We start from the raw sequence: 126,467 nt of genomic DNA, 5'->3' as shown, positions 1-126,467 counted from the left end.
CCTAATATTCACAAAGCCTGTGGGGATTTTAATGACACGTGTCCTCAAAAATGACCTGGGTTAGGTAATCGAAAAAAAATTCGAAACACACAGAGTTTCAAGAAGCCAAATTTCAAAAGGGAAAGTTTACTCACACTGTAATAATACAAACGTATATGACATGCTGCTCAATATTAGTAATTATTACAGAAATGCAAATGAAAACTACATTGAGATAACTTTGCACTAGTCAGAATGTGTATCATCAAAATGAGTACAAAGTATAAATTTTGGAGAGGATATGGATAAAGTGGGTACCTCTTCGGCCGCTGGTTGTAATGCACACTGGGAACAGCCACTATGGAGAAAAGTATGTAGGATTTTTAAAAATCCAAAACATGCGCTACCTAGCGATCCAGAAATCTTAGTCCTGGGCATGTATCTGGAGAAAACCATAGTTCAAAAAGACACATGCACCCCAGCGTTCATAGGAACGCTATTTAAAATAGCCAGGACATGGAAGCAACCTAAGTGTCTAGTGAGAGACAAATTGCACAGAAGATGTGGCATGTGTGTGTATATATATACACATACACACAAAATAGAATACTCAACCATCAAAAAGAATAAAATAATGCCATTTTTGGCAAGATGGATAGACCTAGTGATATTCATACTAAGTGAAAGACGTCAGAGAAAAGAAATATTTATAATATCACCTACATGTGGAATTTAGAAGAATGATACTCATGAACTTATTTACAAAACAGAAATAGACAAGAAACTTACGGTTACCAAAGGAGACATGTGTGGGGGAAGGATAAATAGGAGGTTGGGTTTAAGGGATCCAGACTGCTATACACATAATGCATAATCAACAGTGTCCTAGTATACACACCGGGAATTAGATTCAATATCTTCTAATTACCTATAATGGAAACGAATCTGAAAAAGAATATATATTTAAATTTAGTTTATTTTTAATTTTTTAAATTTTTAAAAATTTGTCTATTTATTTTTGGCTGCGTTGGGTCTTCGTTGCTGCGTGCGGACTTTCTCTAGTTGCGGCGAGCGGGGGCTAGTCTTCGTTGTGGTGCACGGGCTTCTCATTGCAGTGGCTTCTCTTGCTGCGGAGCACAGGCTGTAGGCGCACGGGCTTCAGTAGTTGTGGCTCACGGGGTCTAGAGTGCAGGCTCAGCAGTTGTAGCTCCTGGGCTTAGTTGCTCCACGGCATGTGGGATCTTCTGGGACCAGGGCTCAAACCCGTGTCCCCTGCACTGGCAGGTGCATTCTTAACCACTGCGCCACCAAGGAAGCCCTATATTTAAATTTATATATACATATATATCTGAATCACTCCGGGGTATTTCAGAACCTAACAGTATTTTAAATGAACTATTCGTCAATTTAAAATAAAGAAGAAAATCAGAGGTTGGCAAGAGTCATCTTTCTTCTGGATCTTGTCACATCTCACCTGCTTTTGATTAATGCATTAATTCAAAAAGCACTAATATAGTATGCATCATTCTACCGCCTTGGCAAACTTCATGAACAAGACAGATGAGGACCTGTCTGCATACAGGAGTGCTATATTCTTGTGCAAGACAGTGAAACAGTGAGTGAGTCATAAGGAATTATTCTAAGAGGTAGACAGTGCAGCGGAGAGAACCAGAGAGTCATGGGACAGAGTGACTGGGGGCTTTAGTTCAGGGGTCGGGGTGACATTTGTGCTGATATCTAGAGGTGGAGTGTCCCAGGCAGAGGGCACAGCAAGTGCAAGGGCCCTGAGGTGGAATGAGGTTGGTGGGCTCAGGAAGAGAAAGGAGGCCAGGAAGGGGTGTGGGGCTCGAGGTTGCAGGGCCCAGGCGTGAGGCTTGAGTGGGGACTACGGATTTTGTTCTGTGTGCAGGGGAAGCCACTGAGGCAGGTGAGAGCTGGGTCTGCTGTATGGAGTCCCTTTAGCTTGGGTCGGGGCCCAGCGATGACGCTGAGTCTCCAAATGGGCTCCAGGGCAGGATGAGCCCAGAGCGCAGGGCTGGGTCTGGCTGGAAGAACCACAGCTCTGTGAGCAGAGGAAGAGCCTCTCGCCATCAGTTATGCAGGAGGGAGTGAGCACCTTGTCTTGGAGGGTGTGCAGGCAGGCTCCAGGTCACACCGGGTGCATTTATGTGGCTGGGCCAGAGTCGCTGGGGGCCAGAGCTGTGCACAGGGCACTGCTGCTCTCCCTAGCGCTGGGAGGGGGACAGGCTTGGGGCTCTTCTGCAACAGGACGGAGGTGTGGGCCAGGCCAGGCAAGACAGAGAGGCGGCACTGGTCCTACAGCCTGGCTGCAGGCCAAGCACTGTTCTGAGTGCTTTGCAAGAATTCCCTGTAACAAACAGAAAGATATACTGTGTTCTTGGATTGGAAGACTCAATACTGTTAAGATGACCATACTGTTCAATGCAATCTACAGATTCAATGCAATCCCTCTCAAGTTACCAATGGCATTTTTCACAGCACTAGAACAAAATTTTTAAAAATATGTATGGAAACACAAAAGACTCCAAATAGCCAAAACTATCTTGAGAGAGAACAGTGCTGGAGGAATCAGGCTCCCTGACTTCAGACTATACTACAAAGCTACATAGTGGGCTTCCCTGGTGGCAAATTGGTTAAGAATCCCCCTGCCGATGCAGGGGACATGGGTTCAATCACTGGTCCAGGAAGATCCCACATGCCACAGAGCAACTAAGCCTGTGCGCCACAACTACTGAGTCTGCGCTCTAGAGCCCGCGAGCCACAACTACTGAAGCCCACGCTCCACAACAGGAGAAGCCACCGCGATGAGAAGCCTGTGCACCGCAACGAAGAGGAGCCTCTGCTCGTTGCAACTAGAGAAAGCCTGCATGCAGCAACGAAGACCCAATGCAGCCAAAAATAAATTTATTAAAAACAATATGGTACTGGCACAGAAAACAGACATAATGATCAATGGAACAGGATAGAAAGCCCAGAAATAAACCCACACACTTATGATCAATTAATCTATGACAAAGGAGGCAAGGATATACAATGGAGAAAAGTTTAATAAGTGGTGCTGGGAAAACTGGACAGCTCCATGTAAAAGAATGAAATTAGAACACGCCTTAACACCATACACAAAAATAAACTCAAAATGGATTAGAGACCTAAATGTAAGACCAGATACTATAAAGCTCCTAGAGGAAAACATCGGCAGAACACTCTTTGACATGAATCGCAGCAATATTTTTTTGGGTCTGTCTCCTAGAGTAGTGGAAATAAAAAGAAAAATAAACAAATGGGACCTAATTAAACTTAAAAGCTTTTGCACAGCAAAGGAAACAATAAACAAACAAACAAAAGACAACCTACGGATGGGGAGAAAATATTTGCAAACGATGTGACTGACAAAGAATTAATTTCTAAAATATACAAACGGCTCATACAGCTTAATATTGAAAAACAATCCAATCACAAAATGGGCAGAAGACCTAAATAGTCATTTCTCCAAAGAAGATATACAGATGGCCAACAGGCACATGAAAAGATGCTCAACATTGCTAATTACTAGAGAAATGCAAATCAAAACTACAATGAGGTATCACCTCACACCAGTCAGAATGGCCATCATCAAAAAATCTACAAACAATAAATGCTGGAGAGGGTGTGGAGAAAAGGGAACCCTCCTACACTGTTGGTGGGAATGTAAATTGATGCAACCACTTTGGAGAACAGTATGGAGGTTCCTTAAAAAACTAAAAACAGAGTTACCATATGATCCAGCAATCCCACTCCTGGGCATATATCCAGAGAAAACCATAATTCAAAAAGACACATGCACCCCAATGTTCACAGCATTACCATTTACAATAGCCAAGACATGGAAGCAACCTAAGTGTCCACTGACAGATGAATGGATAAAGAAGATGTGGTACATATATTTACTGGACTATTACTCAGCTTTAGAAAGAATAAAATAAAGCAGTTGGCAGCAACATGGATGGACCTAGAGATTACCATACTAAGCGAAGTAAATCAGGGAACGACAAATACCATATGACACCACTTATTTGTGGAGTATAGAAAAATGATACAAATGAACTTATTTACAAAACAGAAATCAACCCACAGACATAGAAAACAAATTTATAATTACAAAAAGGGATGGAGGGGATAAATTAGCAGTTTGGGATTAACATACACACTACGTAAAATAGATAAACAACAAGGACCTACTGTATAGCAGAGGGAACTCTACTCAATATCTTATAATAACCTATAATGGAAAATAATCTGAAAAAGTATATATGTGTGTACAACTGAATCACATTGCTGTACACTTGAAACTAACACAACTTTGCAAATTAACTATACTTCAATAAAAAAAGCAATCCCCTTATAGATCCTCCGCAACAGCCTCGGAGGGAGCTGTATTATGATCTCAACATCAGAGAGGAGTGAAGGAGGCAAGAGGTTAAGTACTTTACACAGGTAGTCAGGGATGGAACCAGGATGTGAACACAGGCCAGGTGACCAAGACACTCAGGGAAGAAGGGAGGGAGGGAGACAGACAGAAAGAGTGGGGAGGGAGATTTCACTCTAGCATTGTCTATGTAGAATGAGTTACCGAGAAAGGTTTTTTGGTCTGGGGATTTGGGGAAAAGACCCTGCAAATCCCCCTGACCTCGCACACTCACAAAGGTGGCTGGGCCAGCGGGCCCAAAGGCTGCCTCAAACGTGGACCTGCTCTGTGAACCCAGGCAAGCCAGGCCCCTCTCCCAGCCTCCGTTTCCCCATTTGTAACAGCGGGCTGGGCTCATGACTCCCAAGGCCAACCACGTCTGTGCCAACCACTGACCTCTGGGGTCCTGACTGCCCTCGCTTCTGAGGTCCCAGTGTCCGCGGCACCATCCTCCAGGGCTGGTCACTTACCAGCCCCCCAGCAGCCTGCGCTCTCCTGGCCGGAAGGTCAGAGCCCTGGTTTGGGTGTAAGTGATACCACCTGGTGCTGGTGCGTGGTGAGCACCGCCTCCAATCAGCATGAAGGGGGCGGTGCTTCACTCCAGATGACAGCCGCGGGCTCAGGTGATGAGACCTCCCAGTCGCAGGACATCAGTAGAAGCAGCTGGAGCGGAGCCGGAATCTGGGGAGATTCCCCACTCTTTCAGGGACTCATGCGCCCTGAGGCAAACTGTCCCCTCCTGAACCTCTACCTCAATGTCTCCAACCTCAGAGAATAACACCCCGCTCTGAGGAATGTCCCGGGGCAGAAATGAAAGCCCTTTGTAAACAGTAAAATGCTTGCCAAATGTAAAGAGAAACAGCTGTATCAGAACAGAACGCACACGTTTTGGATTTTAAAAAGGAAATGTTTATTTTCATGTTATAAGGTGATTACAAACTCCTCTAAAAAAAAAAAAGCAAAGATGAATTTAAAATATAGGTATACATATTTATCTAAAAAGCCAAAGAAGAAAAGAAAACCCCTGCAAAATACAGGAATTCATATCAGAAAACATTTATACATAAAAGCTTGTATACTGCAAGACTGAGTTACACACCAAGGATTTTATTCAAATACAAATGCTCCTCCTCAGAAGAGTCTCTTGTTGGTTGATTTTTTTTTTTTTTTTTTACAAAAGTTTAAAATATCTTAAAAATATTTTGAAGTTTCAAAAAAAGTTCTGGTGAGCCAGACATATTTCTGGAAGGAAGCAAGACCCACATTCTCGGCATTCTCTTGTGCTAAATACAGTCACAGTTGCTAGGGATTCGAAAATTAATTGGGTTTAAAAAAAAAAAATTAAGCCAACATCTCGATTTGAAGCCAAGTATATAACAAGATGCTCCAATCCCTCAGGGAACACGGCGGAATAGCCTGTAGTGACACCCGTAAGAGAACAATGAAACCCAGCTTCCGAGCTGCAGTCTGAAAGCCTGGCACTGAGAGGGGGCACAGAGGAGGGGGGGAATGCTATTTCCTGGCCTCTGGGTACCTACACCCCTCTCCAAGTTTTGATGTCTGAGCTTTGTTGTTTTGTGGGTTTGTGCTTGCTGGAGTTTTGCACAGTGATATTCATAGCATCCACGTGGACAGCCTTGCCTGGCCCACCTGACCTTGGGTTTGAGGGCTGGATGGGACCTCTAGCCCCCTTGAGGGGGTTTCTCTTGGGTCCTTTCCCAGACTGTGTCTGAGGCTTGGTGTGGAAGGGAGGCACGCCTGCCAGAGCACTGGCTGCCCCAGCTGGAGGGGTAGTGCTGGGAGACGTTGGCTGGGGCCCTGACCGCCGTGTGCTGGCACCTGGGGACACAAGAACACTCTGGGCTAGGCTGAGGGGGGCTCCCTCTCCCCTCTGTCTCCCCACTGTCTTGGGGTGTGCTGGGGATCTGGGGTGAGAATGTGGCACTGGAGCTACAGAGAGGAAGCTGTGTATGGCCCAGAAATCATCCAAGGCCACTTCCGGCCACCTGGGAATTTCCCACGTGACCTCAGGCTAAATCCTGTCTGAGGGGCTCTGTCTGGACCCCTCAGTTTCCTGTGGTGCAACAGACGTCTCAGTGCCTCACTTCCAGAAGGCTGCTGAGGGGAGGGTGCCGGGTGGACCAGCTCCCATCCCACTAAGCCATAGCTTGGGATCCAGCTGGCCCATGAGCATGGTCACAGGGTGGGTTGCAGTTCACCGCGTCCCTGAACTCTGGGGACGGAGCATGTCCTTTTTCATAAAGGCTGGTCTTTGGTCTTCAGGGAGAACATGCCCCTTTGACAACGAGGGTGCTGACCGGGGGGCCCAGGAAGGCTCTCTATCAGTGACCGTACGGTTCCACCATAGGGACTAACCGGGCCCAGGCCCAGCTGGACAGAGCATCTCCCGAGGTGAGATTATCCTGGGGCCATTACCCATTTGTGCATGCTAAAAACATCCTTTAAACCTCTCTCTTGCATCCCTTCCAGATCTGGCTGCAAGCATCAGAATTTCCAACCCATCCCAGGCAGAGCATGGATGGCGGACTGCCCAGAGACAGGCGGACCAGAGTCGTGAGCTCCAATGACAAGTTTCCTTTATGTGGAGACATAGAAGTCACACACCATTACACATTGTACTCACAGAGCAGAGTTCTGCTGATACACAAGAGCTAGGGTATCAGACAGGAGGGTCACAAGTGGAGACAGGTGCTCGGGAGATGGGCGAGGGTCAGGCTTGGGAAAGTGGCTGACCTTCCTTCCAGGCAGGGCCTGGGGACTTGGTCTGCATGTGTCTTTGGTCTAGAATTTGGTCTGAGAATCTTATAAGAAGAGGCCTTTTTCGGGCTATTTCCAGAATGTTGCAATTTGCCTACGAACCCGAAACACTGTGGCCCTCCTCGCCCCCGCACGTAACCTGTCCCCAGTCATCGACAGTGGTTAGTTTACTAATGTTCCATAAGACAAAGGAGAACAGGTCACATTCCTACTTGATAAAATCAGGAAAAAACCCCAAAACAATACAATCAATCAGATACAGTAGCAACCATAAATGCATCGTAAAACAGGCACACAGACTTGCTGACGGTTTGGAATAGGATTGGGTGCTGTTTAGCAGGGTGTATGTTTTGGAGACAGCGGACTGTGAATGCTTGCTAAAGACGAGAGGTTCAGAATCGTCTCTGCCCCTTGGGAGGGGGACACCCGAGACTCCTCCCCTGCCCGGATTTGGGGAGGGGGTCCCAGGATTCAGAGAGCCCCTGCTCTGAACGCCAGAGCCGGATCCTGCTCTCCACACCCCCGAGGCAGTCACTGCCGTTTCCGCGTGACAACGTTTCCGTTTACTTTACACCCTGAACTTGGAAGTTTCTGTTTAAATGGCACAGTTTAGATCCAAATGCGGGCTGAGTGGAGGGGTGTCCGTACTTGGGATTTTAAAGGTGGAGTGCCTTCCATCCTGGTTCAGGGAGGAATGCCAGTTCTGGGGTGCCTGCCCCCGAACAACCCTGACTCACCTCCTGACCTCGATCCCCACATAGTGCGTACCCGACCCCAGCTTTTGCGGTGAAGGGGGAATAAAGAGTTTCCTTATCTCCCAGGTTACCAGCGTGGGTTGTACTTGTGCCTGAATTTGCAGGAAAGTTTGGGGATCACCTCATCCCAATGAAAGCTCGCTCCTGGCACTCCCTGCTAGGCGCCAGGGCGGCCCCGGGCTGGGGTCTTCAACAAGAGCCTCTGAGATGAATACAGAGCTGAGGGTGGAGAGCTGAGGGTGGAGAGCTGAGGAAAGAAGAGCACCGCCCCCTCCCCGGGGTCCCGGGCGCCTGGGGCCACGTCCTTTGGTCCACTTGCTCACCCCTCGCCCCTCACCAAACACGTACACCACGCTTCCCCTACAAGCAGCTGCGAGAGATGTCGGCTGGGGGAACAACCAGAAGCTGATCGGAATCCCCATCCAGGCCACAGCCCCATCTGCGTGAGGTCTGCAGCCCTGAGACCCCCGCTCCTGCTGGGTAGCCTCCACTCCCTCCCTGGGACGCGCCAGGAGGGACGCCGCTCCCTCGCACACGGACGGTTCTGACAGCCCTTCTGACTATCCCCGCCTCAGTCTCGAAATAAAAGGGACTCTGCTCTTGATGCAATGGTTCCCAGTGCTCTCAGCATCACACTTTTCCTGTTGGGCCTCATCTGTGGGCTTTGAGTCCCTTTATATTTGAGAGGTTGGTTCATTATTTTGGCATCTCTCTTGTTGGCTAAGACAAGTGTCGTGAGGCGTCTCCCGACAGCCTTCCTTTCTCCAGCCCCTCGGGGTCTGGCCCGATAGCTGTTTGCTTCACTTGAACCAGGCTGGTAAGGTACTACACCTTTAAAATGGGTCTGCTGTCCCAGGAAAATTCCACCCTGCGTTTTGGGGGCAGAACTTTCTGCCAGCTACACAGCACCGAAGAATTGCTTTTGAAAACAAGATCTATTGCTGGCAAGATCAATTCAAGTGGTAAAAGTGTAGGACAATCTCTACGTGTATACACAGTTATATGTTAAAAAAAATACAAAGAAAAATTGACCAAGTTCCCATAAAATACATCTAATTCCATACGAAAGCTCTGCCTCAGCCCGGGCAGCTGCCCGTGGGTATTCTTTTTGTACAAAATATCCCCAAATCAAAACAAAATACACATACACACGACACCACACACACACACACACACACACACACGCACACACAAACATTTTCTGTGACAATTAAAAAAAAATCCTAGTGCAAATATAAAGCTCTGTAAACCTGGTCCTATAAGAATCTAATGTTAGTAAACAGCAGGAAAGCAGCCCGTCGACTGGGAGAGAGCTCACATCATGGTCTCCACTATGATGTGGGTTGGTTTCCTGAGCGTGCTGTTAACGGACATGCGGGAGCTGTAGGGCATCGCCCCCTCTCGCTCCACGGCCCAACGGTTGGGTTCCCTCGGTGTCAGCAGGTACTTGAGTCTCTGGAGGAAGAAGCGGACAGGCACGGGGAGGCAGGTCAGCGGGCCCGGTTTCCCTCTTCACCTCGGGTCCTGCCAGTGTGCTCTGTGGCCTTTGCCAAACTAGTACCCTCTCTGGACCACCCATTTCATCCACTGGCAAATAGAGGACTTGAACTAAGGTCCCTCCAGGCCCTGAATGAGGGCAGAGTGCCCGCCGGTAGTTTCCTTGGCCAAGCCCTGCTTACACACCTCAGGGACAGGAGACTCACGCCTCCAAACTCTTTCCCCCTTCTCTGTCCCATGGAGCTGAAATACAGCTCCTTGTGATTCTCGTCCCCCTATTTCTCTGACTTGCAAAGCAGCTGAGTTCCTGCAATTTGTATGCCCGAGGTTGGGTAACTGTCTTGAGCCTCCCATGGCTCCCACTTTCCCCGAGGAGAACCTCCGTCTCCCACAAGCTGCATTCTCCATTTCCCCACTGAGGGTCTGGAGACCACTGCCTGGGTCTGTGCTGCCCCTCCCAACAGAGGGGACAGAGGCTGGACCACTGCCAGGCACACAGCAGTTTGTCCTCCCCAGGTTGCCAGATGATAGGATCAGTAAGGGAAGGAGCCCTCCCCAGGGCACCCAGAAAAGCAACAGCAGAGCTGGGACTTGAACTCAGAGCTCCCGCCTCCCAGCCCACCTCCCGCCAAGCGTCCACTCAGCAGCTTAAGTAGGAAGCAGGTGCTAACAAGAAACCCTCTATCTCGGCATTTACGTTCAATTTAGGTATAGAACAATTTTCAAAAGCTGCTTGTTAAAAGCTACGATATTTCATGTGAAAATCCAGACTTCCATCTACTCTTTAAAAACCACAGGTCTGGCCACCCCAGGCCCACATCTCCTTGAAAACGGGAGCCAGAGCTGAGAGCATCACTGCATCCTGCGATGGTCCTCGACTTCCCGAGCCCCAGCTCCCCAGTCCCCCTCCCCACCTGGGTTGGCTGCCTGGGCTCTGGAGGAAACAGACCAGAGGCCCCAGGTACAGGGCGAAGGTGGAACCCAGCAGGAGGGGAGGGCCCTGCCCCCCCTTCATCGCTTTGCCTCTCCTGACATCTGTACAATGGGTGTGCGCCCTGAACTGGGGACACGAGGCAAACACCCCTGGGCAGCTACCTGGGGCCCCGTTTATGCAGGAGGTGCAGACATAATTGGAATCCTCCCGGGATGGAGCTCAGAGAGAAGTTCATGGCTGGGAGGACCCCTTGGCAACCTGTGCAGGTAGGTGGTCGAGGGGCATGTGGTGAAGACAGGTGGATGGTGGCCAGGTGCCTTCAGAGGAGGGGGCTTTGGTTAACGGTCAGGTTTGGGGGTGAGGACCGGTTGTGAATTTGGGGTGGACTCGAATCCTTCCCCCGCACCAACCCCACTCTGCCCAAACCTCTAAACTTGGGATGGAACAATATTTTAAAATTAGGCTTCAAAGAGACACAAGTCAGTGACCTGTTGGGTGTAGCTGTGGGCACTGAGTAATCAGGACAGACATCCAACACCCCCTGTTGTGCCCTCCATTAACCCTTTGGTTTCTGGGTGGTAGGGACATTCTGGAAATTCCTGGGGGAGGGGCTGGGTCTGTCCCAGGCCCAGTATTTCAGTATTTTGACACACGATAGGGCCAATCAGCATTCTGGCTGAATACTGGGGTCCTTCCCTGTGTCCTCTGAGAAAACACAATGGGTCCAGTGCTGCAGGAACACCCCAAGCGTCCTCCTGGCTCAGACAGACCCCAGCCTCATGGTTTCCTCCTGGCATACATACCCCTGCCTACTTCCTCTGTCTCGGGAAGGCTGGTCTGGTCTTTTTCTGCCCGGCCCGGCATCTTTCCCCACCAACAACACCCCCAGGTCAATCCCCTGCCCACAAGGAAACCAGCCCAGCCCAAGAGGGAGCCAGGGCCCCAGGACATCCTGGCTCCAGATTTTTAAGAGAATAACAATAAAAACAGCCCAGAACAAAACAGTGCCGTCTTGGAGCCGGCCCAAGCCCAAAGGTTAAGGGAGAGTCTAAGAAAAGGATTTCTTGGAAAGAGCCCCGACTTTTGCCAGGGCCTGGAATCTCCAGGATTGTTGGAGGAATTTCTGAGAGGATGGTGGCGGGAGGGAGGCGCAGGGAGGAGACTGGTGGGCACAGGGGCCTGGGAGCTGGAGGGTCTGTTCGGTGCACAGGTGGCTTCTGAGGGTCGGGCAGCAGATGGGGCCACATGTCTGGCGAGGGGAACACCAGCACGGGCTGGGCTCGTCTGAAACTTGGCTCCAGGGCCAGGGAAGGCCTCTGGCTGAAGCTCAGCCTTGCTCGTGAGCTCCTGTCTCCCGTCTCACCACTTGGGAAACCTGGCCCCCACTGCTCCCGGGTGAAGCCCCGGCTCTTATCTTGGAATCCAAAGCTGCCACCACCTCTCCGGCCCCCGGCCCGGCCCTTGAATGTGTCACTGTTGCCCATTTTCCCACTATACACTCTCCTGCCCACAATCTCAACCACTCCACAGGGCAGGTGAGAGGTCTGGCGCTCAGAGAGGGCAAGTGACCTGCCCAAGGTCACACAGCAAACTGACAGCTGGCTGGCCTTCAGCATCCTGCCCCCACCCCAAATCCAGACTCGGGGCCCCGTGTGCTTACCACGAGGAACGGCCCTTCCGTCTGGCAGAGGCGGATGACCATGACCAAGGGGACGCACACAATGGAGGACAGGGCCAGGCTCCAGCCCAGCCCGATGGCCCAGTTGGGGTACACGTAGACTTTGTTGTAGGTCAGGGGTACATACTTGACGAGAGAGAAGATAAAACATCCCTGGGGAGAGACGGGGGCGGTCAGGGGGCTTCTGGGACCAGGGCAGGCTCCACCCAAGAGGCTCACACCCTTCTCCCTCTGGTGCAGGAGGGCCGCCGCCAGGGTAAACCTGATCAAGCCGCCTCCTTGCTCAAAACCCTTCTGCGGTTCCCCAGGACCTTCGGGATGCAAACTCCTTGTCTGGCCGGCAATTCCCTGTCACCTACCCACTGCCTCTTTCTCTGCCACTATACTCCAGCTACCTAGAATTCCTTTCAGCTTCTCAGCCGCTTGCCCTGGGGTCTCTGGGCAGGCTGTTCCCACTCACTGGGAACCTCTCTCTTGATCACCTTCTCCTCATCCTAAATTTGCACTAATGGTCCTGCCCAGGCCCCGCCCAGGCTCAGTCAGGTGCCCACACTTCCCTTCCCAGAAAGCGCGATTTTTCAATTCTTCATGATCACAATTACTCGTTCCCCACCCAGCCTGAGTCAATGAGAGCGGAAGGTGTGTCTGTCTCATTCCCCTGTTTCCCTGACATGTGGTGTAGCTCTGGGGGCACACAGCTTCCCTTCGGCCACTGCCACCCCTCCACCTCCCTCTCTGAGCCCCAGGCCCAGCCCCCAAGGCAGGGTGTGGACCTGGGCCTTGCTGCCCTGTTGGGGGGGTCCAGCTTAAGCCACGCCCAAGCCATTTATCAAAAACGTTTACTTTTTGATAAATATTGATTTATAATAATCCTAAGCATTTTTTAATCTTAAAAATAAGCATCCAAAAACTTCAAGTGAACTATATTTTAGGATCAGCTTGTCTTTATCTTGAAGGTTGGTTTTTAACCACCTTTGCACCCAGGGGTCCATTATCAGAACACAGCATAGGGCTCTGTCCCTTAAGCATGTCCACATCACTGACTGACAGACCTATTTCCAGCCAAACAGGCTCTTTCCCCTGCACTCTCAGTGTGGCCTTGCCTGCCCGGGCCTGCGATCCTCCCTAGGACTGTCTTTTCCTCTGGGAGGGTCAGACTCACCAATGATCAGTGATACTTCAAAATGGTGGTGTCAAAAGGAAAAACAGAAGTGGCTTTTAATTCTTAAGGAACATAGGGGTGGGGTGGAGTCAGCTCTGCGCCCCAAAGCCTGCACGCTAGGCTGGCTGGAGGGCTGCTTCCGGTCAGAACTACAGCCTCTCCGTGTAGAACCCAGTGAAAATGACTTAAACCTTCATTATCTAATAAGGGGGGTTCGAAGGGAAGACAAACCTATCTAAACCAGAATTGGTGAGGGGGTGGGGGGAATGCTCTTCATTAGGCACCTACTGTATGCCTGGCCCTGTTGTTGCTGTCCTATGTGTGGGGTGACGCTTAGAGGGGGAGGGTCCCAAGGGAGGGCAGCTCTGCCCTCCCAACCCAACCCGGGAAGCAGCGTGTCCGCCTGTGTCACTCTTCCCGCCACCTCAGAATGCAGCCTCTCACCTATCCAATCCCCGAGGGAGGGAGGGAGGGAGGAGGAATCCCATGGTCAGAGTGGTGAGGGGAGTTGCCCACAAATAAATCATTAAGTGAGGATGAGAACACGGGCTTTGCACCCACCTAAATTCACCACCAACAATGCACTCCCCGATCATGGTTACTGGCTGCTACAGCTTCCTTATATTGTGGGGAAAATCTGCATCTCAGATGAAAAGGCCGAGACCGTGTTCAGTAATAAAGTAACAACCTAAGACAACCTAAGACGGTCGCTGCCACTCAGCCCCGCATCAGTTGGTCTCCTTGTTTTACAAATGCAGGAACTTGGGCCCTGTGAGGAAAGGCCTGGAAACAGAGGTCACTGAGGGGAGGGCCCATTTATCTCCCGGCACCTGGTTCCTAAACACAAGGAACATTTCTGCCATCTGTGCTCCCCACGGTCTGAGCTGAGAGCAGCATAGCAGACGTCTTTCCTTGCAATTAGCTCCAAGCTCATGATAGGTTTCAAACACCGGCAAGGAAGCAGCTTTTGCTGCAGAGGACCTCCCTTTGGCCAGAGCCTCCTAGCGGAGCCTAACGGGTGCCTGGGCCCCAAGGCCGCATCCCCAGATGGCAGGTGCAGGAACCCTGGTGCGAAGGGGGACGTGCACATCACTGCCCTTGGGTCCTGGTGGCTACTAAGCTTCCTTGTTCCTGGGAGAGGCCAGGGTTCCTCTCTGCTGGGACCTCCCCTCTCCAGGCACGAGCCCCGCCCTCCATGGGAAACACTGCATTTCCAGGGTCTATGACGTCTCCATTCGACATTCCCCAAGGCCCCTCAACTTAATCAGTGACCCTGACTGTGCCCATGAACTCTGGAAGCGTTTGAGGAAAGGTCATGTACTCAGTGATGGAACCCTGCAATTTCTTGGCACGCCCGACTCGCGCCCCTCTGCCAGCACTGCCGTTCCGGCTCCCTCCTCCTGACAAGCTCCTACTCATGCTGCACAGGGAACCCTCCGGAGCAGCCTGGCCCCTCCCCAGCACAGCTGTCACTAGGCTTGTCAGAGGCCAGCACTAAGCAGATGCTGAGTGAACGATGCGTTAGCGGGTGAAACTGTCAAGCCCCGGGGAGGAACGGCTACTGCCCGCGGCCGTGCGGAAGGACACTCACAAGACAGAGAAGCGGAGTGACCACGGCCCAGCTGTACTTCATCCAGGGCCCAGGCCGATAGCCGATCATGTCCTCAATACCGTCATAAAAGTTATCACTGCCTGCAAGAGACAGAGGCAGACACATGTTGACCCGGTGTCCGATGCAGCATCCGCCCCGGGAACAGCACAGCAGGGGCTCAAGGGCCCTGGGGGGGGTGGCGGGGAGGGGGTGTCTCCAGGGCCTCATCCAGGTCCCTGCATCACAAATCCCAAGTGTTGGCAGACGTTTATCTGAAATGATCTAAAATTCACATGTCTCTGGGCACCCGGTATTTTTCTGGTAACTTTACGCAGACCCCCAAAACCCGGTGTGGCCATTCCAAGGTCTTGAGGAAGTCAGAATGGACCATTCCTGGACCCTAGAGTGGTTCATCAAAGACAGACCCCTGGCATGGCCGAATTCTGTGTTTGTCAAAGCATCCACTCACACCTTGCACCTTCAGCATGGGGAGAATCTTCGGTGTGGCTACGGTCATATTATTTGTGCTGGAAGGGGCGGCCTTGAGAGGAAAAGTCCAGGCAGGGAGCGACTCTGTGTCTGACTCAAAATGAAATTCCCACTAGAATTCTGTTTCTGAAGCTTCTAGATAGAGAAGCCCAAAGGAGAGACTTGAGTAAGATATGCAAACATCTCTACTCACCATATATCCAGGCAATAGCAAAACATTCAAAGAATGCAACCCACAAAAGGCATACACCGCTAGCTGCATAGTAGTCAAAGAGCTGAAACACATACATGCCACCCTGTGAAGAAAAAACCAGAGAAGGTGGGTTTGTTATTTGGCATCTCATTCCCTCAATATATAAAGAGATCTGGCCTGTCAATAAGAAATAGAAAATCCAAGGAAAAAAAAAGTGCAGAGGGTGTAAGGACCAGATACATGTCTAAACAGATGCTTAACTTCATGTTTGACAAATTTAATTAAAAAGATACACACACACAGAAAAGAAAGCAAAACATGTCTTTCTTAGCGAAAAATGATGGGTTCTCTTTAGCCTGTTTCCAAAGGAGGGGCTTAACACTCACTGTGGTCAACACAGAAGACTTCAGTGAGACCCTGTTGCTCAGTGTATGAACCTGTGGCCTGCCTTTCAGGGGGTGTTTCTTACAGACACTTCGAGAAAAGCATTTATTTTTACTTCTGGTAAGGAAAATCGGTGATGTGAAACCCCAAATTTGGGGGCAAATGCAACCCTCTGCTGGAGAGTATGGAGAGATGGGTGAGGGGCACAGGAGGGATCAGCCCGGGCCCGGGCTTAGGCTCACATGCTCACACGCCTCCCCTGCAGGCCTGAGAAGAGCCACTGCACACAGTGCGGTGGGGGTGGGGGGGGGCCGGGGGGGCGGGGACAGAGCTGTGGTTAAAATGGATTTCGGCTGAAGTACCCCTTTCTCAGTCTTCTGCGGATGAGATAGGACAGAGGGCAGAGGGTGGCCACTGTGCTGCCAGGGTAACAGGGAAGTGGGGCAGGGAGTCCTGGATGGGGCAGGACTCCTGAAGTAGGGTGGCCAGGAGCTCAGCTCTCACCCAGCTGCCTCCACGCTGGGAGCGGGGAGGTGGCGTGGCCTTGAACTGGCCTTTGAAACACATTTAGAGCAACAAGGGCCCCGCCAGGGGAGGCCCCTCATGCCAGGGGAGAGAGCCACCTACCTCCGTCACCATGGTCAGCCCCAGCAGGTAGCTGACACAACATATGGAGGCGATGAAGATTTCCCGGCGGAAACCCTTCCTTAGGAAGGATGGGTGAAGGTCGACCAAGGACGTGATCTGTCCTTCCACTTCCACAAACTGGGGAGGAAAGGAGAGGGGTGAGTGGCAGAGGTCCAGCAGCCCCTCAGCTCAGAGACAAGGCCCCAGCGAGGTCGGCTGTGGGGTAGAGTCCACACCATTGGGCTCCGTGTGGTGAGTAGTCCTGCCTGCTGAGCCAGGCCTGGCGGGCCACGCGCAGCTGTCCAAATACTCCACACCTCTGCGGCCCCGAGCGCTTCTCTGAGGTCCGTGCTGACCCTCCACCGGGCATGCCCGCTGGCACGCGTGCATCGACGCGGCAACCTCCCACTTTGGTCTGGGTCATCTTTGAAGCCAAGGGCGGTGCCCCATCATTTCTGGGCCTTGAGCACCCGGCCGGGCCTGGCGCAAAGGGCAGCGCGGCAGCACGTGACCAATGGGTGGTAACCCAGGCAAGTCTGGGCCTTAGCTCCCCATCCAATTCACATGGTGGTTTTTAACCCTGTGGGGATCGTGGGCCCGTGGGGGGATTTTGCACACGTGCGTGCACGCCCAAAGGCCCATGTGTGTGAGCCAAATGCGGCCTGTGACCCTGGGAACCCATCCCTGGGCTCCCAAAGGTAAAACAGCTGATCGAAAACGCCAGTCCATGAGTAGCTTTCTCGGGTGACCCTCAATCTTTCTAAATCATCTCATCTTTGCACCTAATGATTTATCCCGGAGGTCATCCCACATCAGTCCATGCAGCTGCCTCGGTTCTTAAATGGTGGCATAAAACTCCGTCCTGTGGACGCTTACCATCGTGGATCTAACCAGTGCCCTGCAGACGGTGTCCAGCCTCCACGGCTGCTGACCTGGGCAGGACTCTTCCCCCAAGTCTGTCTGTCTTTAGACATGTGTGCACAAGTATCTGTAGCACAGTCTAGACGTACGCTTCAGAGTTAAAGGCATGCAGATGCACTATAATTGGGGTGGCTACAGCCAAACTGCTCTGCCCACCAACACACCCTCTGAGGCCATCTGATTCCTTTAAACGTTAACAAGCTAAAACCTCGACCTGTCTGCTCTCTCATCTGGGAGAGGCTTTGGGGAAGGAGGTTTCCCCAGCCTTCCTACAAGACATGGCCAACCGCTGGCTCCTTTGGTAAGCATCATGGGACGATCGAGGAACATACACAAGGAGCAAGTCCCTTTCATGTGCCCAAAGGGGCTGGAAATTCAGGGAAAAGATGATCAAGAGGCTCTTGAAAGGGGTCCAAAGAGAACAGGGGGCTGATGATTTGACCTCTGATTGATGTGTCAGCCAAAGGGGTTCTGAGTCTAAATTGTCACTGGATTAGAGCAGACCTGCAGCTCAAACATTAAGCTTGAAAAGCAGTTAAAAACAAAGGTTCTGGGACTTCCCTGGTGGTGCAGTGGCTAAGAATCCGCCTACCAATGCAGGGGACACGGGTTCGATCCCTGGGCCGAGAAGATCCCACATGCCGCGGAGCAACTAAGCCCGTGCGCCACAACTACTAAGCTCTAGAGCCCTCGAGCCAGAACTACTGAGCCCGCACGCCACAACCACTGAAGCCCTCGCGCCTAGGGCCCGTGCTCTGCAACAACAGAAGCCACCGCAATAAGAAGCCCGCGCACCACAATGAAGAGTAGCCCCTGCTCGCCGCAACTAGAGGAAGCCTGCGCGCAGCAACGGAGACCCAACGCAGCCAAAAATAAAAAATAAATGAATTAATTAAAAACAGAACAAAACGAAAAAAACAAAGGTTCTTTCCTTTTTTGAGATTGGAAAATTAAAGACAGGAAGATCCAGTGTCACTGAGAGTCAGGGCCAACAGCAGCACAAGCTCCTTGTTTCCAAGTTCACTGCACCTCTGGGGGACACCAACCCCAGCCCTCACCCGCTCCACCAGCCTCTCGAGACCTCCCTCACTTAATAGTGGTGTGACCCTGACTTCTCTGAGCCTCAGCTTCCTACTCTGTAAAATGGGAGCATCTTGCGTACTCAACAGGGGTGATGGGAAAGATGGGAAATCATCAGAGTAGACTGGCAATGGGGTGATTCCTGCTAACGCACATCAGGGGCTGAATGGGTGAGCTCCTGGGCAAGAGGGAATCCAGCTCTCTTCTCCTTGTGCTGTTTGTTCACAGACTGTGTCCCCCTCGGGCGGGCCAGCTAGCGAGCATCTGCCTCCACATGGGTGACAGTCCGACTCCCTCTCCCTGGGAAACACATAGCGGTACGATGGCCCCTCAGCCAAACACAGTGCTCCCCCCAAATGCTAGGAACACCCCCTCCTCTAATGAGCGAGGCTCACGCTCCCCCTGCCTGAGACTGGCTGTGGATCCCTGCATGTCCGAAGAACGGAGTTCTTTGGGGGGAACTCAAAGGAAAGGCCAACTAGCAGGGACGAACTGGCAGGTCTGGGGACAGGCAGCCATGACTCCAGTCCTTAACCCACTGGGTGTGGCCTCAGCCCAGGGCCGGTTCCCTCTGAGCCTCAGTTTTCTCGGCTCCGGGGAACAGTTGTTCCCAGGCATCGGGACACTGTGGATTAAGGAGCGGATGCATAAAAGCTAGGTTAGGAGGGAGGGTTCGTGTTTAGTGGGGACAGAGTTTCAGTTTGGGAACATGAGAAAGTTCTGGAGATGGATGGTGGTGACGGCTGCACAACAACGTGAGCGTACTTAACGCCCTGAGCTGGGCGCTTAAAAATGGTTACGATGGTTGATTCTGTGTTATGTGTGTTTTGCCACACATGACACGTGAAGCCCGGTCCGAGTGGACAGCTCGCAGGGCAGGGCCCCTATCACTGCTGGTGCTGTACGAGGTGGTCGCTGGCATCTGTGAAACCTTCCCCCACGTCCCTGACTTCACAGAGCACACAGATGCAGGGGAGGGATGCCAGGGTTCGAATCCCACCATGCCCTTTCCTGGCACATCAATTAGGCAGGTCGTTCAGTGCCATGAGTTCCATGCTCTGAAGCAGAAGAACACCGGCTCCCTGCGAGGCTGGCTTTGAGAGCTTTGAGATTCCCTAAGCAAACAGCCGCAGTGGGCCTGGCTCAGAGGTGCACACCCTCAACCAGGGGAAATCTAATGAATAACCCCCTCCGCCTGTTCACGAAGCAGTTCCGTATCCCAAGAGGCCAATTTTGGGCCCATGGAGATGTCACGCTTTGTCATTTATTAACCTCTTTCTGTTTTTGTCTTTGGCTTTCACTGAGAGCTCTGGAAGAAGTGATAAAAGCCATTTGCTTGGGGCCTCTGAAGGCCAAACTCATTAACTAGGAATGACGGATGGAGCCCTCCTGCTGTTTACACAGCTCAAGCCCATCAACAACTGCACAAGTATTTTGTTTACAGTCTCCCAAATGTTTTCCTTCCGTCTTCTCTGATAATCCTGGTCCTCTTTCTGCCAAATCCTCCACTCTTCTCTTGACCTTGCTAGCGGACCACCTCCTCTCCGCTGCCTGACCTTCTAAGACTTTCTTCCTACCCGGTTCTGAATCCCCGGGGACCATCCGGGCACGGGCCTTGAGGCTGCTGCCCAGGGGGCAGTGGCAAAGCCCTCTCCTGAACAGGAGCAGGCCCCCACCTCTCACGGGGTGAGACCAGACCTCTGTGAGGCAGCCGGAGCCCAGCCTGCAGACGAGGCTGCCTTCCAGTGCCTGACCTCAGATGAAGGCCCATGTGGCCATGCGCACAGGGCCAGCCCGCCCTGCACACCTTAACTGTCCACCCCTGGAGCCACACCTGTGCTCTCGAGAAGGCCTCAGAGAAAACACACCTATCTCCAGGGAAGGTGTCCCAGGGGCTCACTCTACGGTCCTCCGAGCACCACTGACTGCTCCCTACCAGGCACTGTGCCTGGCATTTCCCACAAGGCAATGTAGGTATAATCATACCCATTTATCAGATGAGGAAACTGAGGCTCAGAGTGGGGGAGGAAACGTGTTCCATGACACAGAGCAGCATGGGGGCTGGGAACAGTGTTACTCCAAAGCCAGATGCAGACCCCAGCTGGCTCTCATTGACATCCCCAGGGGGTCGGGGGGAGGCCTGAGTCCTGGAGGGATGGGACGTGGGGGTTAAGAAGCACAGGAAATGACCATGGTGTACGTGGAGTCCTGCCTGTTGTGGAGAGGGGGCAGAAAGCTGGGAAGGCCGGAGGGCAGGATGGGTGTTGGCAAGGCTCCGGAGGATCAGTTTCCCCGTGGGGGCCAAGATCGCGGACCCATGTGCCCCAGGAAGCAGAGAATACAGCCGTGGTTCCAGCTGCTGTGGCCACACTTAGGACTGCCAGTGATGGCCTGGCCAGTGACCACCTCATGCCCTAGACAGAGGTGTTGGCCCCTTGCCCGAACGGCCTGTGTGCCATGTCCCTCCTTGGCCTGCCTGGGTGCCCCATGCTCCACGGCACACGTCACTACTTTAAGGCCTTGCCCTTCTAGTCGTACCCATGGCTCTCTGTGGACCACAGCCTGTGGCTGTCCGTTTCCCCGTGCCGAGGTCAAAGACTCGAGCTTTGGGGCAGACAACATCCTGCTGCTGCCCTGGGGCTGTTTCCACTCCTGGGGTCCCAGAGGAACCTTCGCTGGCCGAAGCTGCTGCAGGTCTGCAGAGGGGTGTGAAGGGGTGTCAGCAGCTCGCTCACAGCACAAAGAGGGCGGCTCTTCCAGAACCAGGTTCGGGGGGGGTGGAGGGGGGCGGAGGCGGTCCCACCCAGGGGCCATCCCCTCGCTCTGTACATACCTGGCTATCCAGTCCAAGCAAGAGAAGCATAATAAAAAAAAGGATGGACCAAAACGTGGGCAGCGGCATCATTGTCACAGCTTTCGGGTAGGCAATGAAGGCCAGGCCAGGACCTAACGGAAGAGAAGATGGGGAGGGGCAGAGGGGAGACATCAGCGCCCAAGCCGCCCCGAGCCCCGGAGCCACACAAGACACTCGGGTCTGAGGCGGGTCTCCCAAGCCCGAGATGCAGGGTCCCGCCTGGGGGAAGAGGCCAGGCCTGTCTCACTGTGGGGTGGGACGCGCCGGGGCTCAGGCGGGGCCCCGTTTTAGCATCTGTCTCCTATGCAGCAGCACAGGTGGCCTCCTCACACGCCAGGTTCCGAGCGGACACCGGTTATGGGGTAGGAAATAGGACCAAGCCTGGGACTCGGTCTGCCGGCTTGGGAAAGGAGGACCTCCCCCCAAACCAGAGAATCACACCAACGTTTGCTGGAAGGAAGCAAAAACAGGGAGCGTCCTGACTACTAGAGTTATCTGACTACTAACGCCCTGTTTGCAAAGAAAAGCTTTCTACTGAAACACTAAATGAGGGGCCAGAAAAAAGAACACAGAACCACGCCCCGCGGGGCCGATGTCTCTTGCGGGTGCATCTGTGCACCCACTGGAGCACCGTCACAGCCAAGGCCCAAAGCTGGAGGGAGGCGAGTGCAGGGCAAGACCCCAGGCGGAGAGCCCCCCAGGCTGCAGTCCAGTCCTCGGCCCACCACCTCCGCATCACGTCACCATACGCCCTCTCGGGGCCTCAGACTCCCCACAGAAGTGAGGGGCAGGTTCCCATACGTGAACCCCAACGAGGCTTCTCCTGCTCAGATTCTTGGGTGCTGGTGCCATTTCCCTGGTAAAGGGCTCTGGTCTCTAGGGAGGGCCGTGACTATTTGGAGGCAGGAGCCCCACCGGCTCTGGGGGTGCCTCCAACTGGAAACGTCCCCTCTCGCCTCCAGTCGGCCTGAGAGAAGACACCGGGGGAAAGACGGAGTTGTAACCGAGACCTGTGGGTCCACCAGACGGTCGGGAGCCGCCAAAGAAAGGAGACAGGGAGGGCCTGGGCTGAAAAAAAATAGAGCAAAATCCACAACTCAAAAACAACTTAAAAAAGGCAAGAAATGTGAAACGAGGAGGGCTGGAGGGCAGGATATTTGAAACAGGTATCAGGAACCAAATGAATGGTCTGAGAATGAAAAAAAAAAACTTTGATATAAATCGGAGCCAGAAACCACATCGTACGGCGTTGACCACACGCGTGGTGGCGAGGGCGAGACCCTATACAGCCAGAGTCCCCCAACGTGAGGAAAGCCCAACGGTGACTGTGACCATGTCCTCGGAGGCGATGGTGGAAAACCCCCGGAAGAGGTGGAAGGGTGCTCGTCCCAACCCCAAAGCCCCAGCTGGAGTAGTACCCGCATTTCCACCTGGCTGGGGCCCCCTGGGCCCCCCAGGTCAGTTCCGGCCCGACTGGTAGGCGGCACCGGGAGGAATCAATCCAGCCGCTGCGAGACAGATGTAAAATGGGGCCCTCGCCCCACCTCTCCCCCGCCCGCCCGCTGGGCCCTGAAGCTTCTCAACGGCTGTTTCTGTATTTCAGTTTTGCCTTTTTCAAGCCAGCCTCCGGGGGAGGGTCTGAGCATCCTTCTCTGAAAGCACGGGAACTAGAGAGAGAAGTCGGGGAGACACGGCAGCCGCTGGAGCCCCTGGGGCAGCAGAGATGCCCCGCTCTACGCTTCATTTGCAATTTGCACTCCGTTCGGCTAAATAATTATCTTGTTCCAATGCACTTCGCTCAATATGGTGCTTGTTAAAAGCTTATTAGCGAAATAATCACCCTTGATGTGTCGGCTGTTCAGACATCACCGTGGGGAATAAATGACAAGGTCTTTGAAGTGGACGGGAATAAGAAACAACTTATCTTGACGATGAATACGTATGTAAAAGTATCTAGCTGTCCACAGAGAAAGATCTATTTCATATACTGACAGATCTATTGAAAGATCTATTTCACATATTTCATAATCTCCCACTGCCAAATTCCCTCCATGCTCCTGGCGATTCCCCATCAATCAGAATTGGTTTGCAAGCCCTCAACCGGAAAAAAAAGCCATTTGCAAAGGAGATGTCAACTGTCTCCCCTTCGTCACTCTGGCAAAGTCCCACACGCGTGTGGTTATTTCACTTCTGGAAATACTTTGTGTCCTCAGTCTCTGGCCTGCCTCTGGGGGCTCTCAGGGAAGGAAAACTATGTCTGAAGGTCCGATCTGGGAGCGGGGGCAGTGGAGACAGCTGTGGGGCTGAGGCGTGGGCTTGTCAGGCCTGTCTTGCAGTACTGGGCGTGGGAGGAGGGGGCAGGGCAGTGAGCATCTTCACCGAGTAAGGGGGGAAGCGGGGCCTGCGGCTCTGAGAGGCCGGAGGAGCCCAGAGGTCGCAGGTGTGCACGGTGGGATGGGGAGGCTGCAGGGGGATATCCTTGTGTCAGAGGGACCTGTCCAGGAGACCCCAGCTCTGACGCTGACCAGCCCAAGCAAGGCCCTAGGTCTCAAGCCGTTGACCTCACCTGCCGTGGTGACATCTGAATGCATGATGCTGGGGCGCCCAACCCCCCAACACTAGGGTCCCTGGCTGGGGAACCAGGACACCAGCCCTTGTTTCCAACAAGGGCAAGGGTAGCGCCATGTGGGGGCTCCAGCTGTGCCTGACCCTGGTCTGTGATCCCTGGAATTAGGACCTCACGCTCTCCTCTGGGCCTGGGAGGGGCCTCAGCCTAGGGCCCTCACCTGCTTCCATGTGGCCCCTGAGAGGTTGTGGGAAGTCAGGTGGTCAGGCTGTGAAACAGCAACAACCACCCTCCAAGTGACCTGAGCAGGATGAGCGGAGGCCGCAGAGGCCAGAAAGGCGGACCTTGGGGACCCTGGGAATAAGGTTCTCACTCCCACATCGAAGCCCCCGCAGCCGCAGAGCTGGGGTCCAGGACTGGGAGCGCCCACGGGCACATCTTAGAACTGGGACACCTGTGCTTCTGACGCTCTAGGATTCTAGCAGCTGAAGCCCTCGCAATTCTCGGGTTCCAGAACCATCTCGCTGGAACCCCAGGATCCCAGCCTAAGACCCCAGGCTTTGAAGACTCTGATTCTAAGACTGTCTCTCCACTGGCAGGTGTCTTGCAGGAAGTGCCCCACCAATGGGGCCCACACCCCAGGGGGGTGATGGTGTCCCCAACAACCTTCCCCCAAACTGGACCTGTCACCGTCCCAGAGGGTGGCCTGCCACACCCCCTGTCCCTCCCCCACCTGGGCCTACGGTGGTGCCTGACACAGGGCAGAGACTCAGCAAATCAATAAACAGCGGTGGATGAATGAACGGGTTCGCTTAGAGGGGGCGTGCTGGGAGCGAAGTGCAAAATACAGAAACCAAAGCTGAGAAGGTGGTGATGGAATGCCGATTGGTGGCTGCCTTGGGCCTGCGTTAGGAAGTGGTTTCTGTTGCTGAAACCAGGAGTTTGCTGGAGAAGGACAGGGAGGGGGAAAGACCACATGAGAATAGCTGAATATTCCCCAACTTAACCAACCCCAATGTTTCTGCCGCCCCTTGGGCAAAATTGCAATTGGAAGTGTCTAAAATTTAGCTTTTATACTCTTTGATACTTGGGGGACGTCTTGGTGGGGGGGGTCCATTTCAGAAACCAGGCTCATCCCCCCCACAAAGCCCCCTGGGGGGTCTGGCTTCATGCCTGCAGTACTCGGCTTACACACTAGGTGGCAGTGCCCACCACCACTGCCACCGATACCACCATACCTGACTCAGCCACATCAGCAATGTCCACCCCTTGCTCTTGTGCCATGAAGCCCAGGATGGAAAAAATTGCGAAGCCAGACACAAAACTGGTACCACTGTTCAGGCATCCCAGCAGCATACAGTCCCTATGTTACACATATGTCAGGGAGCAAGTTAATTCACAACACAAGGAAGCCACGCTCCCTACTTCTTCTCTTTTTTCTTTAAACATCATCATCATTTCTAAGGCCCACCAGGCCCGCTGGTGCGACACTTGCCTGTACGAGTTGTACTTGTACTTGTTGTAGCTCCCCAGCGAGGTCATGGCCCCCAGGCAGATGGCGTAGGAAAAGAATATTTGGGTCCCAGCATCGATCCATACCTGGGAAGGGTGCGGGGGGAGGGTGGCAAGGAGAGAGAAAAGGAGCCTTTAGAGCCGGCTGCCTGGAGGAGGTGGCGCGGGTCCCTGGCCACCGGGCCCCGAGGACAGCGCCTCGAATTATGCAGGTTCTTGATGCAATTAGAGCGTTTGCGCTGGAATCCAAGCTGCAAGGAATCCCAGAAGTCTAAGAAGCCCCCCAGTCACTCAGCATCAGGGTTAAGAGGCTGGCTTTTGAAGCAGAGGGACCTGGATTCCAACTGTGGAATGATGTAAATATGACTCCTGGAGCCTCAGTTTTCACATCTGTAAAATGGGCTCCACTGCCCTGCCCCACAGCGCTATTTTGCAGGCTCAAAGAGTTAAGATCTAGCCCAGTGTCAGACACATGGTAAGCCTGTAAGTCAAGGCTGCTACCATTACTGTACTTGTTATTGTCTGGGGCCCCCGAGTTGGAAGGGGGAGGAATTCCTGAATGGATTATGCAGGCAAAGCTGTTCTCCAGAACCTTCATCAAGTGGCTCCTGACGGCCAGGAGAGCTGCCTCCCCAGCTGTCCTCTGACGATGGCCAAGCCCTTCCCACCTACCTCCTGCCCAGGGCGAGAGGACAGTGGGGAAGAGACCCGAAGCATCACAGGCCCTTGGAGGCAACCTAAAGGCTGAGGACCCTGGGGACAGAAGGTCCCCAGAACCCCAGATGGGCCAATAAACTCTTCAACTGCCTGCGGTCACGTGGCTGAGTGCCTGGAGGTGGACGTTTAGTATTTGCCCCCCCGGCCCGACCTTCTAAGTGGTCACCAACTCTGAATTCCATCCTCAGACAAGGAAGCCCAACTCTCCCACCCCCACGATGCGGCCCTCAAGGCCGCTGTGGCAGAGGAGAACAGCTCATAGCGACTTCTCTCCCTTACCTGGTGCAATACCTAAAGAAACTTTATAATGGGCCCGCCTCCGGAGTCCTCGATGTGAAAAGATACACGCAGCCGGAATGGCCCACGAGCACCGTGAACAGCCCGCCACAGCCCAGTGGAAAAGTACCAGGGCTGACGGCCCGGCTAGATCTGTGTGCCCAGAACCACAGACACTGCTTCAGCTTCCTTTCCCCACACCGGCCCCAAGTAGGAGGGGGGCCAGGCTGCCCTGCAGTACCTGTGGGTCCTCCAGGCGGCTGATGTCGGGGTACAGATAGAACTTGATGCCTGCACCTGCACCAGGCAGCGTCAGTCCCCGGACCAGCAGCACGAGGAGCATAGCGAACGGGAAAGTGGCGGTGAAGTAGACGACCTGCAAGGGACGAGAGCGATTAGGGGGCCTGCTGCTATTAAATTCGAACATCCTCTCCGAGGCAGGCATTCTGGAGCGGAGCTTGATACTTCCCTTGCTGGGTGACTCTGGGCATGCTGCTTACCTTCCCTGGGCCTCACGTGCCTCACCTGTAACCTGGGTATAATACAAGTACCTACCTCATAGATGTACTGAGATTCAATGAAAAAAAATCTATAAATATTTACTAGGCCCGGGAAATACAGGGAACCAATCCCTGCCCTCATGGAACCGACATTCTAGCAGGTGAAGAAGGAAACTGCACAATACGACAGTAAACTATTAAGTGTGTATGCCCAGTGGTTGGCCCACAGGACGTAGCACAGATCAGCTAACATTACAACCATTAGTATGACTCATGGTTCAGAACCAGTGTAGGTTCAAATCCCCGCTCTGTCCCCTCACATGCTGTGTGAACTTGGGCATGATGCTTAACCTCTCTGGGCCTGTGGCCTCACGTGTAAAACGGAGGTAAGAGTAATAGAAGGCCCTCACTAAGGGATTAGGCAAGGATTCAATGGAACGATGCTCACAACGTGGTCAAAACAGTGCATGGCACTTAGGTGGCCGCTTAGGTGCTTGAGCAAGAAATGGGGCCTGTCGTTGGCCATGTGATTGTGCAGGAAGCAAACAGGAACTTCTGGAGAGGGGAAACGAGGATGGGGAAGGCCTCCACTTCCTTGGGGGTGCAGGAGGCCACAGCCTTCCCTGGGTCATGCAGCACATCCCAGGCAGGCCTAGGTCAATCAAGGTGGGGACCAGAGATGACCCGGGCCAGGCCTTTCCATCTCCAAGGGCCCCGCCCTACTTTGTCTACTCCTCTTGTCCCGAAAGCACCAGCCTTCATACCTCCTGTAGCCTCAGTTCGTGGATGGATTTTCCCAACTTCTTCTTCAACACAAGAAGTTCCCAGGCAGGGTTTACACCTGAGAGGAGCTCGAAGATGCCTGGCTGAATGGACAGTGAAATCCTGCTATTTCAGCAGGGCACCGGCTGAGCCAGGCCTCCCCAGCACCAGCCCACTTCATGCTCACCACACCCCCAAATCGGTACGTTGGCTAACCTGCTGCTGGAGAAGGAACTGAGACTGGGCAGGGCTCCCAGACTTCTCCAAGCCACCACTGTGCTCAAGGCCTGCACCCAGCAGGCAGAGGGTCAGCCCTGAGCCAAGGCATGAGGCATCTTACTGCACGGTGCAGGACATGCAAAAGTCCGTGGTGACCAGTGGAAATGCTAAGACTAGCTCACAGAGCCCCTGACCCCCTCTGAGGGCCTTGAGGCCAGGGGCCCGGGGAGGGACCACTGCATGGCCAATGCACCCATTTTACAGGTGAGGAAACTGAGACCGAGAACAGGATGAAAGGCCCGTGGCGTTGGGGGAGGGGGCAGTGCCAGAACACTGCCAGGCACTTCTGGACTCAGGCAGGTAACAGACACCGACGGGGGGGTGATAGAGCCCTGAACCTCGCCTAGCTGCCATAATGGAGCCCAGTTCTCAGACAGCTGCCATCCCTTTGAGTAGAAAGAACTAGCAGGGGGCTTTGGAAAAAGGAAAGAAGGAAGCTTTCAGGGCCTGTCGGGCTCAGCTGCCTTCAGTCAATATCACCAGCCAGCATTTATTGAGTGCTTACTGTGTACCTAGTGCTAATCCAAGTGCAGTGACGTCTACACTCACCTGGTCCTGCCCTAACCCCATCTTGAAAGCAAGGAAACTGAGGCCCAGAGAGTCTGTCCCTTGCCCACAGGTCACACAGCATTTAAGCAGCAGAACGGGGGCAGCCTAGAACCTCCTCCAGTGACAACAGCACAGCAGTAAAAAGCCCTTCAACGTCTGGCAGTTCATTCAATCCTCCCAAAGACCAGAGGGAAGCTGGACTCCCCAAGGGCTCTACAGCTCAGGTCAGAATTCAGGCTCAGTGACAAGCTTGCTCTGTGAGACCTTGGGCAAGTTACTGCCCCTCTCTGGGCTCCATGTCCCCACCTGCCAAGTTGGGGGCTCAAACCAGCTGGGCTCTAAGGTTTCCTCCAGCTCTGCCAGCGGGAGGGGTGGAGTGGCTGAGAGGGTCAGCTGGGGTTGCACAGACTGGGGTCCGTATGCACCTCTGCACCCTCCCAGCGGGTGGCTTCCCCACTCACCCTAGCAGCAGGTCCTCCTGAGGATCCCGGGCTAAAAGGGCCACCCTCCTTCCGCCTCTGCCACACCCTCCCTGGACGCCCCTCTCCCCCGGGCCTCAGTTTCCCCAGCCACCTTACTGTCTTCTCCCGAGGCAGAGAGCCCTCCATTTCCCAGGGACCGGAAGGCAGACGTGGAGGGTGGAGGCAGGTCAGGAAGCCACGGAAGGGGTGAGAGAAGAAAGAAGACCAGCCCGCAGGCCGTTCCTCCCTTCCTGCCGACAGGCCCGCCGGCCCCTAGCTCAGGGCCCGGAGAACAATGGCTGCTGACAGCGGCGGGGCGGAGGGCAGCTGCTTCAAAGCCTGAGGGCCCCCTGGGCTGGGCGGGTGTGCGGGCTGTGGCCAGAGGGCTTTGTGTCAGGGACACAGGACACCTCCCGAAGTGGGGGTGGCTTCCCTTGTTTCCACGTATTTAATTCGTTTCACAAGCACTTATATAGCGCTTGCTGTGTGCCGGGCGCTATGCCAGAGCTTTATGCGTGTTAACTCACAACTGGAAGAAGTAGGACTATTATCACCTGCATTTTCTAGATGAGGACACGGAGGCCCAGTGAGATCACGTCAGCTGCTCGGGGGCCCAGGGCCAGTAGGTGGCAGAGGTGGGATGTGGTCCAGGCCAGCTGGCTTGTGTGTGTGTGTGTGTGTCCGCTGTCTTCCCCAAACCCAGAACACGACAGCCCACCTGGTTATGCCACCCAGCCGCCTCTTTGGAAAGACACCCTTATTTTGCAGAATTTGTTGCTGAGGACAAACCCCTGGGAGCCATTCTCTCAACTTCTCCGTGACTCTCCAGGGATGCTCGTGGGAGATGCTGGTGCCAGCCACCACCAATGGCTCTCTGGGGGGGGGGGCCCAGCAGGCCTTGCCACGGGATGTGTTATTTTTCCACTCTTGCTGGCAAACCTCCGTGGCTCCTCTGAGCCCTCGACCCAAAAGCCCTGTGGCCCAACTGCCCTGGAAACTTACAAGGACAACGCTTCCTCATTCCTTACGGACGGTCGGGAGAGGGTGGCTGGCCAGGCAGGGGGGAGATGGGCTTGTTTCCTGCTGCCCTGAGCTTCCTTTGAGAAGAAGGCCTGGGCAGCGTGGGTCACTCAGCCCAGAGACCTGAGGCCGAGGGTCTGGAACCAGCGCCTGGGCAGGTCCTGAGGGTCCTCACAGCACTCCTGTTGGGGGTGGGTACCGCTACTCATTTCACACAAGGGGGAACCGAGACTCAGAGGGGGAAAAGGACTGGCCCCCAGTCATGTAGGCTATAGGGGCAGAGCTGAAACCCCAAACCAGGTCTGGCTCTGCCGGCCGCCCCTGCCTGTTTCTAAGCACTGGACAGAAGAGCTGCCATGGAGGCTGGTGATGGAGAGGCCAGCGCCTGTGCTCATGTCTGGGACCAAACTGCCATTTGGGTCCACAGAGCTGCACTTCCTGTGTGAGGATCTGGGCCTCTGTGTCACCTCCCTGGACCTTACGTGCTGGGACTCGCATCGGACACGACCGTCAGGCCAGCACAGGGCTGAGGGCGGAGAGCAGGCGACGGGCACTGAGGCTAGGAGCTGGGCTGCCCCGAGTTCAAATTCCATCTGTGTGGCCACGACAACCTGTGTGGCCTTGGGCAAGTTCATTAACCTCTCTGCACCTCTGTTTCCGCATCTGTAAAATGGTCGTAAGAGCCACACATACCTCAGGCATCAGGAGATTAAATGAACTAGTAAGTAATAATCAGCACTGAGAACAGTGCCTGGCACACACGTGCCACAGAGCATTTGCCGCCATTATCTCCATTTCTTGAATGAATGAAGCAGCAGCAAATTCGGGGCCAAGTGTCAGACCCTCAGAAGGCTGAATATTACAAAAAAGGGAACTGACACCCAGAGAGGCGAAGTGATTGAACTCGGGTCCTGAGCCTCCCAGGACCCGGCGCTCCCTCCTTCCACCCCTGCCACACCAGGGTCAGCCCCTGGAGCGAGGCCCTGGCCAGGATGAGGCCGTCCTGCTGCCCGTGGGCCCAGCCCCCATGGCGGCTGCGAGCCTGGTCTGTGGCCAGGGCTGGAAGTCCCGGCTGGCGATGGGCGGATAGGCAGGCGGAGGGGCTTGAGGAAGTCCACTGAGCCTCACTGTGTTTGTCTTGGCTTCTCCCGGCTGGCCCAGGCCCTGCTATTGTTCTGGGAACCACACCCGCCCCTGGGGGCCTGGAGCCTCGTCTCTGGGGGCGGGCAGGGGGACCTCTAGCAAGTCACGTCCCTCAGCCTGCCCCCCATGCAGCCCTACACCCGCTTTGACTCTACTCTCCGGCCCCAGCAAGTGTCTCAAGCACTGCTCACCATTCCTAGGGGACATCAGCTCCTCCATCAGACTGGGGGCTCCCCGAGGGTCTGGTCATTCACACCTCCGGGCCTCTGCACGGCTCACCCTCACTTCCTTCAGATCCTTGCCTCGAAGTGCCCTTCTCGGAGAGCCTTGTCTGGCCAACCCCCTTGAAACTGCACCTGACACTCCTGTTTTCCTCCATAGCTCTTGTGGCCAACTGACTCCGGTATGGTTTACACCTTCCCCTTGTTACAACCAACAAGTCTGCCAGTTCCTGGACAGTAGGGATTTTTGTCTGTTCTGTGCACCCCAGGCCCCATGCCCACGGCAGCGCCCGGCAGATGGCAGAGGCTCTAAGCACGCGTGCGTAAGTGTGTCTGCAGCACTGCTCGGGACCAGGGTCCACAGAGCTTCCTGATGGGGGGAGCAGGGACTGGCGCCTACTGCACAGTCTGTGCCGAGCACTGTGCCGGGTGCTGACACAGCTTTGCTTTAACCCTCACCCATCTCTGGATGAGGAAACTGAAGCTCAGAGGGAGGGGCGACCTTGGACAAGTCATTAAGGAATCCCAGCCCAGTTCCCTCACTGTTTAAAGAGAGGTGGTAAGGAAGCCGCTCGCACACAAGACGGTGGAGGACATGGAACAAGACTGGAGGACGTGCGTCCCAAGGAGCGGCGGGAATACGCCACGTCCCCTCTTCCTGCCTCTCGGGGTGGGTGATGTCAGCGGGGGTGTGCCCGTGCAGATTTCTGAAGCCTGGCCCGCTTCCTTTCCAGATTGGGTTTTAGGGTCGCACGCAGGTGGCTCTATTCAGAGAAACAGGTGGAGGGCGTGGGCGCGCAGGCCTCCATGCTCATTCTGCCTCCACCACCGGGGACCCACCTCTTACCCGGCGTGTCCCAGAGTACTGTTGGGGTCTCTTCAGATCCATGACTTTGCCTAAGGGCCTCTTTGTCTGGGGTGAATGTGTACAGCAAAGGCCCCTTCTCCAAATGACTTCACCCACTGCCCATCGATGTCCCTCAAATGCCACCTTAACTTACTCTTTTGACCTTTGAGGGCTTTTTGATCTTAAAGAGATTTTCCCCCTATCGAGATGCAAATGACGGGGGTTGGGGCATGATAGACGGGGAGCACGTAGGGCAGATCAGCCAACACCTTTGCTGTGGCTTAGTTACTGCCCTGGGTTCACACCTGTGATCCCAACAGAACCCTCTGCACGGATTTCTGTCATCAGAAAAACTATGGTGTCATATCAGCCAGTGTCTTGGTTATCAGGTAATTGCTGTGCTCTGCTAACAGGTAACATTTTTGTTACAGGCTAACATTTTCATATTGACAATATACCGCTACACCTAAAACCTGAATTATAAGGTAACATTTTAATTATCAGCTACCACCTTTGCTAATAGCTAACATCTTGGTCATCATGTAATATATTAAACAGCAGCAGATACTTCAGTTACAACTAACACTTTGGTTATGAGCGAACGACTTAATCATCAGTGAAAGCTTTCCTTAATAACTAACATCTTAGCTACCAGCTGAAATGCAAATCGTAAGATAATTAAGTTAATCTGATTTAGCAGCAAAAATCCCAGTTGGTGCTTCTCAAACCTCAGTGTGCATTTGGATTATCTGGGGAAAGTGTTCAGACGCAGCTTCTGATTCTGTTGGCCTGGGGTCAGCCCACAGGTCTGCATTTCTAACGAGCCCCCAGGGGATGTGGAGGCTACAAGGGTGCATGGGGTGGTAGAGAAGCTGGTAATTAACAATGCAGTTACCAGCTACCTTATCAGTGGCATCTCCAAGGTTTGCTATCTGCTAACATTCACACTGCTGCCCACTCCCTGATGGGGAACCAGGGGTGTGTGGGAGCCTGTGCAGGCTCAGGAGAGCTGACAGCTCGATTGCAGGAATTTTTTTAGCTGGTCGTTGAACCATCAATAACTTCTAATTGGACCTGGTGGGGATATTTACATCATGAGGTGGGCAAATGCCGCACACCAGGGCTCTGTATTTGCTGGGAGGACTGGTTGATCAGGACCAGTTTCGAGCAGGAAGGCCTGGGGGCGCAGGAGATGGGGGCCGGTCTCCATGAGGCAGGGGAGGGACAGGAGCACAACTCACTTTGCCCGTGGACTTGACGCCCTTCCAGATGCAGAAGAAACAGACCAGCCAGACGAGGAGAAGGCAGAGAGCAAGGTCCCACTTCAGAGCGCCCAGTTCGTCAATTCCAGAAGACAAGCTCAGCACATTGCGCCTTCAAGCAAACAGAGCCACAAGTCAGACGGGGCCCGGTCAGGGGCCGAGAGAGCTGACGCCTGGATTCCAACAGGCTGGGGCTCAAATCCTGCCTCCGAGCTGTGGAATCCCATTGGTCTAGGGAAATAGTTAACACCCGTGTCACAGAGTCGTGGGAGAGGCCAACAAGGGTATAGCTTTGGACTCCTGAGTCAGGCGAACCTGGGTTCTACCCAGCCAGGCCTCGGGCAAGTTAAGTTAAACCCCTAAGCCTCAGTTTCCTCATCTGTGAATCGACTGCTGATTCATGTGATTGATTCCCGGCAGACCCTTCCTCAGTGCCCACTGTGGGCCAAACACTGGGTTCCAACTGGGCTCCACCACGCAACCACTGACTCGGGGCTAGTTATCCAACTGCCCGACCTCAGTCTCCTCATCTCTAAAATGGGAACAACTACCCTCCCCCAACATTCTCTGTCCTGTCCCTCTTTTATTGTACTCGCCCCTGTTTCTTACCTGGATCTCTCACTAAAAGGTAAGCCTCAAGGGGGCAGAGTGTTTGTTCTATCTGTGGCTGTAGGACACTCACACACCTTTTTACAGGGTTAGGAGAAAGCCCACTCGAAGTATCAGCTACTGGCCTGGATGCAGCCAGCAGTCGGTAAACCTCAGCGGTTGTTACTGTCGTGGCGCAGAGACCCCAGTGCAGCTCCAGACACCTACCTAAGCAGTGCCGTTTCCTCCCCTGCTCCCTGCCAGGGTTGTGAAGGGCTCAGGAGGAGGTGAGTGGACGGTCTGAAGGATAAGCAGCACGAGGCAGCCACCAACCCCGACCAGCGTCACATGGCAGAGCCTGGCTCTTCGGAGTCCAAGAAATTTGCTGACCGAGGCAGACGCACGCAACACCTACTCAGACACACCCCCGAGGGGCAGGAGCCTTCTGAAGCTGGGTTGGGATGACGCAGGACGCTGGCAGCCGAGAGACCACGAGACCTAATGCCCAGAAAGTGTCCCCACAGTCCCAGAGCTCCGACTGCTGTGGCAGTGACCAAGGGCAGCCACGCCGAGCACAGGGACATCGGTCCACAAGGGCCACTGCCACCGAAGTCACAGGAGTCACAGGAGATGGGGGCTCGTGCTCCCTGGGGAGAAGCTGGGTTCCCTCTAACGAGTCAGCTCCCGGTTCGAGGGCCACAGTCTCAGGGACGAGAGGCAGGAGGGGCGTGCGACCTTGCCCTCAGTTTCCTCTTTTGTAAAACACGAATACTAGTTCCTGCCCCCAGACCATCCCCAGCTCTCAGTTAGTCTGTGGGATGATCCCCACGGTCAGGGCTCGGAAGGCCCACCGGCCCAGGACACGTTCTCATTGCCTTTTCCTTTTTTCCCAAAGAAGCTTCAACACGAGGACCTTGAATAAATCCAAGATTCCCACCTCAACTGGCATTCAAGTGAGGCCTTTCTTCTGGTCACACCGACATCGAGGGGCTCCATCAACGAGCTTTTCTAATTTACCTCATCTGGTCCAAGGACTAGAAGTCACTTGCCCCATTTTACAGATGGGGAAAACTGAGGTTTGGAGAACCAATCATCCACGGACACACAGCCACCAGGTGGCAGAACTGCCACCCTACACCCGGGCTGTCTTGATTCCCAACGCCAGTGTTCTCTGGACTCCACTACCTTGCCCCTCTGGTTAATAGAGAAAACAGAGCCTAAGCTTTGAAAAGAATCTCTCCAGGCCTTGCTTCAACAGGGGTCACTGGAGCCTCAGGGCAGGGGGCATCCTCACAAGGCAGGCTGTGGGCCAACCGTGTCCCGGCTGGGTCCCTGCCAAGCACGTGGGTTTGGCGGCTACAGCAGCTTTAGAACAAAAAGCCCTTCCCTGTGCAGCCTCCAGAGCTCGGCGCCTTCAATGAAAGCCCAGGGCCTGCTGGGCAGCAGCCAAGGACTCCTTGTGAATGGGCTGCGTCGGGTAGGCACCGCTCCACCGCCAGGCACACCATCCCCGTGCTTCCAGGGAGGCTTCCCATGATGCTCCGGACGACCAGCGTCCTTCTGTCTCCCAGGCCGCCCTCTCACACTGGACGTCGCCCTCAGGTGAGAGTCTGTCTTGCCTACCAGACTCTAGACACACCACGGCAGGCACACAGCAGGGGCTCAGCCAATGCCGAGGGGGTGCCCAGTCACAAGACGGCCTTTCCTTTTCTCCTTTAGGGCAAGTTGGCCAAGAGCTTGAAACCCCAGAGCCCCAATTCTGACCACACCCAGCCCGCGCCAGGTCACTGGTGCCCTTCTGCGTTCTCCCACCACCGTGCTGGGCAAACCTGTGGTGCCCACTATGGACGGGAGGCTGCCACACGGCCTTGCTCTGGGCAGCTGACCAGCCACTGAGGCCACAAGAGGGAAACTGAGTCACGCACTTGCTTCTCCACTGCTGGTGGCAGTCCCCTTTGCGGTGCCCTCCTGCGACAGTTTAAGGCATGTTTTCTGTGACCCAGGGGTTCTATCCTAAGACTCTCCTACAGTTACATCTGCAGGTGTGGCCAACGACAGGGTCCACCCCCAGCGATTCATCTCCACTCTGTCGGAGGGAGCAAATGACTGGAAACCATCCAGATGGCCATGGGTCGGGGCCCAGCAGGCACTGAGCAGGCTCCTGGCGAAATGTTGTGCAGCCCTTAAGACCTCGGGACTCTCCCTGTGTGCTGATAAGGGGTGACGTCCCAGGGGCGAGATAAGTGAACAGAGAACAGTGCTGAGGCTGCCTCACTGTGCGGAAGGCGGGCACACGTGCTCAGATTCGCAGACTCTGGCGGACACACAAGACAATGGTGCAGTCGCTGCCCCGGGGGATGCAGGGGCGGGGGTGGTGCGGGGACTCACTTGGCAGTGAATATGTTTTTTAAACTATTTGAATGTTTTCAACGTGCTCATATCACCTTTATAAAAATTACTTTAAATTCTTAAAAATGCTTGCATGGGGCCATGCAGACATTCTAGGAATGGAGTGAACTTGTCTCATCAAACAGCAGTTGTCGTAACAGAGCCCACTGTAGGCTCGGGGCCAAAGTAACCGACATCCTTTCCAAAGTCATCTCAGGGATAGCCGAGGAGGCCGGAGACTGTGTGAGTCCATCTGAACCCTTTCTTGAAGGGACCCAGTTTGAAGGACCCTTCCCTGTCGGGCCCGCACAGGCTCAGCCACGAGGCACAGACCAGGATCTGTTGACCCTTCTCCCTCTGGTGCATGGGAGTGCTCAGTACTCTGTAGAGTACTGTGCCCCAGAGGGACTGCCATGGTGCACTGCCCCTCACCAATGCCTCCTAACCTCGCCTGGAGGCTGCACAAGTTACCCCAAATCTGGCCACATCGCCCCAACATTGCCACCACCCCTGTCCAGGCCCCATTGCTCCCCAGGGCTGTTTCAGCAGCCTCCTCACTGGTCTTCCTGCCCCTACTCTCACCCCCAGTCTGTTCTGATTAAGACAGAATCTGGCAATACCCAAGTCAGGTGACACCCCACTTCTGCTCCACAACCCCCATGGCTCCCACCTACCTGCCCCATTCCTTTTTGCCTCCCTGAATAAGGTGACCAAATACTCTATCATTCAGACCCAGACATCTTAAAGAGCGAGGGTGGTGCCTATTAATAAGAGGCTGGGACCATAGGCATAAATGGGACCTGTCCAGGACAAGCTCCGTGTGTAGCGGTCCCATTTCAATGCTCATCCTCGTGGCCCCTTCCCCTCCTCCTTTAGCCACACTGGCTTCTGGAATGTTTCCTGAACAGGTCCAGCACGCTCCTGCCTCAGGACCTTTGAACTGGCTGTTCCCTTGGCCACTCATTACATGACATGCCACCCCACCACCTTCAGGTCTCTGTTCAAATGCCACTTCACCAGGGCAGCCTTTCCTGGCCACCCACCAAGCATCCCTGGTGACTCTCCTTCCCCAGCCCTGGCTTTATTTTACATCACTTATCATCGCTTGTATATTACAATTTTACTTGTATCATCTGTTTAATGTCTGTCTGTCCTACTAGAATGTCACCTCCATGGAGGCAGGACCTGTGTCTCTCTTGACCACTGCTGGATTCAGAACAGTGCCTGGCACACAGTGAATGCTCAATAGACATTAGTTGAGTAAATTAATTATACCCATTTGGTTGATGGGGAAACTGAGGCTCAGAGAGGTGCAGTAATTCATCTGAAATTACCCAGATTTAAAAAAAAAAAAAAATCAACCCTAGGCCTGGTTCCTTTTTCTGATCCCACCCTGGGGAGCAGCCACCCATGCACTGGGTACCATGCTTCCCTTCGAGAGGGGCCCCAGCATCCCAGGCTTCCCTGCATCTCTCATACAGACAGGAGGAGACCTAGAGGTGAGCTGCATTCTTGTCCAAGAATAGTAATGATTCATTCCAGGGTGGGATCCAAAAAAGAATCGCCTGGACGTCTGTTTTGAGTCGGCCGCCCCGCTGCCGTCCAGCCGGCACTCAGAGATGTAAATACGTCCTCCGAGTGGGCCAAATCGTTTCCTTTTGACTGCCGGCCAGCCATTTATTGGCGATGGCTCTTCCCTGGAGACTGGCGGAGGCAACAATTATAAAAGAGCCCATCCGCCCCAAGCATGGGGCCGCACAGGGCTCTCTCCGCCGTCTCTCCCTTCCGATAGCTGCAGGGGAAGATTGGCTGAGCAGGGCTTGTTTGCAAATATGACTCATTTCTTTGATTCTAATAAAGTCTAATGATATGTGCTGAGCTCCCAGGGGGCTCTGGAGGAACCGGGGAGGAAGGCATGGCTCCAGGATGATGGAGGGCATTTAGCCAGATCTGGCCCCACCCGTCTTCCAGGGCTGGGGGCGAAGCAGGACCCTCGGGACTGAGGTGACCTCAGAGCAGGGGCGAGCAAGGATGAGGCTGACTGGGGGCAGAAGCTCTGCTTCCCCCTCACAGAGCGATTCAGAGTTAAATTATAAAGCCAGTGTGAAATGACTGTCTCAGGGGCCCGGGTGGCTTTCAAGGGAGAAGGGCATCTCACCAGCTCCCGCTGATAGTGCTTTAGTGCTGCAGACGGGGTAGGCGTGGGGACCCAGGCCAAGAGAAGACCCCATGCGTAACCTGACAGTGGGGTCACACACACACGGCACAATGTTACCTGTGACCGTGGACCTGCCCTGGACTTATGGCCGGTGGGGACACAGACCCTGGAGGTGGCGTCCAGTACTGGAGACCAGGGCTGAGCTCTCTGCTATGTGTAGCTGCCTGTGTAACCTTGGGTAAGTCACTTAACCATTCTGGTCCTCAGCGTTCCACCTAATAAGCCACGCCCAGAGGCTCCATCGTCAGCATACCGCTTGTTCTAGCTCTTTAACACTGAGCCAGGCTGTGAGGTGTTAGGACCACGCTACCTCTGAGCTCTGGAGAGGTGGTGACTGCACGGAGGCCAAGCAGCAGGGACCCCGGGCCAGAGTCACTGTCCCTGCTCTGGGAGACAGGAGCATGGCCCGTGGCTCTCCAGCAGCTCCTCTTGTAAAACCAGAGCGGGCAGAGGGGCTGGTAGGGATGGTCGACCAGGGCCTTTCCTGTCCAGAGCCAGGAGGAAGGCTTAGCTCTGTGGTGTCTTGTTATCTGGAACCCCAGGTAGCTCCCGAGCACTGTCAGGCCTCTTTTGCCGAAAGAAGGGCCAGCTCAGGGGCCCGCGTGTCTGGTGCAGATGAGAGAGGTGAAGCCAGTGATGGCCGGGGCTGGGCTTTGGCTCGAGGGGCCCGGAGACCAGCCTGGAGAGGATGCTTACTGCTCAGCAGCCCAGTGGGTACCGGCCAGCGACACCTCAGTCAATTCCCAGCAATTCTCCCTCAGTGGAGATCCCAGAGTTAGTCACTGCTGGGCTGGTGGCTATTTTCAGGGGAAATCATATAAGCTAAGTGTCACCTTAAAGGGAACCCACATACTGAGGGCTGAGCCCTCTGAGGCTCTGTATACAGTAGGCACTTAATATATGTCCCAGCCTCTCTCTCACCAGTGTGTTCCTTGAGTAAGTCTAGAAAACACAAATTCAATCCCATGACTCCCCTTCCCTCCTCCTTAGCTTCCGTGGCTCCCCCTCTTAGAGAACAAAGCCCAAATTTATCTGCCTAACATCCAAGGCCTCCATCCTTCTCCCTGGCCCCATGTGTCCTATCCTCCGGCCAAACCAATGACTCACTGCTACTCATGTGTTTTACGAACGCTGAGCCTCAGCATGGCTGTTCCTTCTGTCCAGGATGTCTTTCCCTCTCTCTTTTCCAGCCTAGTGACCTCCTACTCATCCCCCAAAGCCCAGCGCACATGGCCCCTCCATTTGCAGATTGGGAAATGAGGCCAGAAGGGTAGTGACTTGTTGCTCCAAGCTACACAGCCAGGTGGATGCAAACATGGAATGAATAAGAATCAGCACTCAGTGAGCACTTACTCAGTGCTGAAACACTCACTTAATCCTCCCTGGCTGGGCAAGATGATGATCATGGAAAAAGCCACGAGAGGGTTCTAAGCCGAGAAATGACGTGTTTGGATTCACAGCTGACTGCAGAGATGCAAAGGTAAGGTGGAGAGAGCAATAAGAGGCCATGCTGGGTCCGGGAGAGGGATGAGGGGGTCCTGTGGGGGAAGGGCGGCAGTGCAAGTGGGGAGGGGGGCTAGGCTCTGGATATGCTTTAAACGGAGAGCCAAGAGGACCGGCGAATTGGATGTGGGGTTTGAGGCAGAAAGGAGTTTGGGATGATTCTTAGATATGTTCCCTACTTAAAGGGCCTCTGCAAAGATGGGACGAAATGACAGGGGCAAGTCCCTGGGACGATGCTCACGGGAGTCAGTTATTCCACACGAGTTCTCGTTCCCTCCCCCTCTTTCATGCCCAAGAGAAGGGAAGGCCCTTGAAGGCAGGTGGCCTCAGCCTCTCCACTCTCACGGGTGGCAGGAAGGTCCTCTCCTCTCCTCTGTGGACCCCAGTCCTCCCTAGGCTTCTAAAGAGGGAAGGTTATGCGTGAATGTTCAGGTGGGCTCACAGAACCCTGCCGGGGCCCAGGGGAGGGTGCGAAGGCTAGAGCGGGAGGGGCGGCCAGGCGGGCGGCCGACATTCTCTGGACTGGGCGAGTCTATGTGGACCATGTGAGGATTGGGAAGGTGACTGCAGGACCAGGATGTTTCCAAAGATAAATCCTGTCAATGTCTTCTGGCTCAGGAAAGGGAGCTCGGGCACTCAGAACGGGGGTTCTGGAAGGCAGGAGGCCTAGAACCCCCCAGGAGGGCCCAGGCTGGGGGACAGGCAGGAGAGGAGGCACAGGTATGGACCTCCCGGCTCACGTGAGCTCCTTCCCAAGAGCCCTCGGGCCTGAGATACAGGGCACAGCCCCTTTGTAATAGCGGGACCATACGGGCACCTGAGAATGGGCCATTCTTAGTCCCTCTGAAGTTGAGTTTCAAATGTCCCCAGGGGGCAGTTTTATCCACAATGAGGACACTAAATTAGGAGTAATGGCCCACATTTATCAAGCAGGCTCTCAGGGCTGGCCATACATGAACTTGTTCCATTAGGGCGGCCCTACAACCCTAGGAGGGCAGGGTTATGATCTCCCCAAGTATAGCTGAGGACCCTGAGGCCCAGAGAGGAAAAGGCACCTGCCTGAGTTAGAAATGGCAGAACAAGGGTTTCAACCCAGGTAGCCAAACCATGCCTGAGGCAACGAGGCCCCGGTGGGCACCTGAGTAGCCGGGTGAGTGCCAGGGCCCTAGGTGGTCAGGCTGTGCCAGGCACGGCAAAGAACGGACAGGGCTGTGGTCTCGGGCCCCATTCAAGTGAGAAGAATGAAGTACCTGCATTTCTTTGTCTATAAACTCAGCTGTCCAGAGGGTGGGGAGCAAGGGGGGGGATGTGTCTGTAATGGTTTTTGTCTGCAAGAGGGAAATATGTCCATGGAAAAGAGCCCCAGTTCCAGGAGCCCGGGTACTCGTGAGCACATACTGAAGGCCCGCGTGTCAGGAGACGGACGTGGACCACCTGGGTGAGGCCGACTGGACCTTTCTGGCCTAAGATTCCCCAGCCCTGGTCCTAACGCTTGGCTGGGACCAGCCAGCAGTGAACTCCCTCTTCTGTGGGCCTGCTCCTGGGCCAGGTTCTAAGAGGGGGAGAGACACCTTGAAGCAGCAAATCCACACACAAAAGAGAGGGAGTCTCATCTTGCGATCATGAGGGGCCGCCCCCTTCCTTAACACCGTCCCCTGCCCCTGGCTCTCAACCCCACGCAAGGCCTCACCTGTTATTTCCAGGATCGAAGGGACTACTGAGCAGTCAATTTAATAGCTCATGGAGAGCAGGAAAAGCAATGCACTAATACATTTTTGATTCATCTCCAAGCACTGTGTTAGAAGGACTTCCCGGTATGTCAGCTAAGAGCTACCCAAACTTCAGGCCTCCATGTTCTGCCTTTCTGATGTTTGGTCTATGCGTATACTTCAGCAGTTACTGACTCTATTGTGGAAAACTGCAAAAATGCCCATAATTCTCCATTCCTCTCATAAAGAGACAGAGCCTATTTCCCCACCTCTTGAGTCTGAGTCTTGTGGTTGTTTTTGGCCAAGGAGACATTAACAAAAATGGTGCAAACAGAGGCTTGAAAAGTGCTCCTGCACTGGGACTTCCCCATCTGTTGTTTTTGGAATGCTGAGCCACCTAGGAACAAGCCCAGGCTAGCCTGCAGGGTAATGAGACCATAGGGACCAGTTGCCTGTGGCACCCCAGCCAATAGCCAGCCAACTTCCAGAAGAGCTACCCTGGTGCCCTACAGCTGACCTACTAGCGAGGAAACCCAGCAAAGACCAGAACTGCCCAGCCAAGCTCAGCCCAAACTGCCAAACAGCAGAGCCGTGAGCCAAGTAAAATAAATGGCTGCTTGAATGTGGGGATGGGTGTTACCCGGCAAATGCTAACTGAACATATTTTTCACGCTAGCTACTCACCTCTTGACTTGAGTAACTACTTCAGCTTCATATATGCATTTTTCTCTGTGCAAAAACAGGTTTGATGTGCTAACTATATTTTTTCTAAAATACATTAAGAAAACTATATCATTTTCAGACAACATAAGAACATATACCTGCCTTTAGGAAACAATCCTCACAGAGATCCCATGGGTGTAGGAACGATTCATTCCCCTCATTTGACAGTTAAAGAAACTGAGGCTCAGAAAGGGGCAGTGACTTGCTGGAGGTCAAACAGCCAGTAAAATGGCAGAACTGAGGTTCGAGTCCAGGCCTGTCTGAGACCAAAGGCATGGATTTATCTCCAGATCTGTACCCCTCCTTCCGCCCACCCCGCCCCAAGAGAGTGGCTCCCGTATCCCTGGGGAGAAGACGAGGGAGTGGGCTGTCCACTGCCTCCTCCCCTGCCCCCTCCGTCCTCCGCGAGGCCAGCCTTACTCCCAGAACTCGGTGACGGGGGAGGTGAAGTTGGTGGTGCTGAGGGAGATCCACAGGCTCTTGTTCCTGCGCAAGGTGTCTTCCAAGCACTGGGGCGTGTTCCAGCTGTGGTTGCAGTTTGCCCAGGGGAGCTCCGACTGGAAGGACTGGAACAGGTAGTACGTGGCCCAGGCCAGGATGATGATGTAGTATATGTTCAGGAGGGACACAATCACAATGGAGGCATAGCCGATGCCTGCAAGTGTGGATAAGCGAGACGAGCATCAGAGGGAGGCCAGACCCACCACAGCCACAACCCCAACCAGAAAACCCTGGAATCTGCAGGCCTGGGGCCAGAAGGGGCCCTTCAACAGTGACCAGCAAATATCTGTAGGATGAATGGATGACTGGATGGATGGATAGGTGAAGGAATGGGTGCTTAGATAAATCAGATAGTTGGATGAATCGAAGGATATATGAAAGAGGGATAGATTGATGGATAGATGGATGGATGGATGTTGGAATGATGGATATTCACTCTGTTGGATGGATGTATGGATGGTGGTTGAAGGGAAGGTTAGGTAGGTGAACGGACGGATGAATGAGTGGATGGGTAGATGGAGGATGGTTGGATGGATAGATGGATTGCCTAACTATTGACTAGTTTAATGAAAGAAAGGTTTAATGGACAGATGGATGGGTAGATTTACACGGATGACTGAGTGAACAGACTCACACATTCTCCCACCCCTGCCAATTATAATCATGACAGTATTATCTTATGAGGGCATACTAGGAACTAGGCACAGGACTAAATGTTATAATACTAATAAAGCTACCACTGGTTTGGGGCTTACTATGTGTACAAAGCACTTTTACATGGCTATGTCGTTTTGTCTTCATAGCAATCCTTGAAGTAAGCATGTTATTTCCATGTTACAGGTGTGGAAACTGAGGCACAAAGAGATTAAGTGACTTTCCCAAAGTCACGAGAATTAGCAAAACGAGGAATTGGGACTTGAAGCCAGACAGAACGGTTCCTGAAAGGCTTCTCTTCTACCCTCTGCTGCTTAGAAGCTACTGGCTCCCTTATCCTTTAACAACCCAGAGAGGCGGGAACAGCTGTGTGGAACGAGCAGCAGCATCACGTGTACAAGGTGCTGGCGTGACCTGCGTCAGGCACGGTGCCACGCGGCCTGCATGAGGCTCCATTGTACCTGGCAAACAGTAGGTGTTCAATAAAAATTTGCTGAACCGATGAACACCAGGCCCCAGGTGACCTTTGTCCCACACTCACCGGCAAACAAGGGGCAGATCTTTTCCCAGCAGGTGATGCCCCCTTCAGAGGTGTACTGGCCTATGATTACCTCCAGGAAAAACACAGGCAGGCCGCCCCCAAACAGGAAAATGAAATATGGTATGAGAAATGCACCTGCAGAGAGAGAAGAGTGGGGTGAGGCGCGGCGGCTGTCACGGGGCCGAGGCTGTAGGTCTCCTTCCCAAGCCCTCCCGGCCAATGGAATCAGAGGGCATGGGTGAGGGACATGAGGGTAAAGGCCAAACTCCTGGACCTGGCTGAAACCTCTCCGGGTCCTGCCCACCTGTCCAGCCGGCATCACCCTTCCTGGGTGCCCTCTTGCCTTCTGCAAATCTACCAGGTGCTTGAAGTCCCTGAGCCTTTGTTTAAGCTGCGGTGCCTGCCCACCTGCCTGCCTTCCCCACATCCGTCCACCCGAAGAAGGAATGCTCAGCCCTTAACACCCGTTTCAAACGGGCCTCGTTGACGCCTTCAGCTAGCCTTCCCCGGCCCCCAGGGCAGGAAGCTGAGAAGAACTTGTTAGGAAGGGTGATGGGAAGCGAGAGGTGGGCCTCTCCAGCCGGGGGTGGGAGCCAGGGGACGAGGGAGGGGCAAAGAATTGGGCAAGGGTTCCTACCTGGTGTCCACTAATGGCTTCAGCGGGTCCATAAACCCTTTGAAACTGTGGGCAACTTGGGTCTATGTGTATGTACTTTGTTCTGGGGAGCGTGTAGGGTACTCATCAGAGTCCCAGAGGCACCTGAGACCTACAAAAGGTTAAGTAATCAGGCTCGAAGGCAGAATTTCCCGGAAAGGTGGTTCTCCGGACGGGAGCAGCTCGCGCATGCCCGGCTCTGCCGGAGCGCCAGCCCTTGGCCATGGGCCGCCACGAGGAGCTGGGAGTGAGTTCTTACTACCAGTTCTTACTGTGTCAGCAAGAAAGTCTCCATCGTGTCTGACCAACTTGAACTTCTCCAACAGGAGAGGATTCTAGCTCAGAGCCTTCAACAGGTAAAAAAACAAAACCCAAAAAACTCAGACCAACCAACTAACCAGCTGACCAAACAGAGAATGTACACTTAAAAAACACCTTCACCTAAGTGAAGGGGTCTAAAGGGACAAACTTCCAGTTATAAGATAAATTGGTCCTGGGCGTGTCATGTATAGCATCGTGACTCCAGTAACAACATATTGGACTGTGCATTTGAAAGTTGCTAAGGGACTTCCTGGCGGTCCAGTGGTTGAGACTCCATACTCCCAACGCAGGGGGCACGGGTTTGATCCCTGGTCAGGGAACTAAGATTCCGCATGCCGCACGGCGTGGCCAGAAAAAAACAAAACAAAAAATGGAAGCTGCTAAGACAGCAAAATCTTAACAGTTCTCATCACAAGAAAAAAAAAATCTGTAACTATGTGAGGTGATGGATGTTAACTAGACTTACTGTGGTGATCATTTCTCAATGTAGACATAAATCATATTGTATCCCTTAAATTAAAACAGGGTTTTATGTCAATTCTATCTCAATAAAACTGGAAAAAAGTGAAAATTAAAAATTTTAAAAATCTTCACTGTATTTTTTTTTCCTGGATACCACCTTTCCATTACGGCAAATGATACTGGCTTTTTACATTTAAGGTGGGAAACCAAGCTTGCTTTTGAACTACATTTGGTTTAAGTTAGAAAAGCAAAGGTTAAAAAAGTTATAAAGGAAGGAAGAGTGGGGAGGTGCAGAGCTGTGAGGGAATTTACAAAGGGGGCGCGTGAATATCTGAGGCTTGGGAGACTCCGGCCTGGCCTCATGGCACTCTTCAGAGATGGTAAACTGGAGGATCAGAGAGGGTGAGGGATCTGCTCAAGGTAACACAGTAAGACCCTGACAGAACACCACCTGATTCCTAGTCATGCTCATCTCCTGCTTCTGAGGAGTGGGCTGGGGGCTAAGCAGGCTGACCCGGGGGAGGTGAAGGTGGGAGCCTGGAAAGCCAGGCATGGGGAGGCCACCCACGCTCTGGCTCAACCCTTCTCCTCCAATGCCACTCTCTGCCCAGCCCAGGCTCACCTCCACCATTTTTGTAGCAGAGGTACGGGAAGCGCCAGACGTTGCCCAAGCCGACGAAGCCGCCAGCCACGGACAGCACAAAGTCAATCTTGCTGGCCCACTTCTCCCTCTGCGGGGGCTTCCCCTCAGCCTCATCCTCAGGCCGTGTGCCTGGGCTCTTCCCTGGGGATGGCTTCAGGATATCCTTGTGGAAGTCTTTGAGACACTGCAGCTTCTCCTTGGTGGCCATGTTCTCCTCGCTTTCTGTGGGGGACAGAACAGAGTGCAACGTGCATCGGTAAGGGACACCCTGTGTGTCTTAACACAACCCGGCTGGCCGGCTCTGGCCTGCTGCCGCCTCGTTTGTCCACTCCTCTGACCTCCTAGGTGATTGGGGGACCTAGTGATCCAGGGACTGACAGGTGCCATTCCCAACAGAAGTAGCGGGGCCCACGCCCGGCATCCCCGAATGTCACACCGCACCCTCCACCTGCAGGGAGATAAGCATGAAGCCACCCAGCCCTGGCAGCATCTCTGCAGAATACAGCACCCTCCAGGCAGGTCTAGGGCAGCTTCCGAATAACAGCCTGCCTGCATTTTCTAGAAATGATCTCCAAATTTCAGATTTGCACAGAGAGTGACGCCTCCCATTTCACTCACAGCTCAGCACAAGACCTGGCCCACAGGAGGTGCTCGTTCCTCACTGTTTAAAGAATGGATAAACACAGACAAGTGAGGAATGGGGTTTCAGGCTGGAATGGAAACGATATTTGAAAACAGAGTTTCCATCACATACAGAAAATGGATGCTTATAAAATAGATTTGCAACTTATTAACCAGTCACATCTCTGCGGCATAAGAAATAAGGGATTTGCACTGGTCAGGATTATGGAAGAATGCGGGTTAATCCCCACGTGTCCAGCCCTCTCTCTCCATGCTCTGGCCTGCTCTGACCCCTGTATCATCCAGGGCCCTGGCCCTCTGACTACCCTGTGGGTTTCGCGAGGGGAGGCCCCAGGGGATATCAAATCTCTAAGCCCCCAGGAGCCGTTCACAGTCACCCTCAGCCCACCCCTGCTGGGACCCCATTTTGGAGGAGGTCGGCCACTGGCCAGCGCAGCGCCCCTGCTCTCTGTACTTCTTCAGGTCCCCGAGTCCTCGCCGGCCTGGCAGCTCGACCTTGAGGGCAAGAGCATCCCAAGTCCCAGCGCAGTGGGAGAGGGTGCTTTCTACCCCCACGTGGCAGAGGACCACGAGGACAGATGAGCCTTAGTTTCCCCACCTGCAGAATGAAAAGGATGATGGCAGAGGTGACCGACTCATAGCTAAGCAGCTCTGAACACAACCTGCTTGTTTTCGTGATCCAAATCAGTGGCCAACACTGAAATACCAGATTCCAGAGAAAAGGCGAGATTTCTAGGTTTTCTTACAAAATTGGAAGGTGGGCCACGTTGGGTTCACGATCCCTACAGTGACCTCCAGCTGGACCAGAGGCGGCCATCACCCCGGCTCACTGGACCTGTCCAGGGGCGTCTGAGTCCTCCCGTCACAGTGGCACTAGCTGAAAATCCCTTCCTTGCTTCCTTGTTAGCGGTCTCCTCCACAACTAGAACAGAGGCTCCGTGGTACGGGGACCTGCCTTGTCCACGGCTCGGTGCCCCGAGCTGGCGCACAGTAGGTCGTCAGGCAAGGACTGCTGGGTAGATGGTTCCCAGAGTGTGTCTGCAAGCAGCTGGGGCCACGTACCAGCCCCAGCTCTGCCGCTTCCCAGCCCCATGACACTGGCAGGTCCTCGGCGTGTGGCCCAGAGGCACTGGGGCAGGGCAGGGCGAGGGCTGCCGAGGGGACGCGCTGGCCTGGCCCCAGCAGTGGGCCCTCCAGGGCCGTGCTCTGAGGAGAAGAGGCACGCAGCACAACAGAACCCCCGTTCCCCCACGCCTCCTTCCTCTCCTGGCTGGGGGTGGGGGACCCCGATTGTTTCGCTATCTGGCGGTGAGCAGACCAAGAAAAGGCTTCCTGGAGCCGCCGGGCGGCTCACTGGGCCTTCCTCTGTCTCCCGGCGACGGCATCCGCAGGCCTTTCTTTGCCCGCTCCCTCGGGGCGACGCGGGGTTCTGCCGAGCGCACGGCTGCTGTAAAAATAGCCCGGGCGGCCAGCATTGTTCCAGCGCTGATCCGTGCAGCCCCCGATAGTTATCTGAGCAGCCCATTGTGGGCCGGCTGGATGGGAGCATAATTGGAGGATGTGGGACTCCACTCCCTCCTAGTGGGGATGTTTTCCAGGGAATGACCCCTGAGCCTCCTCCAAGAAGGGCCGGTGCCGCCCTTCAGGGCCCTCCTTGGATCGCGGGGCCGGAAGGCACTTCACCAGGTCAGCCAGACGGAGGGGGGAGGTGTCCGGCTTCTGCTCACATGGGCTGGGGGCACTGGCGAAAGCTACCCTGAGTCCTGGCTCTGCCCTCTGGGCCCCAGGCCCACTTGCCACTCTGGCCCTCAGAGAACCCTCTAGAAACATGAGGCAGGGAGCAGCAACAAGCTCCCTAAGACCCTTGGCTCCAGGTTCTGGTTCCATATAAGATGAGACCTCCGGCCCCCTTTTCCGCACTCAGGACCCCATCTTCCCGACGCCTGTACCTGAACCAGGATCGGGGGTGAGGCCTGTCATGTCCTGGTGTTGTAGTGGTCTCCTCACTCCTCACTGCCAAGGTGTACCTGCAGATGTGTTCCTGCATCACTGCCACCTGTCCCACCTGTGGCTGCTGCCATCACAGGCTCACCTGGCCATTGAGAACACATAGCCTAGGGATGTCCATGGACTCGCCCAAGACTCACGCCTGGATGTGGTCTGACCCAGGTGCAGACACCCCAACTCCCTGTCAGGGGGGCTCCTTCCAAGCTCCTCTGGGGTGTCCGAGGAAGCCCCAGCAGCAAGATCCGTGGATTCCGCCTCCTGTACATTCCTGGCATCCACCCACTTCTCCATCACCATGGCAACTACCGGCTCCAGGCTTGACAGCCCTCCATGGGCATCCCCTGCAGCCTCCTCCTGGGTCTCCCTGCTGCTACTCTGCCCACCCCACCCCTACAATCTGTTCTCAAAACAGCAGCTGAAGGCAACTTACGAAGCAGACTCAGATCATAATGCCCTCCCACCGCAACCCTCCGTCACTCCCGGAAGAAAACACACGCGCCTCACCACAGCTACTGGGTCTCAGCACAGGCCCCTTCTCCTTGGGACACTGGTCCCACATTACCGCTTTAGTTCAGCCCACCCCTCAGGCTCGGGCTTCCCGCATGGCTGCTCTAGGCCCCCTGGTGGCAGCCTGGCCCCTGCAGGAATCAAAGGGTGAGACCCGGCCTAGAAGCTGAGAGCCACTTCCTGGCTGAGGGACCTCAGGCAAGTTACTCCACCCTCTGGCCCTCAGTGTTCTCCTGTGTAAAGAGGGATAACTGTGGCCGCCTCATAGGGATGTTACGAGGACTGAACGAGGGGGTGCCCATGGCAAGTGCTCCTGAACTAGTATCTGCCAGTACTACTCTGTTATTGCTCTAATTATTCTGGGGTCCACACTGACCATGAGGTATGGAAGGCCTTAGTCCTACTCCGAGTGAGATCAGCAAGACCCAGAGAGGCCAAGTGACACTGCTGAGGTCACGAAGCTGGGAGTGACAGCGACCATGACGTTCTGGAACCCCCAGCTCCGCCTCACTGTCCCTTGGCCAGTCCAGCCCGTCCAACTCTGCAGACCCCCAAGAGACTCACTAACTCTCTCTCGCCTGTCACACAGCAACATCGCGCCCCCAGTGCAGCCAGCACTTGGGAACGAGCCCCCTCCGAGGTGTCCCAGACGCCCGCTGCCTTGCAGGCCGCCGCTGAGCGCTGTTTTCCTTGGCGCCAGGCCCAGGGCTATTTTCTAGCAACCGTGATACATTATTCCCCATTTTAAGAGCTTCCTATTTGCTTATTACAGCTACAAGTGATTAGAATCGGCTCCAATACAGAGGTTCCACGACGAAGGCTCCCTTCTTGTCCAGCTGAAACTCCTACTCTGTTCCTGGGGTGGACATCACAGCCAGGGCCTGGTTCCGGTGCCTGAAGACCAACGTGCAGATCACCGGGTTGGCTTGTGACACATACTCAGACAGAGTCAACCTAGTGCCAGAGATGCCGTGGGTTGACAAGATGTTCCTTTGCTTCCTCCCAATGTAAAACTACCAAATTTTTGAGTACTTTAATTCTGTGCTGAGCTGTCTATACACAATTTTCTATGCACTCTTCAAACACCCTCGACACTGCAGACGGGATTTTTAGGACCGTCTTACGGATGGGGGGAGTTGAGGCTCAAGCAGGGAAGAGAGTGGCCTGGCTGAGGATACACAGGTGGGAAGGAGACTAGAGGCAGAATTCCCAGCTGGTCTGCCCAACGCTGAAAGCACTGGAGAGAAGGTTAGAGAGCAGCCTCTGCAGGGTTTGCAGACGGGGACACTGAGTTCAGAGGGAAAGGACTGCAGAGGTACAGAGCCAGCAGCAGGGCAGTGCTGGGGACCCCGGGGGCCCACGCACCAGCCATCTGGGTCTTGAAATTGAGATGCTACTGAGGCCCCTCCCCCACACCTGCCACCTCAGCCCAAGGCTTTGGGGGAACCAAGCCCAGAAGCTGGGGAGCTCTCTGCCTTGCCCTCCCCTGCAGAACTTGAACTTTCTCAAGTAAACAGTTTCCCATGTGGCTCTCTCCTGTCAAGAACAATGACTCAAGTCCCCTGTTGTCATTCAGGAGTCCCTACAGGGTTTTTAAATAAGAGGGCAGGTACTTCTGTTTCCTTTTTGGAATACTTTCCCCACCCCAAAAGGGCGTAGCCCACAGCTGGGCTATAGGATCAATCTCTGGGCCTGACATCTGGGGTTTGGCAAGCGACTCCCAGAATCCCCAAACCGGGGCAGGAGGACAGCTGGACGACAGATCCATTCATTTCACAGGTAGGGAGGCTGCAGCCCGCTGGGCCTGCTATGGAAACAAGCAAGCGGCTGGACCCCTTGTCTGCCCTTTCCAGAGCAGGGTCCCTCCTCCTCTCTCCTTTCCTTGTCCCCCGTCTCCACTCCAGACCCAGTGTTCTGGGCTCACAGAGGCCACAACTAAGCTGAGTGACCTGTCCAAGCGACAACCCTCTCTGTGCCTCAGTTTCCTCACTGGTTAAAAAAATGGGGGTAAAAATAAAACTCGCCTTATAGGGATCAACTAGGATGATGCCTGTAAAATATTGAGCACAGTGCCTGGTACATACAAGTGATTAATAAATATTAGCTGTTATTGAAGAAAACATCTGATCACACTGGGATTTACTACATTATGTGGCAGGCATCGTATCCTGAGAAAGCAAGCTGCATTTGTTGGGCACTGGCTGCACGCACACTTATTCAGCACCGTGCTAAGCGCTTTGCAAGCATTTTCTCAATTAACCCTGTCCGTGGGTGGCCATTACCATCTGCCTTCTGCTGACAAGGCCCAGAGTGGTGAAGTTACTTGCCCAGGGTCACAAAGCAAGCAAAAGGCCGCTGAAGCTTCGAAGGGCTCCCAGGGCTATTTCGGCCTCTCAATTCCATGTTCTCAACCACGCGGCTGTTTTGGATCACTTGCTCTAGATATGTCACAAAGTGAAATCAGGTCTGGCGCCTTTACGCCAGCTTCAAGCTACTGGGCTATGCTGAAAAATTAGGGAAGTAGGTGAAGGCAAACAGGGAAGTGAGGGGCCACATGACGGAGACAGACAGGGCAGGGCCTGGGGACCCGTGCGGCAGTCAGCGCCCAGGGCCACAGGGGTGGGCTGAGCAGGCCGATGGAACGCACTGACTGGGGCAGGACGGATGGAGCCATGGACCCGAGGCTTCCTCTAGCAAACAGGAAGAGTCTCTCCCAAACTTCTCTGATAGCCCTGGAGGGGCTCCTTCGAGCACTGTCCCCACAGACTGCAGGTGGGGGACAGGCTCAGTAAGGAGGAGGGCCAGGATCAATTAGTAATGTCTGCCCCAGGCACGCTGCTTACATACAATCCTGGCCCTAGAGAGTATTTAACAGTTAAGCACCAAAGGGAAAAAAAAAAACGTGTATTAAGAGCACTATTTCACTTCCTAGGGTAGCTGACTTTGAAAAGAAAGCAGGAATTAATTTTAAAAAAGGGTTTTTTATTCTTTTTCATGAAAAGGTACACCTTTAAAAGATTTGATCATTTGATTGAATCATTTGATCATTTGATTGACCTTCAATCAGAAGGTCTGTATCCTTCTGTCTTGGTTATCTATTCCTAACTCAGGCTAACTCAAGCATGACAAGCTCAAAGGCCTCCAGGGACCTGGCAGGCAAAGAATGGAGGCCAGTGGGGAAGGGCCTGCAGAATATGCCACGGGCAGCTCTCCTCAGCTCCAGCTACTGTGGTTGCCTTTGGGATCGAGGCCACTGAGGCCAGATCCTCCAATTTCTGGAGAGGTGTTGAAATCTGAGACGTATGTGCACATACAACTTCCAATTTCTACAACATCGTGTGGGCCAAACACCCAGTTTGTCCTCTTTGGTCAGACCATTGTCTCAGGTCACCCAAGGCAGTCGCAGCAAAGGGCAGGACAGGCTCGGCTGGAGATGCTGACCAGCCCAGCCTCCAAGGTCCGATGGCTCGCCCCAGTGAGGTCATCCAGGAAGCCCGGCATTGTTTTGCCAGGAACAAAGTCGAAACAATGAGCGACAATTCTGTGGTCCTAGTGAAAGTGAGTTCTGTTTGGGGAATTGTTTTCAGCACGGCAGCTCTGGGGACAGGGTCTGTTATCTCCTGGGCTCAGCGTCTGTGGGCAACGCCCTCCCCTCCCCCCACGAAGGCTCATGTCTACCCCCATTCTGCTGAGAGCACCCTGCCTGGCTCAGGCTCGGCCTTCAACCTACAGGAGCGTTGACTTCGCCCCAAGCCTCACGGAGCCTTCCTTTTCACAGATCAGGAAGCTGAGGCTCAAAGAAGGGGAGGGTCTGGCTCAGGTCACACAGCCACCAGGCGAGGCCAAGATTTGCACCTAGATCCTGACTCCACGTGGTTGGTGACACCCCAGGGTAAGGTGGCCTCTGTACAGGGACCTAATAGAGCAGATTGTACTTCTTGATCTATGGTTCGCAGAGGAAAAAGTGGGTGAAGGTGGGCAGGTTTTCCAAAGAACTGGCCTCTAGGACAACGCCGGGGCGGGGGGCAGGATGTGGGCCCAATGTACAGCCTTCTCCTCTCTCCGGCACCAAACCTGCAGGCGGGCTGGGGGAGGAAGGCGCGAGCAGGCTGCTCTGTGGCCGGGTGGCCCGGGGATGGGCGGGCAGCAGGTGCAGGAAGGCCGGCGCTGCCCTCGAGGGGAACGCAAGCTGGGCACACAACACACCCAAAACAGAGGTGCCCCAGGCACTGGCCCAGTAGGCCACCGAGTCAGGGGACAGGGCAGTAGGTGAAGAGTCAGAAAACTGGGTCTGGTTCCAGTTCCAGTCCTGCAGGCCAAGCACTTCCCCTGTGCCTCTTGGATATTTGGGGATAAGACGGAGAGAGGGCAGCTCCGGCGAGCAGTGAGTACCGAATAAATATTTACTGAGAGCATCCTCTACTAGGTGCCAGGCCCTGCGGTAGGGACTGGGGACTCGGAGGTGAGCCCTGGAGCTGACATTCCAGAAGGGAAGACAGACACTAAATACATACATGAATAAATATTTACGACTGGGACCGGTGAGCAGAAGACAACCAAGCAAGACGAGGGCACAGGGAGTCAGAGGACCCCCTGAGGAGGTGACGTTTCATAGTGGAGACGCTCACTAAAGACTGGTTCTGGGCAGGCCCTGTGCTAAGCCCTTGCAGGTACCAATTCATCTATTCCTCTCACTAGCCTGGATGAAGGAATGAGGCCCAGAGAGGTGAAGTCGCTCGCCCAAAGTCACACAGCAATCAATGGGCTTCAGGGTCTGTGCTTTCAACCACCTTGAAGCTGGGATCTGCATGGCAAACATCTGGGGGAACAGTGTTCTCAGAGCAGGGACAGCGTGTGTGAAGAAGGCCACACTGGGCACGGCAAAGGAACAGAGGGAAGGCCGGTGTGGGACAGAGCAAGGGGGACAGGGCATGGGGCGACCCGGAGAGGAAGCCAGGCCTGGAGGCCAGGTCAGAACCTGGATTTATCTAGCGGGTGGTGAGGGACCCTGGAGAGCTTTGTGCTGCCCCAAGGAGTGCTCAACTCAGGCTGTCCCTGACCACCTGGCTCCCTCCCACCCTGAAGGGATTCGAGGGCCCATGCTGGGCTTTCCTCTGTAAGCTGTTGCCAGTAGGGACTTTCTACTGGGGCCTGCAGAGCCCAAGTCCTGAACCCCGACACCTCAGAGCCGCCGGCCTCCTCACCGTGAGCCGAGCACCTGTGGGACAGGCTGAAGTGACCGCCATCTTTCGCAAAGAGGGACCCGCCAAGAATCGCGGCCAGAACTGCTGTCCCTCGGCCAAGGACCGTGACATGGGTGACCGAGAGAAGACAATGTCCTTGTGAGTCTAGCCCCCTGGCCCCTCCGTGGATAAAACCCATGGGTTTTGGAAAGAACAGGGTCAGTCTTTGACGCTATATGATCTGGGACACGTCACTTCCCTCGGACTGGTTCCAGGAGAAGCCCCACCTGCCCTACCTGGACCGAGCACCTACCGCCTTCCTGCCCTCAGGGTGCTAATACCCAGGGGGTGGGGGCCTCATTTTGTCACAATATCACAAAAATGGTTCTCAGTTCAGGAGGAGGACAGGAGTCACGCGTCTGGTTGGAGTGAGGCTTCAAGGAGCAGGTCCCGTGACACCCCCTGGGCTGGGCCCGCGGCCAGGCTGGACCTGGTCCCTGAGGGAAGGCGGAGGTCCAGGAACAGTCAGGCTGCACGAATCCGTTTGAGGGGGCTTGGACCCCAAATGCCACTGAGATTGCCAGCACGCGCTATAACCACCAATCAGGTGAAAGAGAGGAAGCAGGGAGCCGGGAGGGCGCCGTGGCTGCGGGGGACTCAGGGGGCCTGTTTTCACGCACAGGGCGGTGAGTCAGCAGGCAACGGCCTCCTGCCACTGACTCACCAGCCGCAAGCCTGTCACTCTTCTCCCCGCCTGCTTCCCCACCGCCCGGGCCCCAGCCGGGCTCTGCCGGAAGTGTGGGTAGAGTAGGTCAACCAGGACCCTGAGACAGGCTCTGCAGAGCCCAGGATTATTTCTGGAGGCCACAAAAAAAAGAGACATGAGAAAAAAGAAAGGCTCGGTTTCTGTTTCCTCAAACTTCCCCTTTCAAGCTGTAAGAACCCTAACCTCCTCACTCCTCTCTAGCTGGCTGTAAAAAGCAAACAGAGGGCAGGCCCCTCCCTCCCTCTACAGAAACTGGAGAGAGAAAGGCCCTGGGGGCAAGGCCAGCTAAGGGCACGCGTGGCCCAGTGCTCGCTCAGAGCCGGCCATCCCCCACTCTGTCACCAGGACTCTGCTGGAAGTTACAGCTCCAGGGAAACCAGCCAGGGCAGCTTTTGCAGTAGGGCCTTGAGCAAGTCACTGCTCTCAGCCTCGGTGTCACCTTCCGTAAAATGGGCATCACATCCTGTCTACACTGTGACAACTCGTAGCTCATTAGTGTTTGTAAACAAGCTCCCCGTTCTCACTGTTCCTCTTTTAATCATGTCTCTTCTCAAAGAGGAAGGACTTTCTTTTTCCTGCCCAGCTCCACGCTTACCTCTCCCTCACTTAGAAATTTAGCTCAAGGAGAGTTTGGTGCCTGTGGAGTGAAACAGCCTGGGATTCATTCAGCAAGGAAGAGGGGGTGATCGACTGGCACGGGCTGCCACTGCGCCCACCGCAGAGCAAAGGGGCTTGTTGCCTGGGCTTTTACTCCATTTGTCTGGAAGTCAAGTTTCAAGCATCCTCCACCATCCAGAGCCCACCCAAGATTCCCAGGGGCCTCTGAACCCACACAGCCCGTGCTTTCCCACGCCTCCCTCCACACCTCGGCTCCTGCTGTTGCCTTAGCCCAGCACGCTGCTCCCCGAGTAACTCACAGGCAACCCCCCAGGATGGTGGCCCCGAGGACCCCCTAGTGCCTCCCCTGGGCTCCGCAGGCCACACCACCTCCACCTCTGCCCCATACTCCCCGGGCCTGCTTCCCAACACCCAGTACAAGGCCTGGCACTATGAGTATTTGTCAGAGGGAACATTTAGGGCTCAGGACTCTGGGGACACTCAGTGCAGGAGCAAGTCTCTTCCACTTTGCAGCTGTGAGGCCCCTCGATGAGGGTGATGGAGCAAAGAGCTATAGATGTAACTCTATTACATGTATCCCTGGCATGTGAGCACAGTTCCCCCCAAAGGGTCAAAACTCCACAAAGCTTTGCCTTTTATTGAGAGATGAGCCCCAAATCTTTAGGAAATCAATTTTCATTAAATGTGTTCCCCGAGCATCTTCCAAAAATGAGTTTGAAGTGAATTCTCTCTGGTTCCCTAAAGGTTTGCCCAGTGCTGGAGATCCCAGTGGATCCTGCACAAACGTTGAAAGCTCCAGCTGGGGCCTTAGAGGTCTTGGCATGTGTGAACGCAAGCCCACTTTCTAGATAGAAAAACCGAGGCCCTGGACCCACGGCGGATCAACAAAGAGGATCAGCCTCTTTCACAGACAGACCATCAGAGCTGGAGAGGAAACTGAGGCTGGAAGGAGCTGATGGAGGGTGGGGATGCTCCCGACACCCCCCACCCAGTGGAGCACAGTGGGTGCCAGAGGCGGAAAGTAAAGGTCTTATTCCAAACCTGAGTGGACCGGATTCATAACTAACTCCGTCAGGTTGGTGAATGTTGGTGCAGCAGCAGCGGCGACTTCCAGGGCTACAAGATGGTGCCTAACAGCAGCTACTGCTTGGCTAGAAGAAAAACTCATCATTAAAATCCACCCCAGGGGTGCGGGGCGGGCTCCAGGGGTGGCTGACATTCCTCAACTGTGGTCTTCCTACACGTGCAGACCACCTCCCAGGCAGCCCCACATAGCCTCCATGACCCCTAACCTTTCACTGTGATCCACTTATGCCTCCGTGGTGCCTGCCAAGAGCACGGTGTGGGGGATTTGCCACTCACGCAGCGCCGCAAGACGAGGCGGGACCAGCCACTGGAAACTCCCCAGAGGCGCGCCCTGAACTCTGCTCCCACCAGCTTAGCCAAGCTTGTTTCTGGCAGACCCCACTGCCTGCCATGTTGCCCTTAGCTCAAGAACTATCAGTGGAACTATCCCAGCTGCTTGGAGACTAATCATCTCAATTTCCCCACCTGGAAACCAAGGCTCACTCTACATGTCTGGCCCTGTCCGCAGTCCCTGCCGCCTTATTTCTCCTCTTGTCCTGCATGAATCCTGGGCCCTCCTCATTCTCCCCAGCATTATCCCCTTCCGCCCTGTGCTTCGCTTGTGGGCTCCCTTATATTTAGGTGGATCCCACCCACCTTGAAGACCTGGCCCAAGTGTCGCCTCCTCCAGGAAGCCCTTCATGCCCACCCCACTCTTTCCCTCACCTCCTCTGGCCAGTGTCACTCTCCCACCCCCACCTCCCAGGTGCTGGGCTCTTGTTCAGAACTGTGCAACTTTGGACAAAGCTCAAAGTTCTTTTTGGGAAACCTCAGTTTTTCCTCCTGTAAAATGGGCCTCTTAATCTATAAAGCCATCCCTGGCTGAAGTCTCTGGGCTCTCGGGCAGAGCTAGTAGATGCCCAAGACCCTCACACAGGCCTCAACACCAGCATCACCTGGGGCTCTGGCTGAACATGCAGACGGCTCCCCCCAACACCCAGCTCTCCTGACTGAATCTTCAAAGCTGTTAAGTGAGCCCCCAGGCGACTCTCAGCATCAGGTGAGGCCAGGGACAGTGGTGCCAATGGACTGGGAGACTCTTGGTAAAATGCAAAAGAAAACCAACCAATGAAAAGGACTCTTGTTGGTGACGACAATGCACCTGGGCATGTGAGTGTGTGTGTGTGAGCGCACGTGCGTGGTCTCCTCCGCCAGATTGTGAGCAGCTGGAGGCTGGGCCGGCTGGGTTTCACCTCTGCCAGCCCTGGTGGGCCCAGGGCCACCCCACACTTGATCTCCCCTGTTGCCGCTGCTCTTTGCAGCACCCCGGGCACGGGCACTTTTGCCCCGTTCTACAGATAAGGAAACTGAGGCTCTGAGAGGAGACAGGACCTGGCCCAAGGTTACCCAGTGAGTGAGTGACAGCCAGTACTGAACCCAGGACAAGGCCAGCGCGCCTTTATATCCACTTACTAAAGTGAAAAGGGGGCTGAGAACTGAAGGTGAGGGCTGGCGGGTGCATTACCTGGGGCCTCTGGGGCAGGGAGTTGAGTGGGTATATGTGATCCTGGAGGGACAAGCATCAGAGAGAGCCCCCTACCCTGGGAGTGGGACACACAAAGGAAGCCAGGACCTGGTTTTGAAGCCTGGTAAAGGGCAGAGTCCAGCTGAGCAGACCTCAGGCAGCTTCTCCAAGGACAGGGACGAGGTGCACGGCACACCGCCTGGGACTCAGGGACCCCTTGGTTATCACCCTGGCAGTCACTTTTTTCTAAGGTGGAGGCAGCAGGTGGGGTCTTCCCAAAAGAAACCCCTGTCCTTTAAATGCCAGCCACCCAAGCACAAGGCCCTGGTGGGGTCAGCTCTGCCAGGGACAGCTGCTTGACCAAGGCAAGGCCTGCCCTCTCTGGGCTATGGCTTAGACCCTCCAACCAGGAGACTCCAAGCCTGGAGGTGCAGTGTCCTGTCCCTCCCCACACACATGTACACACAGCCCTCTCTCCCTCAGCGAAGGCAGTCTCCCCAGCAGAAGAAAACGTACGTCATCAATAAACCCTGTGTGCCTCAGTTTCCTCAAATGTAGAATGGGGACAGTAATAGTGAATGGGGACCTGCCTCTTAGGGCTGCTGAGATTAGATAAGCGAGTATGTACAGACCACTTAGAACAGCACCTGGACAACGTGTGTGCTCTCAGCATCAGGATGGCGAACAAACTCACGCATGTTCTCCCTGAGACCAGCGGCAGCCTGGACTCACAGCCAAGGCCCTACTGGGCATCTCCTGTGTGCCAGGCCTACTGGGAACCTGACAGATACCCCACAGAGCCAGGACCAGGGTCAACCAGCTATGAGACTCGGGGCGTCACCCTAACACCCCTGCCCCCTCTTATTCCAACTTCCTGTCCTCTTCCACAGTGGGTGGGACTGGTGGACCCTGGGGTCCCCTGGGTTGGTACTCCCTGGGGATCTGAGCTTGGATATGGAAACCTTCCTCACCTCCCTGGCCTAGTCTTGGGGTGGGATTAGAGAGCACTTCAGGCAGCTCCCCATACAAGGTGCTGGTACCCTTTGGGCCCCTGGGTGGTGGCACCTGCCAAGCAGGGAGGTGGAAGTTACAGGGGCTGGACCTGAACTTGAGAGCAGACAAAGGCTTTGCTGCTGGGAAATGGGGCTACAGAGTGGCCGTGACAACCCATGGCGTGAACTACAGACCAGCTAATCGAAGAGTGGCCAAGCAGCCTCCCTCCATCCCCCTGGTCACAGCCAGAGACCCTGGGCGGCAGTCAAGAAAACCTTCATGAGGGGAAGGTGGTCTCGCTGGTGTCCCCCAGGATGGCTGAAGCTGCAGAAATCAGATTCTGTGACCCCTCAACTCCTGGCAGCCTCGAAAGCCCAAGGATCCTAGCTGGAGGTCCCTGGGTATGTGAGACCCCTCTCCTGGCCATCACGGAGTGACAGATCAACCCAGGAGCCCAATGCCCAGAGTTTACAGATGAGGAAACTGAGGCCTGAAAGGGAAGGGGGCTTGCCAGGAGGCTCAGGGTGACCCTGCTTCCTGAGCTGTAAGTCACGGCCAAGAGCAGCCTCGACCTCCCAGGGTGGAAGGACCCCCGTGTGAGCTGATGCAGGCGGACTGCTCCGCGTGGGGCGGGCACACAGACAGGTGATATCACCATGTCCTGCGTGAGGACGAGCGTCTGTTCACACTGAGGCTGGTCTTGGGGAAGGGCCGAGCAGCAGGAAGGCGAGTCACAGCGAGGGCTGGGGTGGTTCTCAGAGCTTCTACTCCGAGCTGCCCAACACCAGGCGGGGCCAACTGGGATGAAACCTCCTCCAGCCCATGGTGCAGTGAAAGGCTAAGCCTGGAGGCTGCCAGGGCTCTTTCTTAGACACATGTGCCCCCACCTTCTGAAACTGCAGCCTTCCTATTTGGAGGGGAGGTTAAAATTGTCTTTCTTTCACAGCATCGGAGTGAGACCAGATGGTCACTTTTATAGAACTGCTGTGAAGGGGTAAAATGACAGGTGTACGGCCCGAGGGTGGGCCACTCCGCTCCTCAACCCCAATATGATTTTTGAACATGCACTAGTTCATGAAATTCAGCACCATCATCTGGCCTAATCTGCCCATTTTACAGGTGGGAAAACTGAGGCCCAGGTGCACGAGCCTCAGTCTCCAAGGTTTCAGCTCTGAGCTCTCCACAGCCAGTGCCCCTTCCCGCCAGCTGCTGCTGTTTGGATGCCTTGGACCAGATCGACTCCTTACTTATTTGAGGACCCTTTCCCAGGCTTAGGAAATCCAGAGCCCCAAGTGCCACGGAGGCCCCTGACCCCAAGGGAATGCCGTGTCTCTTCACCCGGCGACCTACTTGCAGTCAGCTCAGGGGCTGAGAGGCTCCCTCACGCAAGCATTTGGGCTGAGGAGGTGGGTAAACAGAGGGTCCCACTGCTGGTCTGGGGTGGGTGACCTGGTGGAGCAGTTCCAGCCAGGGGAGCCATGGCCTGCTCCGAGCTGGATGCCTCTGAGGAAGACCTTCCTCCCACCAGGCCCCCAGCGGGACCACTAGGTCAGAACTTGTAAGCACTGAAGGGCTCCCATATTTGTCTCCTGCTCCCACTTTGGGGCAGTCTCCCTGAACACCATCTCCTAGGCGACTGCAGCTGTCGGAGACCTCACAAGCTTGAATCATAGAAGACAGCCCAGGCTGGTTCTCTAAGGGGACAGGGGCTCTGTGTGCAAACAGAGACACAGGTGGACAAGCAAATGTGACTTACCCCAGGCACTGGGAAATGGGACGCCATCGGAGGCCAGAGAGAGTACAGAAGATGCCCAGCACCTCGGCTCTGGGTCTCAGAATATTTGCTCATGAGGTCACAATGCCCCTTCCAACACAGCCCAGGTGCCCAGAGACTTCGTTCTCCAGAAAAATGCCACCAATTAGGAACATCCCTTAGCAGAACTAAAGCCAGAGAGAGGGTTCCTTGATCACAGAGCTTACCGTCACTACACACCATTGCCTTCAAGACCCTAGCCTGTTACAGCCTGGTGCATTTTACAGGCCATTCCAGGCCCTGGAATGCACATCTCCACTCTTCTCCATCCTCGAATGCCACCTCCTCCAGGAAGACTTCCCTGACCATCCCCCCTACCCGCCCATCTCCCAGCGGAACGAGGTGCTCATTCCTCAGCTGTAATCCTCGTGTCTTCTTCCTCCCCTGGTCTGGGGGCTCTAGTGCAAGGGTCCCAGCTTCCTCCCAGGCGGCAGTGAATGAGGAGCCTGGTCTACCACTGTCATAGCAACCCTTTGTTCTAATTCCAGCTGTTCTTACATCCTGGAAACAATAATAATTGCGGCTGACATTATGTACCTGGCACTGTGTTGGCCACTTGATATGATTCTAGCTAATAGTAACTTTTTAAAAATATGCTAAATATTTTTATTTCCTTAAATCACTTTGCACTGATTATGGCTGTTCACTTTTTTCCTATAACCAGTCCAAAGGTAATGAGACTTATAGCATTTTCAGAGAGTCTGATAGGAGAAAAAGCACACTTGAAATGCCTTAAATGTATGGAAAAATCCTCCAGCTGCACAGTCAGTTCCAGAGAGGAATACCAGCTCCCTAGGCTGAGCGCCCAAGTGTGTCTGGGGCACCACCTGGCACCTGGGTTCCCTATTTTACCCAGTCCTTTCCAACCACCCTATGAGATGACGGATTTTACCCATCTGTGGCTCAGAGAGACCAATCGACTTAACCAGGGTTGCAAAGCCAGGAAGAGGCAAGACTCGAGGGTCCTGGGTCTTCGACCACAGGGCTCTGGGGCATCTCCTGGCTATGACCTTGGATACCGGGAGGTCCCCCTCTTCACCTGACACAGGAGGAAACTGAGGCCAGCAGGAGGTAGGGGTGTCATTTGGAAAATTCACCAGCTAGGATTAGAATCTCCTGAGCGGGCCCACATCACACATATCTTCATGGACTAGGACCCAGCGGCCTCAACCACGGAACAGCAGCAACGAAAAGAATCCACCTCACTGAGGCTGTGTGCTCTACAGGACCTTCCCATTTAATTCTGTACACCTGCTGGGATGGCTAAATACTGGCCCCTTAGGCCAGCAAGAGCTTTTAACCCTTCAAATTCAGCCTGCCCAGAGCTAATGTCCAGGGATGCGGCTAATCTCAGTGAACTGATGAAAGGAAGGGAGGGGTGGGGTCTGATAGCCTGCACCGCTTTTGGAAATGGTGTACCCGCCTGTCTGCACCCTCTCAGCCCCAGAAGCATTCCCCCACCCCTACCTCCTCTGACCTTTCTCACCCTGACCCCCCTCAAAGTGTCCCATCCACTGCAGCCTGGGACTTAATCAGCTTATTCACCCTGTGCAGAGCCTGGGCCATCTGAAAAAGTCTCCTTTTACTCCTTGGGGGCAAGGATACCTGAGATCTAGGCCACAACTATAAATAGTCGAGAAATCCGTTGTCCTTTTTAACTGACTCATCTCTTTCTTTGGTCAGTCAGTTACGGCTGACCCCCAGATGGCTGAGTTGTACAAAATTCCCTCCCCCGCATAATGTCAGTGGAGAGGAAAGACCCTCCTCGCCTCTCCAGCTTTGTTCTCTGAATTCCCCAAGAGTGAGCCTCCCGCTCCCAACCCCGCCAGTGAGACTCTGTTCCCCAAATACCCTTTGCCTGGTTCCGCTTTTGCCTGTTCTGCGTCACCATCAGAGATTTTAGTTGGAACCTAACTCTGCCACTTGTCAGCGGCAAATAGTAACCTCAGGCATGTCTCTTCCCCTTGGGGCCTCAGTTGCACCATCTGTAAAATGGGCCACCTCACATAACACAAGGGAAGGTACAAGGGAGGGCCTCAATACAAGCCTGGCTTTGCTCTCAGGAGAAACAGTTTGGCCCTGAACCAGAGAGATCAGCCACCTTGCATTTCATGCAGTTAAATCAACAAACACGGACTCCACCCGTTGCCAGCATCATCCAGCTAAGTGCTGGGAGAGGCAGAAGCAAACACCCAGGGCTGATCTGTCAAGCAGGGAAAATACCAAATAAACAGTTTCTCCATCCGGCGTTCTGTGTCAAACCAGCAGCCAAGTCCGCTGGCACCGCCATCCCCTCCCAAGGCACTTCGTGTGCTCCCCAAACCACGTGAATCAGCAAAACTAGGTTAGACGTCTCATTAGAGTGGGTTTCCTCTTGGGACCTCTGGCCGAGCCTGTGATTCTCCTACAAGCGGTCTCGGTGGTGAGGGCTGGGCTTGTTTGTTTTTCTTCCTGAGCAGAAGCCAGTTGTCAGAACAACTAAACAGTTACTACCTTTAAGGGACACCTGGAAGCATTAAATAAGGACTCTGATTCCAGGCTGGTTCCCCAAAGTGAATCAAGACCAAGCACTCAGCAGGGCACTGGGGGTCACCAGGCTACACCAACACCCATCCGGCTCCTCCTCCCACCCCAGAACACAGCCCCCTAGCACTCCAGGCTCCTTCGGCCCCGGGGTCCTCGCTCCACTCTTTCACGCTCTGCCAGCCCTTCCACAGGCTGCTTCCTCACCAGTAATGCCCTTCCCCTTTTGTGCCCAGCTGGCATGCTTTGTCATTCAAGGCCTCTGGGAAAGTTCTTTGAACTTTGGGTGCCCAAGCATCTTCAAGAGACCCCGCCAATGGACGCCCGATTTGCAGGCCAGGCAGTTCCCAGGCTGGACAGGGTGAGGCTCATCTCTGGGTCCCCAGGGCCCAGCGGGGGCCTGAGCCACAGGACAAGTCCATAACTCCCTGATGACTGAATGAGCAGACTTTCAATTCTCGGTTTTCAGATGCTTACAGGTTTTCCCCAAACTTCCCCTGACATCAAATGTTCTTGCCTGGGCCTTTCCCCCACTCAGCAGAGCTGGAAAGGGTTTGAAAACATGCGAATTTCTCAATGGACTGGAAAGGCCCAAGGGAAGTCAAAGGTCTGGCCCCATGACCTTAAGTTGGGGGCTGTTGTATCTACACAAGGTGATGGACGTTAACAGAACCTACTGTGGTAATCGTTTTCACAATATATGCAAATCAAGCCATCACGCTGTACTTCTGAAATTCATACAGTGATGTATGTCATTTATTCTCAATAAAACTGGAAAAGAAATCACCAAAATTTAACGTAATTTACACTTTCACACAGTCTCACCTACTAGACTGTAAAATTCTAAAAAACTGACAATATCTTGCTTATATTTGTATCACCAGCACCTGTCATAATATTTATGAATATGAAATAAAATTAATTTAATAAAGTTAGGGGGGACCCTTCTCCCCAGAAGCACTTCAGGCCAGGTGCCCAGCCGTGGCACTCTCAGGCCTGGCCACATGGGGATCAGCTAGCCCAGGGGTCCGAGGTGTCAGGAATCACTGCCCAGAAGCACAGCCACCTGCCACCTTCCATGCTTTTCTAGTTTTGTCTCTTTTAGGGCGAGAGACTTCACTCAATGTCTGGTCTGTTTAGTGTGACTAACCCTTCCCTGAAAGCACTTTATTACAGCTATTATTCATAAGCCACATATATAAGAAATCAGCTCATCAACTTTTCAATACACCAAGCTGCTTTCTCCTACGTGCGCCAGTTCACCCGCTGGGCATCTTGATCTCGGTCCTCATTTAACAGATGGGGCAACTGAGGCCCAGGCAGTGGATGGGACTCACCTGAGGTCACACAGCCAGGAAGCAGCAGAGGAGAGGTGCCCAACGTCAAGGTGCTGTGTGACCTTGGGCAGGTCGCTGCACCTCTCAGGTGCACCTGCATTTTATCTGGCAACCTCATCCAGAGGGTCTTGATGTGTTCTCACCCCACCATCCCACATCTAGCAAAAATATGAGACCCAGAAAATAAGAGGAATCAAATACTCCGGGTGCCTAGTCCGAAAACCTCCACCTAAATATGAATTAAGTAACTTAGGATTTGAGGGTCACCCTATCTCATAGTCGTGTCCCTTTCTTTCTTCCCACCCAGAAGAAGACTCTTGCCTGGTGGCTGCACAGAACTTTCACAGTCCTCTCAGCTCCTCCTTTTTTCCAAAGCAGGTGTCTGCTACCAAGGGGGTCGTGTACCACCCACAGGCCACCTTCTCCTATCCCGCGCCCCCCACAGACATCGCTAATCGATCATGGCATCCTTCCCACCGATCATCAGGACTCAGCCTTAGATTCCTCATCAGAACCCCGTCTCTCTGGACCTCAGGAACTTAACGGACAAGAGAATGCGCTCACATGAGGGAGATGGTCAGGGGCAGGCAAGATGCCCAGAAAAGACTAGGGGGGCAGCAAGACAAGCAGAAGCTCCCAGCACTGGACCCCCAAAACAGAAAGAAAAGCCACGTCCCCCTCACTGTGGCAGGAGGGAGGGAGGGAGGCGTGGGCCCTCGTGGACCCACAGAGCAGGAGCTCGGGGAGGAGAGGAGTGAGGAGGGGGACTCGGGGGTGAGGAGGGTGGGAATGAGGGGCAGGAGGGCAGGCCAACCCCAAACTCCCTCTGGGGGGAGGAGCAGTGAGGGGATGCCAGGGGTCCCCGTGTAAGGCCCCACGGAGGGTGTGCCAGCAGCGGCCAGGCTGTGGTGGGGGCGGCCTCTTTCCTAAGCCTGCAGACCCCGGGGGGGCACATGCACTTTCGCCCCTTTTACAGAGAACACCCAGTTCAGAAAGGGAGACCCCTTACCCTAGGGCACCTGACTCTGAAATGGCAGAGCTGACATTCGTAGCCAAAGCTCGGCACTGCCACGCCAGCAGCCACCCCAGGGAGATGATTCCAGATCCTTGTTTTACACGTGGGGAAGCCCTAGGGCCCAGAGAAGGGAAGTGACTTGTCCAAGGTCCCCCAGCAAATGGGTAAATAATGGAGGTGCTAGAGGGAACTGCCCCAGGGAGCCAGGCCCTCCGAGGCCAGAGGCCAACTGCAGCCCCAGGGGTTGGGAGGTGCCTGCTTTGCTTTAGGAGCCCAGGTTCTGGACTTGCTGTCTGGTGGCTGAGCACAGGCTAGCAGTTAGCAGCATCCTTCAGAAACCCCTCAGGCTTCACCACTGTGGGACGCTCTTCTTTTTGAAAGGCCCTGTCAGTTTCAAAAACTGGGTGGGTGGGGGACTGTGATATTGTGATTTACGATAAAAAAGATAAAGTTGGTCTTCATCCGCGTTTCCAGCACAGACTTCCTAAAACCCTTGGAATTTCCTAAGTGGCGAGAGGGAGCAAGGTGTCTTTTGTTATGTTAATGAGGCGACTTAGGAGGGAGCTAAGGAAGGAGACTGGTTGCCAGGAGAACCCACCAGTGATTAGAGGGCTGGAACTTTCAGTCCCACTACCCCCCAGCCCTGCGGAGGGGAGAGGGGCTGGAGGTTGAATGGATCACGCCTAGGTAATGAAGCCTCCGTAAAATCCCAAAAGGACAGGGTTTGGGGAGGTTCCAGTTGGTGAACACGTGGAGATTCAGGGACAAGGGCGCCTGAAGAGGGCATGAAAACTCCTCGCTTTCCCGACACCTGGCCCTGTGTGTCTCTGCCATCTGGTTTCTGAGTTATATCGTTCCGTCATAAACCGGTGATCTAGTAAGTAAAATGTTTCTCTGAGTTCTGTGAGCTGCTCTAGCAAATTAATCCAACCCGAGGAGCGGGTCGTGGGACCCTCCGATTCACAGCCATTCGGGCTAAAGTCGGGGGTGGGGGCAGTCTTGTGGGACTGAGCCCTTCACCTGGGGAACCTGAGACTACCTCCACACCAACAGCGTCAGTATCGTCAATACTGACTTAAGTCGTAGGATGCCCAGCTGGTGCTGGAGGATTGCTTGGTGGTGTGGGGAAAGAACCACACACATTAAAATAATAATCTCTCTCCTTGAAGAAATCCCTGTGTGACCCCCGTTGGGGTAAGAGCCAAGACAGGAAGATACAGCCAAGGAATCTTCTCTCCACCTGAGGCCCAAGCTTTCCCGCCACAGGTTAGGCCAGAAGACGCGGCTCCTGCTTGGCCTGGTGGTCCAGAGGCCCCGTCTCCCAGCACCTTTGACTTCAAGACTAAGAAGCCAAAGACGTGGCTCACCCCAGGTCCCGACCTGAAACACGGCTGACCTCAAGCTGGTCACTGCCTTCCTGAGCCTCACATCTCTCACCTGTTATGTGGCGACAGTAATAACTACGCTATACGATAACGCAAGTATGAAAGATGGGAGACCTTTTTGAGAATTGCAAAGAGCTGCGCACGCTATTATTGTCCATATGTTCAGCCTACCCTGATAGAGGTATCAAAAGTATTAACAGTAACAGTAGCAATAGGAAGACCAATTACAGTGACAAGTACCACTTTCAGTAATTGCTATGGGCTAGTCACTGTACTGAGAAGGTTCATAGTTTTTCTTCCCTGATCCTCACCACAACCACAGAAGGGAGATTCTACATCATGTTTATTTTGACAGAAGACCCTGGGGCCCAGAGAGGTTAAGTGACATGCCCTGGGTCACACAGCAAGGTAGAGGCCAAAAGACATTTACACCCAGACTCATGGTGAGATTAGGTCTTAAACACACCTCTCCTCTCTCTAAAGGGTGTATTTATCAGCCTCGGAGGAGGCCTAGGATTCATAGCATTTTATATTTCCTGAGTTTTTATGTTCTTCCCAAAAAAGGAAGGCTGGCAGACTGGGAGCAGCTCCTCTAGGATGGATTGTTTTAAATTTTCTGCCCCCTAAGACCCTGAAAGCACATTCACCAGGAACGTGCCACCTCTCTCTCTCAAGGACTGAGGGCTGTCAATGATGACATTAGAGCAATTTCTGGAGGGTCAATAATTTGGCAACAAGTGCGAGCATCTTAAAAATGCACGCTCCCTTCATGCTAGCGATTCCAGTTTCCTGACCAGACCAATGTGTAATTTACTGCACACGGTTTTGCAAGATGAAAAAGTTCTGGAGATGGACTGCACAACAATGTGAAGACACTTAACACCACTAAACTGTAGACTTAAAAATGGTTAGGACAGCAAATTCTATGTTATGTGTATTTTACCATAATTAAAAATAGAAAAAAAAATGTTCACAGCAGAGTGGTTTTCAAAAAAGAGAAACTATACACAGCCAATCTCTCCTCACTAGGGGATTACTTAAATAAATGATGGTTTACCCAAACAAATCAAAACAAACTAGAACAGGGGTCAGCAAACTGTGGCCCCTGGGCTAGGTTCAGCACTGTTTTTGTAAATAAAGTTTTATTGGCCCATAGCTCCATCCATCATTTGCCTATTGTCTTGGACCGGGTTCTAGCTGCAATAGCAGAGGTGAGAGCCCATGGCCCACAAGCCCAAAATACATACTATCCAACCCTTTAAGAAGTTTGCCAAACCTGGACTTGGAAGACCCAAGACCCCAAAACGCTATCAGAAATAGGTTGGAGGGTGTGCTGGGAGAAATTGGCTCCCAAAGAGCCATGCTACGAGTTCAATTTGGAAAGGAAAATTTTAAATACGGTATATCACCCAAACGTGTATAAATGTACCATTAGGTGCTTATCTCTGGATGGTAGGAATAGAGATGAATTTTATTTTCTTGTTTTGACTTTTCTGTGCTCTCCAAATTTTCTGTATGAAAAACATATTACTTCTCAACACTAGAAGAAATCATTAAGTGACTGGATGGCGGTGTTAACTAATGCTACGGTGACACTCATACCGCAATAGCAATGGACCAAATCAACACACTGTACACCTTAAATGTACATCGACATTGTATGCCAACCCTACCTCAATTTTTGAAAAATTGTATGACTTTTATAATCAGGGTAAACAAACAATAAATACCATTTTCTCACTGTCTTGGCCCTTCTAGGCAGCGAGTGCTTTGGTGGATGGTCAGAGGTCGTACCGACACCCCCTCCCTTGCCAGAGTTTACAAGCTGCGGAGGGAGGGCGGTGAGGTCGGGGGAGGCACAGGTGGAGAAGGCCCCACTGGAATTCTCACGACAAGCCCCTCCCTAAAATTCCTGGGCACCCAAGAGGCTGGATCCGATTTTCAGGTGGGGGGGAGTTGCTCAGGGGATCCCACATGGGAGATGAGATAAGAAATGCTACTGGGGGGACTTCCCTGGTGGCACAGTGGTTAAGAATGCACCTGCCAGTGCATGGGATACGGGTTCGATCCCTGGTCTGGGAAGATCCCACATGCTGCGGAGCAACTAAGCCCGTGCGCCACAACTACTGAGCCCGCACGCCACAACTACTGAGCCCGTGCACCACAACTACTGAGCCCGCAAGCCACGAGCCCGCAAGCCACAACTACTGAGCCCGCAAGCCACAACTACTGAAGCCTGTGCGCCTAGAGCCTGTGCTCCGCAGCAAGAGAAGCCACCGCAATGAGAAGCCCACACACTGCAACAAAGAGTAGCCCCCGCTCACCACAATTAGAAAAAGCCCGCACGCAGCAATGAAGACCCAATGCAGCCAAAAATAAATAAATAAAATAAATAAATTTATAAAAAAATAAATAAGTAAAAGAAAGGCTATTGGGTGCGGGGCACTGACTTTGTTAGGCCCCTTGCGCGCTTCTAAACCCCACTGTGATGACTGATCGTTACCCCTGATCCCATACTCACTTTCTGCTCCTCCCGGGGCTGTTACTGTTCCATTTCACAGGTGGGGAACAGGAGGCTCCGAGAGGCTCTGACTGCCCTCTCAAGGTTGTACAGCTGGCCAGGGATGGAGCCAGGATTTGAACCTGGGCTGTCTGACTCTCCAGCTCCAAGGACTTTCTACTACCCGGGTTGCCCCCAGCTCAGGAATACTATTTTTTGCGGGTTCATTAATACCCCAGGGTCTGCTGAACACCCAACGGACATGCACACATCTGTCATCTCTTTGACCCTGCGGGGGCTCCAGAGCGATCACCATCCCCTTTCGCAGGTGGGAAGTGAAGGCCGCACACCCAGCAGGGCTCAGACTTCAGAGATGACAACTGTTCTCTAAAGACACCTCCTTTCCAAATCCCACTGCCTGCCATGTCAGGCGGCAGTGAGCACTTCTGGCAAGACTAAACCAAAAGGGCTGCTTGGAGGAGGCGTCACACAGGCCTCTCAGCCTCAGTGGCCTCTCTTGTAAAATGGGCTCCCACCAAGTATGGACGGATCAGCAAGCCTCAGGGAGAGGAACCGTGGCCGGCCTCTGTTTATTGCCTCTAAAGGCCAAGCCCCTTGCACAAGATTCTCTTTATCTGGAAGCAGAACTCACATTCCAGCTTCACAGCAGCAGGCACCTGGCTTCCTGGCTGCCCTGGGCTACTCATTAACCAGTGAGAGGCCTCAGGAAGGGGCTGGACCAGAGTCTGCTCCAGCCTGGGGGAGGGGGAGGGGAGGGCCATGCTGGATGGTGTTGGCACCAGGGTCAGATCAACCAGGTTCAAATCCTGTGTGACCTGGGGGTGAGGGGGCGGGCAGTTCACCACCTCTGAGCCTCAGTATCCCCATCTGTACAATGGGGACCGCCATTGTACAGTGCCCACCTGACAGGGCTACTGTGAGGACTGCAGGCGACTCAGGTGCTAGCACTGCCTGAGACAGAGCAAGCGCTCAATAAATGGTGGAACCACAGCGCCCATCACAGGACGGGGGCAGGATAAATCTGCTGCTGTCATTAAACCCTCGGCAGCACGGTGAACGTTGCTAAAGAGTTCCGTAAATGTTCGCGATTATTGCTCTTGCTATTTATGACAGTGGTGACTCTGGAGGCTGACCCGGAGCGGGGCATCTCCTGACCACCAGGGATACGCCAGCCTGATTCTCCGCATCTGATGTCACAGCATGAAGAGCAGGTCTTGGGTGGTGCCGGAGGCCTGCGGCTGCCGGTGACAGAGACCCAGGGCTGGGAGCTTGATGACTGCGGTGGAATCGGGTCCACCACCAGCAGCAAGAGGCCAAGGGTCTTCAGGCTTTTCTCCCGGTCCTGGCTTCCTAGGGGACCCCGATCAACCAAACCCGGCCCCGGACCTGTGGGAGCTGGATCCCGAGAAGTTTCTGCCCAGGAAGCCAGGTTTTCCAAATTCCAGAGCAGCGTGTACTAGTGGGTCGCGCAATCTATCGACTTAGAGGGTCAGGGCTATCGTTTTCATAAAAGAGAACAGAACAGAACAGAGGGCCCTGCAGACGGTGAGGCTACGAGTTTTATTTCGTGAAACTTTCATTTCAGTTTCACGCGTGTGTTAAGTACACGCGGCATCCTGCCGTAAAGTATACTTCTTACTGAATGTCACGAGTCAAAGACTTCTTTGAAAGCCCCTACAGTGAGGATGTTTAAATCAAGGTGTAGAAGGCAGCTGCAGAAAAGCGACTGAGTCAGGTTCCTGCCCCATTAAACCCCTTTTAAAAACGCTACTGTGATCCTGAACTGGGGTGGAGGTGCGGGAGGTTCTATAAATACTAGACAATCAGCAAAACGTCATTAAGTTCTTAGATTAGATAACAGAATTGTGTCAATGTTGAATGTTCCAGGGCTGATCGTTGTGTACTTATATAAGAGAATGAATGGCCTTGCTCTCACAAAATGCATGCTGAAGGATCAGAGGTAGAGGGGCAGCGTGCCTGAAACTCCCCAGTGATCCAGGATATCAATGTGACTGTTTTCATAGCACATATTAAAGCAAGGAAGCAAAGGAGGCAAATGTTAACAATGGGAAAATCTAAGTGAAGGACTTAGAGGAGTTCATTGTAACATTCGTGCAACTTTCTTGAAGGTTTTCAATTTTTTAAAAATAAAACGTTCAATAAAGAGATAGTTGGGACAGCAGCCCGATTCCTAGAGCATCCTGTCTGCTGGGAGCCAAGCAGCTCACCCTTTCACACGCTTCTGACCCCGAACCTTAGAATCAAGTCCACAAAGGCCTCCTCACCGCCTGGTGCAGAGCCAGTCTGGGGTCCAGGCCAGGACTCCGAAATCAGTGCTCAGCCCATTTGCAGGGCTACCTCCCTGCCACCGATGTGCACAGGTGGCCAAGCCGGGCCGTGGACCCGCCACCCAGAGGTGACCTGTGGACAAGGTCCTGGGGCCTCGGGGCTTCTGTCTCTTCCTCTGGGATCCTGAGCGCCCACCGTGGGTCATTGCCACCCGTGGCGAGACACCGAGACCAGGGGGAGGTCAAATGCCACTTACGTTTTGGAGGCTCCTCACAAAGCGCTGTCGCTCTGGACCTATTGCAAGGACAGAAGGCAGAGAAGGAAAGAAGAGATCTGGTCAGGGTGTGATGTACTCAGGACCCAGCACACACAACTGGGAGGGGCCCCGTCCACACCCAGTGGGGCTGGGGCGGGGGAAAGCCAGGCGTCCGGGTGCTCCTGCACACACTCACACATGCATGCACACACACACACACCACGTGTTCACACACAGGCACACGCTCACACACCTCTCGCCAGCATCCCTGAAATTGTCAGTGGCAAGAACCAGAGCTGGGAGGGGTGGGTGGCCCAGCCTGCACTCAGGAGGGGAAAGGCTCTTCTTGCTGGCTGAGAACAGGTAAGCAGCTCCCCAGCCCTAACCCAAAAGTCTGCGCTCCCCCAAGCCCCCCACGAGCTCAGCCACTTGCCCAGGTCTGTGAGTGACCGTCCCCTGTGAGCACAGGGATGCGCCGAAGCCAGATGGAGAACCTGATACTCATCACCTGGTTAGAGGTTGAGCATCACTGCACCAAGGAAGCCTGCTGAACTGTGCTGAGCCAAGCACTCCCCAAGTGTGACTGACCCCTGAAGCTTTTTTTTTTTTTTTTAAATAGACCACCTCTGTTCTTTTGGACTTGGTTGGGAAACAACGCAAGTGGGGGCAGATCATCTCTGCCTCATTCCACCGGCAGAGCTGTGCTGGAAGGCTCTCCTGGTTTCCTGGAATAAAAAATGCAGAAAACCAGGAAATGCTTCCTTATCAAGGAAGAGCTTACACTTCAATGAACAAGTTAAACAGATTAGCAGGGAAGGAAGGGGGTTGTGGTGGAAGAGCAGAGAGGCCTCCAGGGCTGCTCACTTCTTTCCTCTTTGTACCTGCAGCCCTGCCCTTGGAGCCTCTTCCCCAGACTCAGAACTGGGGTCCAGCAGTCTACAGAGCCCCCTGTCCCCCAAATTAGACAACCTCATTGCCGTGTTTGGGCTTCCACGTTCACCAGGCTCACACGGGCACCCACTGTGTCTGAGGCACTGCGTGTAGGAATGCTGAGTCAATTATTTATTGAGCATCTACTATATGCCAGGTACTGTTCTAGGCACTGGAACCCGGCAGTGAACAAAACAGCTGAGGCTGCCACTCTCCTGGAGCCTGGAATCACATAGGGGCTGACACGGATGCCATCGAGGCTTCATTCTCTGGGTGGAGGCACGGCTCTGTGAAGTCTGGGTGGATTAGTAATGTCTGCAGCAGGTGTGGGTGGTGGAAGTGGCAATGTGTTCCTGGTTATCCAGGACCATACCAAGGGAAGAGGGACAAAGGGGAAATGAAGGTAGCATGTTCCAATGCACAATTACAGGCACAATGTTAAAGGAACCAGAGGAACGAGAGTATAATTTTATCTGAGGTGAGACATTAGCAGTTGCATGAGTCCAACTCAGAGGAGAATAAAAGTGGCACCAAGTCCCTGTATCTCTAGCTACTGTGCTGGCACCTGGACCCTTTTTTCTGGGGACAGCCTGCATCTATTCCCGCTGGAGACCCCCACATGCCACTCTCAGCCCATGGGGTTCTGGGTGGGCTGAGCCCACCTCCTATTTCCAGGGTTGGGTGTATGAGCCAGGCTGAGCCAATCAGAGGGCTGTCATGATTGGCTCCAGGACAGGCACATGACCAAGACTGGACACTGAGACTGACAACAGGGACTTGGGCTGAAAATATTGGGAAAAAAGAAAGCTCTTTCTAGGCTGGGATGGCTTTGCTGGGGGTGCGGGTGGGCAACACCCTGTGCAGCTGGGGGCACCCCAAGGAGAATGGGGCCAACAGAGGAGGGACATGGAGCCAGAAAGGGAGAGAAAGAAACTGAGCCCCAGTGACAGCTCTCAGCATCTGGATCTAGCCATACCTGAAGTACGACTCTGGGCTTTTCTGTTAAAGGAGTCAGTAAATGTTTGAACTGATTATTGCCACTTGCAACCCTAAGAACCCAGACCCAAGTCTGCCTTGAATTTGTGGTGTAAGTTTATGCATGTCTCTTTATCTCTCTGACACTCAGGCCATCAGAAAAGGGAGGCACAGATGAAATGACATCTGCAGTCCTCCTGCAGCCCTGGCACTCTAGCCAATTGCAAAGGTTAGGATTGATCTTCCCCTACCCCTGGGCATTTGGCTGGAGATGGAGAAATCAGCCCTTCTCAAAGTTAAGCCTGGAGGGTTTGTTAAAACACAGAAGACTGGGTACTACCCCAGGGTCTGAGCCAGCAGGGCTGGGGTAGGGACAGAGATACTGCATTCTAACAAACTCCCAGTGATGCTGAGACTGCTCGTCCAGTGACCACATTTTGAGGACCCAGACTCTAAACCTATTCTACTCTTCCCAGTTGCTTGGGCCAGGTGTCTAGTGTAAAAATGAAGGCCCAGCCAGGCAGACCACAGCCCCTCAGTCCCCATAGCAGACCGCCAATTAAGGGAAAGTGCCCATGTGATTCCAAGGATGAGCCAGCCTTTAAACAACTAAAGTACAGGTCCCAGCTTCCGCCTGTCCCATGCTGACCCTTCCAGCCAGCCCTGCATCCTGGGAGTTATCTAAATAATGGGGAGGCAGTAAGTGTGACTTGGTGCCTCTGGGCTCCAGGCAGGCCCCACGCCGGTCGTACAGGAGCTGTGAGCATCCCCCAGCTGCTCCCCCAACCAGGCCGCGCGCCAGCACCAAATCCCGCAGCGGGCCTGGTCCTGACACACTGCCTTGGGCCACCCTGCTGTCAGCGCGGCCTGGCTGGCCCCTGGCTCTCCTTGATTTACATCCGACTTGGCTGCCTTGAAAAGCCTCCTGTGGCTTTTGGACCACGGACACCATTCAGCAGAAAAGGGCTTCCCCACCAGCAGCCTTTCCAAGGTGGCACTGGCCCAGAGAGCTTGGCCTGGCTCAGCCGCCTCCCAGCTGTGTGACCTCGGGTGAGTTACCTGCTCTCTCTGGGGCCTCAGCTTTTCACATGCAAAATGGGAACGATGGTACCTTTTGTGATGGTTAGGAAGATGATGCTTATAAGGCACAGGGCCTGGCTTACAAAGTGTGGCAAAAGCTATGATTAACCTCCTTTACTCAATGTGTGCCCTACCCGCACAGACCGTCCTCACGGCACCTGAGAGCTGCTTAGAAATGCAGAATCTCAGCCCCACCTTAGCCCTCCTGCCGGGGAAGGGGCATTTTAACAAGATCGCGAGTGAGGCCTACCTCTTCCAAGTCTGAGGAGTGCTGGTATACATTATAATTACTACTGTCATTCTTGCAACATCCCAGGGCAGAGCCAAGATGCACCCACAACCCCTAGGCCTGGGGGAATGGCAGGCAGGGGTCAAAGGTAATGAAATGTTGAGAGAGGGAAGAAAAATTCTCCAGCTTCCCCGGCCTCCCAACTAACGACAAGCCCCCCCGGACGGCTCAGGAGAGGGGAGGGGACACAGGGCTTAGCGAGTAGGTGAGAACCATCGGACTTAACTCACGGCTCAGCCACGGCAACAAAATACACCGAAAAAATGACAGATCTCAGATGTGCGGGTTTTGGCAGAGACCGGCTGCCTGGTCTGCTCTCCAGAAGGCTGAACGCTCTACATTCAAGGAGGCAAATCACCCTCTCCGCCTGCAGCGCCACCCGGAACTCCCAGCAGAGGTTGGCAGAGGGGGCTGCCCTGGGAGGTGCGTGCTGCAGCCAGGCCACCCCCCCCCAGCCCCCCACAGAGCAGTGCGCAGGTAGGGGTGGCTGGATTTCTCCTGCTCCAGCCCTGAAATGCCCCTTGAAAGCACTACGGGTCCCCTGAAAGGGGTAGGAATCCCTCTTCCCTACGCTGCACCATCAGTCCTGCTGAAGGAACACAGCAGGAAGGCTCCCACCTGCCCAGGATCCACAGGCAGCATGTCCCTGCCTCAAGGCAGCCGGGTCCCAAGCAACGGAGGGCCGCTCGGAGAAACCAAATGGCCAGAGGCAGATGCAAAAAAAAAAAAAAAACCCACATTGAAAAAACACTGTCTCGATTTTATAAAACTCTGAGTGGACAACACAAACCATACAGGAGGCCTGGAGCTGCCCGTGGGGGAAGATTTTGCAGCGACGAGTACTGTTGTCTCAGGCCTGGGATGCAATCCTTTGCAAACAGCCCACACCTTGCATTGGTGAGAAGTGGAAGCAGAAACAGATTCTGCTCAGTCCCGGCAACAGAGGCTGGCAGGGTGGGTCTTTTTTTTTTTTTTTTTAAAGGTCTATTCTGATCTATACTCTTCTACCAATGATGGACTAAAACCCCACTTTCTGGGACTTCCCTGGTGGCGCAGTGCTCGAGACTCCACGCTCCCAATGCAGGGGACACGGGTTCCATCCCTGGTCCGGGAACTAGATCCCACGTGCATGCCACAACTGAGAGTTCACCTGTTGCAGCTAAGGAGCTCACGTGCCGCAACTAAGGAGCCTGCCTGCCGCAACTAAGACCCAGCACAACCAAATAAATAAATAAATAAATATTTTTAAAAGAAACCCCACTTTCTTCTCCAAGGAAGTGTTTTCCACTAAAATCCTGTCGCTACAGCTCTGCTCAGAGCATCTCTGAACTCCAGTCCCCAAATCGGGTACCCGCTTTCAGAGCGAGGGCTAAAACATCCTGAAAACCAATGGGACTACAATCAAATCCCACAGGACCATCACCCATGTAGTGACATGTGCTCCCCAACAGAGAGAAACAAGGGTCTTTCCCCCCTTCACCCAGCAGGTATTTCCCTCAAACATGAAGCTTCCTTACAGGTTAGGACAGAGCAGGGAAAGGACTTTCCTAGGTCACACAGCAAGTCAGTGGCCAAGGACATCCAAATCCTGGTGTCACAGTGTTCCTGTAACGATTCACTTAACTCCTGTGGTCAGCTCCCTGACGGCATGAGTTGGTCCATCCTGTTCACCTGCCACATCCCCAGGGACTACGACAGGGTCTAGAAAAAACATTCGTTGGAAGGACAGATAGTGATGGGTGGATATAATTTCCAAGCTTGGACCCACTCAGATGTTCAAATCATAGGCTCTCATTTCAGGAAAGAGGGAATCAGACGGCCTCTATTTCTGTGCTGGGCACCTACTGTGTGCCAGGCCCCGTGCTGGCTGGCTGCTGGGGCAACTGTCACTCCCCTGATGTGCCTCTGGTCAGGTGGCTGGAAAAAAGGTAAGACCACACAGGTCTGGGTTCCAGCCAGAAGGTCCACAGGGCTCAGAGCAGGGTGAGGTTAAGTCCACTTTGACTCAGAGGATCTTTGCTGGGTGCTTACGATGTGCCACGCACCATTAAGGGGTTCCAGGAAGCCTTCATGAAGCAGGTGGCCTCAAGCTGGCCCTCGAAGAGTGGGAATCAGGAGGGAAGGGAGGAAGAGCCTTTCGGGCTGAGGTCTGGGCAGGGCTGAGAGCCTGAGGCTGGAACTAAGGGCAGAAGCCAGCCAGATCACAGGGAACAGAGAGAAGTGGTAGCAGATGACAATAAACATTGGCCAGGAGCCAGATCATGAAGGGCGCTGAATGCCAGGCTAAGGAGTTTGGACTTGATTTCACAAAGCACTAGGGAGCTACAGAAGGCTTGGGAGCAGGAGAGTGACATGCTGAGAGCTGGCCCCCGACGCTACAGAGCCCAGGAGGCATGGAGGCTGGTGAGGAGGTTGCTGTCTTGAGCTGTGGTGGCATCTGCCCAGAGAGGAGACACCAGGTGCCATCTGGTGATAGAATGAATGTTCTTAAAATCATGGCCTGAGTCCGCCATCAGGGCTGACTGTCTCCAGGTGCCAAATGGCCATGGGGCAAAAGGGCAGAGCCTTGAGGACCGCCCCCTTCTGAAGCCCCTCCCCCAGGAAGCATGACTCTGCTGAAACCCAAGGCCAACCACACCCCTCCACCGCCACCAGGTGACAGCAACCTGGCTGTGTTAAGGACTTTCTGCAGGAAAGTGGATGGTAGAATTCCCTCATCGTGTGCAAAGCAGAGCGGTGGGAAGGAAAAAACTCTCAGAATGTCCACACTAGGGACCCCACAGAGATGTGGTCCCAGCCTCCGCTCAGTGGAGGAGGGCGGGGGCAAAGCTGGGGGCCGGTGTCTGTCCAGTGAGGACCCAAGGTGAGCGGAACCAGAAGGCAGCTGCCCCGCCCTCCAGCAGGGACACTCGCCAGCCCTCTCACAACTGCCTCCATTCTGTCCCACACAGTGGCCAGAGCTGCCCACCAGAGCCAGGCTCCCTGCTCCTCCCTGAGCAGGTGGTCCCGCTGCCCAGGAAGCCCTGTTCCAGATGCTGCAGGTGTCTCCCGCACAGCCAAGCCCAAGGAATCGTTCGGATCAGTATGGCTTAGCCCTTCCATCCCCCTTCCCACTGCTGTGACACAATCAGGATCGGAGAGCTGTGAAGAGTCATCGAAAGTGTGAGACAGAAGTAAAAACACTGTCCGTAACTTCATCAGCACTGAATGGCAGGTGGGCCGGAGTGGGGGGGGCGGGGGGAGAACCTTAATTCTGTGAATAATGGCCCTCTTGTTGATCTAGGCCTCATTCAGACCTCAGTCTCCTCATCCATTAAGTGGGTGGGCAGGGAGGCTTAACTCCATGACCCCAAAGTCCCCACACTCCTAGCCAGTGGACCGCGCACCCTCCCTGACACCTTGCCTGGGTTGCCTGCCCTTGGCATAATCCGCTGGGATTGTTCATTAACCTCTTCCTGATACAGATCTTCTCCCCTCCTGTGAGACTGTGAGCTACTTGAGCCCAGGGGCTGTTCTGTCTCTTTATCCCTCCCTCTGGCTTTGGCCCTATGCCAGACACCTTGTAGGTGCTCAGTAAAAAGCATGTGCAGTGGAACGAGGATGGGCAGGGGTTCTGGTTCTCCTTCCCAGGTCCCAGCTGTGTGAGGGGCGGTAAGTCACTTTTCTGAGACTGGATGAACTCTTCCAGAAGATGGAGATAAGAACCCCCAAGTCAGGCACAGGGCTTAAATGCAGGAAGGGAGATAGGACCTAGTGGTGCTGAAAAAGTATTGGTTCCTTCCCATCTCAGAATACTGAGCTGCCTTGGGCTGCTTCTCTGCCCACCTTCAGAGTAAGTTCAAAGCCATTGGGTGGAAGCGTTTCATTCACTAAGGTGGCAGTACTCGGGGTGATTAAGACAAGCCAGACTCGGTCAGTGATTCCCACATGCAGACTAGCTGTTCAGAATGGCCTGGAGATCTGTATGTTCTGACAAGCGACCGTTCCACAATGGTCTGTTGTTTGAATAGTGTTAAGTGGCAGAACCAAGAACAGTATGATGTCATTTTCGTTAACAACAAAACAGAACTACAGCTAGCTTGCTGAACAGATGATCCTAAATAACCCTGGGTCAAAGAGGAAATCAAAACTGAAATGAAAACTGATCTAAAAAGAGTAAAAAGGAATATATGTCCATCTAGATATCTGAGGGGTACAGTCAAAGCTGTATGCAGAGGAAAATGTATAATCTTAAAGGCTTTTATTGTTATTACAGGAAGATAGAGATGATGGACAGATGACTGAAGACTAGGTTGCACTTTAAAAAAAAATGATCTTTAAGAATCACCTTTTGTTTGTACAGTGCTGTACTGCTTGAGATCTACTGTTTTCGTAATTAAAAGAGACTCTTTTGGCAGTTTCTCATAAAGTTAACAAACATCTACCCTACGCCCCAGCACTTCCACTCCTAGAAAAATGAAAATATACGCCCACGAAGAGACTTGTACACGAAGGCTCACAGAAGCTTCGTTCATCATCACCCCAAACTGGAAACAAGCCAAATGTCCATCCACAGGAGAGTGGATAAACACACTGTGAGGCATCCATGTGATGGTTTACTCCGCAGCAATAAAAGGACTGAACTATTGATATACTCAACAGCATGAATGCATCTTAAAATCATCGAGCAGAAAGAAGCCAGACACAAAAGAGTATATACCATACAAATCCATCCAGTTCTAGGCTTGGCAAAACTAATGGTGATAGAAATCAGAAACTGGTTGCCTCTGGGAGGGGAAGGGCACAAGTCAACTTTCCAAGGGAGCTGGAAATTTTCTATATCTTGATCTGGATGGTGGTTACACGGGTGTATCAAGACTCAACAAACTGTAACAGAATCTTTGCATTTCACTGAATGCAAATTATATCTCAATTTTCATATTCATATTTCTAACAGTCACAGTTGAAAACTTAAACATATAGATTCCTAGCCTCCACCCACTGGGGATTCAGATTCCATATGTCCAGGCCTGGGAACCTGAAATCTGTACAAAGTCACTCAGGTAATTCTGATGCCTGACTAGAGTTAAGGCGACCTGCCCCTCCCCCCACACCCCCTCCCCCTTTGATTGTGTTGGGTGATTTGTTGTTTCTATGTTGGTTTTTAGAAACAGAAGAGCAATTTCCATTCTCTCTGCCCTCTCCCCACCACCCCTAATCCCTGCCCCTCAGCTTAGGTTTCCAAAAGGAGCAGGTGAGGTGGGCAGGGAAACCCCAAAAGAAGCCTTGTCCAGGACAGATGTAATTCACCCAAGGCCCCAGGGCTGTGTGCTCCGGGGAGGTCAGAGGCACAGTTAATGGCCTGTGTACTTGTTAGACAGCATGTCCGGGCCTTCACCCCATGTTTACAAAAAGAGCTCAGGGCAAGATTCGCTGGCATGGAAAATGCTTTGTGCCCTGACTAGCAGTGGCCCGGCCACCTTCGGTCCTGGACCTCAGCCTAATTCCTCACTCACCATGAGGGTCTCCCGGACTCCCGGGTTTAACTGGCTTCGACACTGCTGTCCCCAAACCCAGCCTGATGCTATTTCTATCTCTGCTGCCTTCAGAATAAAGCCTAACCCCATTTACCCAGCGCTCAAGGCCCGCCACACCTGGCTCATTCCTCTCTCCAGCTGGGTCCCTGCGAGGCTTGTTCTACAAACACGCTTGGCTGTTTCATGCCCTGTCCCTTTGTACCTGTTATGCCCCCATCCCGGAATGCCAGCCCACCCTGCTCCTCTGCCCACAGAAGCTGCCAGCTCCAGCATCACCTCCTCTAAGAAGCTGAAATGCCTTCTGCCTGCGACCCTGCCATCTAGGCACGCTTAGCACCGGCACCCACGCGCAGCATGGTCACAGCGGCTGCCGTGCTGCCCATCTCCCTCTGGGCTATGAGATCCTCGAAAGCCAATATTCTACCCCAAATCCAGTGCCTGGCCAGAACTGACAACAGCAAAGAAACAAGGCATGTTATAAAAGAGCTCCCATTCACACTTGAAGGCCACCCTGGGCATTTCCACACCCAGGGCTCCTCCCCAGAACCCGTAAATTCAAACAAACACTTTGGCCAAGATAAGTTAGCCAACATGGAGATTGGAGACAGGATTGCAACATGGGATTGCATTCTTCGGAGATGTAGCCCCGAAGAATCCGACCCTCACTTATGACCTTCGGCAGAAGTTCGGGGCGGAGGGGGGGGGCGGTGGTCAGCCCACACCTGGCGGGTGGCCCTGGGGTTCCAAGGCCAGCCCGAATTCCCACCCAGACCCCTTCCAGCTGTGAGCAGGCTGCATCCCAGGTGTTCCTTGTAATTTATTTTTCACCTCTTTCCTATACACAGGAATGTGTTGAATGACTCACAAGTGTCTTATCATTTCGGGACCTTTGGAAAGACTTCCAGATGAAGTCTCACAAGCTCCCAAATCCTTTGACAAGCTGATAGGCTGATAGGTGATAGAAAACACCATCCCCAGAGCCCACACTGCCTCGTGGGGGGCTGACACTTGAGTAGGAAGAGTGGCAGGGCTCCCTGAGAGGCACAGAGAAGGGAGAATGAGTAACCAGGGGTAGAATCCAGGTGCCAATGGGGCCCACGCCCTCACCCTCCAACCCTGAAGACCTGGAGCCTTTGTCCCTTGTTCTCCCCAGGTTCTGGTCCAATTTCAACTCCCCAGGACATCAGTGACTAAAGCCCCACAGAGCCCAAACTCGCGGCTGGCCCAGGGAAAGCCTTTGAAGCCCAATCCTGCTGCTGTGCAATAAAGGCAAAGTCCTCTGGGCGGCTCTCAGTTTGCCCATCTGTAAAAGGGGCACTGCCCGCTCGCCAGGGCCTCCCGACTCCACAAAGCGGATGGGACCGCATGTCCACAGGATGAGCTGGGAGGGAAGGGGCAGGGGAGGTGACTGTGGCTGCGCCACAGGTCAGTACAAGGACATCCCCGAAGGACAAGAGCTCGAGAGTGAGCCTTGGCCCTTGCCACATACCACAGTGACCTAGGACCTCGTGACACCCTCTAATCGGCAGCTCCGAAGCCGAGCCCGGCTTTACAGCTTACCACAGGCTTATTCAGCCTCATCTCCCTCAATCCCCTCAAGGACGCAGTGAGGCCGGCTTTGGCGTCCTTGCTGCCCAGACAGCGAAGCTGAGGTTCAAAGTGGCTGAGGGAATCACCCAAGGTCGCCTGCCGACTAAGACAGAGGCACAGTACTTGGACTCAGCTCCCTGGGGAAGAGCTCCTGCCTTTCGTTCTCAGCTTACCCCATAACCATTTTACTCCACCCATTTTACAGATGAGGAAACAGAGGACAAAAAAAGTTTGCCCAAGGTCAACAGGGGGCTGAGCCAGGCCCAAGACCTCTAGCCAGTCCCCCACTCCTACGCTATGATGGGTTCTCAGCCAGTGCCCTCGGGCCCCGTCCAAACGCCCCCAAAACCATCCTGATGAAATTCCTCCCCCCACTCCGCCCCCACACCTCACCTCCCTTGTGCCCACCCCACACTCCCCGGATGACTCCCTGGTCGAGAGGGAGGCAGGCGGTTGCTAAGCGCTCATCCGCTCTTTCCCATAAAAATAAACTCCTTCTGGCTGGGAGACTCTGGATGAGATCCCCTCCTTTCCAGCCAAGAAAAAATTTAAAAGAAATTTAAAAAAGATCTCCCCCATGACATTTATTTGAACATCAGCGGTGCCAAAGCATGGGCCAATTCACCCAAGTCCAAATGGAGCCACGTGCCTCTTAACCTCAGCCCCGAGACCCTCTGTTCAAGTGTCCGGGGGGTTACTGAGCTGATTTATTTCTCCAGGCAGGAAATGGGGGTCCAGGCTGCCTCCCAAGCTTTTGGGGCTGGTCTTGGGGAAGGCCAGGATCTGGCAGAGGCTGGGCAGTGACCAAAATAGCCAGGCCGGTGGCCCTGCCCAGCACACACCTCCCTCTGAGTGCCAGGGAGGGTAGCCCAGAGGTCCCCCTCTGGTCCAGGACGAAACCTCAGCGGCTGGAGGATGAAATCTCTGAGATCCTCTCTCTGGCTTTCCTAGTGGGAGGGGGACCAGAACCTCCAGCTCAAAAGAGGAACCCCCAGAAGGAAGGGAAAGGTCTAGAGATGGATGTGTCCTGCTCTCCCTGCCCGCTGTTCACTTGGCTCCCAGCTGTCCCTCGGGGCCTGGATCCTGCCACTGAAGGCTGCTGGACGTTGGCACTGCCACCTGCACGCTGCACACAGGCAGCACCCTTGGAGCCATGCCGCCCTGTCACCTCTACCCACTCAGCGCCTGCCCTGGAGAACCAGCTCTGGCTGTGTGGCCCTCTAGGCACCGGGGACACTCCCTCGGGTACAGTCGAGAGCACATGAGTGTCCGAAACCAGGGACCCAGAGACAGAGCCACACTCTGGGACACACACGTGCACAGCCACGTACTCGGAGATACAGTCACACACACACAGGTTCACACAGACACACTCCAGGACACACAAGAGCAAACATCTGAAGACACAGCCACACAGGTATCACAGACACACACTAGAACACACACATGTACAGCTCAGGTCACAGAACAGCAGGCACACATTGGGACACACAAGTGCATGCTGCTGGGAACATGGAGAAACAGCCACCCTCAGAAACACACAGACACACACGGAGATACATGTAGACCCCCAGTGAGATCGAGACACCAAAAGAGACACACACAAACACACACACCTGGCTCCTGCACGAGAAGCCCGAGCCTCTTCGCCCGGGAAACAATAACAGCCCCGCAGGGGGACTGAGCGGGCGACCCTCCGTCCCTCCCTGGGTGGTGAAAGGGGCGCCGGAACGGGGTCCCTGGGCGGGGAGGAGGTCGGGGCTAGCTGGGGCGCGGGGATGGGGAGGGGGCTCCGCGCGCCCGGCTCCCTCTCCCTCGGTACCTGGGGCGGCCGCGTCGCTGCACTCGTCTGCGCTCGGTTCCGCTCACCGAGGGCTGCCAGCCGGCTCGATCTCTGGCCCGCGGGGTCCGCGCTCGGCGCTCCCTGTAGGCTGGGCTCGGCCTCTGAGCTCGTGGTCCTCGGGACTCGGCGCCGGCCAGCGAGCGGTGCTGCAGCCAGGACCCGAAGCTCGGCGCTGGCGGCGGCGCGGAGGAAGCGGTAATTTATAAGCGGCTTCTTCCTGACCTCGCGTGTCTGTTGTCTGAGCAGGCAGCTCTCAGCATCACCCATCCTGCTGGGTGGAAAAATACCAGCTTGGCCGGGGCGGGGGCGGGGCGGGGGCGGGGCCGGGCGCCAGCCCCGCCCCACACGCGGACATACACATACACACACACACACACACGCACGCACACGCACGCACACACACCGCACACGCACGCGCGCTCGGGCTCGGACACAAAGAGCCCGGGCTCGCCGAGCGCGCGTGCACACACCCTCATGCGGCGGGCGAGCACTCGGTCCCCTGCCTACCCCCTTAAGAGCGCTCTTTCCGAGGAAACCGTTTACTCCAAACCCTGGAGCCAAGGAGTGAGTGCAGCGGGTCCTCAGCCCCCTCCTGTCTTCCGATTAGGAACGAGAGAGCCCACGACGCCTACTCGCTCCCTCCCAACACGAGCCACCAAGCTCACCACTCGCCACCCACCTGGCTCATGGGGTGGGGCCAGGGCTCCTTGAGTGGTGAGGTCTGAAGCACTCCACTGCGTCTTCCTGGGCGGCATCCAGGTTCTCTGAGCCTCTGTATGCACCCCCAACCCCCCCTCCCCCCGCAAAACCAGGCACAGCCACTCCACCCTCCCGCCTCACCCAGGCCGGAGGGTGGCCTGAGAAAGTGATGTGAAACCACCCCGGCTTCTTGGCTTTGCCCTGGCTGGCTGACCTTGGGGGACTACTCAGGCTCTCTTCCTTACCTCAGTTTCCTCATCTGTAAAATGGAAATATGAATAATGGAATTTATCTTCTCTGGCTTCTATGAAGACCCAAGGTTAACAGTGCAAAGAGCTCAGAAGAGCTCCCGGCACAGAAGTGCCAAGTGAGTGTCTATTTTTAAATGAAAATGGGGAATGTGGGACTTCCCTGGTGGCACAGTGCTTAAGAATCCGCCTGCCAATGCAGGGGCCATGGGTTCGAGCCCTGGTCCGGGAAGATCCCACGTGCCACGGAGCAACTGAGCCCGTGCATCACAACTACTGAGCCTATGCTCTGGAGCCCGCGAGCCACAGCTACCGAGCCCAAGTGCCACAACTACTAAAGCCCGCACGCCTAGAGCCGGTGCTCCGCAACAAGAGAAGCCACCACAGTGAAAAGCCCGTGCACCGCGATGAAGTGTAGCCCCCGCTCGTCGCAACTAGAGAAAGCCAGCGCGCAGCAAGGAAGACCCAACACAGCCAAAAATAAATAAACATTTTTAAAAATGGGGAAAGTGCCATTATTCTTGTCCTTATTTGCATGAGCAGGTCCTCAGAGACCACGTTCCACATCCACGCCCTGGCCAGACCTGAGGGAAGTGCTTTGTGACTTCCAGCATGCCCTTCCCCTCTCTGTGCCCAGTGCTGGTCTCTCACTTTCTCTCACTCCGTCTCTGCACCTGGGAGGATGTGTGCAGAGAACCTTTTAGATTGAGGTTGAAAGAAGAAATGCCAAACAGGCCCCATAGAGTGCCATCCCGTTGCCAGACCTGGCCCCGCCTGTATCCACCTCCTGAAAGCGCTGTGTAACCCCCTCTTTGGAGCGGCCCCAGAAGCGGCACACAGGGATGCGAGGAGCAGGATTTCGGGGGTGACCCTTCATCTCTCCCTGGTTTCCTCACTGAGGCTCCTGCTCTCTGGCTCCATCTTGACTTTCTAGAGGCTGCCCCCATGGCAGCTCCAGCCAAGCCAGACACTGGCACATACCCTCCTGCACCTTTCTCCAGAGCCTTCCCTGCCCTTCTCTGCTGGCCCGGGTGCCCCTTCCTCCAGGAAGCACCGAGGGACCAGCAGTGCCTCTAGCACCCCAGCCACCCCGGGTGGCATCTACTCTGGGCACTCAGCTCTCTCCTTTGAGTTCAGAGTACCCGCCCCCCCTTTTATAGGTGAGGAAAGCAAAGCTGGAGATCGAGCGACTGAGTCCCCACACCTGTCCCCTTCTCCTGATGTGTGTGAGGCTCCCCCGTGAGCTGAAGGAGCAGATGGCAAGCAAAAACTCCCCAGACACCCTGTGTGTCACTGCACACAGTGCAAAGCGGCAGGTCACAGTGCAGGGAAGTGACCCTGGCGTTGAGGTTTGAACCACGAGGAGGCTGTGACTAAGCCAGAGGGTTGAGGGGAAGGGAGAGGGAGCGTGTTCCAGGCAGAGGAATCTGCTGTGCATAGGCCTGCTGGCAGGAGTGGGGGGCCCTAAGCAAAGGTAACGTGGGCCTGAGGGCCACAGGGAGTGAGCAAGGGCAGTGGAGGCCACTGGACCTGTGATGGGGAGCGGCATGTCCACGGCTGCCATTTGGAAAGGCCTGTTGAATCGGATGACCTCCAGGTGGGCCGGTGCAGTGCAGACGCTATCGGTGCAGGACTACGGATGAGGCCCTTTCAACCATCTGCCTTCTTCCTCTAGACCATCACCTCCACGAGGGACAGGACCTTGTCCTTTGTGCCTCCATGGAGACCTGGGCCTGGCACACAGCAGGTGCTCAGCAAATGTGCGTTGCATTTATTTTAACGAACACTTGTACGGCACTTAGCTACATGACGGGCGCTGTACGATGCATTTAAATACCTTAACCTGCCGAATCCTTGCAACCACCCTGTGAGGTTGGTACTATTAATCTCCCCCATTTTACAGAAAGGAAAACTGAGCCACAGAGAAATTAAGTAACTTGCCCAAGGTCACTCAGCAGGCCATCTAGTTCCAGAGGCCACACTCTTAACTGAAGGGATTCTGGGGCCTTTAGTGGTTGCCAGACCGCAACCGAACCCCAGAGGGCAGGAGAGGGAGAGAGAGAGGAGGAGGAGGAAAGGCACCAGGAAATGCTCCAACCTCCACCCCAAGGCGAAGCAGCAAGAGGCAGAGGAGGGCCGGGCGAGGTGGGGAGAGCCAGCATGGAGGCCAGAAACCCCCAGGTTCCAGCCCCCTTCTGCTGGGACTTGGGCCTGCAGGCCCGCTCTCTGGGCCTCAGTTTCCTCACCCATAATAGGAGATCTAGTCCGGCATCATTGAGCCATTGTGACAAGAGGTCTCAAACTTGCCGGGGCTGGTGCTTCTGCACTGAGTCCGGCTCCCAGATGTACTTCTTTGGCCTCCAATGCGCTTTAAAATATTTTGAGTTAATTGCCGTGAATGAAAGTTTGGAAGAGTTGACATTTTACAAACTTGAATGTCTGCTTTCTCTGGAAAAGGTGGCAAGATGAAGCCACCTCAGGGCACTTACCTACTGTCACTTGGAGCCGAGAGGCATCAACCACCCCCTCACATGGGGATGCGGCTCCCCAGGGGCCAGTCCCCACCCGGCCAGTTCCCTGCGAAGGGCTGAGTGTGAGACCCGGGTGTCCTTTGTGCACGTCCCTGTCCCCCTGCCAGAGTTGGGTGTCTGAAGCTCCAGGACAAGGCTGTGAGCACCAAGGAAGTGAACACGTTGGCAGGAGGAGGGACCTTCGAGGACACCCAGGCAGAGGTTTACTTCAGAAGCCACATCCTGGCCTGAAATTCCTTGGGGACTAAACTCCTCCCATTCCAAGAACAGAAATCGATTGCGGGGAGAGCTCACGGAAGGCCCTGGACTCAAAGGCAGTGAATGAGATTTTGAAAAAGCTGCTCGATGATGCTTTTCTCAGCAGCTGGCAATAATAACGTAAAATCGATCCAGGGCTTTGAACAAAACCCTTCGTCCCTTGCCAGGGAATAGTCCGTCTCATCCGTCTATCAGGCGATCAACAAGAGTTGCTGAAATACTGCTAGGGTCCAGCCATGCTGGGCCATCCGGCCAGTGCAGGGAGGCCCTGGCACCAGCCCTGCCGAGGGTCATCTGGCCGGCCTCCATGCCTCTCAGAACCTCATTCCCTGAAGAGAGGAAGGGATGGTGATGGAGTGGCCGAGTGGTCCCCATCCTGGTCACTTTCTCCCGGGCACGGCCGTGTCCACATCTCTGGATGTGGACGGACAGACGGTGGCACCATAGAGGCCTTATTGGCACATCTAGCCTCAGCAATCTGCTTCCCGCCCACCCACCCTCCTCCTATCTGCTGCCAAATCCCGGCTTCATCTCTCAGGGGCCGTGTGACCCAGAGGGAATCGTGTAACCCTGTGCCTCAGTTTCCCCATTTGTAAAACCGGACTGGTCACAACCCCTATGCCATGTTGCTGTGAGGAGTAAGTGAGGCTCACACAGAGCGCTGCACACAGTCTAGCCTTTGGTTAACCAGGCGCTTGCCTACCCTCCCGCCTGCGTGTCTTGGGCTTTTCTACCTCCCGGCCTTCACCCACACCTTTCCCTCCCCCCTGCTGTTCCTTCCCCCAAAGCGCTTTGCCCATTGCCCTCCAGCAGCCTGGATCTCAGCCCGACTGGGAGCACCCAGTAGGCAGGGGTCCCTGGCAGTGGCCAGCACAAGGCCGGAGCACAGAGGATCCCAGGAAGCCCTTGCCTGGATGCGGTCTGTGGGTGGCAGGCCTCCAGGGTGCCCTTCCCCCTCTCCCTTGGTGGAAACAGCAAATCTGCCCCAGGGAAGGGGACAGTGTCAGTGCAGGAGACAAACCTGTGGGGAGGGAACACGTGCGCCTGCGTATTCACTCACCACGCAGCTCAGCTGTCCAGGTTCTCAGCTCCCCAGGCCAGGCCACCCTCATCTCCCTCTGGTGACTGCAGGCCTCCTCCCTGTGTCCCCTCCCACCCGGCCCATCTCCACTCGGCAGCTGGAGGGATCCAGGACTCTCCTCCATGGCTGGTGAGGCAGGAATGGCACAGAGACTGCAGAAAACAGTTCAGCAATTTCTCATAAGGTTAAAAATCCACTTAAACGATCTGCCAGCAATTCTATGCCTCGGCATTGACCGAAGAGAAAACAGACGCCCACGCAGGACTGTACAAGCATGTGAATGGCAGCACTATTCGCAAGGGCCTAAAGACGGAACATCCATAGGAGGGCTATGCAAAATAGACAAACAGATGGACTCCTGAGAGGCCCCAAAGCAGGGGCGATCGCCGAAACACCAGGCACCACACACCACCGTTTAAATGGCCATTTATATGGACTCTACATCAGGAGCGCGAAACTATGGTCTTGGAAATAGGAGCAGTGGTTGCCCCTGGGGCGGCAGAGGGGCTGGCTGGAAGGACCACCTTCTGCGTTGGAATGGTGCCATCTGCTGATCTGGTGAAGCCCCCTCAGGTGTGTACATCTGCAAACACCCACACACGTTAGATCTGAACGCATCACTCAATGCGATGAATACCTCAGGAAAAATCAAATGGAAGAGCCCCAGAGCCCCTGAGTTTTTCCTGCTTTGAACCAGCCCACGCCCTGCCCGCTGGCCCCATGCCCACACTCCTCACAGCCTCTGAGACCCGCCCCCCAGCTCTGTCACTCACCTCTTCCTCCCCTCCAGCCACACACACAGCCCTTCAGGCCTCCCTCAAACCCCAGACTCCTTCGCTCAGGGTCTTTGCTAGCTGCTCCCCCTCCCGGAATACTTTCCCCCCAGCCCTTCCCGGGCTGGGCCCTTCCCATCATTTAGGCCAATGTCTCCTCCCTGGTTATATTTTCACCCTGACTCAGAGAACCATGTCAATGTACCTTGATCGCTTTTATGTCCACCTGTTCGTATATGCTTCCACATCTGGGCTGCCTGCTTCGCACGGCAGGGCTGAGTTAGCTGGGTCCCAGGGCCTAGAGCAGTGCCTGGCCCTTGGTAGGTGCCCCCAGACCTCTGCTGAACAAATGAATGGGACCGTAGCCGCCTACAGATGCCTCGCCACCCCTGTGCTGGGTACCCCCTCCTACACACTTAGGTCCACAAACTAACCGTTTGTGTAGCTGGGGTTAAAGCCCCTCCCTCCCCCATCTTCAAGGCTGTGCATTCAACCCCACATGGAAGCCCCTCCCCGGAGAGAGCTGGATCAAAGCACCAGCGATCTTTAATGGCTCTGTAGCCCTGAGGGCCTCTGCTTCTCAGTGCCTTGGTCTCCCCATCTGTGGCATGAATGGCTAGCCAAGGCGACCTAGGTCGGACCCTCAACTGTGAAGTGCATACAGTCTCCTGGGCACGGGTTCACAGGCAGATTCGACGGCACCGTCCTGCATGGGGTCTGACGTTCTGAATTTCTGATGTGCTCAGATGCCCCTGCTCCCCAGGCCACGCTTTGAGTCGTGAGAGTACAGAGGGGAGGCTCTCAAAGTGTGGCCCCCAGACCAGCAGCAGTGCCTGGAAACCTGTGAGGAAAGCCCAGTCCCAGGCACCGCCCCGCCCTCCCGAATCTGGAATTCTGGGTCAGGGCCAGCAATTGTGTCTCCCCAGCCGTCTGCCGGGCACTGCCGAGAGCAGAACTGGTTCTCAATCTCGGTGCTCAACCCCATCACCCGGGAAGCTTAAAAAATCTTTCTATCTGGGTCCCACCCTCCGTCCAAAATCCTAATTTAATAGGAAATGAGGCTTTTTTTTTTTTTTAATGACGTGCTCCAGGCAATCTGAATGTCTCGTCAGAGTGGAGGATCCTTGATCCAGAGGGTGCTGGGCCTCTGGGAGCATCACCGTGTCCCAGACATACCCAGGCAGGCCTAATTCCTCTGCATTCCTGCCTAGGCCTCTCGCTGGCTGCCTTCTTATATTTGGTTATTTTTCCCTCCCTCCCCAAACACAACAATTCAAAATATTCCCAGCTCCCAGACAATAAACAAAGCTGAGGAGGCAAGCTCCCTGACTGTTTTGTTCCCACTTATGGCCTGATCCAAGACTGGCTTGATTGGGCCCTCAGGACTGGTCATCTGAGCCAGACAGGGTGGGCCCCTGGCATGCCAGCCGCCCCAGCTCCACTCCTGGAATCCCAGAATCCGTCAGCTCTAGGTGACCCCAGGCGCCCTCCGTGGCCACTTCTCCGGGGAAATGGAGGCTCAGAAAGGACAAGTGATTTGTCCCAGGACACACAGCAGTGCCGAGAAGGCCCCTCTTCTCTGTGATTTCTGGCTGTAGGGCAGATGTGTGGGCTCTAGGGGTCAGAGAGACGTGTGTTCGGTTCTAGGCTCTGCCCCTTACCAGCTGTGACCTTAGGCAAGGGACCAGTCCCTAACTGAACCTCAGTTTGTCCATCTGTAAAATGAGGATGGCACTAGAGCCCCTTCCAGGGCTACTGTGAAGGTCAGGGCTTGTACAAGGTGCGTCCTTATAATGATTTCATCATTCTGATTCTTTTTGCCAAGTTGGCAAAGCCAGCTGGCATGAGCAAGTGAGAAGCCCATGTGGAGGACGGTGGGAAAGGGAGATATAGGAGGTTATCTGTCAGATCTTAGATGCCTGACCTGGGGTAGGAGGCTCGTTTTAGAGGACGGGAAGGGAAGAGACAGGTCTAGGTCTAGATTGCCAAGGGGGATCCTAGCCAGGCCCTGGGGTAGGAGAGAAGCCAATGCCCTTCTTGTGCAAGTGGGGGAACCGAGGCAGTGAGGGCGGAGGTGGCTGCCACATGGGCCCTGAACCTGGTCTCCAGGGGTGTTATCATCGCTTGTGCTTAGACGCTATTTGCTATTTTTAAGCCTGGTCTTCTCCACTTGTGTATAGAAAGCCTTGGGCCCAGCACATTCCTTAATTTGACAAATGCATTGTCCTCTATGGGTCGGCAGTTGAGAAAACAGAGATGACACCAGGCCATTCCTCACACTGGTGGGGCTGCCCCCAGGCTTCAAAGAGACCCACATGTATCTGTCTTGATATTGACAAATTACACATCAAGCAACTGCGCTCTTAACTAGAAGCTATCCTGGTCTCTCACCTTGGCAGGTGTATTTTCATGGCGACCCAGGGGCCAGGTTTGAATGAAAATTTCTCAGTCTCCTTGGAGTTCTATACCTCAAGTGGGGGCAGGGGAGAACCCATCCTCTGCCTGTGGCCATGGCTGGTAGCCCCCCTCACCCCTCTCCTGCCACCCCTGGCTCTGCCCTCACCCTTGAGCAGCTTGGCACACTCACCTATATGGACAACCCGGACTCCCATTCCACCTCAGCCACACCTGCACTCCCTCGCGGAGCCCCGCTTGTCCACCCTCGGGCCTGGTGCACACCGTGGACCTCTCCGCCCTCAAGTGGATGGATGGGGGAGGGGCTGACACTGGAGCACTCGGGGCTGGGGTACTGTAGCGTGCCGGCTCCGTACGTACACCTCCCTTTGACCCTGCAGAACCCTCATTCTGGGGGAAGGTGTGCAGCAGGGGAGGGTCCCAGAGAGGTCCTCTGAGGTGTGTGCCCCTCTGTCTGGGGCAGTAACAGTATGGCCTGCACACAGTTGATGGGAAGATGAAATGGGTTAATGCAGGAACAGGACTTGCTCATGAAGAGGCACAATTAGCATTATGGCTGGTGATGTTGAAAACTCCCATGGCAGTTGAGGTTTGGCAGAGAAACCAGGAGCTTGCAGCCTGGCAGATGGAGAAAATCAGTGTTTATTGAGCTTCTGCCATGTGCCAGGCACTGAGTCAAATGCTCACAGACATGACCTCAGAGGAAGGGACCCATTTCACAGATGAGGAAACTGAGGCTCAGAGATAATGAGCCGCCCACCCAAGGCCACACAGTGGAGCTGGGATTTGAACTCAAGTATATCAGATTCTACGTTCTAAGCCTTGCTCCTTCACAGGGGCCATAGCAGGCAATGGAAGCTAAGAGATGAAGAGAGAGAAGCAGAGGGAGAGGGAAGAGGGTGGCCACCTGGTCAGACGAGGGGGAAAGAGATGCCTGGTTTGGGGATGGGCCCCATGACCTCCATTGTTTAGCATGTGACTGTATGTAACAGGACAAGGACGGCTGCCTGCATCGACCCTGATTTTCAATACGGACAGTCTAATGAAGCAAGAAGTAAAAAAATCTTGTGATCATCACGTGAATTATAACCCTCGGTGTGAGCCAAGTTTTGCTCAGGTCCAACTGCCTTGAAGCATAGTAATAATTCTGCATGGCCTTCACTTGGCTACAACTGCTATGGGATTAGGACACACAGGCTGAGTCTGTTTGCTTGGCCTTCAGAGCTTATTGCCCCTACTCTGCGTCCCTGTGCTTGGTCCATGGCCACCCGAGTATGACCCAGGACTGCTGGATGGGACCAAGAAGTCTCTCACATGTAATTTCCTGGAAAGCACATAGGAGTTCGGTTCAAATCCAACCTTGGCCACCAACACTGTGTGACCTTGGACAAATCACTGAAGCTCTCTGGGCCTCAGTTTCCTCAAACATAAGAGGAGGATGGGCTTGGTGGGGGATGGCCACCCCTGAAATTCTAATCATTGGACACATCTCAGGATGAGACATTTTCGGGTAATAAGGGAGTTTTCTCTCTTCAATTCTCATTTCCTCCCTCTGATACATGGAGACGTCTCTGCTGGGGGCTTGTGTGTCTTCAATGCCCTTTGTCAACTGTTTGTCTTCTTTTCCAACAAAGACATCCCCAGATCAGAGCCGTCAGGCAACTTCCTCCAGCTAGATTAGCCAGTTTTCATTGTCTTTACTTTTAAAGCACCTACTATTTATGGAAAGGATCATGGTCTTCCATTTCTAGCAGCGATGGGAGATTTACTTTTCAGCAAAATGTGTGCTTTTTAGCAAAATGTGTTGTTTAAAAACGAGTCTGTTTGAAGGAAAAAAATTAAATGAGTAATGCTTTAGGAGGTATATTAGTTTCCTAAGGTTGCCGTAACAAAGTACCACAAACTGGATGGCTTAAAAACCACTAAAATGTTTTCTTTCACCTTTCTGGAGGCCAGAAGTCTGAGATCAAGGTGTCAGCAGGGCTGTGCTCCCTCTGAGGCTCTGGGCAGAAACCTTCCTTGCCACTTCCTAGCTTCCGGTTGTTCCTATCAATCTTTGCCGTTTCTTGGTTTGCTGCTGTATTTCTCCCATCTCTGCTTCGGGGGTCACCTGGCCTTCTTTCCATGTGTCTCTGAGTTCACATGGCCACCCTCCTCTGCAGCCAAATATCCCTCTTCTTCTTCTTTTTTTTTTTTTTTTTTGAATGTATTTATTTAGCCTGCACCGGGTCTTAGTTGCAGCATGCAGGCTTCTTAGTTGTGGCGTGCGGGACCTTTAGTTGTGGCATGCGTGTGGGACCTAGTTCCTTGACCAGGTATGGAACTGGGCCCCCTGCATTGGGAGTGTGGAGTCTTACCCACTGGACCACCAGGGAAGTCCCCAAATTTCCCTCTTCTTATAAGGACCCTGGTCACATTGGATAAAGGCCACCCTAATGTCCTCATCTTAAACTTGATGACATCTGCACAGACTCTACTTCTGAATAAGGTACTGGGGGTTAGGATTTCAACATATCTTTTTTGGGGACTCAGTTCAACCCATAAGTGAGTTGTAGCAAAAGAAAAACTTGTACAGGGAGACCTACTTGACAAAGATTTGGGGAACTCTGCCCAGGACATAGGAGCACAGGAAAGGGAGCCAGGGGGCCAGGGTCCTGCCCCAGCCCTGCCCTCGTGACTGGGGGCACCTTGGGCAATCCCATCATACCTCTCTGAGCCTCGGTTCCCTGGGGTTTTCAAACTGGGTTCCTCAGAGTCTCAAGGGGACCTAGGGAGGGTTGGTGGCAAAGGTCAAAGGGGGCAGGACCCCAGATCCCCTACATCACCATCACTTGCCTCCAACCATTACAGGGACAGTGGCAAAATATTCTGTTTGACAAAAAGCCACCAAAATAACTTAAAAACACTTAAAACCCATTGGGTTATCGGATTGTGGGACGCCTCCCAGCCCGACACATGCTGATTTGATTTGATTTGATTTTTTATAAATTTATTTATTTACTTATTTTTGGCTGCGTTGGGTCTTCGTTGCTGCGCGCGGGCTTTCTCTAGTTGCGGAGAGCGGGGGCTACTCTTTGTTGCAGTGAGCGGGCTTCTCATTGTGGTGGCTTCTCTTGTTGCGGAGCACAGGCTCTAGGCACGTGGGCTTCGGTAGTTGTGGCACGTGGGCTCACTAGTTGCGGTTCACAGGCTCTAGGGCGCAGGCTCAGTAGTTGTGGTGCACGGGCTTAGTTGCTCTGCGGCATGTGGGATCTTCCCGGACCAGGACTCAAACCCGTGTCCCCTGCGTTGGCAGGCGGATTCTTAACCACTGTGTCACCAGGGAAGTCCCCACGTGTTGATTTTAATTTATTTCCCTCCCCTGGCCTTGCTGCTCCCTTTTCTCTGGGAAGAAAGAGCCTCTTTGCACAGATTTCGCCCTCAGGAAGGTCCTGGTCTCAAATCTCCCCCCTGAACCCCACCAAAGAAGAACCCAAGGAGGCAGCTCGCCCTTGCTCCAGCCCACCCGGGACACTTCCGTTCCCTTAACTTGCTGTTGAGTGTCTTCCTGCCTTGAGGAGTTGGTGCCCACTGTCCCCTCTGCTGGGAACCTTCTTCCTCCCCTTTCTTACCCAGTCAGTTTGCTCAAGCTTGGTCCCGCCCTCGGAGAAGTATTCCCTGACCCTCCTAAACCAGCGAAGCCCCTTCCCTGTTTTATAATCTCTAGAATATGGTTCATCCCTGCCTAGGCATCAGACTCACCTTGGAAGCGTTTTTTAAATGCTGTTCCCGGGGACCCACTTCCTGAAACTTGATTCCTTTGGTCTGGTGTCAGGTGCGAGAATCTGCATTTTAACCTGCTCCCCACCTCATTCTAACATGCAGCCAGGACTGAGAACTGCTGAGGAATAATTACGATGATCTGAAGGACCCCTTATCTGTGCTTCTCACAGCCATCAATTTGTTGAAAAATGAAATTGAGAAAAAAAAAAACTGATTTAGTGGGAAAACTTGAAATTCTATGAAGCTATCTGGAAACTTGAGCCCAGGTGCCTTGAATAGTCAAGCTCCACCGTAGAAAAATCAGTCTGATGGATGGGGGCTGCTCCAGCCCCAAGGGGTGACGTGTACTATATGGTATAGGCATCACATCGCTTTTCTAATCCCCAGTCACACTGGGACTCGGGCCTTGGAGAGAGGACTGAGGGCCCTAGGCTATAGGTGGCGACGGCTACCATTTCTGGACAATGTTGCATCTGCCCAGCCCAGAGTGAAGCACTTTATGTGCTTGTCTTCCTGAATCTTTGTCACCTTCCTGTGAGGAAAGCATCATCTTCAATCCCATTTTACAGAGGAGGAAACCGAGGCCCAGAGAGAGCAGTAGCTTGCCCAAGGCCTGACCCTTACTGGGAAGCAGGAAGGCTGGGCTCTACACAGGCAGACCCCAGAGCCTCATTTTTCTCAGGCTTGGCCCTTAGGACACCCACAGGGGAAACACCAAGGGCTCTTGTCAGTGGCACCTGTGTGCCCTGCTAGTCTGGGCAGGAACCATTGCCGGTCATCAGATGCCTGGGCCTGGCACATGCTGGCTACTCAGATTCCCAGTGGGCTGGGCCAGCAAGGCTGGAGCCAGGCAGTCGGGTGGGGAGGCCACTGTGCTCCCCTCCCTTGGAGGGAGGCCTGCACTTGGAGCGGTGCCCTGCTGCTTTGGCCACCCTTCAAACCTCAGGACGGATTTAGTGTCCTTAATCCTCCTCTTGAGTCAAGCGCCTGCTTGTCACCGGCCTGCCTGGGACCCCTCTGAACAGCCTCTTCGGTGAGGCCTGCCTTTCCGAGCTCAAAGGCCCACAGGTCTGTGTCTGTGGGAGGGTCAGTGGGCTGGAGTCCACCCGGCTGTTTTGTCACTACGAGCCTCCTTTGTAAAATGAAGACTGTCTCCGCAGCAGATCGGCAGATGACCTTGATGCCGTGTAGTCCTCCCCATTAAGAGGTGGGGTCTGCTGCTACCGCCATGATTCGGGGCTGCCCTGTGACTTGCTCAGGCTAATAGAATGCAGTGGGGGTGACGATGTGCCGGTTTCAAGTCTGGGCCATGAGAGGCCTTGCAGCTTCTGCTCTTGCTGGCTCAGAACCTTTCCCCTGCCACATAAAAAAGCCCAGCTAGCCCACTGGCAGATGAGAGACCATGTGGAGAAGCCCACCAGCTTACCATAGACTCAGGCCAACAGAGAACCACCCAGCTGAGCCAAGCCCAAATTGCTAACCCATGAAATTGTGAGCCAAATAAGTCGCTACTATTTTAAGCCACTTAGTTTCCAGATGTTTGCTACGCAGCTAGAGCTAACTAATACCTCCTCTTCCAATCCTCTTTGGCTGGGGAGGAGTAAGGAACACTTTGGACAGTGCCTGCCACAGAGAGGATGCCCACTAAGTGCTGGTCTTCTCCTGCTCTTGCGTCAAAGGTGAAAGAAAGAAGGTGAGGCCTCTTGTGGGGTTGGTGATTTTTACCACCAATTTTATCTCACCTGAGATTAGTTCCCTTCTCCATGTCTTAGTTATAGAGGGTCTCCTGTTGGTGGCTTGGGGTTAGGTACCCTTCATGCCCTCCTTGACTAGTGTTTTAGATCCCAGGGAATCCATGGGAACACCCAAGAGAGAGCATGTTGAGAGAGAAGGGAACCCCAGCCTTGAAGGAGTGGACCTCAGAAGAGGAGATCATAAAGGGGCCTGAAGACGAGTGGGGGCGATTGAGGGAAGAGGGCATGTCCTGGGAGCCCAGGGAAGAGCATGGGAATCATGAAGGAGGAGGAGGGGTTAACCGAGTCAGTGGAAGAGGATTGACAGTGACAACTGGATGTGTCCACCTGGAGGCCAGCCATCAATGGCCCTGGAGATGGGATTCTGTGGAGTGCAGGGGATGGAAGTCTGAGCACAGTGGCTCAGGGAGTGAGCTGGTGAGCAAGGGAAGGCATGCAGTGTGGACGTATTATGTTCCCCAATATTCTCTTATGTATGCATTTCTTCAGTTCTATTAGGAGCACCTCCTATGCCCCGACGGTCTGGGGGATACAGAAGTAAACAGTACAGTCTACATCTTCAAGAAACATGAGATCCATGAAGAGACACAGAGACCATGGACAAATGAATAAATGAACCAATGAATGAGTGAAATCTTCTTGGGTAAATGCCCCCAAGGGCTAGCCTTTCGCCCCAGCATAGCACTGGGGCCCAGCACACAGGCTCTGGGGTAGGACAGCCCCAGCTCTCATACGTCCAAGCTGTGTGACCTTGGGCAAATGACCTCACCTCTCTGGGCTATGGCCTCTTCCCCTGTGCAGTGGAGCTGTGGTAGCTTCAGACTCTTTGGGGAGAAGGAGCAGGGGGACCTCGAGGAGGGAGGGCTCAGTGATCAGCATGTGGGTGGGAGAGGCTCCCCTTGGCTGGCGGATCCCCCAGGGAGCTGTGAGTTTGATCTTTTTGTTTTCGTGAAACACACCTGACCAGGTGAATGCCTGTTTTTTTTGATTTCTGGTTTTTTTTAAGAAGGGGAAAAGAAAATGGGGGAAGAGTTGTCTGTGGAGTGAAGGAAGGAAGGTGAGGGGCAGGAGGGACACGGGACAGGGTAACGGTGGCGGGAAGGCCCCTGAGCCCTGCCCGAGTGCAGCTCCTATTCTCAGCTCTCCGACCGACCGCGTTAGTTCATTTAATCCTCACGGAAGCCCAGCGAGGCAGGTGCTGTGATCATCTGCACTTTGCCAACAGGGAAATGAAGCAATCCGCCCTGTGTGACAGAACCTGGGAGGACTGGAATTCCAGGACTGGAATCCTGGCGGCCTGATTCCAGAGCGGTGGGGGCAGGGGGTGGCTGTCTGAGCAGACAAAGCCTGGGTTGAGGAGCTCGCAGCCTTGGGTTGGGGCCCGGAACTGCCACAAACTTGCTGCGGGACCCTGGCCCTCTTCGGACCTTGGTTACCCTACCTGTGCCAGAAAGGGGCTAAGCCCAGCCGTCTTGAACTCCTAGAGGGTCCCCTCTCTTGGCCTCTTCCTGATCCTCACTGGGGCTTAAATGCCCCATCAGTCCCTGTCCCCAGGCCATGGGGATGCAATGCCCAAGGCCTGTCCCTGACTCAGGCCCTGCCTCCTGCCCGGCCTCTGCCAGAACCCTCCTCACTGGCTCACTTCCACTTGAGCCCCTGGGGAAAAGCCAACTCACATGTCACTCTCTTGCTAAAGAACCTTCAGTGGCTCCCTATTGCCCTTCGAATGATCAAATCCCTCAGCCCAGCCCTCAAGTTCTCATAAGCCTACCTCTCCACCGGGACTGCCAGCTGCCTCCCCTAAACTCTTCTGACCAGCCACATGAAAGGGTCCTCCTTCCTTTAGGCTTTTCCCGCTGTTACGCCTTGGCTTCCGCAGCCCCTCTGTGGGTCCACCCCCCTACCCCCAGGCCGAGCAGAGGCTCCTCCTGAATTAGGGGACACAGCTTGGTAATTTGTCTCACCGTTGTGCATTTTGTGCAATTACTCCTGTGCTCCTTGAGGCTGGGGGCAGAGTCTGGCCCTCTTTGTACCCCCTGCACCCCTGCACCCCCTCCCCAGGCTCACGGGGAGGATGGAGCAGTGGTGGGCTCTCAGCCCAAGAAGCCACAGGAGACAAGCCTCAGTGGAGTCCCAGTGTCCTAACAGGGGACTATCAGGCAGCAGAGACTTAGCATCTAGGCCTAAGGGGCCTCCAAACCCAGGCGAACCTGAGAAGCCGGCAACCCCCCCATCCTGCACCCAAAGCATCTCAGAAGACGCCAGCCAGAGGCTTACCTGAGGCCGTTGTTGCCAACGGTGGTTCTGCTGCGAACAGCTGTACCCTGTGCCAATTTCCATGACTGATAGAACTGCATCAGTCAGCAGTGGAAGGAAATCCTCAGCTCACTGCCGACTCCAGGTACTTCTTCCAAGTGGGAGGTTTCCTTGAGACCAAAATTGGTGTGCCCTGGGGTTGGCAGGAGGCGCCTGGCACCGAGCCTGTCTTCTTGGCCTCCAGGAAGCTCAGATCCCTCTGCCTGGCCAGAGGGAAGAGGCACTCTTAGAAGGGAGCTGGGGCTGGGAGATGAGGCTGGGACAGAGACAGGGATGGGGGACCCGAGAGGTGGCCCAGAGGTGGGCTGGAGGTGGGTGAGGTCATCAGAGGCCACTGCAGGTCCCTTGAGCTGGGCTGGCCTGACTCAGCCGGGCTTCAGGCACGCGGTCACATGACAGCTGGGGCAAAGGCCCCGATTTCCAGGACACCGCGGCCAGGCCCCTTCCCTAGCTGTGTGTGGTGGAGGAGGCTTTTCAAATAACGCGACCCTCACAGGGGGCTGCAGGAATTCAGTGCGACGAGAAGCAAGTGCAGTTCTCAGTACAGGGCCCAGGCAGGGGAGGCCCCCATGAGCAGGCGCTGTTAGAACTTCAGTCCTCGTGAGAGCCCCACGAGGCGGGGGCACTGCAGATGCCGCTTCACAGATGAGGCCCAATCCCCCGGAAGTCGAGACTTTCTCCCCAAAGCAGTGGCCCCCGACTGTCCTCTCCACGTGCGCAGCTCTGTGTCAGCCTCTGCCACAGTCTCCTAGCCTCCGTCTCACCCCTCTAGTCCTCCTCTCTCAGCTCGCTCTGCAAGGCTCGGCCCCCAGAACCTTCGGTGGCTCCCCGCTACCTGCAGAACAGAGAACAGCCCCTCCTTTGGTGCTCCAGGAGGCCTTGACATCTGGCCACACCCTCCTTCCAGCTCTCCCCCTCCTTGGTGCCCAGATGTGCCCTCTGCTCTGCCCCTCCTTGCCCTGGTCACTCTGTTCTCTTCATCTGACACTTTGTCCAGTCCCTGCTGAACACCCTCCATTCTCCAGGCACCATCGAGGGCCACCCCCTCCGGGAAGCCTGCTGCATTTCCCAGTCCCAAGGAACCCCCAGCTCCTGGACGTCCGTGACATTTTTCCCACCCTGCCCTTGCAGCTTCTGTACTTACAGGGGATTTGGAGTTGGACCAGCCAAGACTCAGTAAGTCATTCTCCCTCTCTGATCCTCCATTTGCCCATCTGTAAAATGGGACTTGAGACTACCAGCTGCTCCCTTGGCCTGTTGGAAGAATGAAAAGAAGGCACAGATGCAAAATGAGCTTTGTCATCTCCAAGTTCCAGACACGTGGGAGAACCACCCCGGCGTGGTCTCCCCGGTAGCCACCCGCTGTGGCCAAGAGGACTCTGCTTTAGGGGGAGGGAGCACAAGCCTCCCCATTGCCCATGGCCAGTGACAGGTCTGGGGTGGGTGTGCCACCAGGTTCTGGCCAATGAAACGTAAGAGAGAGTCTGCTGAGGGGCTTTTGGGAAAGGTTTTCCTCATGGGGAGAAGAGAAGGACACCTCACTGTTCAGGGGAGGAAGTTGTTGCCCCGTCTCTCCCAGCTGAGGGCACTTGGTAACCAGAGCTGAAGCCGTCATCTGTGTCCATGAGGGAAGCTGTCTCTGACATGCTGAGGAAGGTGTCATCGCCGAGGGTGGGAAGTCAGAAAGTGCTGGGGTCCCTGGGACAGCACTGAGCTACTGAGTCCCCCTGGGATCAGAGCTGAGACCTGAGTGACAAGAGCCAGCCGTGTGGTAATTTAGGGGAAGGGTGTTGCAGGCACAGGGAACAGCCAGTGCAAAGGCCCAGGCAGGAGGGAGCTTGGTGTATTCTGGACCAGTGTGTGTGCGTGTGTGCGCATGTGTGTACACGTGTGTGCGCGTGCATGTGCTTGTGCATGTGTGTACATATGTGTGCGCGTGCGTGTGTGCATGTGCACGTGTGTGTGTGCGCGTGTGTGGCTGGAGCAGGGAGAGTGAGGGGGAGAGTGACAGGGGATGACATCAGGGATATCAGGGGCAGGATGACACAGGACCACACAGGCCACAGCCAGACCTTTAGATTTTATTCATTGTACCCCAACTTTTATTATAAAAATGTCCTAAAATTTGAAACATTTGAAAGAATATAGAATAAACACTCATATATTCCACCTAGGTTCAACCACTAGGTTGTTTGGTTTTTTTATATTTATTTATTTTGGCTGCACTGGGTCTTAGTCGCAGCATGCAAACGCTTAGTTGAAGCTTACATGCGGGATCTAGTTCCCCGACCAGGGATAGAAACCTGGGCTCCCTGCACTGGGAGCACAGAGCCTTACCCACTGGACCACCAGGGAAATCCCACAACCACTGTTAATATCTTGGCATATTTGCCTTATCTTCACATAGGTGTGCTTTTTTCTTTCTTTTTTTTTTTGGCTTGCAGGGTCTTAGTTGTCCAAACAGGGACTGAACCCGGGACACAGCAGTGAATGCTGGGAATTCTAACCACTAGGCCACCGGGGAACTCGCTCCCCTGCCACCCGCCTGCCGCCCGCCACACACACACACACACACACACACACACACACACACACACACACACACTTTCATTTTCCCCTTAGCATTTTTTTTTTTTTTTTTTTTGCGGTACGCGGGCCTCTCGCTGTGGTGGCCCCTCCCGTTGCGGAGCACAGGCTCCGGATGCGCAGGCTCAGTGGCCATGGCTCATGGGCCCAGCCGCTCCGCGGCATGTGGGATCCTCCCGGACCGGGGCACGAACCCGTGTCCCCTGTGTCGGCAGGCAGACTCTCAACCACTGCGCCACCAGGGAAGCCCTCCCCTTAGCATCTGAAGAAAACTTGAGAACTTTATGCCTTCTGACTCCTAAATACTTGATCATATGTCTCCTAAGAGCGAGGATGTTCCTCTGCATAAGTACATTACCATTATTACTACAGAAAATTAAAATGATTCCCTAATTCTCAATCCATTCTCAAGTTGACCCTGAATGTCTCATGTGGCTGGGCCTTCCCTCCTTCCTTCTTTTCTTTCCTGGACCCAGGATCTAATGAAGGATTACATGTCGCACTTGACGACTATGTCAAATTCTTTTAAGCTAGAACAGTCTCCCACCTGTTTCCCCTGACACAGACTTTGTAAAAAGTTTATTCATTCGATTGCCTTATTAAATTGAGGTTTGTCGCACATTCAGTGAACAGATTTTCAGGATGCAGCTTGGTGAATCAGTACACATACAATCACCACCCAGGTCAAGATAGAGAACATTCCCACCCACCCAGAAGGTTCCCTTCACTCTTCCAGGCGATCCCCACCCCGCCCAAGGCAGCCAAGGATCCATCCATCGCCGCAGGCTGGTTCGGGTGTCCTGGAGCTCTGTGGACACGGGGCCAGACAGCGTTCTCGGGCAGGGCTGCTTCTGCTGAGCCTGACACCCGCAGGAAGCGCCAGGATGCAGGAGCCTCAGCTCCGGGCGGAACACACTTTACACACTTTCCTGTTGTCCTGTCGGGGGGCGTTTGGGGTGTGTCTGGGGACACTGAGTATGGGGTCCAGGACAGCTGTAGTGTCTACTGGTTTCCTTGTGGTGTCACCTAATGTGTCCTGATGTCGTATGAAGCAAAACGCATCGAATTCACCAAGTCAAGATTTTGCAGGTAGGGCTGTGCCTCACGTATCACATCCCACCGAGATGCCCAGGATGGCAGGTGGTCCCACCGTCTGTGATCTCAGGTGGGTCAGGTAGTGGCCCCAGAGCTTTCCACTGTTAAGGTAAGTTTTCGTTTTCCTGTCAGGGTCAGTGGAGGGTTTTGAGCAGGAGAGTGACGGGGTCTGATTTACGTTTGTAAAGACCACTTTGAGTTCCATTTGGAAGAGAAGAGACTGCAGGGGGCAAGGACAGAGCATGGAGACCAGTGAGGGGGCTACTGCAACAGTCTAGGCGAGTGAGCAGTGCTACAGCGGTGGTAGTGGAGGGGACGGTTGTGCCTGCAGCCCCTGCGTGGACTGGGCCCTCCTTCAACGTCGGCTGGTCCGGGCTGAGCTTCCAGAGGGCAGAGACTCACGCACCTCTGCATGACCAGCACCCATTGCCCAGTTTGGGGCCTGGCAGAGAGGACATCCTAGTCATACCTGGGTGTGACTGAATTCGGGGAAACTGTGGCTTTTGTTTTTGTTTTTAAGATTTTTTTTGACGTGGACTATTTTTTTTTTAATTTATTTATTGGCTTGTTGGGTCTTTGTTTCTGTGGGAGGTCTTTCTCTAGTTGCAGCAAGCGGGGGCCACTCTTCATCGCAGTGCGTGGGCCTCCCACTATCGCGGCCTCTCTTGTTGCGGAGCACGGGCTCCAGACGCACACTCTCAGTAGTTGTGGCTCACGGGCCTAGTTGCTCCGTGGCATGTGGGATCCTCCCAGACCAGGGCCCGAACCCGTGTCCCTTGCATTGGCAGGCAGATTCTCAACCACTGCACCACCAGGGAAGCCCAATGTGGACTATTTTTAAAGTCTAATATTGTTTCTGTTTCATGTTTTGGTTTTTTGGCTGTGAGGTATGTGGGATCTTAGCTCCCCGACCAAGGATCCGACCCGCACCCCCTGCATTGGAAGGCAAAGTCTTAACCACTGGACTGTCAGGGAAGTCCTGACTTTTGGGGTTTGATGCTGCAAAAAAAACAAAACCAAAACCAAAACCAAAAACCCCAAAAGACAGAACAAGAGTCTGACTTGGTTACCCAGCAGGCCTTGCAGCAGTTCTGATTAATAAGACTTTCAGTCCTCCGCCCCGGACACCAGGGAGGCCTCTCTGCTTTTGAGGAGCTCCATTCACATTGCCCCAGAGGGACAAACAGTGTTGACAACAGTCAGATCTGCCTCCTGGCGACAGAAAGTTCCCAGCTGAGGCCTGGGACAGAGAGCTCTCCCGGCCTCCTCAGGCCTCAGGCTCATGCCTCCCCACCGTGGTCCAGGGTAGGAGGGTCAGGCCCCTGCCTGTCATCTGTACCTGGCAAGTCGTCTCCCGGTGCCCCGGGGGTGGCTCCTGCATGAATCCTTCTGACCCAAGGTTGCCTGTGTCAGTTACTCATCACTGTGTAACACGTTACCCCGAACGACAACAAACATTGCTTACAGCTTGTGTTTTCTGTGGGCCAGGAATTTGGAAGTGGCTTAGCTGGGTGCTCTGGTCTAGGGGGGTGTCTCTCATGAGATCGCTGTCCTCAGAAGGCTTGACTGGGCCTGGAGGCCCTGCTTTCCCAGTGGCCGGCTCACAGGGCCAGCTGTCGGTGCTGCCTGCTGGTGGGAGACCTCAGGCCCTCTGCAATGGCTGCTGCCCTCATGGCAGCTGCCTCCCCGCGAGTAGGACGGAAGCTGCAACGCTGTGTGACTCAACCACGGAAGTCACACACCATCCTTTCTGCAATATCCTATGGGTTACACAGCCCTGCTTGGTGGGAGGGGCTGCACAAGGGTGTGACTATCAGGAGAGAATCTCTGGGACTCACCTTGGAGGCACACGGGCAGTTGATGGCAAGTAACAGGGAAGAACTTCTGTCTATTTGCCCACCCTCCAGTCACCCGGTGTGCCAGGCCCTGTGCAAGGCCTTGGTGTGCAGGGGTGAGGTAAGCAGAGAAAGAACTCCATCCATTCAGAGAGTTCATTAGGTGGGCAAGCCCTGTGGGCCACGCAGGATGAACAAGCTGCCCAACCTGGACAGAGCCTCCTTAGCCAGGGCCTCGCACACCAGCCAAGGCCTCACATACACGGCTGATGTGTCAGGAGTACTGGGACAAAGGGCAAAAGGACCTAGGAGAGAGAGAAAGCTCCCAGCCCTGCAATCAAGGGAGGCCGCAGGAGGAGGTGGTGTTTGAGCTGGTGTGGACATCCAGGAGAACTAGGCAGGTGGGGGACAGTGTCACACAGGGATCAGGGCAGATGTGGGGGCTCAAGCCCATGCCTCCTGAGACACACTCTCCAACTCCTACTTGACACAAAGCAATTGTTCACGTACTGTGTTGTGTGCCATGGCCTGAGCTGGCCACTGGGATCCAGCAGTGGATGAAACAGCCCTCACAGTGCTTCAAAGTATGGTCCTGTGTCAGGGACAGGGTCTGGAGATGCCCTTGAGATCATTACTAGTACTAAAAGTAGCTCTATTCTGGTCAAGCAATGTCCACCCACCATCTGATTGCAGTGGGCACAATCATATCCCCATTTGACAGATGAGGAAACCAAGGTTCAGGGCTGGAAGGCCTGGCCAAGGCCTACTCCCAGGCCTTGTAAGTGCGTGCCCGGGGCCCAGACAGATGTGGGTGCAGCAGCCCTTGGCCTGGCTTTCTGGGGTGCACTGGGCTGCAGGTGCTGCCCCTCCGTCACCACCAGCAGGAGATCTCTGCAGGCCCAGGGCTTCACGACGTGGGAGGAGGGCGTGTGGAGTCGTGTGGCTCAGCCTCTGTGCTCAAGGTCAACCTTACGACCAATTAGTGGGGCCCGAGAGTCACACGGGGAGGGATTTTGGGGGACTGCAGTGGAGCAAAATGTCCCTGGGCGTGACCTCCTTCCACAGGGAGAGCTGCAGAGGCCCTGGGCTACTGGGGGGCTCCTGGGGGTCTGCCCCAGCTTCAGAGCCCCAAGTTCCAGAGCCTCGCACAGATTCTCCCCTCTTCCACCCCCCCCACACTTGCACAGACCACAGTGGTTAAGGCCATCAAGGCTGAATGAGCACCTTGGCGAGGCAGGCATCATGCTGAATGCCATACGGGCATTACTGCACTGAGCCCCCACGGCCCTCCATGCAGGTGTGTCCGCATTTCACAGACAAGGGGACTGAGCTCAGTAAGGTCAAGTCAGTTGCCCAAAGGCACAGGCAACCCAGAGGCAATGCCTGTCAAAATATACCTGCAAAACACCCGCTCTCTCCGTCCTTGCCACCATGCTGGTCCCATCTTCTTGCATCACTCGCCTGGATGAGGCACAGGTGGGACAAAGGATGCTGAGACATCTGGGTACATTGTACAAGTTGAACACACACCTCTGGGCGCCTCTCAGTCTTTGCAAGGGTAACCAAGTCTTGAACTTGGTGTTTCTCGTTCAAATGTATTTTTATTCTTTTACTATTAATACTTATGTATGTATCTACAAATAACATGTACCAAAGGTCGTGTGTGTCTTTAATCTTTCTATAAAGAGGACCACACTCTCTTCTGGAACTTGCCTTTTCTCCCTCCGCAGTGTATTTCTGAGGTTCAGCAAGTTGGTACAGGTAGCTGCAGGACATTGATTCTTCACCGATGTATAGTGGTCCACGGAAAGGCTCTTACTTAAACTGCTGCTCCTGTTTCACTCCCAATGGTTCAGGCAGGTGTGATTCTGGTTCTCATATTACAGATGAGAAAGTAGGCTCAGAGAGATCAAGGAGTTTTTCTGGGATTAGCCAGCTTCTGAGGGGCAGAAACCCCCCTTCTGCGTCCCAAATGATGTGGCTCACAGCCTCCTTTATATTAAGATCTGCAAACAGAACGGGAAGAGACCACGCAGCCGGGCTAGCACTGAGGCTGTCTCAGCCCTTGGGGGGCAGCCAGGAGGGGGCCTTGACATGATGTCCCCTGGGAAGGTAGTCCAGGGACACAACACACAAGTCACAGGGGGACTGCCTGGCTCCATAAGACACCTCCTGCCCGGGTTGCTGAAGAAGCCGGTCCTGAGCCAGACTCCACTCGAAGCCTCAGTTTCCTCAACTGTAATTTGGGGATAATCATGGTACCTGCTCAGAGGGAGGCTTGAACATTGTTTAGAGCATCTGATATTTAATGATCCTGAGGTGCTTCTACTCCAGTTTTGTCCAGATTGATTGACTGATTCATTCATTCATTCAACGAGCATGTGCTAGGCCCCTGCCCTGGGCCAGGTGCTCAGTGCGGCCCTGACGGCCCAGTGTCTATGAGAATGAGGGGTCAGGAGGGCACAGCCGCAAGCCACAGCAGACGGAGCTTTAGCCACGGACCGTGCGCTGGCTGTACGACCCTGGGCCACCCGGCTCTCTCGGCTCCTGTGGGAGAAGGTGTGGGAGGTGCCCTGACCTGCATCTCCCCTCCCCGGTGTGGGCAGAGCACAGCCGGCAAGGGCACCAGGGAGCAGCCTGGAGCCCAGGGCCGCTGGCTGCTGGCGCTGTCCCCACACTGGGAGGGCCCTGGGGCGTAGCACGGACACAGCCGGTGGTCAGCTCACGCACCAGACACGGGGTCACGTCGCCCCAAGGATGGGGCTGAGGAAAACCCCTCCCCTGCCCGTCTCCTCCGCCCTCCGCCTCCCCAGGAGAGGTAGCTGCTTCTCGCGGGGTTTCCACAGCCCGCACCCCACACCCACCCACCAAAACCTTCAGCCCTTGGTGCCTGGCACAGGCCCCGCCCACCCTGCCAGGGGCGGCCGCTGTCAGGGGAGCCTGCCCACCCCCACGTCGTCACTCGGGCAAGAGACACCGGCTTGACACAAGCACAAACCGGGCACAAGAGCCAATTCAGGTCACCCTCAGAGACAGCTCAGGGCTCAGACCACAGCAGGCCCTGCTGGAAATCTTATCTGGGGTGTCACCAAGTGCCAAGCGCCCTGTTGGTCCCTTCCACCCTACCCTGTTGCTTTATCTATTTCAACCTCCATCTTTCTCTGCCTCCCATGTCCCCAGCGGCTTCAGAGTGACCCATCGTGAGGCGATTCAAGGGGCCCACCCTCGAGGGGGATATGGCAGGCTGATGCAAGAGCTTGGTAATTGGGTCAGACAGCCTGGGTCTGATCTTGGCACTGCTACTCTCGGACCAGCATGGTGGTCTGCCCAACAATTCACATTAAATAGGTGGGCTGAGCTTTCTGCCAGAAGTTCCCAGATTTGATTCATGTCAGAGCTGGAAGAAGCCTGGGGGTGAAATCATGTCCCAGATGGGGAAACTGAGGCACAGGGTGAGTCAGGGATTGCCTATGGTCACCCGGCAGAGCTGGGGCGAGTGTCCAGGCCTCCTGCTCTCTGGGTGGCCCTGTTAGCAAGATCGCAGCATCAGCCATTTCTCCAGAGCAGACACACACGTAATCAGCATCTTCTCTGTCTTGCCCTGCCACTGGTCGGGTGGGTACAGGGATTATAACAGCACCAACAGGGGGAGGAGGAGGGCCATGGCCTCTGCTCTGTGCGGCACTGTTCTAGGCACTTCTACCTTGAACTCACTCGATTTCACAGCAGCTCTAGGAAGCAGATGCCACTCTCCCCATTTTACAGATCAGAAAAGTGAGGCACACGGAGACTAATGCCAGGAACTTGGCACCTGGTTGTCCCCAGAGCCCTGCTCAGGAGGGGGATTAGCTCCATTCCTACGAGGAGGGGGCTTGCCTCGCCCAGGGCCACATAGCTAGAACTCCATGCTCCTGGGCCTCAGGCCTTGGGTTTGAGCCGGACAGAAGAGCGGGATGTGTGGTGCCTCTGAGGGTGCAGGCCAGAGAGGGGCTGGGTCGTGGACGTCCCAACCAGGCCCCAGCCTTGGCCTCCAAGGATGGGCGGGGTCACGGAGGCCGAGAGATGGAGGCCCACCTGTGGCACCGCCCCTGACCTCCTCCCCTGGAGGCCTGCGTGTTCTCTTGCCCGAAGACTTCAAGGAGCCTGTTCTTCACCAAGCAGAGCCCTAGGCCCTCGGCGACCAGCCCCTCCTGCAAGCCTTGGGTTTGACTGCTGTTTCAAGGTTCTGCTGCTCTTTCTGGGTTTAGCTGCTGTGGGAGCTGGAGAGAAGGAGAGGGGGTCCCAGACTCCAGAAGCCCCGTGGATGGCCCACCCGAGTCAGTGGCAGTGGGAGGCACTCCTTACCCGCTCGCACCTGCTGAGTGATCTCGGGCTGGACTCAGAGGCCTCAGTTGTCCCGGCTGTTGGACAAGGTGGTCTCTGAGATGTTTCCAGCTGCCTATTTTCTGTATTTGGGATGCTTGAATGTCTGGGAGGGAAAGAGCCATTGATGTATGCCTCATTTATCTCAGAGACAGAGAGAGAGGGGGGCAGACACAGCCGGGACAAAAGTAGAACAGAGGAGGCACACAGGTAGAGGCGTGGAGTTGGGGGTGAGAGAAATCAGAGTTTGGAGAGGGGGGCACGAGTGAACCCGGCCAGGCCTGCCGGCCGTGAATGCCGGTGAATGGGTGAATGCCCGGTGAATGGGTGAATGCCCTCCCCGAGAGCAGACACAGGGCCCCTAACCCAGGGGCAGCTGGAGGCAGCCCGGCCTGCCAGGCCCTCTTCCCTGCCCACCACATCCGGCTTGGGCCTGGCAAGGCCTTGGGGTGGGAGAAAGGGAATAGAGAGGGTCAGTGTCAGCTGCGAACCACCCCATTTCCCCCAGATCTGCCTGGGGAGTCAGAATTCAGCAACTGCTCCCTTCTGCGTGTCAGCACAGGATCACCTACTCACTGGTCTTGCTGCCCACATTCTCTGCCCTTAGCGGAATCCACTGTCCGAAAGCTGCGTCCCATCTCTGGACCAACGTAAGGATGGTTTTCACTGCCTAGAATGCTTTGAACCCCTGTTCCTCCTTATGTCAGATACTGTCATGGTTCATTTTATGTGTCAATTTGGCTGGGCCACAGTGCCCAAATATATGGTCAAACGTTATACTAGATGTTTCTGTGAGAGTGTTTTTGGATGAGATTCACATTTAAATTGATGGACCCTGAGTAAAGCAGATTTTCCTCCATAATGTGGGTGGGCCTCATCCAATCAGCTGAAGACCTGAATAGAACAGAAAGACTGACCTCCCCTGAGCAAGAGGGAATTCTGCAGCAGATAGTTTTCGGACTTGAACTGTAACACTAGCTCTTCCTGGGACTCCAGCCTGCTGGCCCACTCTGTAGATTTAGGACGTGCCAGCTTCCATATCACATGAGCCAATTCCTTAAAATAACTCTTTCTCTCTACATATACTTTCTATTGGTTCTGTTTCTCTAGAGAGCCCTGGCTAATACAGATGCTCTTCAAAGGACACCTCCTCCAGGAACTCTTCCTTGATCCCTAAGCAGAGTCTTCCCCTTTGCTGGTGTATCGTAGCCCTTCCTGCTGCCTCAGTTACATAGCATTTGTCACACCATATCCCACTGAATTGTAAGTCCCCGTCTCCCTTACTGGAGAGTGAGTCCTGGATATTAGGGACTGGAGACAATTCACCCAGGTTCTCAGCACAGCCCAGCACTGGGTCTAGCACAGAAAAGATGCTAGCTGGATGGATGGAAAGACGAATGGATGAATGCATGATGGAAGGAAAGTAGGAAAGGAAGGAAAAATGGATGAATAGATGGAAAGACAGGTGGGCGGGTGGATAAAAGGTGGAGTGTGGGTAGGTGGATGGATGTGTGCATGGATGGAAAGAGGGAAGGAAGGATGGGTGATGGGTGGCTAGATAGGTAGATAGGTCTGTGGATGGATGGACGGATGGATGGATGGGTGGATGGATGGATGGATGGATGGGTGAGTGGATGGATGGACGGATGGATGGATGGGTGGATGGATGGGGTACGTGTGTGGATGGGTGGAAGGATGAGTGGGTAGGTAGGTGGATGGGTGAATGAGGTCAAGTCCCTGTAGTCAAGGAGCTCCCAGGTGGGTAGGAGGGCTACACTTGCTCACAGCTCACTTCCACCCCAAGCAGAAAGGGGGCCTTGAGAAGAGCCTGCAGATTCCCCAGGAAGTGATCTCCCCTTAGTCAGTGGGAGTCCCATTCAATCCCTTCTACAGAGACTCTATTAGGTGGTGGCCTTGTGGGTGTAGGGTTTGGAGTGTTCCATCCTTGGACTCAGTTCTGCTTTGTCCCCGCCGTGTGGACCTGGACAAGTCACTCTTGCTCTCTGGTCTCCTCAGAGATCATATCACCCAGTGGCCAAGTGCATGAGTTCTGAAGCCTGACTGCCCGGCTCTGTCACTCCACCTTCCCCTGCCTCGATCTCCCCATAAGTAAGCGGGGATAATGCCAGTCCCTTGCCTATGGCATTGTTTTGAGGAGTAAATGAGTGAATACACATAACGTGCTTGGAACAGTGCTTGGCACACAGTTGTTACCTACGTCACAGTGCAGCTGGGAAGGGAAAATGAGATCATGTGGGTGAAATGCTTGGCTGGGTGCCTGGAGTATGGGAACCACACCATAAATTATGTTTCCTTGATCTCTAACATGATCCTGTTTTCCGGGTAGGGAAACCGAGGCTGTGAGAGGACCAGCAGCTTGGCCAAGACCAGGCAGCACATCAGGAGTAGAAGCCAGGATCCAGACCAGGCCCGGCCGCCCCCCGCCCCCCGCTGCCTGGTCTGTCCAGAAAGCCCGAGGCTGTGAAGTAGGAGAAAGATCTCAGCGGGTGACGGGCTGGGGCTATAGCGCAAGAGGCCTCCAGGCTGGAGGCCCAGCCAGGAAGGCAGGAGGCATATCTGGGGATCCACACGTCACAGGGCCTGGCCAGGGGACCAGGGGACCAGGGGGGCAGCGGGAGGGAGTTGGGAGGGGCGAGGGCAGGGGAGGAGCTGCTCAGAGGTGGGGTCTGGAAGCCATGCTCCAGGGCTCCGGCCTCGGTGGAGGTGGGATGGCGGGGTGCGGCTCTCAGGCTGTGGAGACGGGCACGTGGTGGTGGGCAGGTGAGAGGCACCGGGACGGCCTGCCAAGGTAGATGTGTGCGGAGAGCGAGAGATGAGGTGAATTTTTCCATACGTGCTAAGACTGAATACAGTGCCAGAAACGACGTGCAAGAGGCAGGATTGTCTCCCGTTTCATTCTCAAACAGATGATGATGCCAGTAATACAGTCATGGGGGCATGAGGGTGCACCAGGCCTGTGGCTCAGGGCACCACCAGGATAACCCCGTGAGGAAGCAATGGTTACTGTTCCCACTTTGTAGATGCAGAAACCGAGGCACGCAGAGTCGAATGAGTGGGTAGCCCAGGTCTGGCCTGCCTCTGCTAGCCTTCCTTGCCCTAGTCGACCTGCCAGGTAGCAGGTAATGCCCTTGGTTCCATACTGTGGGATGTCAGAGGGGTGGGAAAGATGGGTGGACAGGAAATAGCGGGAGGGTATTCCGGGTGAGGGTCCCAGCTGAGGAAAAGGATGAGCGTCGGGGGAGTGAGCAGAAGAGCGTGCAGGGCACAGTGGAATCTTCTGGGGCCCTGCTGTCAAGCGTTTGAGCCATTTCTCAGCACAGCGTGATGCCCATTTCCGGGATGAGAGCTAGGTATCTTGCCCACCTCACAGATGAGGGAACTGAGGCATGGGTGAAGGTCAGAGGGAACCCGGGGTTTTGGAGTCAGGGTGGGGGCAGCGCTGGTGGGAGGGTGGTGGGAGGAGAGTGAAGGGCCAGAGAACTTCTCCAAGTAACAGGACAAAGCCTGGGAAACCTGATCGCTTGTTTACCAGCCTGGAGATTAAAACTGATTCTGCCAGGGAGCTTACCAGGGAGGCGGGCAGGTAGCAGCAGGCCTGCCGGAGCGGGGCAGGCTGGCGTTTTCCAGGCCGCGCACGACGGCTGCAGTCACTAGCCCCAAGCGTGCTCTATGTCAACTTACTTCTTAAACTGTCTTCACAGAAAGAGGTAACCCTGACCGTGCCCTGGGCCCGGTCCTGGGCACTGCATACACATCAACCATCATAACAGCCCTCAGGCCAGACAGGGGTCCTGGGGTTATCCTCGTGCTGTACAGGCGGGGCAACTGAGGCGAGAGCTGCCTGAAAGCTCAGGGCAACGGAGGAGCGGAGCTGGGATTCGAACCAGAACCACCTGGCCCCAGGGTCCCTGAGCTCAACCCCTCTGCTGCCCGACACTATTGCTTAGGCCAGCATATTTAGAAAGGAAAAGCCACGTCACATCTGAGAAACGGCTGCTATGAACAGAAGGTACCAGAAACACAAATAAAATCAAGACAGAATAAGGCTTTGTCATAATTTTTTCTAGACTCTGTTACCTGGGGGAGCTCAGAGCCAGAGACCTGCTTTCGGTTTGCTAAAGGACAGAATGGCCAGTGGCAGAGAGGCATCCAGGACACCCCGCCCCACGCTGAGCCCTCAACTTGGTCAGAAGGACTGAAGGCATTAGCTTAGCAAAGGGAAGGGCTCTCACACAGTGAGATGCTTCTCGAGGGCCATGCCCAGCTCTGAATCCATAGCTCTTTTAATCTTTGAGACAGCCCTGAGCATCTCCGCTTAACAGGTGACAAAACGGAGGCTCAGAGTTGTCGGTCACCTGCTTGAGGTTGCCCGGCCAGGGTGGGGTGAGCAGGGGCTGCCCAACCTGCCTGGATTTCTGCTCAGACTCCCACAGGCTGGCACCTCGTCAGGACCTGTCCTTTCCGCAGGTGCCTGTGGGGCGACCGTCCCTTGCTCAGTGCAGGGGGCTAGGCCAGTGCAGCCTAACCCTAACCCTAACCCTAACCCTAACCCTGTGTGTGAGGCAGGGCCGGCCTGCTGCCGGGAAGCCAGCGAGGCAGGGAGGGTTCTGGGGAGCCCATGGCCAGAAGAGGGGACACAGAAACCCACTGAGCATGGACCCTTCAGAACCACACACACACCATCTCCAGGATCTCGGGGAACCAGGCTTCCATGTGGGCCTGCCTGAGAGGCAACGAGGACTGCCTGCTTGTGACAGATGAGGAAACTGAGGTTCGCGGAGGGGAAGTTTGCCTAGTTAGGACAGAGCAGAGCCAGATTTAGATCCTGATCTGTGTGGCTCCTGATTCTTGGCCTTTTTCTCAGCAGCATCCTATCCCTTCAGGCGGACAGTGTCGAAGATCTCTTCCTTCCAAGACTAGAGCCTTCGGTGGCCTCCACTCCTTTCCTTCCTTCCTACCTTCCTTCCTTCACTCCTTTCTCCCTCCCTCCCTTCCTTCATTCATCAAGGACTCCCTGTGCCTACATGGCTGGCACTCCATGGTGCCAGGGACATAGCACAGGTCAGACATAGCCCTTGCCCTCCAAGAGCTGTCTGGCAGAGAGATGAACCCCCAACTCCATCTTCTCATGAGGGAAGGCCATGAGTTGGCCCAGGGAGGTAACTAACTCAGCCTGAGTCAAGGAAGGCTTCTTGGAGGAGGTGGAGCCGACTTAAGTGTGAAAGGAGGAGGGAGAGCGGGCTTGGTACCAAAAGGCTGGAGCTTTGCACACCAGGGAGAGAGCGTGGACCTCAGCCTGCGGGGGAGTGGGAGGATGCGCGTGGGGAAACGAAAAAGCCAGCAAGACCCAATCCCCCCTCCTCAGAAAACAAGCACCCCTCCAAGGGACTGGGAGCCCAGAGGTCCCGAGCCCCCTCCAAATCTGATATCAAGTCCTCACCAAGCACGTGGCCCTGGGCTGGGCCGACAGCAGGTGCCCATAAAAAGTCTAGTCACAGAGCCGCAGAGCTGGGAGGACCTTCGTGTATGTCGGCATGTGAACAAAGGGGAGATGGAGGTCCAGAGAGGGCACTGGACTTGCCCAAGGTCACTCAGCAAGATGGTGACTGACATGGGCTCATACCCTTCAGGCCCCAGCCCCCACTACCACCTCAAGGAGGTTGGCTGTCACTGTGTTTCTCCACAGAATTACTGGGCACCTGCTCAGGTCCACATGGATCTTGAGGACTCAGGGATGAATAATGATGATGATGATGATGAAATACTAATAATACTAATAGTAATAGTACTACTATCGCCCTCCTGGGCACCTACGGTGCTAAATGTTTCACATGTATACTACCCACCATACTCACAAACTTTTTGAGGTGGATACTATCACTCTTCCCTCTTCACCTGGAAAGAGGCCCAGAGAGGTAAAGTAACTGCCCCGAGGCCCCACAGCAGGTAAGTGGCCGAGCCAGGATCTGAGCTCAGGCTGTCTGGCTCTGGAGCCCCCCATGGAATCATGACTCTCTTTGTCCTCCTAAGCCGCAATAGCCTCTTAGAGACCCCACAGTACATCAGGACAGACAGACGCATCTACTCTCTAATTATGTGGAAGATGCCCCATTGGAGAAGAGAGTGGCTCAGGTGATGACGGCCAGCCCCACCTCCTGGAGCTTGGCATCACCTCCAGGTATTGACGGTGCCGTGTCCTCAGTTTTACCTTTTCCTTAATAATTCTTGGCCCTGAACTTGTAGATGTGTCAGAGGAGAGAAGAGACTGACAACCTTGGCCAGGCAGGGCCAGCCCCCAGCCAGCGCCCGGCTCTCAACGTCGTAGCATGCACCCCTCCAAACTCCCCGCCTGGTGATGGCCTGGGTGTTGGCAGGCAGGGCTCTCAGCCTGCAGGTGTGCTCTGCCCACACCTTTCTCTACCAGCCTGTCGGAATGTAGACCCTGGCAGGGCCAGGAGGCCCAGGTGTGGTGGGTGAGGCCTGGGCAGGGTGGGGAGGGAGGTGTCCAGTGGGGAGCTGGGGGTGGCACTGGAATACGTGACCGCTGTGTTTGAACCCTGGTGCTAAACTTCCTAACTAGGAAATTCTGGACCAGTGTCCATACCTCTCAGAGCCTCAGTTTCCTCATCTGTGAAATGGGGATGCTGATGCCAACCACACAGTGTGTGTTGTGAGTACTGAAACGAGAGAATGTGAAAAACAAGCAGCATATGTCAATTAGATCTCAATAAAGGTGGAACTTAATTACTTAACTAATTTGAAAATTATAACAAATAAAGAGAAAAGCAACTAGCTAGTGCCAGGCATGTGGTAGATGTCCCAAAATAATGGTTTCCATCCCTGTGTGAACCTAGACTGCTTTCCAACCTTATTCAGTATTCAATCTTGATTAGTGGGAATAATGGCTTGTAGGTTTGGGTTAAGGAGGAGTTTGAGGACCAATCTGGGATCAAGGGGGAAAAGGTCTCAGTTAATGATGTCTGTCATGGACCCAGGAGGGAACAGAGGTGTGTGTGCCATGGATTTTCCATTCTCTTTTCCCCCTCCCCTCCCCTCTTCATGCCTCTCTTCTCTCTCTCTCTCTCGTTTCTGTTGGCTCCACTTCCAAAACACATCCAGAAACCCATCACTTCTTGCCACATCTACTGCTGCCACCTGCTCCAGTCACCATAATCTCTCTCGCTTCCTCCCTTGTTCCTTCCTCGACGTTTCAGCCTCTTCTCACAGAGCCCAAAGGGATATTGTTAAAGTCAGCCCTCATCCTTCCTCTGTTCGGCCGCCCCCCGCATGGCTCCCACCTCATCTGGGATAACAGCCAAAGTCCTCATAGTGGCCCACAAAGCCTGTGCAGTCTGAGCCCTGTTACCTCCAAGACCTCACCTTCCACCATGCTCCCCTGGGCTCTCTGTTCCAGCTGCACTGGCTCCTGGTTATTCCTCCCAAGTGCAGGGACACCCCTGCCTCAGGACTTTTGCATTTGCTTCCCCCAGCCTGGAATGCCCTTTCCCCAAATACTCACATGACTCTCACTTCCTTGGCTCTGCTCAGCCCAGGCTTCCCCCTTTTAAAAATGGCACCCCCATCCCTACCCCCTACACACTCTCAGTCTGTTTCCTGATTTATTTTTCTCTGTAGCGCTTACCAAATCCTAACATGCCATATATTTTATTTATCCATTTTTCTTACTATTTATCCCCCTCTAGCTCCACCTCTGTGCTGAAACTCTACCTTCCAGAAGCCCTTCTTCTCCCTGGACCCTGGGCCCTCACATATGCTGCTCCATCTATCAGGAAAGCAACCCTTCCCGCCTCCCATCTGGATGGTTCTCCATTTTTCGGGTCTCCCCTTAGACCTCACGTTCTGTTTCTGGAACAGTCCAGATAGTGAGCCCTCAAGGGCGGGGGCCACATACATCATGTGCATCATTGTGTCCACGGTGCTTCCTGGGCCCTGGTATACAGGTGGTGCTCAGTAAATGCTCAGTGAAAGTTTCACTCACACTTGGAATCAAAAGAGCTCCTAAATCCCTCCTTTGTCTGTCTGCACCCTTGCTCTCATCTTGGGATGGAGCTCCATTATTATTAACCCTGAGCGCCAACCGTACAGCCTGTCAGAGTTTCTTCATGAAGCACTTTTGTCTGGTGATTCCCTAACTGCTCCGTGAGACCAGCAGCTCAGGGTGCTATTGGGAGTGGCTCAGAGAGGTGAGGGAACATGATTCAAGTCACACAGCTTCACCTTTCCTAGCCAAGGAGACAGAGCAGGTGTCAATGCTGGAGGTCCAGGGAGACCCACATGGCACAGCCGAACGCTTAAGGGTGAGGGAGTCCCACAGCTGTAACAGACAAAATAGGGTGTCACTGGCTAAACCATGGGGTCTGAAGATTCCTCACGTTCTGGAAATCTGAATTATCTGGGCCCAACTGGCAAAAGGAAAGAGGAAGCAGAACCCAGGGTGAAAGAGAAGAGAGGAAATCTGGGTTGGTTCTGCTCACACCAGCACCCTCAGCCCCATCTTACAATTTCCTTCTGTAACCTCTGCATGGAGTGCGTGCATGCCAGAACCAATTGGACATCCCCCCAGCATATTCCAGGCCTTTCCTGTGGTTGGAAAGATAGATGCCAGGTAGATCCTTTTCTCCCAACAACCCTCAGAGGACGTGACCCTTAGCGGGCCAGGTGTGCTTGGAAAATTTCCCATCTCTCCTGCCCCAGACCTCTTTGAAATCACTTGTGGCCCATCTTACTCTTTCAGCCACACAGGGGAATTTTCAAGATCACTAACATTTAGAGCTGTAAATTGTAAATGTTTCCAATATACACAGAAATCTTCCCATGACACCTCATGCGCTTTGCAGACGAGACTAACATTGCTAAACTTTCCTGACTGAGTCAGAGCCATACCACCTACCGAAGCACTAGCTGTAAGTCAGTGAGGTCATGGACACCAGACCCCGCATTGGGGGCCCCAGCTGTGTGCTGAGTTCTTACATTTTCCTTCCCCCTCTTTTTGTTTTCTGTTTTCCAAGAATAGCCACAGCATCTTCCATTGCGCGGGCTCTTCTTATGATATGGCTCTGACACTCCTCTCTTTGGGGGGTAAGGTCCACATGTTCTCTTCCCTTGGGTCTGGGTGGCCTGTGGCAAAGACAGAGTGATGCTGAATGGCTTCCAGTGCTAGGTCATAAAGGCAAGGCACCATCCATCTGGTCGTCTTCCTGACAGCCACCATGCTGTCAGGAAGCCCAAGTCATCTGTGGAGACCCACATAGGGAAGATCGAAGCCTCCAGCCACTTGTGCTGAAGGATGAACTGGAGTTGACCAGCAGCGGGGATGGGGAAAGGGCATTCCAGCAGGAAAAGGGAACAGCATGTGCAAAGGCTCAGACTCAGAGGCAAGAGAGAGCTTGGCACACCTGGGCAGCACCAAGAGGTGCAGGGTGGGTGGAGCATATGGTAGAAACCAGAGGTGATGAAGAGTCTGTGGCCAGGTCACAAGAGGACTCCGGAGGCTGGCTGAGATGGAGGGACTGGGGAGCCATGGAGGATGGTAACAGATGATCACAGTGCTTTATAACGATCTACCTGGCTTTGGCTGGGTGGAGAATCCACTGAAGGGGCTGAGCCCGGAGACAGGGTGGGAGGGAGGAAATGAGCACCACTGGGGGTCTGGACTACGGTGGTGGCAGTGGGCGTGGAGCGAGAGAGCTTTAGAGGGGGGTGTGAGGGGCAGTGGCACCCAGTGGCTCTCTTGGCCAGGGCCAGGCTCATTGTGTTAATTACTAAAGCTGGTGTGGTGGCCTGCGGGGCGGGGAAGGGAGTGCATCAGTGGGTGTGCTGGCCTCTGACCCATAGGATGGCCACCTGGAGTCAGTCTCTGGCAGCAGGACAATGACTCAGCGTCAGAGCTGTGGACCACGTGGAGTATGAATCCCAGCGGCCTGCGGTCTAGGCTGCTTGCTGTCCCTCCCCTATCACAATCAGGCTGACAACAAGTGTCGTTATTGAGTGCCTCCTGCATGTTAGGCACTGGCAAAGGGTGTTACACTGTTCTCTCTTGCAATCTTGGCGCCCTTTCTATGAATATGAGGTAGGTGCCCATTTTACAGATGAGGAAACTGAGACTCACAGAAGTTAAGCGACCATCCCAAGGCCTCCCAGTTCGGAAACGGTAGAACCAGGATTGGAAGCCAGCATCTTACAGGGGCTGTGTAATCCCCCAGCCTCGGGGAAGGTGGATGAGCAACCAGGACCTGCGTTTGTGGATTTGGGAAGAGCTTTTGGTGGGAGGATGCAGGCTCAGAGACATTTCATTGTAATGTCAACAGGAATGGGCCTGAGTCAAAGTCTGGACAAGCCAAATTCCCCAAATTTTGTTTGAAGAAATGATCCCACTGCTGAAACAGGAATAAAAGGTCGGAGAGCCAGGCCTGCGCTGAGCTGTGAGCTGGGGAGGGGCCCAGGCCAGATCAGGGGGATGCAGCCAAGCCTCCAGCCCAAGAGCGGCTCCTGGAAGAAGTTCTGCCCCAGCACCTGCTGCCTCCTTGCTGACTCCTGGTGGAGTTGCAGCTTTTGGGAAGCTCTCCGCCTGGGGTCTGGTCTCGAATGATTACATTGTTCCTGTGGGGCTAAGGGGAGCTGCGGGGGCAAGGGTTAGAGCTGCATGGGTTGCATCTCTCCCGTCAGATGCATCTCCCCTGGGTATGAGCTCCCGTCCCCTGTACCTGTCCTGCCAACCTGGCTGCCTGGCAGATCTCCTGGGGAACTTTTTTTTTTTTTTTTAATAAATTTTTTTTTTTTGGCTGCGTTGGGTCTTTGTTGCTGCGTGCGGGCTTTCTCTAGTTGCGGCGAGCAGGGGCTAGTCTTCATTGTGGTGCGCGGGCTTCTCATTGCGGTGGCTTCTCTTGTTGTGGAGCTCGGGCTCTAGGCGTGCGGGCTTCAGTAGTTGTGGCTCATGGGCTCTAGAGCACAGGCTCAGTAGTTGTGGCGCACGGGCTTATTTGCTCCGCGGCATGTGGGAATCTTCCCAGACCAGGGCTCGAACCCGTGTCCCCTGCATTGGCAGGCGGATTCTTAACCACTGCGCCACCAGGGAAGTCCCTCCTCATTTGATTCTGACGTGTGGCCAGCACTAAGAACTGGTGTTAAGAGCACTGCCTTTGGAGTCAGATACGTGTAGGCTCAACTCCTGACCCTGCTTCCGTGCTGAGTGATCTTGGGCTTGTTTGGCAACCTCTCTGAGCCTTTGTCTCCCCTTTCTATCAGGAATGACACTCCATTATGGGGCTGAAGGGATTAATCATATAATTTGGGCGCATCACCTAGTACTTAGAGCTCAAAAAAAACAGCAGCTAGGGACTTCCCTGGTGGCCCACTGGGTAAGACTCTGCGCTCCCAAGGCAGGGGGCCCGGGTTCAATTCCTGGTTGGGAACTAGATCCCACATGCCTGCCACAACTAAGAGTTTGCACGCCGCAACGAAGATCCCGTGTGCCGCAACTGAGCCCCGACGCAGCCTAAGTAAATAAATATTTTTTTAAAAAGGCAAGTAAAATAATCATGCTCATAGTAACATCGACCTTGCTGAGTAGAAGGGAACAGTTTGGGATTTAAAAGGAGCATGTTAAAAAGGCACTTCTGGAGCAGAGCTCAGAGGCTGAAACCATTAAGTTGAAGTCCCATCACAGCAAGACGTGCTTCATATTTTCCTCCTCCTTGAAGTTTCTGAAATGAATGCCATTATTGCTGACGTGGGCGGTTAATTTGATGTCTATGTGGGGTTTCTGTCTGGAGGAGCAGGAGATCCTGCAGTGTTTGACCCACTGATGTTTCCGCAGAGACAGGCTGAGGCTTTGACTGCTAATCAGAGCCCCCTCTGGCCCAGCTGTGTCCCTGCAGCACCCCTCCTGGGTCACAGGATGAAGGAGAGGGGGTGGGAGAGCAGGACCCTCGCCTGTCAGGCACATACCACATGTCAGGCGTGTCATGAACAACCACATGTAACAAGCCCGTGTCTGGCACTCACTACTCTCCACATTCTGTTGTAAACATGTTACACGCATTTCCTCATTTGATCCTCAGAATAACCTTGCGAGGCGAGCATTGTTATTCTCCATTTTGCAGATGGGGAAACTGAGGCACAGAGCAGTCAAGCATGTTGTCCAAACTCACGCATGTTAAGTGGCAGAGGCAAGATTTGAGCCCAGGCCTGCTGGCTTCATGGAGCACGTGCTCAAGCGCTCCTCTGGGCTGTCTGTCATCAGTGTGTTCCCAAACTTGCTCATCAGGCTGCACACCGAGGACGACTGCCAACACTCCATGGAGGAGCAAGCCAAGGTTTGGGGGCTGAAGCCCCAGGGCCACTGGCCTGCAAGATGCAGAGCTGCGATTTGTCCAGGCCTGTCTGACTTCAAAACCTGTCTTTGATTAGTTATCTATTTTATACACAGTAGTGTGTATATGTCAATCCCAGTCTCCCAATTTCCCCCCCCGCCCCGCCCCGCTTTCCCCCCTGGTAACCATAAGTTTGTTTTCTACATCTGTGACTCTATTTCTGTTTTGTAAATAAGTTCATTTGTACCATATTTTTAGATTCCACATAAGGACCTACTGTATAGCACAGGGAACTTGTCTCAGTACTCTGTAATGACCTATATGGGAAAAGAATCTAAAAAAGAGTGGATATATGTATATGTATAGCTGAATCACTTTGCTGTATACCTGAAACTAACAGAACATTGTAAATCAACTATATTTCAATAAAAATTAAAAGAAAAAAAAACCAACCTGTCTTTGACCATCTGTGCTCCTGAGTGTATGTGTTATTCTTTCATTCACTCACTTGTTTGTTCATTCATCTCTCTCTAATAGACAGTTATTGAGTATCTACTGTATACTGGCCTTGGTCTGGGTGCTGGGAAGACAGAGATGAGATAGGCCCTCTGCCCCCAAGGCCCTCCCAGGCAGTGGGACAGACAAACTTCCCAGCCTTTGTCTGTCCCAAGAAAGAGACTGATTCTGTTTGCAGCAGTCTGAGAGGGCAACCTTAAGGAGGTGGGCATCAAGGGATGAATAGGAGTTCACCAGGGCCTGGCTAGGGGGAGTGAATCACCTCGCAAATCACGGCCACAGGTGGCAAAGGTGGTGAACTTTGCTAAGGGGGATGCAGTAGAGACAGACAGCACTGTACTTGGATCTATGGTGCTGGCTCCATCACTCCCTAGAGGAGTGACCATGGGCAAGTCACTTCCTTCTAAGCCTCAGTTTCCTTTTCTGTATAATGGGGGCCCTAATGTCCACATCTCAGGCCCACAACCAGCTGATCACCTGGCCCTGCCTTTCTTGTTTGGAAGTGCTTGTCTGGTCTCTTCCTCTGTACCATGCTTGGGCTGGGCTCTCAGTCTGCTTCCCTCCCAATCTCCCAGCTTCCATGCTCTCACATGTCCAATCCATTGGGAGCTTTCTGGGACACATTTCTGACCATGAACTCCCCTGCTCAACTTCTGGGGCTCCCCATCACTCTAAGATAAAACACAGGTCCTTAGTGCTCTGGGTCTTGGAAAGCTGGCCAAACCTGCCTATCTGTCTCCTCACCCATGCAGCAGGAGGCTCGTGCTTCAGCCACAGAGCACATGTGCCCTTCTCTGAGGAGGCCACACTGTTGTCATGCCTCTGGGCTACAGCACATGCTGTTCCCTTGCCCAAGATGCTTGTCCTTGTTGTGTCTGATGAAACACCAACCACCCAGGTTAACAGCTATGGAGATGAGATCTGAGGGGAGGGACCACGGAGTCTGGAAGGATGGGGAAAAAGGAAAGGCAGTGAATATTGCCAACACCTTTTGCCACAAGCAGGGTTCTCATATAATCTGGCAGCCAGACCCCAGGCCTCAGGGGTGCGCACTAGGTCACCAGGAGGAAGCGAGGTGACTGGGCAGGACCCACAGTAGTTTCCCAAGCTGCCAGAAATCTGCAACGGGCAGTTCCGTCCTGTCTTGTCTGCGGTCGGCAAGATATTCAGCCAAAAACAAACACTCTCATTCCTGATTAAGGGCGACGTCAAGGACCCTCTAACCCAAAGAGAGGGCCTCGCCCGGAGGGTTGAGCCTGGCCACATGCCTCCTCCAGGAGGCCCACCTGGACCATGCTGTGTGATGTCCCATCGGTCACTCCTCTTCTCTGCGCTACTGCGTCTGTTGCCTCCTGCTCAAGGGAGACAGGACCCCACAGAGAGTTCTCCGCACGCTAAGGACCTTTCCTTCAGGTTCTATTCAGGGATGTTTTCAAGGCGCTGGAGACGTCTGAAGAGGGAAACACTCTGGAAGCAAATGGATCCCTCGGGTGGGAGTAGCCTCTTCCTGGAGCTTCATTTGATGTCATCCCTCAGTTGCCAGCAGCCAGGAAGGGCTTTTCCCAGGAGACGTGGGGGCTCCTGAGAGCTCAGATGAGCAGGTTTGGGAGGAATCTGATCCAGGACTGCCTTTTCCTGCCTCCCTGTCCATCCTCTGCCTACGTACATCCTGGGATGGGATGCTCGCTTCCTGGCCAGGAAGCCCACAATTCATGTGGAACCGGCTTCCCCATAATTCCCCCCTTCCCTGCCTCCATGCATCTTGGGCTTCCTCACCCTGGAAACGGCTCTGCAGAGGCTTGAGGTTGGCAGCCGGCTCCCTGCCGCTGCCCTGCCCTTGGGCGAGCGGTTTCCTCTCTTCTCCCTCTTCCTGGAGATCCTGGTGGTTTTCCACCCTGGCCTGAGCAACTTCATGCCTTGGTACCCGGGCTGAGCTGAACTAGGAAGCCGGGAGAGCTGGGAGCGGTGAAGCATGGGTTCTAATTCCTGGCTGTGTGTCTTAAACTCCCTGAGCCTCCACTGACTCATCCATCAGATGGGAACAATGAAGCATCTCACTCACAGGGTCATCGTGAGGATTAAAGAAGACAAGCTGTGGGAGACCTTTCAGTGCCTCCCACTGAAGAGGCTTCTGGGCCTCTTGGCCAGCCCACCTCAACCTCCTCCCCAGCCCAGCCCTCTACCGGCACTCAGCCCGAGGGGACGATCATTTCCTCCCAACATGCTCTGCTCTTTCCAGCCCCCATGCTGCTTCCTCTGCCTGGTGCACTCCTCCCCCTTCTCGGTCTGCCGACCCCCACTCATACTTAAAGGAGGGCACCAGTTCCAGAGCCTTCCTTTCCTCTCTCTCAGGCAGAGCAAGTCTCCCTCTGTCCTGCTCACCCACAGTCTCCACACTGGAGAGGTTTCCAGGCAGGATAACTGGGATGTGGGACTTGAAGATTGTCCTGTGTCCAGATCACATGACTCTGCACGAGACGCTTCTGCCCCCGAAGCTCGTCTGGCCTCACCTGAGAAATGGGGTCGAGAACCATGTTCTTGTTCTGTGCTCTTGCACGTCCTGTGAGCCACAGAGGTGACCCCGGTGTGCAGGTGCAGCTGTGCAATAGTGAATTTCCTGGAAAAGAAAAGCAATTTGGGCCTAACCCTCAGGGCCTGAGCAGTGGGGTTACGTAAGTTCCAAAACTTATTTTTCCCTGTAATTACGACAAACTCCTGAAGCTCCGAGTGAATGGGCCCTGGCCGCAGTTCCCGCTTCTGCGCTTGCTGGGGCACACCCCAGAATTAATTTAATTACTAGCCTGGGC

General features: G+C 54.2%; 1 protein-coding gene and 1 long non-coding RNA gene across 2 annotated transcripts; both read right to left on the bottom strand.

Annotated features, from left to right (window-relative positions):
- Positions 1-5,690: 5,690 nt before the first annotated feature.
- Positions 5,691-85,269, bottom strand: SLC6A6 (solute carrier family 6 member 6). Its single transcript, XM_027093888.1, has 15 exons — positions 85,056-85,269; positions 72,854-72,891; positions 46,388-46,630; positions 44,328-44,462; positions 43,052-43,286; positions 33,482-33,614; positions 26,700-26,834; positions 25,449-25,552; positions 25,192-25,316; positions 21,367-21,479; positions 16,533-16,670; positions 15,522-15,624; positions 14,840-14,940; positions 12,069-12,239; positions 5,691-9,432 (listed from the first exon to the last, which is right to left on the bottom strand). The coding sequence occupies exons 3-15, from the start codon at positions 46,614-46,616 to the stop codon at positions 9,292-9,294; spliced, it is 1,863 nt and encodes a 620-aa protein (XP_026949689.1). The 5' UTR covers positions 46,617-46,630; positions 72,854-72,891; positions 85,056-85,269; the 3' UTR covers positions 5,691-9,291.
- An 11,128-nt stretch (positions 85,270-96,397) lies between these two features.
- On the bottom strand, positions 96,398-106,218 carry LOC113613292 (uncharacterized). Its single transcript, XR_003430162.1, has 4 exons — positions 106,060-106,218; positions 102,058-102,167; positions 100,875-101,116; positions 96,398-97,003 (listed from the first exon to the last, which is right to left on the bottom strand). It is a non-coding gene; the product is annotated as an uncharacterized LOC113613292 (long non-coding RNA).
- Between the last annotated feature and the right edge of the window lie 20,249 nt (positions 106,219-126,467).

This window comes from Aethalodelphis obliquidens, unplaced genomic scaffold (assembly GCF_003676395.1).
Source record: "Aethalodelphis obliquidens isolate GAN/ISIS:26980383/991018 unplaced genomic scaffold, ASM367639v1 scaffold86, whole genome shotgun sequence".
In the NCBI taxonomy this organism is placed as follows: domain Eukaryota; kingdom Metazoa; phylum Chordata; class Mammalia; order Artiodactyla; family Delphinidae; genus Aethalodelphis; species Aethalodelphis obliquidens.
Note: the sequence above shows the minus strand (reverse complement) of the source record. Positions and strands in the feature narration are given on the sequence as shown.

What these genes read in the sequence shown, in the direction of transcription:
- SLC6A6 (XM_027093888.1), bottom strand. Translation starts at nt 46,616, where the DNA reads ATGGCCACCAAGGAGAAGCTGCAGTGTCTCAAAGACTTCCACAAGGAT. An exon ending in TGCTATTGCCTGGATATATG is followed by an intron (nt 14,941 to 15,521) that starts GTGAGTAGAGAT and finishes TGTCTCTTGCAG; the next exon opens with GCAGTGATAACTTTTATGAC. An exon ending in TCACTCCGCTTCTCTGTCTT is followed by an intron (nt 12,240 to 14,839) that starts GTGAGTGTCCTT and finishes GTCTCTCCCCAG; the next exon opens with GGATGTTTTATCTTCTCTCT.